This window comes from Homo sapiens, chromosome 1, assembly GCF_000001405.40.
Source record: "Homo sapiens chromosome 1, GRCh38.p14 Primary Assembly".
Classification (NCBI taxonomy): domain Eukaryota; kingdom Metazoa; phylum Chordata; class Mammalia; order Primates; family Hominidae; genus Homo; species Homo sapiens.
Window position 1 is genome coordinate 22,542,781 of NC_000001.11, and position 138,374 is coordinate 22,681,154.

Below are 138,374 nucleotides of genomic sequence, written 5' to 3' on the forward strand. Positions count from 1 at the left end.
AGTATACCTTCTCGCCAGTGCCTGGAAGATGCTGGAATCCCCCCATTAAAGCCTTGTCCCTCAACCTGAAAGATGTATCTTAATGGCAACCTGATAGAATGGAAAGAATTCTAGGCCAGGTGCCAAAAGAACGGAGTCTCGGTCCCAACTATGCCCTTAATGTGTGGAGTATCCTGGGAGAGGCCAGCTCCCTCTCAGTCTCGACTCCCTACCTCTAAAATCCCTTCCCCGCCCCGTCCACCACTTCACATGGGGATCAGGCAGGAGAGGGCAGGAGAGGCCCACAGATGTCATCAGCCACAGCCTGTAGATCTGTGAGCTCACTCACACCTATGATGAGAGGTTTCTGCCCCATTTTACAGGCGAGGAGACTGAGGCATGGAGAAGTGAGTCACTTGCCCAAGATCACACCTGTTGTAAGAGGGAGCCAGGATCGTATCCCAATGGCACTGATGGGGTGAGCGGGGAGAGGCAGGGGTGGTTCAGGGGAGGTGGATGCGCTGGCCCTACAGGCCCTCTGCTTAGCTTTCTCACGGGTGGCCCTGGGCTGTCCGCCCGAGAGCCACGATCCATCACTCTTCCAGGGGGCTGTTTACAAGCAGAGCACACGCTAAGGAGATGGCTCAGTGGCAGCTGGGGGCCCTAGAGACCCTGAGCCGGGAAAGGGAAGGCCCACGGGGCCCTGGAGCTGTCTTCACAGGCCTTCAACTGTCAGAGGGATGTATTTAGGACACAGATCTGGCCACGCCGTGGCCCACCCTCACCCCCCACAGCGCCTGAGATGAAACCCTGGTAGCTTAGCCAGACAGTGCCCTCTGAGACCCGACCTCTCCAGCCTCGTCACTCACTCTCCCCTGCCTCGGACTTCGCTCTCAGGTCAGCAGACTACCAGCAGCCTCCATCCTCCCACCAGCTCTGCCCAGCCCCATTTCTGAGGCAAGAAGGAAGCGTGGCCCTTCCCTCACTGAGCCTCTGCATGTGCTGCCCCCGTGCCAGAGGGCCCTTCCCTGGCCTCTTCCTGGCCAACACCTGCTGACACTTTGACACTTTGAGCCGTGACTCAGATGTCACCTCCTCCAGGAAGTCCTCCTGTGTGCTGCTTCTGCACCCTGTCCTTCTCCTGATCCTTGAACTTAGGCTCTACTGCGGTCATCTGTGTCTGCTTCAGCAGCACAGGCCAGGTCAGAGTCGGCATCTGGGTGTGGACTGCCCACGTGGCTGTCCTCACAGGAAGGCCAGAGCAGCCAAGGCAAGTGCTGTCTTCCCCATTCAACAAGTGAAGAGATGGAGTCTTGGAGAGTAACTGGCCCAAGGTCATACAGGTATTAGGAGGTGGAGCAGGGATCGAAGCCCTGAGTCTGGCATCAGAGCACTCACGGGGTGAGGTGAGTCTGAGGTCTGCAGTCTTTAGAGACCTTCACTGACACTGGGGTTCTCAGACATCACCTTCTCCGACAGTGTGGACAGAGCCCTCACTGTCCACACTCCCCCGAACAGTCCCATGCCACTCCCCATCCTCTCACCATCTTAGTTTTTTACAGAGCACCTAGCAGGATCGAAAGTTTTATAGGCCGGGTGCGGTGGCTCACGCCTGTAATCCCAGCACTTTGGGAGGCTGAGGCAGGTGGATCACTTCAAGTCAGGAGTTCGAGACCAACATGGCCAACATGGCCAGACCCCCATCTCTACTAAAAATACAAAAATTAGCCGGATATGATGGCATGTGTCTGTAATCCCAGCTACTTGGGAGGCTGAGGCATGAGAATCACTTGAACCCGAGAGGCGGAAGTTGCAGTGAGCTGAGATCGCGCCACTGGACTCCAGCCTGGGTGACAGAGACAGACTCTATCTCAGAAAAAAAAAAAAGTTTTATAAATTTCTTTACTCATTGGCCTGTCTCTGAGAGCCCCACAGGGGCAGGGACCTGGCCGGTCTTGTTCACTGTTCATGGTTGGGTTCCCAGTGCCTAGACCAGTGCGGTGCCCAATACACGTTTGCTGCACGAAAGAGCATTGAGCACGTGCCTGGTGGTGGCGAAACACGGTCTGTCATCCTCTTGGTCGCCCCAGCCACTCATGAGCTAGGCGTTCTGCACATTTTTTGGATGAGGAAATAGAGCCCCAGAGAACTTAAGGGCCTGGCTCCGGGTCACTGAGAAGTGGCAGAGCCTGGTGGTCAAGTTTGTCTGATTCCAAAGCTCGCACCGTTAGACTCTGGGCCCCAAATGAGGGTGCTGCACCCAGCAAGGCTCACAGACTGGCCCGAAGTCACCCAGCCAGCTTCTGCTCAGGTCGGTGGCTTCATTCTTCACACCGCTTTCCGCTGGGTCCCCCGAGGGCTTAGGCGTGGAGCAGGTCTTATGTTCAATACTTTCATTCTGCCTTTTATTAAGCCAGGTAAGGGCTCTGCAGACTTCATAACTGTCCACAGTTCAGCTTCGCCCTTTTTTTCCCCCTTTGCAGCTTGTAAAATGAACACACTCCTTCAGCAGCTGTGGCGTCATTAATTCTCTGGCCCCATCCTTGGTGAGGCCTCGGGCCCGAGGTCGGGCTCCTCTGACGGCCCTGGCAGGAGGCTTTTCAAGCTCCTAATCCACTTGGCAGTTGTTTGAACTCTCAGAAATTATGCCTTCTCATCTCGTCCTAATGAACTCGTAAGCCCGGTTAACGCCAGAGGAGACAGTGCTTGTTCTTTCCGGCTGTGTCCGAGACAGAAGCTCAAGCCTTCCGAACACTCCTTTCCCTTTCTCTTCTGGGCCTCAGTTTCCCCGCCTGTGCAGTGGAGGCTCGGAGTCTCTGGCATGGAAGGACTCTTCCAACTCAGACATTCCAGAACAGGGACAGTGCCATCCCCTACAAATAGAAGGTGAGCCACGTGTGTCATTTTAAATTGCCTAATAGCCGTATTAGAAGAGTAAAAGGAAGCAAGATAAATTAATTTCAATAATGTATGTTATCTAGACTACCTATATTTCAAGCACTCAGTGGCCACATGTGGCTGGTGGCTACCGTACTGGAGAATGCTGTTCTAGAATTCTTGTCTTGTTCTGCCCCCAGCCTTTCCTCTCACCCTTCCTGGGGCTGTGGGCTGCCCTCGTTCTCCCAGTCCCTACCCACCTGACTGAGTGCCAGCCTGTATGGCAGTTACAAAGCCTGTGACACCAAGAGCTGGGCTCTGAGGGTGAGGAGTCTTGGCCGTGAAGGTACGCGCAGCCTCCAGAAGGCTTCTCACCGTGCCCCGCGTGGGAGGAGGAGATGGAAAGGGAGAAGGGCACTGCCTCCCTCTTCCCCCAGGAAAGGCAACATCGTGGGGAAAATCGATCTTAGAACCTGGGTTCCATTTTGGGGGAGGAGGTGTCCCTTCAGCTCAGAATCCACTGAACCAGGTGCTGGGCTAAGCCCTTGGCACAAATCATCTCATTTTACCCTCCCAAGAGTCCTGTGAAATTTGTAGTATTCGAGGCTGAGTATGGTGGTTCATACTTGTAGTCCCAGCTACTCATGAGGCTGAGTCGGGAGGATCACTTGGGCCCAGGAGTTCAAGGCTGCAGTGAGCTGTGAATTCACCACTGCGCTCCAGCCTGGGCAATAGAGCAAGACCCTGTCTCAAAAAAAAAAAAAAAAAACCAATTTGGGAGGAGGAGAGAAAATAATAAATAAATAAATAAATGTGCACTATTCAGATCCTGATTTTTACAGAGGAGGAAACTGAGGCTCAGAAAAAGAAGTGGCTCTTTTCCTTGTTCCTAGATCCCTCTTTCATTCAGTCGCTCCCTTTCCTCCCTTCTTCCCAGGTGTGTGTGTGTGTGTGTGTGTGTGTGTGTGTGTGTGTGTGTGTGTAGGGCAGAGCGGGAGGGCTACCTGGGAAATAAACTCCCTTCCCACATACAGCCTTGGTTTCGGGCATTAGAGCTCCTGCCTGCAAACTGCCTGATGCTGGGGGTCAGGGTGGTGGGGAGACCTGTGCTGAGCAGGACTCTGCAACAGCTGAAGTGGGAGTGGGGCTGTGGGAGGGAACGGGGGCTGGGAGGTTGAACTTCCTTCTCTCACTGGATGCCCGAGCCCAGGCCCCCTCACGGCCCTCTGGATCTTGCCTGTCTGGTTCCTGCTGGGACCCCAGGCCCCACATCCATGGGGCTGGCACTGAGCAGGTGCTCCTGCTGTCCTCAGCCTGCCTCTCTGCCTCCCTCCCCTCCTGGTCCTTCTACTGCTCCCCACAGCCTTCCTTGAATCCCTGTCTCTGCCTCTGCCCTCCAGCTCCTTGCGGGTCCCTCTGTCTATCTGGGTCTCTCTTGCCCTCTCCCTCAGTCTAGCTTGACTGGTCAGTCTCTTCTGGCCTCTCTCTGGCTGCCTGTCTCTCTCTATCTCTCTCTCCACACGTCTCTTGCCTTTTCTCCTCTGGCTCTTCTCTTCCCATCTCCTTTCTCTGTTGCTGTCTCTCCCCAAGGCCCCCAATCTCACCCTCATACTCTGACTCTCTCCTGGCCTTCTCCTCTCTCTTCATCTCTCTCTCTTGCTCTCTCTCTCTCCATCTCTCTCTCCATCTCTTTCTCTCTTTCCATCTCTCCCTCTCTCCATTTCTCTCTCTCTCTCTCCCCATCTGTCTCTCTCTTCCTCTCCATCTCTCTCCTCCTCTCTCTCTCCATCTCTCTCCCTCTGTCTCCTTCTATCTCCATCTCTCTCTCCCCCTCTCTCCATCTCTCTCCCCCGCCTCCATCTATCTCTCCCCCTCTCTCTCCGTCTCTCTCCGTCTCCCTCTATCTCTGTCTCTCTCTTCCCCCTCCCTCTCCATCTCGCACCCCTGCCTCCATCTGTCTCTTCCCCCTCTCCCTCTCTCCGTCTCTCTCTCCATCTCTCTCTGTCCCTCTGCGTCTTCTTCCATGTCCCTCTCTCTCTCCATCTATCTCCATCTCTCTGTCCCTCTCTCTCTCCCTCCCTCTCTCACTCCATTTCTCTCTCCTTCTCTCTCTCTCCATCTCTCTCTTCCCCCCTCTCCCCCTTTCTCCCTCCCTGTCTTTCCCCCTCTCTCTCTCCATCCCTCTCTCTTCTCCTCCCTGTCTCTCCCTCTCTCCATCCCTCTCTTTCTCTCTCTCCCTCTCCCCACTCCATCTCTTCTCTCTCCCCCATCTCTCTCTCTCCCTCTCCCTCTCTCTCACCCTCTCCCTCTCTCTCTCACCCTCTCTCTCCCCCTCTCTCCTTCTCTCTCCATCTCTCTTTCTCCATCTCTCTTTTTCTCTCTCTCCCCTGCTCTCTCTCCATCTCTCTCTATCCCTCTCTCTCTCTCTCCACCCCTCTCTCTACCTCTCCTCCCCTGCTCTCTCTCCCTCTCTCTCCATCTCTCTCTCTCTCTCTCCCTCTTTCTTGTCCCTCTGCATCTGCTCCCATGTCCCTCTCCCTTCCACACCCCTCTCTCCCTGTCACTTATTTGCGCCTCTCCTCCCCAGCTTCAGTGGCGCCCCGCTCCTCTCGGCCTCCCGCCTTTCCTCCTTGGGAAGGCAGGCGCTGCGGCAGCCAGCAAGAAGCCCCACTGGATGACAGCCGAGCCCAAGCATCCCTCGGAGCTGTCACCGAGGAAATCACACACCAGCGCCTGAAATTCAAATTAGAGTTTTGCTGAAGCTGCTAAAACTCATCAAATACTATCTTTGAAGTCCGCTAGCAAGCTGGTCATTGCTCTTAAAAGAGTCCCTGTTGGAAATGAGATGGTAGAAGGAGGGTTCAGGCAGGGCATCTATCCTGGGGCCTGGGAGTGGGGGCCCCTCCTCCCAACCACCCTCCCAGACATGCCCAGCACTGATGGTTACTATCTGGGGGCTCCCTCACAGCAGGCTCTCTGGGTCAGCCCCCACCCTTGCCAGACCAAGATCCCACCGCCGCACAGAGAAAGGAGCCCTGGGGCAGAGGTCTGACTGTGGGCTCTGGGGTCAAACACCAGCTTCCAGGTCCCCATCTCTCTGCTGCTGCCTAGCCGTGTGACCCAGGGCAACTGACCTCATCCTTCTAGGCCTCCTCTGCAAAGCGGGATATGAGTATTTATCCCTAGGGTGTAGTAAGGTATTGCATGAAAAGCACCCAGCACATCCTTGCTGCTCAATAAATGACCATTGTTCGTATAATAGTAACAGTTGCAACAACACATGCAGTCATTAATAATAACAGGCACAGCAAATACGTGTCAGGCATTGTTTTTGTTTGTTTGGTTATGTTTGTTTGTTTTGTGACAGAGATTTGCGACAGAGTTTTGCTCTGTCGCCCAGGCTGGAGTACAGTGCTGTGATCTCGGCTCACTGCAACCTCCGCCTCCCGGCTTCAAGTGATTCTGCTGCCTCAGCGTCCCAAGTATTTGGGACTACAGGCGCGCACCACCACGACTGGCTAATTTTTGTATTTTTTGGTAGAGACGGGGTTTCACCATGTTGGCCAGGCTGGTCTCGAACTCCTGACCTCAAGTGATCTGCCTGCCTCAGCCTCCCAAAGTGCTGGGATTACAGGTGTGAGCCACCGTGCCCGGCCAGACATTGTTTGAAGAGCTGTATTTATGTTAACTCATTCCATTCTCAGAACAACCCTATGAGGAAGCTACTCTTTATTTTTTGTAGAGGCGACATTTTGCTATGTTGGCCAGGCTGGTCATGAACTCCTGGCCTCAAGTGATCCACCTCCCTCGGCCTCCCAAAGTGCTAGGATTACAGGCATGAGCCACCATGCCCAGCTGGAAGCTACTCTTATTATCCCCATTTTACAGATGAGAAAAATGGAGCCCAAGAAGCTAAGTAACTGGCTCGCGGTTCTTCCCCCACCTACCGTCTCCCCAGCCTCTTTTCCAGTCTCTCCTCTTGGGTCCCCAACCCCAGGCCTGGAGGTCTGTCCTGAGCCTGCCCTTTGCCAATTGCCTGCACTTAAATCTTTTCTGGTCACCTCTGCCTGCCCTTTCCAGGACCCTAACCCTATAGTCAGTCCCTTCCAAGGGGGCGGCCTGCCAGACGGGGCTGTCACCACATGGCCGGCCTGCCTGGGGTCTCCATCCCTTCCAGCCGGACCTGCCTGCTTTTCCCCCATCACCCGTTGCCCACCCTAGTCTGACCTTTTCCATCACAGATCATCCATTGGGGATTTGGTCTTATTACAGGCCACCACCAGGCAATGACAGGCAGTTTTCTACTCAGGAACTTAAACATAAAAGTCCTTGACACCCTGCCTCCTGTTATCTATGACTGATGACCCCTGGAGAGGGCAAAGTTAACCCACACTGAGATGGAAGGATTGAGCCCTGTAGCCCTCGGGGACGTGAGGGAAAGGCCCGCTGTGTGTGGAAAAGGTGCCCAGGAGGGATTGGTTGCCATGGGTCCCACCCGACCCCGTGCCTGGCGTCTTAGAAGGATGGCCCCCAAGCAAGCATGCCTGTGGCACAGTCAGTGGAGCACACCGTGAAAGCAGCGGCCCCACGGAGCAGCCCCGGCCCTAGAAATGACCACACGTGTCAGGCATTGGGTGGCTGCAGAGCCAGTGGGAAGCCACCCAGCCACCACTCAGTTTCAGACAGCCATCCACAGGATGCTGCTATGACCAGGGCCTGTGCCAGAGCCTGCCAACTTTGAGTTGCCCTGGGGTCTTTCATTCACTCAGCAAGCCTGTGTGGACCCCAACCATGTGCCAGGCCAAGCCTTGAAGAAGTCACCACCCGGCCCCCCTCAAGTCCCCAGGGCCTGGAGAAGAGACACCACGCAGCATGGCTGTGCCGCTGTGATGAGTTCTGTGATGTGGACATTCAGGAGGCTGAGGCAGCTCTAAGGACACACCTGACCCAGATAACGGAAGCAGGGAAGGCTGTGGAGACCTGAAGTTGGGGTCGTTTGAAGTGGAGTTCACAGGCAAAGGGCCAGGGCAAGCAGGAGAGGAGTGCGCCAGCTGGGGAAGCAGCTGAGGGGACCAGAGAGTCCTTGGTGGACAGGAGTGGGAAGTTCAGAATGGTTCTTCCCTGGAGCTGGGGAGGTAGGAGTGGTGAGACCCTCGGCTGGAGAGAGAAGCAAGAACTGGGCCACTGTACTATCTTGGTGGGGAATGGCCCAGAAGGGATTCCTGAATGTTTCCTGAAGATTCACTCTAATGGGATTTGGTGGCTAAGTTCAGGCCTAAGAAACCTTCCCTGAGTCTCTACCATATGCCTCGAGCCTAGCGCTGTCTGAGCAAAAACGATTGCCCACAGAGGAAGCACCCTGTCCCCACAGGGCCTCCTCGGCCCTGAGTGCACCCCAGGCTCTGCAGTCCCACAGCTGCCAGGCCACCATCTCTGCCCAGGCTGCAGGGACCACAGGCTGCCCACACCCACCACTCGGCTCCAGCCAGCCATCCGCAGGATGCTTCTATGACCAGGGCAGGACAGGTACTTTACAGATAAGGAAACCGAGGCCCAAAGACAGGGAGGCCTTGGTCACACAGAAGTTAGCAGCAAGGCCGGGACCCAGAGCCCGGGCTTCCCATCCAGGGCTTTCAACACGACCACGTGGAACTCAGCTGAAGCCTGAGGGTCTGGTTTAGGGGTTTTCACTGATGGCCAAGGCAACAGGATGTACCAGGGCAGCAAGCCATGGCCCCGTGCCTGCTGTGTGCCAGGTGTGTGCTGCATCCTCGGGGGCTATGCCGAGGAACAAGAGGAAAGCAGATACTGAATAGCATCCGACCGACATCAAAACCTTTTTGTAAGGATGCAGGGAATGAGCAAGTGCTATGAAAATATAAAGTGTAACGTGGAAGTGGGGAGGCCACGAGGGACAGACTATGGAAGGAGGTCTGCTCTCCACCCCCAGTATCCCATCCCTAAGCCAAGGGGCTGTGGCACCACCTCCTGGGCTTTCCCATGCTACCCTCTGTGCTGCTCGCTGAGCCCGTGTAGGCACGCACGCCTGTGCACGGCCCGCATGTGCACATGTGATGAGCAGGAGCCGCTGACAAGCGCCCCAGGTGTATTTTGGGGGCCGTTAAAGCTCCGTGTTTAATGGCTGGAGCCACAGTGGTCACGGCTGTCAACGGGGATTTCATGGGCTCCTTTACATCTTTAGCTTCCTTCTTCCCAGACGACTTTATCATCCCCAGCGCCCCCAGCCCCTAGGCAGTGATGGGGAGAGGAGGTGGGGCCAGAGCGCTGAGCTCCCGCGTTTGAGTTCACAAGCTCTGGTAGGGGGTCAGGCCCACAGAACAAGCCCAGGTGCAGACTGAGGGCAGGGTGGGGCCTTGGGTGGGGTCCAAGGTCAGAAACCCTTCTCTGAAACCTCTCCATAGAGCCAGCGAGCTGGAGGCCGGGTGGGCCAAGAGGCTGCTTCTGAAGTGTGGATGGCGATCCAGGACCACCAGGAGGTGACATCTGAAAGCCAGGAGGTCGTGACTGGGGAAGGCCAGTAACTTTAGGGGCCAGCAGAGGGACTGGGAAGTGGAGGGGGGAGAACCAGAGAGGAGAGGGCTGTGAATCCTGGCTGCATTCCCTGGGAAGTGGCTCAGATCTGGGGCCTGGAGGAGCTGCTGGGAGAGCTGGTCTTAAGCTAACATCTGAACAGAGCTGGCATCCCCAGAACCTGGGAACAGTCCCCAGGAAGCCAAGATATCCAGGGTGGGATGTGAGGGTGGGGTGTTGGCTAAGTCGGGATCCTTGAACTCAGCCACAGCAGCCACTTGCCTGCCTTTGAGTGCATCCCTCCCCAACTCCCTCCTTCATTAAGGGGTGATCATCAGGCACTCCCACTTTGGTGGGTGAGATGAACAATCGCATTTTCCACACTGCAGTCAGTGCCAGGATGGAATTAGGCAGTGTGGGCAAAACGCCTGGCACAGCCCGCTCCCCCTGAGAGTCTGATCGCAGTGAGCCATTATGATGATGGGATGACCAAGGGGTGAGGGCCAGGGGGCCTGGGGGGGCACCCATCCAGACTTCAGAGGTTCAGTTCAGGGAAGGCTTCAAGGAGGAGGTGATGTCCAAGCTGAGATCTGCAGGAGATGTACAAGTTAGGCCCTGTCGGAAGTGGCGGGGTGAGGGGAGGGTGCCAGGCGGAAGGAGTAGCCCACAGCAAGCCCAGAGCAGAGAAGAAAGGACAGGAGTCCAAGATGTTGCGAGGAGCAAAGCAGAGGCCATTAAGGGCTTCGTTTCTCAGGCCACTTAGCCAGGGCTTCCTCCTAAGGCAGTGGGATCGCTGCAGGTGATGCCAAGGGAAGTATCTTGCTTTGGAAAGATGGCCCTGGCTGTGGTTGGAGGCGAAATTGGAGGTGGGGCACCTGGAGGCAGGAAGACCCCCCCTTGCCCCCGCCACCCAGAGGCAGTGGCCAGGAGAGAGGGAGGTGATGGAGTTAACGAGGGGACAGAATCAATAGATGGGCTCGAGCTAGAACAAGGCTGGTCCCTGGGCGATTTCTGGGGTTTATTGGGAGGAGGCATCAGAGAGGCTGGGCCCCTGCCCGTGAGGCCACAGAGGAGGCAGGCCGAGCCCAGGCATGGGGCCAGACTGTCTCCACCTCAGCAGCAGTTCCTCCACAGCCTGAGGTGGGGGCCTGTCACCAGCAGCCTAGGAAACATCCCCATGGAGATACATCTGATGGACCTGCCACCACAGTGCCATCCCACCCAGCCAGCCCCCTTACGAGGTAATCTGCTTTCACCAGAAACATCCTTCAGCCTCGCCCCAGCTCCCAGCTCAGCCAGGGAGGGCGGGACATGCTAGACTGAGAAGCTGCCTTTCTTCCCGGAAAAAATGACCTTGGGCCAGGACTGGCAATAGATCGGCTGGGATCCAGACAGCCTGGGTCCCCAGCGGCCCTGGGTGCTGCAGTCAGGGCGGAAATGGGCTCTCACCCCCTCTTGCACTCGCATCCGAGGGAGTAACCCTGCATTTGGGACAAATCCAAATTAAACTAGACTCCCGAGAACTGCTCCTAGGTGATCCCTGAACCACATGGGTCTCCAGTGTCCAAGTGACCCTCTATCTCCCTCCCAACAAACCTGCCCCAGGGAGTTCTCTGGCCAAGGGGACATACGCGGGCTGGAGGGTTCACATCTTAGTTCGGTTGCTTCCTGGCTGGGTGACCTTGGACAGGTTGCTCCCCTGCTCTGAGACTCTGGGCAGCCTAATGATGTGATGCCCCAGCAGCCTTGGTGAGAGGTGAGGGGAGGAGGGGAATTGCAAAGCACCCAGCTCATGTTGGGCACCGCATAGATGACAGCCCCTTCCGGCTGCTGCTTTCCACCTGCCCTGCTGGGGATCAGCACACAGACTCCCCTATCCCTCCTTCCCCCGAGGCTGACAAGTGAACAGACCCACAGCCTGGCTCCTTCTCCATGATCTGCTTGCTCCATGGTGAGATGGCCCAAGGTAGCAGCCAGAGCCCTGGATGAGGAGCCAGGAGATTGGGTTCTGGTCCCAGATTTGCTGCTGGCTGTGCAACCTGGGAGAAGTCACCTTCCCTCTCTGGGCCCTGCAATCGCTCCCTTCGTCCTTCCATACACGCCACGCCCACACCACTGTTCAGCTCTCCCTCCTTTGGAGCCTACAGTAGCTTGTTCATTGCCAGGAAATGGTCTACATAAGTCTGTCTGAACCATCAGATTAGGAGTGTCTGCAGGGCGGGTTATGTGTCACCAGTATGTAGCACCCAGCACAGGTCCTCCACACTGTCAGGCCTCAGAAAATGTGGGTGGATGGAACGGGATGGAGGTGGGACAGGGGTCTTCTTTGCCCATGTGACAGATGAGCACATGGGCCCAGGAGGCAGGGGAGGGGGACTTCCAAATGCAGAGCACTGGGCAGGCATTCCCTCCGTTCGTTTGCAGCACTGGGGACTGAGGCCCTGATGTCCAGCAACCAACATGGCCTAACACAGGGGCCAGAGCATCCCTTGTGTGGCACTGCCTGTGGTGACGACAATGGTGGCAGTGGCTGGGAAGGCGGCCGCGGTGGTGTGGGTGGGGGTGGCTCCAGTGCTGGCCATGATCCTGGCTCTGGCTCCTGAAATCAGACCTGCCCTGCAGTGATGGAGCCATTGCCCCTCCCATCACGCCCTCTGCCTCGGCAGCTTGAATGAGAATCAGACACAGATCTTTAGAGCTGCTTAGCATCTCAATACATTTGGTATTGGGTATTACCAAGTCACTCTCCTTAAACCATTCCCTTGCTCGAGAGAGGTGCCCTCACCACCACCCACCCACTCACACCCACACAATCCCCGCCCCCACACACAAGTCACTGTCACCCAGGCACTGGCTTGCTCTTTCTCTCTCTCATCTCTCTCATACACACACACACACACACACACACACACACACACACGCGCGCGCGCGCGCTCTCTCCCCCTCCTTCTCGTTCTGTCTGTCTGTCTCTCTAGAAAACACTGGCGTGCACAGAGTTCCTCCCATATGTGAGAATGCCGATGCATTGTCACCCCAACAAGGCAGAGTGGTGATACGGTTGTTTTTGAATATCAGGGACATTAACGCTCCTCTCTCTCATACCCAGCCGAGGCTTTCTCCCTCCTGCTCCCTGGGTGCGGCTTTGGGGCTGGGCAGGGAGAGGCGGGCAAAGGTCCTGTGAAGCCCGAAGACCAACTCTGTGCCAGGCATCCTTTTAATCTTCACAACCCTAAAGGACAGGGGGTGGTGGCCCCATTTTATAGATCTGGACTGAGGCTCAGAGAGGTAGAGTGAGCTCCCAAAGCCACACAGCACACAGGAAGGGTTAGGCATGGGGTTTTTATTAAACCAGGTCTGACTCCAGAGCTCCTTGCTGCCTCCCAACAGTCTAGAGACTTTCCTCAGCCGCTTCCTGGGAGCCCTGTCACCCTGGCTGTCCCCAGGGAGGGCCCCTGCACCGCCCCGTGTTCACACTTAGAAGTCAAGCCAGCTTTGACCCGTGGACTTGGCAGAACCTCCCTGCTCCACCCACTGAGATTTCGGCCTCTCCTCGGGGCCATGAGCTCCTTGACCTTCCCCATAGAAGTCTGAGGGGCCAGGGAAGGGTCAGCCAACCCACCTGGTAACCCCCAAATCAATAACCCAGCACCCACGTGGCACCTGCTCGGTCCTCAGTGCCGACCTGGCCCCTCACCCAGGTTTTCTCCATGCTTGGAGTCCTCCCCCTGCTGCCTGGCCCCAACTATCTCATGACTATGTGCTTGGGCTTTGGGACCAAACAGATCTGAGTGCGAATCCTGACTTGGCCACTTAATAGCTGTGGCATCTTGGACACGTCACGTTCCCCCCTCCTGCCTGATCCCCATTTACATAGAGACAATGTTGATAATAATAGAACTCGCTTCAAAGGATTGTTATTAAGATTAATAAGAATAGTGACTATTCTGTCATTTTATCCTAGATGCAGAGAGCCCTTGGAGGCCCTCCCCCATGCGGAGCAGCACCCCAGAGAGGTAACGTGATTTGCCTTAAGTCACACAGGCAGGCAGTGGCAAAGACAATCCAGCCTCAGTTCCAGGGCTGGGCCAGGCCTCAAGGAGGAGCCAGGGCCTCCCTTGTGGAGGGCAACCTGCCGGCCGGGCACTGACGAGCTGGTGTCCAGCGAGAGCAGAAGGGGCCCCTGCTCCCCAGGAGGGTGGTGAGAATCAAGGAGCCAGCTGAGGAATCCAGGTAGGATTCCAGCCCCAGCCAAGAGTGCCGCTGAGACAGACGAGGCTCTGGGACAGAGCTGACTTGGGCCAGGGGGCGGGGCAGGGGCGGGTGGCTTCCCTGAGGACTGGCTGCCTGAGCCAAGCTGAAGGAGGAGTGAGGGGTGGTGGGGAGGAGAGGCTGAAGGAGGGAGCAGTAGAGACAAAGGCCGTGTGCAAGGAGGGGCACAGTACCTTCCAGAAAGCTTGGGGAGGGAGAGGCGGGGACTGGAGAGGTGGTAGGGGCCAGACCCCGCCCCTCTCTCCCTGCACTTGCAGGTGTGATAAAGATTTGGGTCTTTATCCAGAGAGAGAGCGATGGAAAGCTCTGGAAAAGCTCCAATCAGGTCAGAGGAGGGGAGGGCAGGGGCAGGGCTGACCATGACCTTGTGCACTGAATGGCTTCCTGGCTGCAGTGTGGCTAGCGGCTGGAAGGGGCCAGAGGGTGTGCACAGAGGCCAGGGATGTGGCCACTGTAGCTGTCCCCGTGAGAGGTGAGGGAGGCTTAGAGCAGGCTGATGGCGGTGGAGATGGAGATCAGGCTGGAAGCATGGACACACTCCAGACATGTCCAGGTGGTATCAGCAACATGACTTGGGCTGTCCTGGCCACGTGGCTGGTGGAGAAGGAGGCACAGAGACAAAGAACAGTTTCCTGACTTGTGCAACTGGGCGGCCCATGGTGCTGGGAGAGGCCCAGGGCATCATCTGGGGCAAGGGCAGGTGGTGTTTGAAGGGCTGTGGAGGTGACAATGGGCTGTGCAGGGACTGTAATGGAGGTGATCTAGGGCTGTGCAGGGACTGGGAGATGAGCAGAGTGGAGGGGAGACCGGGAGAGAAGGAAATGGGGAGGCCGTGAGAACAGCAGTTTGCTGGAAGGGGAGGAGAGAGGGAGAAGGCAGGCGAGTGAGGGAGGCTTTCGTTCTGGTTTGTTAGGACAGGACAGACTTGAATGTGAAGGATGGAGCAGCCCAGACCTCTGAGGCCCCTTCCCATCCAGTCATCTTTCCACTCTGCTCTGCTGCTTGCTTAGTGGTTCCAAACTGTGGACGTGATTGATTATGTGTAAACAGCAGGAAGCAATTAGTCTGTGCATGCCTGGCCATTAATAAGCCTCTTATGTATTTAGAACAACACCTCCCTTACCCTTCAACCCGAGAACAAATGTCTGGAGAACCGCCAGGAGTAAGCAGAAGAGACCTCTGGGCAGCCACACCATCGGCCCTAACCTCACACTCTACCCATAAGGCAGTTGCTCACTTATAGCCCATTGACTCTTACTCTACAAAAAATTCTAACAAGCATTCCTTTTTATTTTCAAAGTCCACAAGAGATAGAAACCACAATGCAGGAGGCAGTTAGAAACTGTCAGAGGCAGGAGACCTGCAGCAGACAGAAAAGGCAGCTGACAGCCTGAGGGAGAAGGAAGAGATAGAAACTCATTCAAGCCTGGGCGTTTCATGCCAGGGCAAATAAGTCCACCCAGCCCAGTGGCCCTGAAGGCACCTCTGTCTCATACTCCACAAGCAGGGGCTTGGACGAACTCTAGGTCTTTTTCCACATCAAGATTCAGTGATTCTTGGTTCATAGTCATGACTCTCAACCGCTAAGAATAGGCTAAATCACATTCAGTACTTGAAGCCTAAAAAGGACTTTTTTGGGCTGGGCGCGGTGGCTCATGCCTGTAATCCCAGCACTTTGGGAGGCCAAGGCAGGTGGATCACTTGAAGTCAGGAGTTCGAGACCAGCCTGGCCAACATGGTGAAGCCCCATCTCTGCCAAAAATATAAAAAAGTAGCTGGATATGGTGGCACACACCTGTAATCCCAACTACTCAGGAGGCTGAGGCAGGAGAATTGTTTAAACCCGGGGGGGTGGAGGTTGCAGTGAGCCCAGATCATGCCACTGCACTTCAGCCTGGGTGACAAGAGCAAAACTCTGTCTCAAAAAAAAAAAAAAGGACTTTTTTGGAGATAACATTTTAAATTGTACGTTTTAAGTTTTGGTGCCTTATAGTTTCTGAAGCATTCCCTTATGTGGAAGGGGGTTTTGTAATTGCCTATTTAATTATCCTGTTAGACGGAAATGCTGTGAGAACAAGGCCTGTGTCTGTGTGGCTCGCTGTCCTCTTCCAGCACCTGGCACGGTGCTACAGGGGGTGCCCGGCGCACATTTGTTGAATGAGTGAATTTAGTAATAAATTAATATTACATACCAGGCACCACTCAATCAACAAACATATTCTTACATCTAATTTCACCTATTTCTTTCTTTCTTTTTTTTTTTTTTTTTTTTTTTTGAGATGGAGTCTCACTGTTATAACCCAGGCTGGAGTGCAATGGCACGATCTTGGCTCACTGCAACCTCTGTCTCCTGGGTTCAAGTGATTTTCCTGCCTCAGCCTCCCGAGTAGCTGGGATTACAGATGCCCATTCCCATGCCCGGCTAATTTTTGTATTTTTAGTAGAGATGGGGTTTCACCACGTTGGCCAGGCTGGTCTTGAACTCCTGACCCCAGGTGATCCTCCTGCCTCGGCCTCCCAAAGTGCTGGGATTACAGGTGTGAACCACCGCGCCCAGCCTTCTTTTTACTTTTTAATGTGATGCTAACCACATTTTAAATTACATATGTGGCACACACCACTGTCTTTCTATCAGACGGGACAGTCTTAGACCCTTCTGCCCTGACTCTAGAGGCAAAGTACAAAGTTTAAACACATTCCCTGTGGTCTGCGTGGAACTCTCCCACGCAACATAAGCTACTTCCTCACTTGTTTCTGGCTGGGACACTTCAAGGGCAAAGTCAGAACTTATTACCAGGGAACCCCAGCAGCAGCCCGGTGGAGTGCCAGTGCCAAGCTCCATTCCCCTTGCAACTCCGGAAAACAGCTGGAGAAGGAACCTTATAGGTGGAAAAGCAGAGTCCCTAAGCGGGAAAGCAACATGGGCCTCGTGTTAGGAGTAGGTCTCTTCCAAGATCTCCGATGACTCCACCTTCCAGCCAGAGGAGAGGGAGAGATTTAGATGCCAGTGTCCGGAAAGCCCTGTCCCCTTTGAGACCCCTCACAGAGTGAACCAAGCCTGCTCTGGGATGTGGGGTGGGAGTTTCGAGACAGCTTGGGTGGGCAACAGGAGATCCAGGCCGAGGGCAGGGTGGCTCAAGGATGGGTGAAGATTTAACCACTCACCACTGCCCCGACTTGACCCCTCACACTCCTACACATCTGTCTTCTACCAGAACATCTTTTCTACCTGGGCCTAAAATGGCACCCGGCCTAGTTCGCCCGCAGAGCGCAGAGCCGCTGGGCTTCAGTCCCCTCCTCTAGCACGTAACCATGCCTTCCAATCTTAGATCTCGTTATAGGTTTCCAAACACGTTTGCATCTGTGAACTCACTTACGCTTCACAGCAACCCTGTGAGTTGTTGGCATTATCCTCATTTTATAACTGGAGAAACTGAGGCTCAGAAAGGTGAAGTGAGGAGAGATACATCTGGGAGCGTCTGCACATAGACGAGGCTTGTCTGATGTTCTTTGCAATTACTCTTCCCCCTTCCAGAAGGAAAAGACATGGGTCAGGGAGGAGTTGAAAGTGGGGAAGGACTGACTCAGAGGCTGCCCTGCTCTGCCAAGCCCAGCTCTGCCCACCGCTGCCCCCAGCTTGCCTGTTTTGTAGAACAAGGTCCCGATGTACTGATGGGAGAGGGAAAGCACTGTTCAGATTCACCTCTAGGGTTCAGGCCAAACCCACTTGGCAGGTACAGCTAGCACACCTGAACAGCTATCCAACTGTCCTGTAACTCTAGCCATGCTCACCTGGCATACTTGGCCTGCAGAGTGTGGCCCTTTTAGACAGCTGCTCATTCAGTCATTCAGCAAACGTTCCTGCAGCGTCTACAGTGCACCAGGAGGACCCAGCGGGACCCAGCCAGGACCCTGCCATGGACTCTGCTCTCAAGCAGTTCAGAATCCAGTTGGGGAGAGGAGACAAAAGAAGCCGCAAGCATCAGGGATTCCACCCATGCACCTCACAGGGCTCCCTGTCCATCAGTCCTCTCAAATCTCATTGCGCTTCTCTTTAAAATGGGTGAAATCTATGCATTGCGGGGATTCAATGAGAAAAGGCATTCCGAGTCCAGCCTGGATGGTGTTCGCAGTGCTGTGGTGGAGCTGGGGAAGATTCGCCTCAGCGGGGAGCCTGCCCCAGTCCTCCTCTGAGGCTCTCCCCACAGCCCTGTACTGCTTGACCCTTCAGGGAGGATGGAAGGTCAAGTAAACAGATGCAAGGTCAACTGTCTTCCTATGGAACTGTCATGTCCCCAAGAGCCCAGTGAGATCACCTGCCCCTCTAAGAGTTTCTTCCTTCCCATTGGCAGATGGGCAAGTTGCCCCTTTGAAACCCAGAACAGCAGAGGGGAGGGGTGGGAGAGAGAGACCCCAGGGAGAGGGCACACCTCGGCTGGGGCATCCTGGGAGTTTCACAGGGGGCAGGGAGACAGCTGAAAGCATGCTGCTCTTAGCATTCCACGGAACATTGGCAAAATGAATTCCTTATTTTGCTAAAGAGCTTTGGAATGTAGAGCAGACTTCTGACTCAGAACCATCCCTCATGCCCACCAAGTCCCTCAAGGACTCCCCAGGTCCAGAAAACTTGGCTTTCTTCAGTTTCCTCACCTACAGAATGGGCAAAACCCAGATTTGGTTGGCTTCACATACATGTGGGGATGCAGATCCCCAACCGCCAGCAAAGCCTCTCTCCACCAACAAATCTTTCTGTGAGCCTGGGATGGAGTAGGGGATGTCCAGGAGTGCTTGTGACTGTGTTCTGCATACTGTCTGCATTTTTTTCTTTTTCTTTTCTTTTTTGAGATAGGGTCTTGCTCTGTCTCCCTGGCGGGAATACAATGGCACAATCACGGCTCACTAATGGCTCGCTGCAGCCTCAGCCTCCCAAGCAATCCTTCTGCCTCAGCCTCCTGAGTAGCTGGGGCCACAGGTGTGCACCACCACGCCCAGCTAATTTTTAAACAACTTTTTGTTGAGATGAGGTCTTGCCATGTTGCTCAGATTGGTCTCAAATTCCTAGGCTCAAGCGATCCTCCTGCCTCTGCCTCCCAAAGTGCTGGGATTACAGGCATGAGCCACCGTGCCTCGCCTTGTCTGCGTTTTTCCGCCTCTCATCTGCCCACTTCTCTGACACCCCAGGAGTGAGTTCCCAGCCATGGATTCTTCCATCTGATGAGCCTTGAAGCACAGCCCGGAGGCCTGTGGGCTACGGCCACCCTACTCACAGGTCTGCCTACACTATGGTGTTATTAAAATGTTTACATTAGCTGCCAACCTTAAAAATCAAGACGTAACACAAATAAGTTCCAGATAGACAACTTTTTCTTGAAAATGCAGAAAACTGGACACACATCTCCACCAGCAATGTTGGCTGGATCTGGGTACACTCTCCTAGCAGGCTCTGTAAGGGTGCCTGCCTATCTCATGTAGGCATTTGAGTTTGCCACTCTGGGTCTAGTCCAATCTGCTTTGTACTCACCTGCCCTCTTACAGCATCTCTGAACAATTTCTAGCTAGTATCTGCTTAAATGCCTCTGGTCACAGGAGTCTCACTACATCAGTGAGGCAGTCCACCTGAGCTGCGAGGAAGGGGCTCCTATGGAACTGTCTTCCCCCTTTCTGTAGCAAAAAAAAAGACACAGAGGAAAGAAACGGGCGTTGGAGCCAAGCAGCTGTGGATCTGAGTACCTCTCTAGCATTCAACCAGCTGTGTGATCTAAGGCAAATGATGGCCTTTCTGAGCTTCTGTTTCCTTAGGTGTGCCAGCCCTGCAAGGCTGTGTGAGGCTTAAACTGGAGCGAGTTTATAAAGCCCCTAGAGCAGGGTCTGACTCAGGGCACATGTTCCCCAAATGGCCTTTCTCATCCTATGTAACTTCCAGCCATGGCTCCAATTCTCCTCACCCCCCAGTGACCATGAGAGCTGGGAACGAAGGAAGAGGGGACTGGACGATGGTCTGTGCCAGGCGGCAGTGGGAAGCAATCAGGCACTTGCTCCCGTGGGCATCCACCCTCTCAGGAGGCTGCAGGTCTCTTGCCTGCTTCTCGGACTGCTTGGCCCACCAGGTGTGTGAGGGACTTGAGGGTGGCAGAGCAGGCCCCAGGATGCAGCCCTATATCCCTGTCCTCCCCTCACAGCCCAAAGCCATCCCTGGATGAGACCCCTAGTCCTGGGGGATGGAACTGGAGACAGGGAAGGTCAGGGGAGGGAAAAGCAGGGAATGATAGTCCCCCTCACTGGATAACAGCTCCCATGACCGGCCACCTGGCTGTGTGCCCGGCCGTCTGCCAGGAGTTCCACCTGGGCCCTTTCACGCCACCCTAGGATATCGATACTGGTATTCTTGTTTTACAGACATGAAGTTTTAGACTCAGAGAGCTTAAGAAACTTGCCTAAGGCCACACAGCAGGACACTTGTCTTCCTGGTCCCTGAGCCTGCCCTCCTGACCACTGCAATCTAAGGCCTCCTTAAAATCCCGTGGTCCCTAAATGCCAAGTTGTTGGGGTGGGGAAAGGGAGAGAGTTTTGGTTTTGGTGTTTTTTTGGTTTTTCACCTAAAAGTGCCTCTGAGTTTGCCGCTGAGCCCATCTCTGAGCCTCTGCCCATGAACTAGTGTGTATCCATCGGAGTGTGTCACCACGCGAAGCACTCGGTGTTGGGGTCATGCGGGCAGGAGCGAGCATGCGGTGGATGTGCGGCCCGCGCGTGTGTCCACAGAGGGAATCCCTGGGTGGGTCTGGTCCTGGTGTCGCCGGGACGTCCCGATGGTGGCTTCGCGCACTGGGGCCCTGAGCCCTGAGTCCAAGTGCGCAGCGCGGGGCGCGCCCCCGAAGGTGCCCGCCGGGGGAGTGTGGGCGTGCGCACGTGCGGCGGCGGTGGCCGCGGGCCGGGTGGCCGCGGTGCGGGCTCCGTGTCCCCCACCCCCCCGCCTCGGTGCTGATTGGCTCGGCGCCGTGACGGGCCGGCCCCCGCCCGGGGCGGCGGCGGCGGCGGCGGGCGCGGGTGCCCGCGTGTGCGCTGGGAGCCGCGTGTGCGCCGGGGTGTGCGCCCGGCCGGGTGTGCGGAGAGCGAGGGAGCGCGCTCCCTCCCGACGCGCGGGCCGCAGCGGCCAAGCCCGAGGGTGCGTGGCGCCCCCGCCCGCCCGGCCCGGCCCGGCCATGGCCCCCGCCCGGGGCCGCCTGCCCCCTGCGCTCTGGGTCGTCACGGCCGCGGCGGCGGCGGCCACCTGCGTGTCCGCGGCGCGCGGCGAAGGTGAGCGGCGGCGGCGGGGCGGGGCAGGGGCGGCCGAGGGGCGCGGGGCGCGGCGCGCGCTGCCTGCGGCTCAACTTCCTTTGCATGGACCCTGAGCTCCAAGGCGGCCGGGATCCCTCGGCCCGGGGGGCGGGGTGGCACCGCGGAAGAGACCCGGGATTAAGGGACAGAGCGGTGGAGATGGGAACCCGCGAGCTTGAGGAAGACGGACAGGTACCGGGGACTGGGGGACAGTGGGAAAGGACAGGAGACAGGACTGAGGGATGTGCAGCTGGGGACAGAATACTGAGGGTCGGACGCCGGGGACAAGGGGACAGGACTGGACAGAAGACAAGAGAAGAGGTAAGGAGGAGAGGGTACAGTGAGGTAGGGCAAGGAACAGGGTTGGGGACAGAGGACAGGGGGGTAGGCACTGGGGTTGGAGGGACAGGAGAATGGGGGAGGAGGTTCAGAGGGCAGAAGGCAAAGGGGGTGGGGACAGCATTGAGAGATAGGAGCCAGGCGCTGAGAAACGGGACCCCGGAGAGCAGGACTGGCTTTGAGGGGAGGCAGGAAGGAGGGGTGCGGAATGAGAGTCTGGGAGAGGGGTCAGGGCCCGAGGGCCACAGTCTGGCGACGGGCTGGGGAGAAGAAGGGAGGGCAGGGGAGTTCCAGCTGGAGGAGAGGCAGCTTCGTGGGCAGCGGGAGCGGCTTGGGGAGGAGAGGGCTGGGGGATGGGGAGGCCACAGAGAGATTGAGGCAGGCAGGCCCCGGAGAGCAAAGTCTTGTCAGAGAAGGCTGGGATGGCAGGGTCACTCTGGGGCCCTGTGTGGGAGGAAGGATTGGGGTGGGGAGGTGCACTGAGTCGTTGGGACCAAAAAGGTCTGGGAAATGACTTCTGGTGGTGGGGGCACAAGAAGAGCTGAGAGGGAGCACCTAAGCCTGCCACCCACACACCCGTTAGCTCCCTGGAGACCCCAGCTCCATCCAGCTCAGGAGGTTTCCCTGGGTCCCACTCCCCACACCCCAACCCCTGCCCTGACCCTCCTCTGTTCCCACAGCTCTGCCCCAAGGAAGCCAGAGCGTCTCTGTGCAGGCTCCCAGGGCTGATGTCCAGGGACCAGAGCTGGGTCCTCACCCTGCCAAGATGAACTTCCAGGTGTAAGCGAACTCCGGAGCTGGTGCTGCTCTTCCACGCCCAGACAGATCACACATCTGCCCTTCACACACAGCTCACCGAGGGCCCACCCTACACACAAGCACACACACAGGCTACTTGGGATTCACACTTGTGACCCAGGCCTGTAGAGACTGACATGTGCGGTCAGTCTCCCCACCCCACATAACATCCACAGCCACACACACAGAAATGAAGCCAGTATGCATGAGCACAAACACACATGTACATGCACGTACAGATGCATGCACATGAAAATACGCAACTCTGTGTCTACATATATACATCACACCACATATGTAAGGAGCCCGTCGTTTGCATCCATGCCCACGGAAATGCATGTGCACCAACAAACACACACAGACACAGATAAAATCATAGTCTCCCATGAGCCCAGGGCCCAGCATGGAGGAGAGGCACGGCAGGGTGGCCGAGAAGTGAGATGCCGGCAGAGCAGGGCCGGGTGGGTGTAACAAGGCACAGGTTCCCGGGGCACCAGGAGAGGTCTGGGGTTGGGGGGTGCTGGGGAGTAGGAAAGGGGGCAAGATTGGAATCTAAGAGGCCTTGGGGCCCTGGGAGCTGCACCCGAGAAGACGGCTTTCTGAGGGTGGGTGGAGGGAAGGGGACAGTTCGTTTGCCCAGCAGGCTCTGAGGCCCCTCCATCGAGGCGCTGGGAGTCAGGTGGTGCACCCCCAACCCCCTGCCTCAACTCTCTTCTCTGGGAAGGAGCCAGCACCCTCTGGAATCACAGGCTGGTAGCCCCAGAGCCCCTCGAAGAGGGGGCTTGGACCAGGCTCATGTGCTGAGGACAAAGCATGGGTCTGGGGAGGGGACCTGTGCAGTGGGTGGGGGCCAGCAGCTGAGGAAGAGGCAAGGTCTAGAGAGAGAGGCAGGTGGGGAAGTCTGTGTCCATGGTGAAGGGAGGCATAGCCCAAGGGCGAGAGTCCACGCCCTCTCCGATCAATGCAGCAGGGTACCCACAGCCAGGCACAGGTTACCCACACGAGTCAGACAGCCATGGGGTGGAGACCTGGGACCTGAGTTCCATGTGGCGCATCTGGGAGTCCTCCCCAGCACTGTCCCTGGGCTGGTCTAGAGCAACCAGAGCCAGCTGAGGGGACTGTTGGAACTCAGGGAGGGGCCTGTGCTCCCAGCTGGGTCTAGCAAAGGTAACAGGACCTTAGCCTGGCCAAACAACAGTCCACTCAACAGTCCCCTACAACAGGCCACTCTCAGAGCTTTTGCTGGGGCACCCGTGGGCCCAGGAAGGGCCCTGCACCTGCAGAGACGCCCCCCGGACCCCTGCCAGGCCCAAGGCTGCTTATTGCTCTCTGGTGTGGCTTATCCTCCACTTTGAGGTGATCTCCAAGGCATTCAGAATCCTGGCTGACGTCCCCTGGCCACCCCGAATTCTCCAGCCTCACCATCATGCGCTGCGTCCTCAGGGAATGTAAATCAATTTAAGTATTAGTCTCAGCGAAATGGAATGGGGGAAGGCGACGGTGCTGGAGAAAAAAAGAAATCGCATAATGCCTTCCACAGTCGAACAGGAACGGCTTAGGAGTTATCTGTGCTTCCCAGAGCAGGAGAGGGACCCGTTTGATCCCCCCAGAACAGCCCGGGCAGATAGGCCTAGGAGGGATGCCTATGGACATCTTTCAGATAAGGAAACTGAGGCAGAGGGGTTAAGTGCTTCGCTTCACTGAAGGGCCCTAGGAGACCATGGAGTCCGATCCCCGTGTTTGGTAAGCGGGGAGATGGGCCCACAGGGGAGAATTGGCTTCACAGTCCGGCAGCGCAAGAGGCAGGAGAGAGGCCAGCTGCGGTGACCAGAGGGTCTGAATTCCCAAGGGGACCCAGGCCCAGGCTGGGTGGGCCTAATGGTGGCGTTCTCTTCAGCACTCATCAAACCTCCTATGGACTTGGGGCTTCCTTCAAGGGACACTCTGCGTTCTCACCCATTCAAGGGGACATGGATGGGGAAGGTGGAGATGGGGACAGAGGAAGAGGAGGGAGGGGAGGGACATAGAAGGGTCTGGAATGAATTGGAACAAACAGCCCTGGAATCCCATAGCCCTTCCTGAGTCCGATAGAATTGACTTTTGACTTATCTTTGGATTATCTGATCCCCCTGGCTGGTTGATCAAGAATCAGCTGCAGATACGGTGGGGCTTCCCCCAGGAGGGCAGGGCCTGGAGAGCGGTGTCTGCAGGCCCTGAAGCCTGCACGCTCCAGGGCGAGAATCCTAAGCAGTGGACATCCACTTGAGTGGCTCCGGGATAGGGACAGGTCTGGGCTGCATCCAGGCCAGGTCACAGAAGGGGCCCAGTCACCCCGAGACCTGTGTCTGGGATGCGGGGTGGGGCGGGGGGACCCATACGTGTGTGTCCTTCCCTCACCATCTCCCCAAACTCGGCTTTGCTGGTCTGGGGGAAACTGCAGTGCGGCCCCCTCCCCCTCCCACCAGCCAGCAGGAGGAGAGAGCTTGCCTGACCCAGTTTTCTCTACATTGCCTGAGAGGGAGGGAGGCAGGCGGGAAGCCTTCTCTCTGCCTCTGCCCCTGGCGTGGGGCCGGCTTGGGGAGGGGGAGGTCCCTCTGCGGACATTCGCTGTGTCCCCTGATCCCAAGTGGCCCCTGGGGACCCAGGGAGGAATGCAGGGAGGAGCGCGGAGACCCCCTCCCTAGTTCTGCCAGCCTCACTCCAGCCGGCCTCCTTCAGGGTCCCTGACGGTGGGGTGGGGAGGGTGAGAGGCAGGAGAAAATCAGCAAATAAGAGCATCCTCACTCCAGCATTTCCTGAGGACACTTGTCTCTGTCTTCGAGGGGCAGGCTTAGAGCTATGCAAATCTCAGGCAGAAGGACACCCAGCCTCCCCACGGGAAAGTTCCAGGAGAGCTCCACCTTTAACCCCCGTCACCTGCCCAAGCCCGCTGATTGGGGTGGTTAAAAGCCCATGGCTGTTGGCTGGGAGAAGGGGTCATGGAAGGCAGAGTGAAAGGGAAAGCTGTGGGACTCTGGAGCCAAAAGCCCTCTCATACAGCAATCACCAGCTAGATCAAAAGGAAGCAAAGAGGTGAAGGGACTTAACCAAGGACACACAGCAGTTAGAGACGGCTGAAGCCGGAGCCCTGATTTCTAAACAGCATAATGCATCTGTTTCACCTTAAGTGAGGGTGTGACCACAAGGGACATGGAGAGAGGCAGGGGGCGGGGGACTTAGAGAAGGGGAACTAGTGTTGGTAAGGACCAGCCCTGGCTCCAGGCTTCACGTAATTTCCTGACCCTCATCCCACCCTTAGGTACTATGAACCCATTTTACAGATGAGAAAATTGAGGGTCACTCGCTAATAAGTAGCTGCCTTGAGACATGGGCCCAGGAATGTCTGACCCCCCAGATGGGCTCTTTTCCCTACCATGTTGAGCCTGCAGGGTCCCCTTTGCAGAGGGCCTGACTTAGAGTGACTTTGCCCTTTGGACCAGTGCTCCTTCCCTGCCGTGGAGACTACCCAGAGGTTCTGTTTCTCGGGCCCGAGCATCCAGGGATGGTGGATGGCCTGCCGTTGCTACAGCAAGTGCTCCGAATGGCAGCTCCGCCAGCTACACCTGTGGGGCTCTTGGCACATTCCCGGACCTCCCTGAGGCTCGGTTCTTTTATCTGTAAAATGGAGGTAATACTGGCCGCCTCTCAGGTTGTTGTGCGGGGTGCAGATGAGGCATCTCAAGCTCCCCTTGCAGATATTGGCACATAGTGGGTGCCCACTAAGAGGCAGCTCTTACCCCGCTAAGCCCCTCCACACCAGATGTGCACGGAGGACGTGCTAAATGCCAGGCACCGTGCTGGGGGAACAGGGTGATTATGAAGCTGGGGCCAGTCCTCAGATGGGAGGTATGACTTTGCAGCATGGACCTTGAATGCCATCATGGCTCTTACAGGAGACAAGGGTCAGGTCATCATCACAAAAGCCCTGTGGGACCGGAATTGTTATCACCCCATTTTACAGAGGAGGAAGCTGAGACTCAGGGAGGTGAGGGGGCTTGCCCAGGGACTCACAGCTCCTAAGTGGCACAACTGGGATTCAGAGGCCTGCCAGCTTCGAGCCCACCTCAACTATCCCACTGTGCCACCAACCAAGGATGTCTGGCACTTGGAACAGCTTGTGTTCTGGGAGTTCAGAATATTACTTTTTGGCCAAGAGGGTGAGAAGAAGGCTTCAGGGAAGAGAAAGAACTTAAACTGGGCCTTCAAGGAGAGGGGAAGAGAGAAAGGGCATTCAGGCAGAGGGACCCGTGTGAGCTGTGTGCTGGGGGCTGAGTGTGGACCAGTGTAGCTGGGTCAGGCTGCTCTTGAGGAGCTGGGGAGAAGTCAGAGGGGCCTGATGCCCTCTTGTCTCCTGTTTTACAGTGAATTTGCTGGACACGTCGACCATCCACGGGGACTGGGGCTGGCTCACGTATCCGGCTCATGGGGTGAGTGATGGGCACTGGGGACAACGTCATCCCTCTGTGAGCAGAGAGAGGCTGCCACTCACAGAGTCTGCATGAGATAGATCAAAAGGAAGCAGAGGCCCAGAGAGGTCAAGGGACTTACCCAAGGGCACACAGCAGTTAGTGCTGCTGATCTCTTAACAGTTTAGTGCATACAGACCCTTGAGATTACAGAACCAACCCTGGCACCAGATCCCTGATTCTTCAAGTCTGAGGCCCTAGGTCCGGGGATCCCCATGGCTGCATCCTACAGATTCATGAGGTGCCAGGCCAGGACTAAAGAAGGCCAGCCAGGCCTTCCTGCCTTCTGGGTTGCTCCCTCCCTCCCAGCTGCCCTGGCCTCACCAGTCCTCCGACCTCTGGAGTCTCTGCTTGTCTGTCTCCCCAATGTGGCCAAGCTCCCGGTCCTGGCCACAGACTCTGGACTCAGCCTTCAGGTCGCTGTGGGTCATGTGCTCACAGGCCGTGCCCCCATCCTCCTGGGGAAGGGCTGCAGTGAGCAGGCTGCACTGCCCCGTCCCTCTGCTTCTCTTCTCTGAATCCTGCGGGGGCAGGGCAGTAGAGTAGGAGTGAGCCCGCGAGCCTGGTGAGATCCCAGCTCTGCCCTTGACAAGCAGGTGGACTTGGGTCACCATTTCACCTCTCTGAGTCTCAGTTTCCCCATCTATAGAAAGGGACAAGTCTGTGATGACCTCCCAGGTCTGCGCCAGGGTGAGAGCAGATGACACAGTCTTGGCACCGAGTCTGGCACAGGGTGAGCCCTCGATGAACATAGGCTTTTATAATGATCATTAACATTGTTACTCACGTGTGTTCTCTCACACAGTTACTGTCACATGAACTTCCTCTCACCAGCGTGCTCAGAAACACACACATGCACACACACGCACGCATGTACACACACATGCACGCGCGTACACACACATGCACACGTGTGCGTGTACACACATGCACACACGCACATGCACATGCGTGGGTACACACATGCACACACGTGTGCGCGTACACACACGCGCGCGCGCATACGCACATATGCACACATCTCTGCCACAGGCACGAGCACATTGTGCATACTTGAGTTCTTTCATGTCCACGTTCAGCTTCTATGGCTCTGAGGACAGAAGAATAATAATATTAATAATGATGATGATAACGACACCAACAGGTAACATTTATGAAGGGCCTTTCTTGACTTTGGGTAGAGTTTTCATCTGGGCCTTTTGTGGGGGCCTGTGATTGGAAGTGTAGACACGGCCCCACTTCTCTCTCTCTGGGGGTCTGGTCACCAGGCAGCGGTGAGCTGAGCCTGTTATCAGCCCTCATGCACCGGGCTCCCGGGAGCTGGGGGCAGGCCACATGGCCCTGGCTCTCCAGGTCCCTGAGCCTGGAGGAAGCCCTCGTCACCTGACCCAGCACCACTGCCTGAGCGCGGACGCCAGGTTCTTGAGGTGTCCCTTTACCTCCCAGCCCATCAGTTCCCCACTCTGTAAAACACTCCTTGGTGTGGCTGTCTTCCCCGCGTGAGCGTGGTGTGGAAGGGCTTTGGTGCAGTGAGCTGGTCCCCCCGTGGCAGGGTTCCACCCATGAGGAGGTGGGTCCTGGTCCCTCCCTCACTGCATGGCGGTTGGCTGAGATGGCATTCCCCTGAGTCCCAGCAGCTAGGAGGGCACGCCTGGGCCCTGGCTGGCTCCGGGGTGTCTTTATCCCACTCAGAGCATCGGACTTGGTGTTTAGGGTAGTGAGGAATTGTCAGGGTTTTCAGCAGGTGGGGAGCATGGCTGGCCTCGTGTTTTGGACGCTCACACTGGCAGTCTCAGGTGGGTTTTCATGCGGGGCGCTATAATGCATAGCTCAGCGTTCTAGCATTGCATTTGCGAGTTAGAACAAATCAGGCAACTTAGATTCGCTGAGCTCTGAACAGGTCACAGGCGTAATCTCATCACTCCCCACAACCAATCCTTGAGGTGGGTGCAGCCACCACACTTCACAGGTGAGGAAGGTGAGGCTCAGGGCAGTGAGGAGTAATTTGCCCATCATCAAGCAGGTTCCAGCTGATGGCAAGCTGGGACTCAAACTTGGGTCTCTCTGGGCCCAGAGCCTGTGGTGAGTCCCTTCCGCCACCTTCGAACTGCAGGCAGCGAGGCCTACTCTGTGACCATTTCATGAGATGGGGAGGCAAGCCTGCACTCTCTGCTGAGGCAGGGACCACCTGCCATCTTCAGGGGGCCTGGAGACTGGGGTTTCTCGGAGAGGAGAGAAGGCTGGAATGAGATGCCTGATTTCCAAACTCTAGACCTTGAACCTGTGCCAGGCTAGCAGGTGAGGCATGCAGAGTCCCACATCCAGGAGGTCTGCAGAGGGGCCTGGGAATCTTCTGTTTAATTAGCTTTCCAGGGAGCCAGGCATGGTGGCTCACACCTGTAATCGTAGCATTTTAGGAGGCTTGCTTGCGACCAGGAGTTCGAGACCAGCCTGGGCAACATAGTGAGACCCTTTCTCTACAAAAAAAATTAAAATTAGCTGAGAGTGGTGGTGCACGCTTGTGGTCCCCGCTACTCAGGAGGCTGAGGTAGGAGGATCGCTTGAGCCTGGGAGGTCAAGGCTGCAGTGAGCCACTGTACTCCAGCCTGGGTAATGGAGAGAGATCTTGTCTCAAAAAATAAAAATAAAAAATAATAAGCTTTCCAGGTGATTCTCCTGCCCAGCTGGGAGGGGGAACCTCTGGAGATGGTCCTTGAGGTTCTATCCACCCCTCTGACTCTGGAGTCCATTCAGTAACTTGAGGACAAGGGTCACCCAGGGCAGTCTCCAGCCTCAGAAATGTTACCCGATTATCAGACAGGTGCAGAGCCTGAAGGGCCAGGGCACTGGGTCCTGATGAACGGGGGCTCCGCCTCCTGTAGTCAGTGTGATTCGGGCAGATTACTTACTTCGCCTCCACCTCCTCATTTATAACGTGGGGACAATCTTAGAACTGCTCTGTGCAGTGCCATCATTGGGCTGATAGATGAAAAGGCCATTTTACCAACGAGAAACTGAATACTCTCAGAGGCAAAGCAATTCTACGAAGACTGGGGGAGGTCTGGCCCAGACCCCCTGCTCTTCATCAGGCTGCGTCCTTCCCTCTGCTCCCGGGAACTTCCGCATGCTGGGACGTGCTCCGCCTGCTCTGGCTAATTAACATGGACTAACGAATGCTGCTTTAGGTAAGTGGGCAGGTTAATTTCCATTGTCTCACTGGATTCTCACCACGCCCTGGAGTAGATGGAAGGAGCAGGCATTTGCTACCCCATTTTACAGAAGAGAAGCCCAAGCCCCAGAGAAGGGATATGCCTCACCAAGCGCTGCACAGCTGGTTCGCTGCATTCTGATATGGGAGGAGGACAGAGTTGGGGGAGCAGCGTGCCAGAGTCAGTTTTTGGGCAGCGGAGATGAGAGTGGCACCCATCACGGGGTGGGGGTGCCCCAGGCAGAGAACAGGGCTGATTCTGCCCTTGCACCAGACCTCCAGGAGTCTGTGCCACTCTGGGCATCAGCAGCTCCCGGGGCTGGCAGGGCTAGGCCAGACCATTGGCCCCGGTGGGGCAGCTGGAGTAGACTCAGATGGAACTGATTAATTTATCCGGGTCCCTGGCAGGAAACAGACAGGGAGCAGCTGGCTGGCTCTTTGGTGCTCCATTAATTGTGACAATGACTTTAACCCCAGATGTGACGCTGTGCTGCTTGGAGCCTCTGACAGCAAAGCGGGGTGTGGAGCAGGGGTCCTTCTTGGGTCGGGGAGACTCGGAAGCCTAAACTCTTTCAGGTGAGGCTGGCGCTCCCTGGGGCCCCTTTGGAAGCAGGAAATCCTCCCGCATGGTCCCTGGAGGCAGGCGCGGTAGGCTGTGAAGATGCTGCCAGTTCAGTATAATATTAGGGCCATTCGTCAAGGGCCTTCCCGTGCCAGGCCTGAGCTAAGCACTTTGCAGAAATTTTCCCATTGCATCCTCTCAAACCTCGCTCAAGTGGGGCCTGTTTGAGTCCCATTTTACAGATGTGGGCACTGAGGATCAAGACGAGATTAGATGGAGGGGCTTGGGATGGGCAGAAAAAGACTTGAGATGCCCATGACCTTCTCTCTAGTGCTTGTGGAATAAGCCCAGAACTCCACAGGTTCTCAGAGCATCTGGTCATGAAGCCCCCCTCCCCCTTTAAGCAATAGGATCTCTAGTTCAAGGACAATTGAAAAAGGTCAAGGTGTTGCATGCGTGGAGGAACCAGGACAGGGGCCCAGAGACCAACCCCTCCCTCTGCCCTCATCCTCCAGCTCCTCCTCAGAGCCCTCATGAGTCCCTGAAGTCAGCTCAACAAGGGACTGCTCCTGGCCAGCCAGTGCTCAGCAGCCGAGGAAGCTAGGACTGTCCCCTCCCCTGTCTTCTGCAGACCTCCACCCTTGCAAGAAGGTCCTGCTTCATTGCAGTGCCAGGTTGACAGGTAAACTACAGATGCCCACACCCAGGAGGGCTGGGAAGGGGCCTGGGAGTCTTGCCCACCTGGATTCCCTCAGCTCATCACCCTGCACTGCCTAGTCTGGTGGACCCGGGGCACTTGAGGACAGGGAGTGTTCTTGGCATCTTTCTTTTTTTGAGACGGAGTCTCGCTGTGTCACCCAGGTTGGAGCGCAGTGGCACAATCTCAGCTCACTGCAAACTCCGTCCCCCGGGTTCACGCCATTCTCCTGCCTCAGCCTCCTGAGTAGCTGGGACTACAGGCGCCCGCCACCACGCCCGGCCAACTTTTTTGTATTTTTAGGAGAGACGGGGTTTCACTGTGTTAGCCAGGATGGTGTCGATCTCCTGACCTCGTGATCCGCCTGCCTCAGCGTCCCAAAGTGCTGGGATTACAGGCGTGAGCCACCGCGCCCGGCCAGGCATCTTTCTTTCTTTCTTGTTTATTCTGGTGAAATACACATAAGGTAAAGTTTACCGTCTTAACCCTTTTTAAGCGCACACCTTGGTGACATGTAGTGCATTCACATTGCTGTGTGGCCATCACCACCACCACTGCCAGAACTCCGTTCATCCTGCAAAACGGAAACTCCACACCCTTAAACAGTAACTGCCCCCTCCCTGCCAGCCCCTGGCAGCCAGCATTCTACTTTCTGTCTCTCTAAATCTGACTATCTAGGTACTGCGTATACATGGAATCCTAACTATTTGTTTTTTGTTTCTAGCTTATTTCATTTGGCATGTCTTTAAGGTGTATCAGAATTTCCTTCCCTTTTAAGGCTAATACTCCGTTGTAGGTATATGCCACATTTTGCTTATCTACTGGTTCATTGACGTACACTTGGGTTCCTTCTACGTTGTGGCTGTTGTGAATAATGCTGCTATGAATAGGGGTGTACAAATATCTTTTTGAGACCCTGCTTTCAATTCTTTGGGATATATACCCAGAAATGGGATTGCTAGATCATATGGTAATTCTATTTTAAACACTTTGAGAAGCTGCCATACTGTTTTCCACAGCAGCTGCACTATTTTACAATCCCACCCGTAATGCACAGGGTTCTAATTTCTCCACATCCTTGCCAACACTTATTATTATCATTTTTTTTTAAGAGGGAGTCTCGCTCTGTTGCTCAGGCTGGAGAACAGTAGTGCGATCTTGGCTCACTGCAATCCCTGCCTCCCAAGTTCAAGTGATTCTCCTGCTGCAGCCTCCCGAGTAGCTGGGATTATAGGCACCCGCCACTGCACCTGGCTAATTTTTCTATTTTTAGTAGAGACAGGGTTTCGCCATGTTGGCCAGGCTGGTCTTGAACTCCTGACCTCAGGTGATCCACCTGCTTCGGCCTCCCAAAGTGCTGGGATTACAGGCGTGAGCCACCGCACCTGGCCTTATTATTATTGTTTTTTATAACAGCCATCCTAATGCGTATGAAGTGGTATCTCATTGTGGTTTTGATTTGTATTTCCCTAATGATTAGTGATGCTGAGCATCTTTTCATGCACCATTTGGCCATCTGAATATTTTCTTTAGAGAAATGTCTGTTCAAGTCCTTTGCCCATTTTCTAATTGGACTGTTTCTTTTCTGTTGTTGTCGAGTTGTGGGAATTCTTTATGTATTCTGGATATTAATCCCTTATCAGCTACATGATTTGCACATAGCTTCCCCCATTTCCTGGGTTACCTTTTCACTCTGTTGAGAGTGTCTGGTTTATTTCGGAATCACTGATGCCCAGCCAGCAGGCAGCACAGAAGCAATTAACACTCAACTTTCTCACATCCTGGGATTCCCTTGAGTGGGACCCAGGCCAGCCCAGGGGAACAGCAAGAAGAGCAGGGTGGAGGGAGTCTGTGGATCAGGCAATCACTCAACAAGCAGCTGTGCAGGAGAGGCGGCTGAAGGATTTGAAGTGGGGGCAAGGCATAGTCTGGTTCATATATTAGAAAGATTCCTCTGGCAGCTGATATGGAAACTGGACTTGCTGACTTCCCCAGGCAAGTTCTCCCACTCTAAGAAAGATAGGAGGAGCCACAGAGAAATGAGGGCAGAGCTTTGGCATCAGACAGGACCGATTCCCGTCCAGCCATTGCTCGATAATGACATGACCTCAGATGTGTGGCTCACAGGTCAGAGCCTCTACTTCCTCATCTCAAGAGTTAGTAAATAACACTTCCCCTGAAGATCGTGGCCCTCTTCGAGATCATGTCTGCAGGGGGCCTGGCATCTAGTAGCCACCAGGAGGCCAGCTCCTTTGTCTTTTTTTTTGCCAGCGTCCCCAGCACAGAACACAGGGTCATTGGCAAAAGAGGGTGAGGTGCTGGCTCTGCTGTAGTGGCTGTGTTCTCTCTGCCCACAGTGGGACTCCATCAACGAGGTGGACGAGTCCTTCCAGCCCATCCACACGTACCAGGTTTGCAACGTCATGAGCCCCAACCAGAACAACTGGCTGCGCACGAGCTGGGTCCCCCGAGACGGCGCCCGGCGCGTCTATGCTGAGATCAAGTTTACCCTGCGCGACTGCAACAGCATGCCTGGTGTGCTGGGCACCTGCAAGGAGACCTTCAACCTCTACTACCTGGAGTCGGACCGCGACCTGGGGGCCAGCACACAAGAAAGCCAGTTCCTCAAAATCGACACCATTGCGGCCGACGAGAGCTTCACAGGTGCCGACCTTGGTGTGCGGCGTCTCAAGCTCAACACGGAGGTGCGCAGTGTGGGTCCCCTCAGCAAGCGCGGCTTCTACCTGGCCTTCCAGGACATAGGTGCCTGCCTGGCCATCCTCTCTCTCCGCATCTACTATAAGAAGTGCCCTGCCATGGTGCGCAATCTGGCTGCCTTCTCGGAGGCAGTGACGGGGGCCGACTCGTCCTCACTGGTGGAGGTGAGGGGCCAGTGCGTGCGGCACTCAGAGGAGCGGGACACACCCAAGATGTACTGCAGCGCGGAGGGCGAGTGGCTCGTGCCCATCGGCAAATGCGTGTGCAGTGCCGGCTACGAGGAGCGGCGGGATGCCTGTGTGGGTGAGCGCGCCATGGCCTGGGCATGGGTCAGCCGGCAGCGGTGCTTGGTCTTGGCAGGGCTGCCAGGGTGTAAGGGGGGACGTCAGAGCCCACAGGCACCTGAGTGACCCACACAGCCCCTGGGAAGATGGATAAACCTCCAGTGTTCCTACATCAGGAAATATGCGAGGCCACCTGTGTCCGTGTGTTGGGAAGGACGTGGGAGCAAGATGGGGGAGGGGAGAGGGAGGGAAACAGACCCCAGCGAGGCGGTGCCTTCTGTGGGAGGTACAGCTAAAGGCACCTGTGCAATTGGGTATGCTATGGGATTCCTACCCGGATTAGGGAGTGATACCATGGGCTAACTCAGGTCAGACATAGTTCTAAGCACTTTGCGAGTATTAACTCATTGAATCCTGGCCACTACACTATGACGTAGGAACTACTGTTATCCTGGTTTTATAGATGAGGAGAGACAGTGAGGCAAAGCAACTTGCCCAAGGTCATGCAGCTGGGGATGGCAGAGCTGGGATTTCAACTCAGAAGTCTGGCTCCAGAGTTGGTGCTCGAAACCGCTGAACTTCTAACCTGTAGGGTGGAGGGAAGTGGGACCGGGGCCCTGGGTGAATGAGCACACTGAGGGGTATGAAGCCAGGGACACCCAGGGAGTACAGTCTGGGTTGGGCCTGTCCCTGGGGCCCTGAACAGGCTGCTTCTGTTCAGGGGGATCTTATCAGGGACCTGTGTGAGAAGACAGGCAAGGGCCTTGTGGAGGAGGACAGTGAGAAGAGAGCCCCTGGGCCATGACTTAGGGTGGCAGCTGTACCCATAGGTGTGCTGCTGGGTTCCTGTGTCGGAGCAGGAGCAAGGCATGCAGACGAGGGAGCCTAGGCCCAGGTGGTGTGCATGAGTGTGTGTGTGCATGTGTGCGTGTGTGCGTAAGTGTATGTGTGCATGTGTGTGCATGTGTGCGTGTGTGCATGTATGTGTGCATGCGTATGTATGCATTGTGTGGGCCTGTGTTCATGAGTGTGTGCATGTGTGTGTATGTGTGCGTGAGTGTATGTGTGCGTGAGTGTATGTGTGCGAGTGTATGCATGTGTGTGCATGTGCGTATGTGTGCATGTGTGCATGTACACCTGTGTGTGCATGTGTATGTGTACATGTGTGCATGTGTATGTATGTGCATGTGTGTGCATGTGTGCATGAGTATGTATGCATGTGTGTGCATGTAGCGTCAGTGTATGCATGTGTGCGTGAGTGTATGCATGTGTGCATGTGTGTATGTGTGCGTGTGTGCATGAGTGTATGTGTGCATGTGTGTGCGTGCATGTGTGTGCGTGCGAGTGTGTGCGTGTGAGTGTGCATGTGTGTATGTGTGCATGTGTGTGTCTGTATACCCGTGTGTGCATGAGTGCATGTGTACGTGTGCATGAGTCTATGCCTGTGTGCATATGTATGCATGTGTGCATGAGTGTATGCATGTGTGTATGTGTGCGTGCATGTGTGCGTGCTTTAGTATATGTATGCATGTCTGCATGAGTGTATGCATGTCTGCATGTGTACGTATGTGTACGTGTGTGCATGTGTGCGAGTGTATGCATGTGTGTGCATGTGCATGAGTGTGTGCATGTGTGCATGAGTGCATTAGTGTATTATGCATGTGTGCATATGCGTGCATGTGTGCGTGAGTGTGCACATTTGTTAGTGTCTGCATGTGTGCATGAATGCGTGTGTGCATGTGTGCATGAGTGTATGTCTGCGTGTGTGCATGTGTGTATGTGTATGTGTGTGCATGTGAGTGTATGTATGCATTTGTGCATGAGTGTATGTGTGCCTGTGTGTGTATGTATATGCATGTGTGCATATGTGCAAGTGTATGTACGGATTTGTGCATGTGTGTGAATGTATGTGTACGTGTGGGCATATGTATGTGTGCGTGTGTGCATGTATGTGTACATGTGCATGCCTGTGTGTATATGCATGTGTGCATGCATGTGTGTATATGCACGTGTCCGTGTGTCCGTGTGTGCATGTGTGCATGTGTATGTATGCATGTGCGTTTATGTGTGCATGTGTGTATGTATGCATGTGTGTCCATGTGTATGTTCATGTGTGTGAGTGTATGTGTGCATGTGTATATGCATGTGTGTGCATATGTGCAAGAGTATGTATGCATGTGTGTGCATTTGTGCATGTATGTATGCATGTGTGTGCATGTGTACGTGCATGTGTGCATGTGTATGTGTGCATGTGTACGTGTATGTGTGCATGTGTGTGTGCATATGTGCAAGAGTGTATGTATGCATGTGTGTGCATGTGTGCGTGAATATATGTGTACCTGTGTGCATGTGTGTGTATGTATGCATGTGTGTGCATGTGAGTATATGTGTACATGTGCGTGCATGTGTCAGAGTGTATATATGCATGTGTGCATGCATGTGTACATGAGTGTATATATGCATGTGTCCATGTGTGCATGAGTGTATGTATGCGTGTGTGTATGTGTGCATGAGTGTATGTGTGCACTGTGTGCATGTGTTCATGAGTGTATGTATGTGTGCATGTGTTTGCATGTGTGCATGAGTGTATGTGTGCATGCGTGCATGCATGTATACGTGAGTGTATGTCTGCATGGTGTGCGCATGTGTGTGTGCATGTGGGGGAGTCTGTGCAGCCAGGCACCCCAAGAGTGGGGAACACTAAGCAAGCTTGTGTGGACAAACAGCAGGTGTCCAGCTGTTCCTGGTCTTGGCCAGGCTTCTCTCCGTCGTTTTCTTTGGTCTCATGAGTGGCTGGGCACATGGTGGCTCAGCCCCCCGGGCACAGTGAAGCCTGGCTGTTGAGATCATTGGATCCCCTGGACAGAGGAGGTGAAAGGGAGGAGGATGTTTATATGCAGGGATCAGAGAGACAAGAGCCTGTCCCCAGATACCCTTAGTGAAAACTGGAACGGGGCCCTTGTCAGCTGCTGGGAATATGCTTCTAGCCCTTTGCTGCTACTATACAGGCCCTGGGGCCACAGTGAGAGGGACCTTTAGTCCTCATCACCCATCCCCCAGCAGGCAGGCAGGAAAGGCCCCTGAGCGCTAATAGGACTGGGCATGACATAGGCTGACAGCCTCAGGTGATAACAGGTGGGGATGGAGTCCAGCTGGCTCCACTTAGGAGCCGTCTTGCCCAGAGATCTCTGGGGCCAGGATCTTCCCTGCAGCCACTAGGCCCTTTGAAGCCCTTCCCGGAGGCTCTCTGGTTTTCTTTCTTTCTCTTTTTTTTTTTTTTTTTTTTTTTTTTTGGAGACGGAGTTTTCACTTTTGTTGCCCAGGCTGGAGTGCAATGGGGTGATCTCAGCTCTCTGCAACCTCCGCCTCCCGGTTCAAGCGGTTCTCCTGCCTCAGCCTCCCGAGTAGCTAGAATTACAGGTGCCCGCCACCACGCCCAGCTAATTTTTGTATTTTTAGTAGAGACAAGATTTCACCATGTTGGCCAGGCTGGTCTCAAACTCCTGACCTCAAGTGATCCGCCTGCCTCGGCCTCCCAAAGTGCTGGGATTACAGTCTTGAGCTACCACGTCCAACTCGCTCTCTGGTTTTCTTAAGAAATCTCATTTCACATCCCCAATTTCTATGAGTCTTCTCCTGTCCCGAGCTCTAAACCCCAAAGCACCTTCTGTGGCATTTGCCCATTTCTGGATTTGTTCTGCCCTCTGCAGCCTGGTTTGCCAGGCTCCCCAGGCCACAAGCTCTCATGGTTACTATCACAGACAGCCCTGTGTGTCAGCTTTGCACTGGGAAGAAAAACAACCAACACCCCTATTGCCTTCACAGCTCATAGCGGGGCGCATCACATACCAGCTCATTTGCTCATTGCAGCAAGGCAGGTATCACAATTCCATTTTACAGATGGGGAAGCTGAGGTGTAAGAGGTAGTGTTACCTGCTTAGGCCTTACAGCTAGTGAGAGCTGGAGCCTGAAGACAGGTCTGTATTGCTCTGAGCCAGGTACAGGCTTTTAGCGTCTCCCTAGCCTGCCCCAGGCTGCTTTGTCCGCCAGAGCTGCGCCAAACCTCCCCTCATTCAGGTGGGGCTAATGAAGGACCTTAGTGATGATTTTTCGTCTTTGATGTAATAATTATCCATTCTGCTGAGCATCTACTGTGTCCCGGCATTGGGGATACAGGTACAGGGAGTCCCTGCCTCTGGGGACTTAGCAATTTCTTATCCTTACAACAGTCCTTTAAGATAAGTATTATAGTCCCATTTTACTGATAAGAAAAACTGAGGTCCCTCAACTTAAGTAGCAGAGTAGTGATCTGATCCCAGGTTGCCTGACTCCAGCACCTTCAATTGCTTCCTCTGTGCACAAAGCCCTCTGCAAAGCCCCACTTCCCTCCTCCCTGGGGTAGCATTCGGATGGATGGTTAGCAACTGGTACAGCATAAGTCATAACAATCTGGCTGGTTGGCCGGTGCATACGCACTCAGGGTCGGCCACCGTCCCCAAGTCTGGATTTAGCCAGCGAGTACAAATATGCCAATTATTTGTCCCAGGTGAACTGAACCACATCTGTCTGTAGGAAGAAGACCTGCCCTCCTGTCTTTGGGGTCAAGACCTCGCTTGGAGGTCTCAGGTAACGCTGCAGTCTCCCTGTGTGGCAGAAGAGGGAAGCGGAGCCCAGAGAGGGGATATGTCTTGCCCAATTTTCTCAGCACATCAGGGGTGGGGCTCTGAGTGGAAACCCCAGGGCCTGAGTGGCAGGACCTCACGGGGGCTGGGAGAGGCCAAGGCCACTCCTATTTCCTGGCACTGCTGCCACATTAATAACAAATAAAAAGAAATGCCAAAGTGGGGTTAGGGAATTGCAGCATATTTTGAATTTTACATTTAAATAATAATACAACGTAATTATGCCAGTTGCAAGATAATTACAGGTTTTATAAAAAATATTAATTCATAGTGCACTGCAGGCAGTGAGATTTGGGAACGGAAAGCCCGTTTTAAGTCGCACAAGGAAAGACATTTCTCAGCCCCGTTGGTGGCTTCTTTGGCTGCGTAACCTCATTTGGGAAGGTCAGCACGGGTCTCAAACTAAGGCCTTTCACAAATGGGAGCCAGGTCCAAGAGCCCTGCCTGGTCCCCCTTTCTACCCCTGGAGAAGCCCTTGACCTCTTTGGAGCTGCCCGGCTCCTTGGTGGATGGCCTGGGGCAAAGGAAGGGCTGGGAACAGAGTGGGGTACCTTTCCTGGGATACTTGAGATGTCTTCTGCAATCTGGGACTGCCCCTGCCCAGCCTGAGGGAGTCTTCAGGAGACCTGCTGAGGTCCATGGGGCCCCTGCCTGGTTTGAGAACATCCTGATCCCTTCTGGGCAGTTCTCTCAGCAAACAGTTAAGGAGAGGAAGGGCGTGGAGTCAGGGGGTCTCAGCTTGCCCAGTCCTGAGCCCTTGTCCTTCTAGTGACAGGAGCAGGGGTTGAGAGCCTGAGACCCACAGCAGGGGCCAGGCCCCCTTCAACAGCTGCCCTCCCTGCCTTGGGTTTTGCCCTTAGAGGTACCCTCAGAAGGTGGCCAGGCAGTACTTGATTTTGCAGAAGACAGTATAGCCTGGGATAAGGGACCCGCCAGGTCACATGGCTCTTTAGAGGCCTTGCTTAGATTGCACTCAGACCTCAAGAGACCCATGGAAAAATGTCAGAGCCATGTGGGGTTCGTCCAGTTTACCACTGGGGAATTGGAGGCCCAGAGAAGTGAAGTGACTAGCCCAAGGGCACACAGCGAGGGGTGGTTGATAGAATCTCACATCTCCCAACTCCTTGCCCAGAGGAAGCTCCCCACACTCCACAACTCCGGATCCAGTGACCTCCCCACACCAGACTGCACTTCCCAGCACCCCCCGCACCCTGGTTCACCCCAGAAAGAGGAAGGGCCTCTCAGCGCATCACCCAGCGGAGCAGCAGCTCAGAGTCTGAAGTCCTGGTTGCTGTCCTTCCTGTCACCTGGACGCAGAATATAAATCACCCTTCGCGGCCCTAATCATCTTTCTATAAATATCAGAGAGTCTCATTTCGGAGGGGGAGCAGGAACAGTGAGCTCTTTTGCCTTCCTGACTGTGTTTAAAATCTGATTTAGAATTAATTTCCTTTGGTTGTCCACCAGCGGACACCTTATTTGTCAAATCTCCGGCTCTTTGCGGGGGAGAGCAGAGAGGTGGCCAGGGCCACAGGCAGCTGCTGGCCTGACAGGCGGCCTGGGCAAGGTGCCCTCAGCAGGGTCAGGAGCCCCTCCTGGCTCGCGGCCCAACACCCGGGCACGTGCAGGCTCCGGAAGCACCCTGGGTCGACAGGCAGGGCCGGGCCCCAGCCCAGAGCCACTCCATCTGTCTCAGCCATTAATTCCCGGCCCAGCCTCCAGGTCTCTGGGCTCCCTGAGGCCTGGTGATTAGTATTCTTATTAAAGATTATTTTATTTTCATTGCGTGGATTAATCTGGCCTTGACACATTATAGCCATATGGGTATTAGCCGAGTGTGTGAGAACTGCCGACTGGTGAGCCACAGCGGCGCAGCCATCTCTCAGCTCTGGGACGGTGCTGGGAGGACGGGGGGAAAGGCCATAGCTCCAGAGGCTCCCCCGCCTGACTGCACATTCTGGCTCTGCTGGGAACCTGGGGCAAGGCATTCAGGCTCCCTGAGCCTCTGTTTCCTCTTCTGTCGAACAATTGTAAGAATTCCAACTACATCAAATTGTTATAACAACAAGTGCCAGGCACTGCCCTGGCATGAATTTATGTGTCTTCACTCATGTCATGCTTGCCATCTCCCTCTAAGGTGGGTAGAATTATGATCTCCACCTTAAAGACGAGGAAACTGACTTCCAGCACCTTGCCTAATGTCACTGAGCTCAGATAAAGGGGGTTAGACGAGGACAGGAACCCAGGTGCTACACCCGAGCTTCTGCTCGGGCCTGACAAGGACCAGGTGGGCCCTGGAAAGGGTCAGAGACTTGCAGGGCCAGCCGTGGTGCTGGCTTCCCTCAGGCCCCGCATCACGCCATGAGGCTTTGCCTGTCCGTCTGCCAATGCCGTGGAAGCTCCCTAAGAGCAGGCCCAGCTCTTACTTCTCTTGGGTCCATAGTAGAAGCTCAGTAAATGTTGGGGAAAGGAATAAATGAGGGAGGGAAGAAGCAAATGGTCTCTGAGATGCTAATCGTTGTGGATTGGATCATTACAGTGAGGATTACTGTCATTCAGCTCAGTAACAGGTTCAACAAATATTTGCTGACAAAATGCAAAGCCCTTTTCTGATGATGCCACCCCCAGCGGCCCCCGGGGCTCAGAAGGAGCCTGTGCCCAAGGCTGTGCCCCAGGACTGAGCCTCCCGGGGGGCTTCTGGGAAGAGGAGGCGAGATCACAGTGTGTCAGTCAAGACTCCTCACGACTCCGAGCTCCTAGACCTGAGCTCAGCCCCCAGGCAGACCAGAGCCCTCTTGGGATCCTCTGGAGGGGAGGGAAAGATGTTGCAACAATGGTGCGTATTTTCCCCCACTCTGCAACTTACAAGCTCTTTCTGGCTCTGCAGCCTTCTAGAGTATGAAGCAACTTCAGGGCGTTACCATTTCTCCTGACTCCAGGTTTTCTCTCAAGTTTGTAGAATTTTACAAATGAACCTGGTTTTAGCTTTTGTAATAAAGAGATACGATCAACATCCAGAGAAGAAATGCTCTGCAGTGGCCTGATGTCTTTGTAATTGAAGGTTCTCTCAGGCACTGAGTTTTCCAGAACAGGATTTAGTGGAGAGAGAACCACAGTGAGCTTCCCAGTGGTCCCTGTTGCAAAGGACTTCAGTTCCATGGACGGAGCCGGGAGCTGCCTGGCTGGGTGGCATTTGGCCCACCTGAACCTCTGGGGTCTCTGCCCAGAGCAGATAATGGTGGGATCCATTCAATTTGAAAACTCCTGCCTGGAGTTTAACAGCATCTGCCCAGGGCTAGCACTGGACCAGGTTCTGGGACATTGAGATGAATAAGGGAGTCGTACTCTGTTTGCAAGGATCTGCCCACGGGGGCCTCCCAGTCTAGAAGGAGAGTCAGCACTGACAAGCGAGTACAGCCATAGTGTTGCAGGTGGTGAGGCCAAGCAGGGGCCGCAGGAGCAGGGCGGGGAATGGTCGTTTCTCTGTGTGTGTGTGTGTGTGTGTGTGCGCACGCGTGTGTCTAGAGTTCCAGAAGGGACAGTCAAAATTAATCTTAAAAGAGGAGCTCAGTAGGTGGACAGAGGAGAAAAGGCAGCCCAGGAAGCGGGCACAGCCTGTGCAAAGGCCCCGAGGCAGGAATCAGACTGCTGGGTGTGGGGATCGGCCAGTGCTTTAGTTTGGCCTAAGGATGGGGGTGAGGGGCAGCACTAAACAAGGCTCCAAGTGGGTTTTGGCTGGGCAGGGAGGGATTTGAACACCAGGTTTCATTGTCTAAGCCCTGGGGAGCCTGTGAGGCATGAAACAGGCAGTGACTGAGTGAGATGTGCATTTTGGAGACTCCCTCAACCTAGGGTATCCCCCTCCCTGCACAGTGGACTCCTTATTCTTTAGGCCACAACTCAAATATCATCTCCTCCTCTGGGAAGTAGCTCCTCCCACCATTTACCCTTCCATCACCTTAGCCCCCTTGTTCTCTCCCTCCCTCCTAGCAGTGATCCCAGCTGAGAGCCAGTGGCTCTGGTTCACAGCCCTCCAAGGCCCAAACAGGCCTGGTCCAGAGTTGTGCTCATGAACAGTGGTTGACTGAATGCATGATCACGCAGGCAGCTGGGTGGGGGGAGGCAGGGCTGGAAGCCAAGTCTGCAGGCTGCTGTGGGTGAGAGATGAGGTAGGGTGTGGCAGTGGCTGGAGAGAGGGTCAGTCCCAGCCACAGTGACGGGGACAGTGACAGTGTGGGCCTGGGAGGGGAGAAGCCTGCGCTTCTTGGATAGTCACCCTCCCATGGGGGCTTGTAAAACAGACCCCAGGTACCGGCCCTGGCTCTTCTAACTCAGCTGTCTGTGGTGGGGCCAGGAATCTGTATTTTTATGGAGGTGGCTCCATGTCTGCCTGTGTTTGGGAGCAATGGGTCTTACCAGGTGTCCCCCCCCTTTCTAGTCGCATTCCCAGCACCCCCATCCCTGGCCTGCTTCCTCATCCCACCCAAGTCAGTTCCGGGGCATTTGATCCTCAGCCCCATGGCCCTGGCCCCTAGGCTGGCGTCCCACGTAAGAACCAGTGTCCCATAAAAGAGAGAAGGACAGCATCTCCACCCCTAAAGCTGGAGACAGGGCCTGGGGGAGGGGTCAATTAGAGGAGGGCTGGGGAATTTGGAGATGCTCAGGGGTGGGGCTCACTTTGAGGCTGGGACTCCCATGTCAGGGTCTGAACCTCAGCTCTGCCCTGACTGGCTGTGGAACCCTGTGGAAGACACAGGCCCCCTCTGCACTTCAGTTCTGCCCTCTGCAAATGAGGGCAGCACTGGGCAGTGTGAAGGTCTGCACCTCCATCCCTCTGGGGCACCCCCCAGGAAGCTGTGGGCCACAGTGTGAGCGGTCCCCAAGGCCAGCCAGGGTGGCCCTGCTGGCTCATGTGCAGCCGCCTTCTCCTCCACAGCCTGTGAGCTGGGCTTCTACAAGTCAGCCCCTGGGGACCAGCTGTGTGCCCGCTGCCCTCCCCACAGCCACTCCGCAGCTCCAGCCGCCCAAGCCTGCCACTGTGACCTCAGCTACTACCGTGCAGCCCTGGACCCGCCGTCCTCAGCCTGCACCCGTGAGTACCACTCCGAGATGCCAGTACCCTTGAGCCCAAGACTGGGCCGGGCCCCTGTGTTTGGTCCTCCAGGCCTCAGAGAGCCAGTTCTCTGCTGGTGGGGCAGGGGCGGGTGGCTCTCTTGAGCCAGAGGCCAGTCTGAGGTGGGGGGGGTGACTCTGATCCCTCCACGGTGGCCTAGACCTCTCTGGGCTCCCAGCCTCTGTCCTGTGTCACCTACACTGGAGGGCAGAATGGAGCTGGCCTCACTTCTTTCCCCACATCGGGCAGTTTTTGTCATCTTCTGATCTAGCAGCGATGCCGATGTCCTGGGGGCCAGGTGGGCAAGCCAGGGTGCTCGCCTGTGCGGAGAGGGTGAGGGTTAGGGCAGCAACCCTTCCATCACCATCATCTTTGATGAACTTGTTGGAACTGCTGAATGCTGAGAGCTGCCTTACATGTGTATGGTGTGTGTGCATATGTGTGTGTACCCATGGAGTTCGAATATCTGATTCTGTGTATGCCCTGGGGCCCTGCAGTGATTGTGTGTTAGCGTGTGTCTGTGTGAGCAGCTGCTCTTACAGACGACGCCTGTATCGTGTTTGGATGCCTGCATGTAAATGTGTGACGTGTAGTTGAGCTCACATATATAAAGGATTCGTCACATATATTAAGGATTCTTAGGAGGAGGTGTGTGTGTGTGTACATCTGGGTACCTGAAGGGGACTCAGAAGTCCTTGTAAAGCTTGAATGAGGGTGTCTTGTGAGCTCAGCACGTGTGTGTGTGCGTGTGCACACCTGGCCCTGCAAGGGTGCATGTGCCTGGAGAGGGTGTGGCTGCATGTGCACGTGCCCTGTGGACCTGAAGGTATGGGGGGATTCTGCACCCATGCCTGCAGGGCTGCGTGACTGTCCTACCTTCTGCTGATGCAGCGCCTGGATTCTCTCCTCTCATGTGTCCTAACGGGCCACTCATACTCCCATTCCAGGCCTGGGGAGGGACCACAGCCTGCTCAGCCCAGCCCAGTTGCCAACCCTGGGCTCTTGTGGTAGGGCAAGAGGCACTTCAGACTGTTCTGATTTTGCTCTGAATCTGCCCAAGCATCAGCCCCCATCTCCCGCTCCCATACATCCATCACCACCCAGCCCCAGCCTCCCTGCACATGGCAGGCGAGGGCCCAGGTGCATTCATGCCCACATGCTTGTGCACATACACACAGACACACACACCCACCCTCCCTCCACTGCCCTGCCCAGATCTGTGCATTTTCCACATGTGGGACCTGTTGGGGCAGAAAAGGTGGCCAGGTGACAGCGTGGGCACCTCAGGCAAGTCGAGTCTGGCCCCAGGTCATGGACACTTGCGTGAAGCTGGCTGGACTCTGGTTTCTTTCCAAACCCACAGTTCAGTGCCTTTAGGTTCTGGAAAGCTTAAGATCGTAAAGGCTGAGCTTTTAGTATTCTATACCCTTCCGATGTTAAAAATTCTCTTCTCTTCAAATTGTAAGATTCTGATTCCAAGATCTTACAATTCTATTTTCTGAAGATTTAAGATTCTCTGCCTGGAATTCTGAGAACTGGAATTCTGAGGCCAGGGGTCCCCACAGACCCCCATGCCCTCTTGGCTCAAACCCCCACCCCAGCCCCTCAGACCCCCAGCCCCACGTCCTGGTCTCCTCAACCAAGGGGTCACCCCTCTCTCTCCAAAGTCTTTGTGCTGCCCAGACAGAGGCTCCCATGCCCGGGGTTGGGGAGCGGCTGCTTGGTGCACACAGCCATGGGGATACACGGTGGGCTTCTGGGGGCCTCCACTTAATTCCACAGTGCGTGCTCAGTGGCATTTTGTATCGGATCCGGCACAGAAGGGTCAAGGAATAGATGTGGCTGCAAATACCTGGGTCACTTACACACAGGGTGGCTGCTGTGGGCACCCCCGGGACTGTGCGGTCTCTCTCCCACTCTGGGTGAGCAGTGGGATGTCCAGACCCTTGGATCATGGTGGTCCTGATGGGTGGGGGGGATGGGGTCCCAGGGTTCTGTGCCCAGACTCTGACATTGTGGTCCCGGTCTGATGGCAGAGACACAAACTCTGCCCTTGGGGAGGCTACAGAGGATGGAGTAGATGTGGACCTTATCCTTAAGGAGCCCTAAATATGATGGGGAGCCCTTCCCTTGGGGAGCCCCAGGTCTGATGATAGGAAGACAGGACAGCCCAAATAAATAACCACTGCCCCATCTGTCATCCTCTGCCCTCAGGGCCACCCTCGGCACCAGTGAACCTGATCTCCAGTGTGAATGGGACATCAGTGACTCTGGAGTGGGCCCCTCCCCTGGACCCAGGTGGCCGCAGTGACATCACCTACAATGCCGTGTGCCGCCGCTGCCCCTGGGCACTGAGCCGCTGCGAGGCATGTGGGAGCGGCACCCGCTTTGTGCCCCAGCAGACAAGCCTGGTGCAGGCCAGCCTGCTGGTGGCCAACCTGCTGGCCCACATGAACTACTCCTTCTGGATCGAGGCCGTCAATGGCGTGTCCGACCTGAGCCCCGAGCCCCGCCGGGCCGCTGTGGTCAACATCACCACGAACCAGGCAGGTAGGCGGAGAAACTCCGTCCCGCAGCGTCCTGGTCCCCCAGCTTCCCCTGCCTCAGACCCATCCAGGGATCAGAGCTCTGCCGGGGACGTGCTGTGGGCCTTTAGGCAAGTGCCTCTCTGGCCCTGCGCTCCTCACCAGGACCCAGAGCTGGAGGCTCTTCATTGCCTTTAGAAAAGTGGAACACATTCTATAAGTAAGAGAAATCCCAAAAGCTCAGAGGCAGGCTAGTGTGGCCGTCGAAAGCCTAGGTTCCAGAACTTTCCCTCTCTGTGCCTCAGTTTCCTCCCTGGTGCAATGGGAATAATAGTACCTGCCTGAGGTCCTCTCAGGAGGCTTAAATGAGAGGAATGAAATTGCTTAGCCCAGCACCTGGCCCGTGGTAAATGCTCAATAAATGTCATTAAAAAATAAAATCACTCGGATGATCATTTTCCAGAACAGCTGCTACAGCTGCCCTTGGGATAGACTTGGCTGCACTGGCTTGGACCACAGTAGTTTATCTATCAGTTTCTGGCCAGTTGGTGGGCTGAATTCACCCCCGGAACCTCTTTCTTCCCAAACTCTGGAGGACCCTGCCCGTCAAGTGACAGCGTGACCCAAGAGCCCTCCTAGGGCAGCTTCCTATTAACAGCCACCCTCACCTGTGCCCAAGACCCTCAGGCCCCCACCCACCATCTCCTCCCAAAACCACACAGCCCTGGCCTCGCAGACAATATGCCCACCACGTCACAGAGGAAGAAACTGAGGCCTGGAGAGCACCCAGGGCCACCTGACATAGGAAGTGGCAGAGGCAGGGCTCAAACCCAGGTCTGTGTCACTCCCAAGTGAAGCAGGTCCCCCCACTCTGAATCTAGGGCATGCTGCTCCCTGACGCCAGGGCCTCAGCCCTTCAGAAGATTCCCTCATTCGACAGCCCTCGTGGAACACCCACTAAATGCCAAGTGTGGTGCCAGGTGCTGGCAACACAGAGAGAGAGTGAGCTATGTGCCCCGTGGTAGAGCCCAGCCCTGGCCCACCTGTCTCTAGGCACCTGAGGCCCCTGGCAGGCTGGTCCCAAGTGGAGGGGAGAGCAAGAGAAGTTCACAGCATTCAGGCAGCATCCGGGATGCCCCAACATTAAAGAGGAAACTAGACCCTGCCTTGAACCTGCCTTCCCCTCCGGTCACCAGACCATTTCTCTTCCCATACGACCCTCTCTGTCCGTGCCTGGCGTATCTACTTCTTCCTCTCCTCTGCGGGACTTCTCCATGTCTTTCCTCACCTCTTCACAGAAATCAGCAGCCCTGCGTGGCCACATCCATGGGCGCCTCTTCCCCCTTTCATTTCCTCCTCCTGGAAACACTTTTCTCTTGCTCGTGTGTCCCAGCCCACGCCCATTTTCCATTGACCTGTGTGGCCTGTCCCTCTCTGTCTTTGTAGCCCCACCTCCTTTAAATGGCCTCTAAAGGCCATGGGTCCCTGGGAATGTCCTGGGCCCTCCTCTCTTTCCTGTGTGCCCAGATCCATCTTTTCTGGGCGGCTGTTTCAGGGCCCATGACTTTGAATTCCACCTTTGTGCTAACAACCCCCAACTCGCGGTCACCAGCGAAGACCTCTCCCCTAGGACCCAGCTGCCCACTCCTGTCTCCATTCGGTTATGTGAAAAACAAACAACCCTGCCACACCTGCACCTGCCCCGCCCTAGGACATGGCACCTCCAGACCCAAGCTGTCATCCTTGACTCTCATGCATGTCACATCCATCCCCCCCTAAAGCCCCAGGGACCTCCCTTCAAAATGACCAACTGACTTCCACCCCCCACGAGTCCATGCCTGGACCACCACAGGAGACCCCTCTTGCCTCACCCCCACAAGACATTCTCCACACCAGTCCTGAGTGAGCTTTAAAAATAGAAGTGAGGGCTGGGTGTGGTGGCTCACGCCTGTAATCCCAGCATTTTGGGAGGCCAAGGCGGGAGGATCACTTGAGGCCAGGAGTTTGAGATCAGCCTGGGCAACATGGCAAGACCCCATCTCTACAAAAAAAATTTTTTTTGAGACAATGTCTCTATCTGTCACCCATGCTGGAGTGTGGTGGCACAATCACGGCTCACTGCAGTCTTGATCTCCGGAGCCCAAGTGATCCTCCCACCTCAGCCTCCCAAGTAGCTGACCAAGGGCACACACCACCATGCCCAGTGATTTTTTTTTTTTTGTAGAGATGGGGTCTCCCTATATTTCCCAGGCTGATCTGAAACTCCTGGGCTCAAGTGATCCTCCTGCCTCAGCCTCCCACAGTACTGGGATTACAGGCATGAGCCACCATGCCCAGCACCACCGCCCCCCAAGTTTTTTAGATGAAAATACATGAGAACAAGCTGTCCTCAAAGCCCTTCACAGCCTAGGCTGAGCGCACATGCAATTCAGACATTCTCATGGCCTGTGGACCCACACAGCTTCACCCCTGCCTGCCTCTCCAGAGCACCTCTTTCCCTGGCTCACTCTCTTCTGGCCATGATGGTCTCCGGTGCCCCCTCCTTGAACACACTGGGTCTTTCCCTGCTGCTAGGCCGTGGCCTGGCTTCTCCTTCGGAATGACTCACTCTTCCCCTGACATTCCTATGCCTGGCTCCTCTGCCCTGGAAGCTCCCCCGACCACCTCAGCTGAAACGTGCCAGTGCCCTTCCGGGCCCTGCAGTGGTCTTCTCCATCACAGACAGCACCCCTTCCTACCTTTCCCAGCACCAAAAGAACCCCCATTCTCCTGTTTATTGGACGCCCTGTCTCCTTTCCTGGGACAGAAGCTCCTAGAGGGATGTCTTGGGCACTGCAGAGTTCCCGGCTCCTAGCCCCGTGCCCAGCATGTGATAGGCACTCAGGAGTCCTAGAGGATCAAGCGACAGCTCTAAGCAAATGTGGAGGACTGTGCTCAAAGACCACCTGCCCCTCCTGCCTCACCATCACCACTTCTCTACAACCAACTCCTCCCTGGAGCCCTCTCGGACGCGAACCCCATTCCCCTCCCGCTCTGGGCCCTGGTCTCACTCTGTCTGCCCCCATCCCACAGCACCTCCTGCCTTGGTTTTTAAGAGACACACCCTGTGTGTCCCTTGCAAACAGTGGCCTCATCGAATCCTCCCCTCCCCCTGGCAAGTGGTGCTCACTAGCTTCACTTTATAGAAGGGGACCTGGTGTCCGCAGACAGCAAGTGACTCACCCAGGGTCCCAGCTAGCAAGAGAGGGAGCCAAGTCCCGAACCCACGCCTGGCTCCCAGACTGGTGGGCTTTCCCCTGGACCACACCCTTCCAGTGCAACTCTGGAGCTGCTTCTTAATTTCTCATGCCAGAATCCTCAGCAGCATTTATTGGGCACCTACTGTGTGCAGTCCCTGCCCCCAGGGAGCTCCCGGTTGTGCTGGGGATGCCCAGACATGAGGGAAGACTTAGTCACATAGGGCAGAGAGTCAGAACTCGGGGTGAGCAGAGGGGAGGAGGAGGCCTGAGGGCTGGAGGGGCAGGGAGGACAGGGCAGTTCCCTCTGTTTGGCTGTGGCGTGGCTGTGTCTGACACCTCCTAGCAGCCTCCCCACAGGGCTGACCGCACCTGAGCCAGGAGGGAGAGATGCATGAAGAAAGGCATGGGTGACGCCGTCAAGGAGGGAGGGGTGGGCGGGCAACCAAGTGTGACTGGGAGAATACTTGGGGCTCAGCTCACCCCCTTCCCTCAGCATCCAGAACTGTCCCAGGTATGCCCTCCAAACCCAGGCAGTGAGGGGCCAGTTCCTCCATTCTTTCTACACTTCTTTCTCCTGACCTTTCCTCCTTCCTCAAGCACTCCCAAGCAGCTGGTCCATGCCGGGCCCTGGGCTGGGGAGGGAGGCTCAAGCGTCTTCTTGTCCAAGCCAACCCCAACATCCCAGACCATGCCAGGCCACGCCAACCCCAGGGGACTGACCCCAAGTGGCCACCAGCGATTTGTTGGGAGAACTGGAGGGTGCTGGCTGTCCTGGGGCTGGGGCAGGACCATCAGGAAGCTGAGCAGGGCTGGAACCAGGATCCCCAGGTGGAACCTGGGAAGGGTTGGGAGAGAGGCCACGCCTTGTCTCCCCTCCGCCCATCTGACGGGATTGGCCGCCCCAGCCCCGTCCCAGGTGGTGGTGATCCGTCAAGAGCGGGCGGGGCAGACCAGCGTCTCGCTGCTGTGGCAGGAGCCCGAGCAGCCGAACGGCATCATCCTGGAGTATGAGATCAAGTACTACGAGAAGGTACCACGGGCAGGACGGAGTGGGAGGGGCTGGGCCAGCAGGGCAGGGCCCACTGACCACCGTCCCGTGGCAGGACAAGGAGATGCAGAGCTACTCCACCCTCAAGGCCGTCACCACCAGAGCCACCGTCTCCGGCCTCAAGCCGGGCACCCGCTACGTGTTCCAGGTCCGAGCCCGCACCTCAGCAGGCTGTGGCCGCTTCAGCCAGGCCATGGAGGTGGAGACCGGGAAACCCCGTGAGTGCAGGGAGGGGGCGTGGGCGCGGAGCAGCCCAGGTGCCAGGACCCTGGGGTCGGGGGGTGGCCGAGGAGAGAGCTAGTGCAGGCTGAGCCAGTGCCAATGCAGGATTTCTGCTCTCCTTGCCCTACCAAGTGGGGTTGTCGGAGTTTTTTATTTAATTGAGACAGAGTTTCACTCTGCCACCCAGGCTGGAGTGCAGTGGTGCAATCTCAGCTCACTGCAACCTCCACCTCCCAGGTTCAAGCAATTCTCCTGCCTCTGCCTCCTCAGTAGCTGGGACTACAGGCACCTGCCACCACACCCGGCTAATTTTTGTATTTTTAGTAGAGACGGGGTTTCACCATCTTGGCCAGGCTGGTCTCGAACACCTGACCTTGTGATCCACCCGCCTCAGCCTCCCAAAGTGCTGGGATTACAGGCATGAGCCACTGCTGCCAGCCTAATTTTTTTGTGTATTTAATAGAAATGGGGTTTCACCATGTTGACCAGGCTGGTCTTGAACTCCTGACCTCAGGTGATCTCCCACCTTGGCCTCCCAAAGTGCTGGGATTACAGGCATGGACCACTGCACCCGGCCTCTGTCAGCATTTGCACAGATGAAAAACCGAGGTTAGGAGAAGGACGGTCGCTCGCCTGAGGCGGCAGAGATGGTGACAGCCCCCCACACACCATGGCTGGTACTGAGATGAGTGTCAGGGTCTGGGACCAGCAGCATCGGTCTCACCTGGGGACTTACCAAAAATGCGAATTCCCAGTCCTCACCCCAGCCCTTCAGAAACTCTGTGGGTGGGCCCAGCCATTTGGGTTTTAACAAGTCCTCGGTGATCCCCAGGCACTGTCACATTTGGGACCCTCTGACTTCGAGGCTGTCCCTTTCACTCTCCTCCTGCCCCAATCTCCAGCCGGAGTCAGGGTCTCCTGTATGTGCACCCACTGCGTGGTGGAGGTAGGGCAGAGCTAGTGACCGCCCACCTGGCGCTCCCTGGGCGTCTGAGTGCCTCCAGTGCTTGTAGGCCTGGCACCCCCTGGAGACCACCCAGATGGGAATCCTGAGCCCTCCATCCCATGTACTGTGTGGCCTCAAGTCAATTCCTCGAGTTCTCTGAGCCTCTTTCCATCTGAAAACTGAAGATAGTGCTGGGGTCTCTCTGGAAGGGACGTGGGGAGGGTTTACTGGGGCTTGAAGGTACAGCTCTCAGCACACTCCGTGTTGTCACTGTCAGGATAACAGGGAGGACAGGCATTTATTGGCTCAGAGGACACGCGACTCTTCTCCGGTACCACAGCCACAAGAAGCAGCGGCACCAGCATTAGGAAGCTGGGCATCCAGGTCTCACGAACTTGAAGAGGAAGCTTAGTAGAGGGTGGGGTGGGAACAGAGGAGGAACTGGCCTGCGCCCTGACTCTGGGCTGGCTCATGGCTCTGGGCTCCCCACTGGCCCCAGGGTCACAGCCAGGCAGGCTCAGAGGTCTGCCAGACCCCTGGGCCCAAGGCCAGGGCTGAGAGCCTGGTCCCCCAACCCTGGCTTTCCCCTGCAGGGCCCCGCTATGACACCAGGACCATTGTCTGGATCTGCCTGACGCTCATCACGGGCCTGGTGGTGCTTCTGCTCCTGCTCATCTGCAAGAAGAGGTGGGTGGTCTGGCCCAGCCACACCCAGCCCCTCCTCTCAAGCACCGTACCTCCTGCCTGCCCCCAGCCCCACCGAGCCGGTGGTCCCCGTGTGCCTGGGGCTGGCTCACTTACAAACACACCACCTCATTTAACCTAGTGACATGCCAGTGATGTAGAGATTCTGACCTCACTTTGCAGGTGAGTAAATTGGGGATCAGAGAGGTTAGTCTTCTTGCCAGAATCACACAGCTGATAAATGCCAGAGCTAGGACATGAGCCTAGGTCTGTCAAACTCAAGCCCATACTCTCAGTTACTTTGTCCTCTCCCACTCCATTTTGGAGGGAGGTGGAGACAGGATAGTGTGTGGGCTTGGGATCCCAGACAATGAGAACTGTAAGGATCATCTAACTGATGGAGAAATGGAGACCCAGGGAAGAGAAGGGGCTGGCCAAGGTCATCCATGTAGTTGGCCACAGAAGCCTCATCTCCCAATGCCCCCACCAAGGGTGGTTTCATATAACATGGGGCTAACAGCATTGTAGACTTTGCCAAGAGGGTCAGGTGGACTTGAGGGCATTTTGAGGATCCCACAGTGCTTGTGACCATCATGGCGGTCACAGTTTAGCTGGGTTGAGAGCCTGGAGTCAGGGACTCTCCCCTGCAGACTTTGTAAGGAGCAGGAGCTGACCTGTCAGGGGAAGGGGCATGAAGAGAGAAGCCATGACTCGTTCCCTGGTTGGGGTCAGGTCCCGGGCTAGGGGTGGCCTGGCCTCAGGCAGGGCGGTGCCCTCCTCTGCAGGCACTGTGGCTACAGCAAGGCCTTCCAGGACTCGGACGAGGAGAAGATGCACTATCAGAATGGACAGGGTGAGTGCAGGGGCCCGGTGGTCTGGGGCAGAGGGAAGGCCACAGGGGGACCCAGTGCTGGACTGGGGGTGGCACAGATGGGAAGGAGGAAGGTGCCCAGTGAAAAAACCAGAGCCCAAGAGGCAGATTCCAGGGTGTCACAGAGACCTGGTGCCCCAGAGGGCAGCGCCGTTCATGCCTCCTGGACTCTCAGACCCCATTCAGGATGCTAGAGATCCTCTCCCCAGGGAAGGGCACACATTTGTATGATTTCGGGGTGGGAGTGCATATACTCTTGGACAAGAATCCCTACTACGGAGAGATTTTCAGGATCCTGTAGAGATCCCAGACAACAAGGCGAATCTGGAGATGCCTCCCTCCACACCCCACTCCTGTGCCCGTGGCAGACAGCATCAAGCATGGTGCTGATTCCCACCAGGCCTGGGTGCAGCCTCAGACTCCTCCTTAACTACTTTTTATTTTTATTTTATTTTATTATTTTTTATTTTTTATTATTTTTTTTTTCTGAGACAGAGTCTCACTCTGTTGCCAAGGCTGGAGTGCAGTGGCTCAATCTCAGCTCACTGCAACCTCTGCCTCTGGAGTTCAAGCAATTCTCCTGCCTCAGCCTCCCAAGTAGCTCAGATTACAAGCATTCACCATGCACTACTAATTTTTGTATTTTTAGTAGAACGAGGTTTCACCATGTTGTCCAGGCTGGTCTCGAACTCTTGACCTCAAGTGATCCGCCCGCCTCGGCCTCCTAAAAAGCTGGGATTATAGGCATGAGCCATCACGCCCAGCCAGAAACTATTTTCAATGAATCAAAGTTGACCCTTGTGGCAAAAACTTATTTTTGCTACATCCCTACTCCAGAACAATTTAGAAAGATCTCAAGGACTGTAAAAGTGACCCCAGAAAATGACAGACATGCCCAGAACTCACTGGAGACTCCACAGCCCCATAGAAACCCCAGAGCGACTCCAGAGACCCCACTTTCACTTGGGAAATACTTATGGGGTGCGTGTTGTTTGCTACCACATCCAGAGACTCCCAGAGACACCCCTCACCCCACCCCAGACCCATCCCAGGCCCAGGGAATGTCAGGAAAAAGCAATCTCTCCTGGGCCCCACTGAAGGCCCTCCTCCCGCCCCTCAGCACCCCCACCTGTCTTCCTGCCTCTGCATCACCCCCCGGGAAAGCTCCCAGAGCCCCAGTTCTATGCGGAACCCCACACCTACGAGGAGCCAGGCCGGGCGGGCCGCAGTTTCACTCGGGAGATCGAGGCCTCTAGGATCCACATCGAGAAAATCATCGGCTCTGGTGAGTCTCAGGGGTTGTGAGGGCGGGGCCAGCATGGGGCAAGGTGGGGGCACCCAGGGCAAGGTGGGGGCACCCAGGGCAGAGGGAGCGTGTGACCCAGGGGTCTGGCAAGCCCAGGGGGTCCAAGGGCCTGGGAGGCTGGGGGAGTCTGAGGGTCCCACTGCCCTCCCTCCACACCTGCCCCTCTCGGGGCCTGCAGGAGACTCCGGGGAAGTCTGCTACGGGAGGCTGCGGGTGCCAGGGCAGCGGGATGTGCCCGTGGCCATCAAGGCCCTCAAAGCCGGCTACACGGAGAGACAGAGGCGGGACTTCCTGAGCGAGGCGTCCATCATGGGGCAATTCGACCATCCCAACATCATCCGCCTCGAGGGTGTCGTCACCCGTGGTAGGTGCCGGGCAAAGACAGCCTCCCCCTGCAGTGCCCCTCCTGCCTGGAGAGGCCTCTGGGTCCATCCCCTCATCCATCCTGCTCTGCCCCACCTGACCCTGTCCTCTTGGTTCAGGTCCCTGAATGACTCGGGGTGCCCAGAGCCTGGGACCCCAGTGGAAACCCAAGGCACCCTGGGGTTTCCAGTGCTGGCACAGGTCCTGAGATGGTGGTATGCTCCTGGGGTCTCTGATCAGCAGCCCTGAGCCCCAAACCAAGAGCCACCCTCTCCCTACTGCCCGCCCAGGCCGCCTGGCAATGATTGTGACTGAGTACATGGAGAACGGCTCTCTGGACACCTTCCTGAGGGTGCGTGTCCCACCCCTGCCTCTTGCATGGGCTTGGGGAGGGAGGTCCAGTCTGGGTGCTGGGAGATAGTGCAAAGCCCTCTAAGCCCCCTCCCTGGCTTGGACACCACAGGCCGGGGGACAGGAGGCAGGTATAGGGAGGAGGTCTTCGAGTTCAGCCAGTCGAACTGCCTTTCGGCCCCCATTGCATGAAAGTCCCTCTGCTCCATGGGATCCTGCTGCCCTGCACACAGGCTGAGGGGGGTGCCTCTGTGGGAATCCAGGCCCCACCCAGCTGGGGGGCATGCTGGCTGTGGTGGAGACGGCTGGATTCCCAGCTCCTGCCCACAGTTTCTTTGCTGGGTGCTCTTAGGCACAGAGCTTAACCTCTCTGGGCCTCCATCTCTCGTTCCACAAAATGGGTAAGCAGTCATTGCTGCCCCACGTACCTCGCAGGGTTGCTGTGAGGGTAAATGAGACCAGGAGAATAACCCTTAACTGCAAAGTGCTTCAGAAGTAGTGGCGCACTTGGCAAATTGCAAAGCACCGTCTCAACTCGAGAGCATCCTACAGATGGGAGGTGTTCCTGTTCACGGACCAGGCGCCTCGCCGGGCTTTCCTGAAGTCCAAGCCATGTCCCCCTGCAGACCCACGACGGGCAGTTCACCATCATGCAGCTGGTGGGCATGCTGAGAGGAGTGGGTGCCGGCATGCGCTACCTCTCAGACCTGGGCTATGTCCACCGAGACCTGGCCGCCCGCAACGTCCTGGTTGACAGCAACCTGGTCTGCAAGGTGTCTGACTTCGGGCTCTCACGGGTGCTGGAGGACGACCCGGATGCTGCCTACACCACCACGGTGCGTCGCCCACACTCCTTCCGGCTAGACTGGGGAGTGGGGAGATGGCGCCGGTGGCACCCAGGGCCCAACCATTCTGCAAGTAGCTGAATGAAGTTGGCAGTTTCGGGGTGGCCCTCAACCTGGGGCACATCCTGTTTCTCCTCTTCACGCCAGTGCCTTCCTCTGGGAAATGGGAACAGCCTTGCCTGCCTTTCCTCTGTCACCAGGTGGCCAGGGGAGACCCCAGGGCTGGTCCCCACAGTCACTCACCAGGAGACTTCAGGAGGGTTGGAATCTCCCCGAATTGTACCCAGACTCCACATCTGTCTCTAAAGTTTGCCTAAAACCCAGCTGTTTTCAAACACATTCCATGGGGATTTGGACCTCTCTAGAGGTGCCTTAGGGGCAGCCTTAAAGGCAGGAGCTGAGTGCATGGGGGCCAGTTTTCACCCTGGCCCCAATAGGAGCCCTCCCTTAGCCTCTGTCCCACAGCCTCTGGGTAAGGTTTCGCATGGAGAAAGGATCCTGTGACAACAAAAGAAAGAAGGAAGGAAAGGAAGGAGGGAGTGGAGAGAGGGAGGGAGGGAGGAAGAAGGGAAGGAAGGAAGGGAGGGAGGGAAGGAAGGAAAGGAGGGAGGGAGGAAGGAGGGAAGGAAGGAAAGGAGGGAGGGAGGAAGGAGGGAAGGAAGGGAGGGAGGGAAGGAAGGAGGGAGGGAGGAAGGAGGGAAAGAAGGGAGAGAGGGAGGAAGGGGGAGGGAAAAGAAAGGAGGGAAGGAAGGAGAAAGAAGAAAGGAAGGGAGGGGAGGGAAGAGGAGAGGAGGGGAGGGAAGGGAGGAAGGGAAGGAGGGAGGGAGTGGGGGAGGAAGGAAGGAAGGGAGGGAAGGAGAGAAGGGACGAGGGAGGGAGTGGGGGAGGGAGGGAGGGAGGGAGGAAGGAAGGACAAGAAGGAAGGAGAGAAGGAGGAAAGGAGGGACGGAGGGAAGGAAGGAGGGAAGGGAGAGAAGGAGGGAGGGAGTGGAGGAGGAAGGAAGGGGGGATGGAGGGAGGAAGGAAGGGAGGGAGGGAGGAAGGAGAGAAGGAGGAAGGAAGGAGGGAAGGAGAGAAGGAAGGAGGAGGGAGGGAGGGAAGGAGGGAGGCAGGAAGGAAGGAAAGAAGGAGGGAAGGAAAGGAGGGAGGGAGGAAGGTGGGAGGGAAAGAAGAAAGGAGGGAAGGAAGGACAGAAGGAGGAAGGAAGAAGGGAAGGAAGGAAGGGATGAGGAAAGGAAGGAAGGGAAGAGGAAAAGAAGGGAGGAAGGAAGAAGGGAAGGGAGGAGAAAGGAGAAGGAAGTGGGGGAAGAGAAGGAAGAGGAAGAGTTAGAAAACGACTAGGCTGTGGCCCCTGAGCCCCCTTGGCTTGTGGCTGGTATTGGCCGAGCATCTGCTTGTACCAGGCGTCTCACTCCCTCCTTCCTTCGTCTCCACAGCGGCTCTTGTGAGGCCTCCCTCAGGACAGGTGCTCTGGGACGGTGGGGGCTGTGTTGTCCCTCTGGACTGGAAAACAGGACCCCAGTGTTTAGCTCTCTGACTCAGACGGCTCGGGGGACACCCTGCCAGGCCTGGGCAGCCCCTCAACTCTTGTGTGTCCGTCGCAGGGCGGGAAGATCCCCATCCGCTGGACGGCCCCAGAGGCCATCGCCTTCCGCACCTTCTCCTCGGCCAGCGACGTGTGGAGCTTCGGCGTGGTCATGTGGGAGGTGCTGGCCTATGGGGAGCGGCCCTACTGGAACATGACCAACCGGGATGTGAGTGCCAAGCCCTGGCAGGTCCGCGGGCGGTGGAGCCTCAGGGTGCAGGGAGGGACGGCTGAGCCCAGCGCTGATCCCCTGCAGGTCATCAGCTCTGTGGAGGAGGGGTACCGCCTGCCCGCACCCATGGGCTGCCCCCACGCCCTGCACCAGCTCATGCTCGACTGTTGGCACAAGGACCGGGCGCAGCGGCCTCGCTTCTCCCAGATTGTCAGTGTCCTCGATGCGCTCATCCGCAGCCCTGAGAGTCTCAGGGCCACCGCCACAGTCAGCAGGTGCCTTGTGCCCACCCCAGCTCCTTGAGGCCCAGCTGCCTCCCAGTATTGCCCCAGATCTGTCCCTGGGACAGTTTGGCCCTGACACTAGGACCAGGCCCAGCCTGGGCCCCCGGCCCCTGCCCTGCCGAACCCCTTCCTCAGCCTGCTTCTTCTGGGGGTCCAGCCTCCCGAACCCTCTGGCCACTTACCAAGAGCCCCTGTGCCTCAGGTGCCCACCCCCTGCCTTCGTCCGGAGCTGCTTTGACCTCCGAGGGGGCAGCGGTGGCGGTGGGGGCCTCACCGTGGGGGACTGGCTGGACTCCATCCGCATGGGCCGGTACCGAGACCACTTCGCTGCGGGCGGATACTCCTCTCTGGGCATGGTGCTACGCATGAACGCCCAGTGAGTGATGGGTGGGGCTGGGGCCCCATGCGTGTGGGGGCAGGGGGGGGGACCCCTGCCGGGGAGGCTACAGGTCCAGATCCATGGCCCTGGCTGCGTGCGCGGCTCCCAGCCTCCCAGGCCCAGCTGGCCAGCAGCACCCTTCCTTCACAGGGACGTGCGCGCCCTGGGCATCACCCTCATGGGCCACCAGAAGAAGATCCTGGGCAGCATTCAGACCATGCGGGCCCAGCTGACCAGCACCCAGGGGCCCCGCCGGCACCTCTGATGTACAGCCAGCAGGGCCCAGGCAGCCACCAAGCCCACCCCAGGTCATGCCAGCGGCAGAGGACGTGAGGGGCTGGCAGCAGGCAGGGCGGCCCCAGGCCTCTGCCCTCCTCTCAGGTGCTGGAGGAGCTGAAGGCTTCGCCACAGGACCTGGAGTTATCAGGGGTCAGGCGCCTGGGAAGGGGCCTTTGGTGGCCACCCTGGTGAGGACACCTGTCCCCCAGGGCAGGCACCTTCTCTTTTCCAGAGCCTGGGGCCTCCACGTCACAGAGTCCAACAGGGACATCACTCGCCTGCCTCTGTGTGCGTGCATGTGTGTGTGTGGTGGGGGGTGTTCTCACAAGGTCATGGGATCTCATGTGAACAGTGTGTGATCAAGTGTGTCCACCCCTTCGGGTCTCAGCATGGACGTGTGCATGTTATGAGCGTGTGCTTATCCGTTAAGGCTGGAGGCACATGTGGGTGATGGTGGATGATGTGTCATGAATGAGGAGGTGTGTGAGCAGGGAACTCAGTGTGACACCGCCAGGTCCAGCACCCATGGGGGCGGGGGAGAGGCTCACCCCTACGTCCCCCCACACCTGGAGGCTGGAGCCAGGGGCCACTTCTGAACTGCACCAGCACCAGGCCCACCCTCGTCTCTGCCTGGGTGAGCCCACCCCGGCTGTATCTCAGGTCTGGGTCCTCCCTCTAGCCGAGGAGGCCACCTGCAGCCTCCACCCGGCTCTCACCGCTGCTTCAACAGGAAAACAGGGTTCCCGGTCAGTCCGGCTGGCCGCCTTCATGGAGGCATCATGGCAGAGCACATGAGATGTCCTCAGCTGGGCTTGGCTGCCTGGCCAGGGCCGGGGGCTCAGCAGCCTCCTCTAGCCTCTGATGCCTTCCCTCCACGGCCCAGGTCTCCTCACTCAAAGTCCCTTCGCCAACCTTTCAATGCCCAGCCCTGACACCTGCCCTTTGTCCCCCAGGCCTAGGATCAGGGACCAGAGGATCCTATCTTCTCAGCACCCAGCCCACCCCTTCCTGTAGCATATGGGGAGACTAAGGCCTGGAGAGAGGGGTGATGCCCCGTCCCAGGTTGCACTGCAACCAAGTGTCAGAGTCGGGGCTCCGGCCTCCTGCCAAGGCTCTTGTCCCCATACACCATCCCACAAGGGCGCTGGGGGTGGAAGTGCCCTGGAAGCCCCTCCCCTCTCACACTGACCTCCCCCCTTACGGCCCACCAGGGTATGTAAATATCTCTTTTCTACCATGTCAGAATATTTTTTCCTCACTCCTGACAATGCAAAAATGGTCTTCAAAGCACATAAAAAGCACCCAGGGTGAGAAAGCCCCATCCCGGGGGCCGTTGGCAGGCAGGGAAGCAGGAACCCCACCGTGTGCCCCCTGCCAGCCCCAGAGGGAGTGGCGAGCCCAGCTGCCCAGCCCTGCCCCCCCTCCCCATAGCCAGCACAGCTATCCCGCGGGGACACCAGCACTGAGCCCCCTCTCCCTCCTGCAATAATTCGGGGAGTCTCAGCCCCATCCAGGTGCCGCGGCCAGCTCTCTACACCTCTATATATTATATTACTATATAGCCGAGCTGTTCTTCCTTCCTATGGAAGTCGGAAACATGGTCAGAACACGATCTGGGGGGGGGATCCTGTCTTCCTCCCCACCCCACCCCACTCTTACCCAATTTCTGGGCTCTGGATCCTCACAGTCATGGAGGCACCGTGGGCCTGGCACTTGCAAAAGTGTGGCCCCTCACTCTAGTGTGTGGTCCCTCTCAGGGTCCTGGGGATCTGCCTCTCTGTGGTCTCCATCCTGACTCTTGAACTTACCCACAATAAGAATAAATTCTGCCTCATCTTTGCCTGCGTCCCCCATTTTTTCCCCATCTCTGAAAGCTTGACATCTCCTGTTGGGGAAGGGCCAGCCTCATACTGAGCACCTACTGTTTGCATCCCATTCATTTTTCTCCCCTCTGGTTTTCTCATCTGTCTGGGGAGGTAGGATTAGTGCATGGATTGTACATACGGGGAAGCTGAGTCTTGGTTCAGCCAACCTGCCTAAAGCCAAGGACAGACCGGGGGATGAATCAGAACCTAGATTTGTCACACCCCAAATCCCAGGCTCAGCTAGGAAGCACCCCACAGCCCCAAATTCTCTCTTCCAAGAGGTGCACATGGTACTTAACCGTAGAGTCCAGTCCCAGCTGGACACTGCCCTTGAGTTCTCTTGGCGGAGAAAGATGCCCCCCTGGAAGAGGAATACACAGGGAAAGGACATTTCCTGGGAACAACTTCCTCAGGATCAAGGGGGGGGGCACTGGGAGACCTGGGTGCTGGGAGGCAGAACAGGGAAGACAGGGTCCGAGCATCTTCCCGAGTTACATCAGGGAGCCGAGGACTCTGCTCATGGGGAGAGGGAACAGCAGCAGGGGTTCTGGGCAGGAGACAGAGACAGAGGCAGAGCAGATAACAACAGCATCCATTTGCGCCAGTGGCTCAGACATTTGGAAAAGGTGCTCCAGGGTCTTAGAGATGACGGAGTGGATGATCTCCAGCTAAAAGAAGGGCTTCACTCCTGAACCCCCTCAAACTGGGGAAGTGGGAACAGGCAGAAAACACCTACACTGCATTTCCTACATTGTCTCACTCAGAATCACAATAGCCCTATGAGATTGAGAATATCATCCCCCACTTACACATGGGCAAAAGCTTGCTTGGAGAGGCCAATGTCCCACATGGCAGAGCCACCACGTAAAGCTAAATCTGTCTGATTTCAAGCCAGCTATGCTTCCCCTGAGACTCCAAACTAAGCACCAGGCCCTTTCCCCACAAAACCAGTTGTTTCCTATGAGGAATAATTTGTTGCTACAGACTTCTCTTCCCTTAAGGGGAAGAGACCCTAACATCCTATTGGACGATAGGATCCAATCATCAGATCCTAATCAACACCTGCTCTGTGCTGGGCACCACTGGGGGTAAAAGACAATGAGATGCAGCCCTTCTTCTTAGAAGCTCAGAGACTAGGTGGAGCTGCAGACTGCACAAAAGAGGTTCCCTCAATCAGATCCAATGTGCTAAGTGTCCAAAAAATGGAGCACACAGAAGTATTCTAAGAGGGTCAGAGAGAGCCTTGACAGGCAGGTCTGTCATGGAGGACTTACTGCAGGAGGAAGCATTTCAGTTAAGCACTGAAGAGTGTGAAGGGTTTGGAGGTTGATTTCCGAGGCAGTCCTTTGTGCAAGGCATGGAATGCAGAGGAGAGGAAGAAAACAGCCAGAGCAGAAACAAACCATGTTCATGGATGAGGAGCCTCACCGCCACAACGCTGGCTACGCCCTTCCAATTTAATCTATACATTTTATTTCCAATAACAATTGCAGTGGGGTTTTCCTGGCAACTTGACAGAGTCATCCCCAAATGTACATGGAATAATAAAGAACCCAGAATAGCCAAGACAATTTTGAAAAAGAAAGAGGAAGAGGAAGGGAACCTCACCCTATCAGGTATCAATAGGCACTGTGGAGCTCTAATAATTAAAATAGTGTGATTTGGTCCCAGGAATAGACCAACAGATAATAGAACAGAGAATAATGCCTAGGGGAAGATCAAAATATATAGGAGAGTGTGAGACAGGACAAAGGGTAAAATGGTCTTGTTAACAGATGATGTTGAACAATGGAATACCCCTACTGGAAAACATAAAATTGGATCCCTGCTCACACCACTCACAAAATAAGTTCCAGGTTGGTTAAAGTCCTAAATGTGAAGAGAACACTATAAAACTTTTTAAAAGAAAACAGAGGAAAGTAACTTTATGATCTTAGAGTAGAAACTAAACAAAACACAAAAAGCATAAATGATTTTTAAAGTGATAAATCTTACTACAATTAAGAGCTTCTCTTTGACAAAAGATGAATAGATTTGTTAAAGCCACTAGCTGGGAGAAGGTATTTGCAGCCCGTATAAGCAAGAGACAATTAGTTTCCAAAAGAATTTTTTAAAAAACCTCTAGAGAATCAATCTACCAAAACATTCCAGAGCAATAGGAAAATGGGCAAAAAATGTGAATAAATACCAGAGGAAGAAATTTGAAAGGCCAAACAAGATATAAAAGAGTCTCAACATCACTAGTAAACATGGAAATGCAAATTGAAACAATAATGAGATGGCTCATTACACCAATCCGATTGGCAAAATTAGTGTCTAACGGGAGTATTGATGAAGATATGGGGGAAATACCAATGTCTGTAAACTGATGGGAATTTAAATTTGCACAACTACTTTGGAGAGCAATTTGAAAATGCTTGATAAACTTTAAGACGAGCAAATCTAGGATCCAGCCAACTTTGCCACTGATGTGTGATTCTTAGGTTAAGTTTCCTAATTGGGGCCTGAGTCAGGGATTCTTGTGCAGTGATTTATTGAAGCAGAACTCTTAGGTGAAAGGGAGATGGGATGGCAGATAGGGTGGAAGCGCTAGGCAGTGATATGTTCTTGGTTGAAGATTAGCTTCAATCTGATCCCATGGGAGCTCTGGGGCATGAGTGACAACACAGAGTCTGTCTACCTCGAGGCAAGGGAGCCAAGATTTTCCACCCCCATGTCACTCAGTCATCAGCTATGGCCACCCCATGGGGAGGATGGGGAAGTGGTGTAACTGTGGGCAAGGGAGTTCCCAAGAGGAGAGTAGCTCTGAGCCCTTAGCGTCAACACTCACAGCTAGAGGGTGGGAACACCTACAGGTAAAAGGCATCAGAGTGGGACACCACCAGTGTTTTCCACCATGTCCCAGAGAAGCACACTCATATGCAGTAGCATACATGTCCGCGGGTATTTATTGCACCTTAGTGTGTAATAGAAAGACAAAGAGGAGCCTAACTGCCTCTCAGCAGGAAAAGAAAAACTGCTTTATAAGTACAATAAAATAATCAACCACAGTTCAAATGAACAAACTAGATCAACATCCATCAATAGGGATAAGTCTCCAAACATAACATGGAATGAAAAAAATAAATAACAAAGGAACCTCCACAGGTTTACACCATTTATGTAAACTTTAAAAAAAAGTAAGAATTGAATACACAGGTTTTGAATGCATAACTAGGTAATGACAGCATAAAAATATTCACGAGACAGATAAACACCCGGTCAGCACAACTGTATCTGTCTTTCATTGATAGCTCTTTTGTAAAAATAGAGGACTCTGAAGCAAATATGGCAAAATGTGAATATCCATTTAATCTCGATGTGTGTCTGTTACATTCTTTCTCAATTTTCTCATATGTTGCAATGGCCTATAATTTTAAATAAGAGTGTTTAAAGAACACAAAGGGAACGGGGCTATATGAGAAGTCTCTGTACTTCCTGGTCAATTTTGCTGTGAACCTAAAAATGCTCTAAAAAATAAAGTTTCTTATTTTTAAACATCCACAAGGGAGGGAGGGGTTCTGCAGGCTGCCCTCAGGAAACTTGGGGTCTCAGAAATGGGGGTGGGGAAGTGGGGGGATGGTGGGGTGGGGAGGTTAGAAGAACTGGCTCTTCGGGGCTGTGGGGAGGACTGACGCTGTCCAGGGTTCTGGACCCCGGTGGCGGGGGCTGGTTGCGCTGCAACAGACCAGCAGATCTGGTCAGCTCTCTTCCCAAAATGTACACGGAGCCTAACCATCTCCTCCTGCCCCTGGTTCTGCTGCCACCTCCGCTTCCCTCAGCGACTGCGGAAGCCTCATCAGTAGCCTCCCCACTTCCTCTCTGGCCCCCATAATCCGTTCTCCACAAGCAGCCAAAGGGATCTTTTAAAAACATAAACCAGATCATGCTACATTCTGGATTACAATCCTGCAAAAGCTTCCTATCACGTTTACAATAACATCGAAAATCCTCCCCTGACCTGCAACGCCCCCCTGTCATCTGCTGCTGCTGGCCTCTCCAATCTCTCTCCAACTATCCTCCCCTCTCTGGTGCCCTTCTTTTCTTTCATTTATTTATTTAAAGACAAGGTCTTGCTCTGTCACCCAGGGTGGAATGATCTCGACTCCCTGCAGTCTGGATGAACCTCCTGAGCTCAATCAGTCTTTCCTCCTAAGCCTCTGAAGTAGCTGGGACCGCAGGCGCATGCCACCACACCTGGCTAATTTTGTTTTTTGTTTTGTTTGTTTGTTTGTTTGTTTGTTTTGTAGAGACGGGGTTTTGCTATGTTGCCCAGGCTGTCCTCAAACTCCTGATCTCAAGTGATCTCCCCACCTTAGCCTCCCAAAGTGCTGGGATTACAGGCATAAGCCATGGTGCCTGGCCCCAGCATACCTTTTTTTTTTTTTTCCCTTAATCTGGCCCCATCCAAATCTCTGGCTTTGCCTCCTGTCCTTACTCTCCAGCAAGCCCACAGGAAACCTCCAGCCAGGAGGAAACACCTGCAGGCCAATCAATACTCTCACCCCTTTCCCATGGCTGTGGCGTGTATGTTTTCCACGAGAGGAATGTCCTTCCTCTCCCTTCTGCCCCTGGCCAATTTCAGCTCACACTGAAGATCTCAACCTCTGGCTCCCTTCTCCTAATTCGAGGTTAGATGCCTCCCTTCTCTGAGATCCCACAGATTCTGGGGCTGCCCCCATTGAAGCACTTATCTTCCACTGTCATCAATCTCTCACTTTCATCGTGAATGGATTAAGGCCAGAACTGTCTCCACTTGGTCAGAGAACCCCAGTGCCTAGCCCAGGGGGAGGGGGGACATGGTAAGAATTCAGTGAGTGATAAATGCACAGGCAAATTGCCCTTACAGGGGCCCTGAGGATCTGCTGTAAAGCAGGGCCAGTTTCCTCATCCTTCCCTTTCATGTGACCTTGAGGAAGTCACTTCTCTTTGAGCCCTGTTTCATCCTCTGTAACATGGGGCCACCACTTTCATCTACTCCACAGGCTCGCCATGAGGATTGAAGGGTAATGTGAGGATAGCATGCAGGGGACAGTGTTTGTCACTATTGCTGGGGGAGGGGGGGATTGGGGGTCTCTATGAAGGGGCCGAGAGCAAAGCTGCTGGCAAGCATGGAGGAGCCTTGGGGAATAGGAGTGGGGGCAGTAGTCTGGTCCCGGCCCCACTGTTGCTCTTCTGTCGCTCACTCCACCTGGGGCTGGTGGCCTGGACCCAGGGCTGGCCGCCCGTCTTACTCCATCCCCAAAGCCCAAGAACCTCTGTATGACCCTCCAGCTCCCCAGCACTGGGCAGCTGGGGAAGGGTCAGCTGCTGGATGGAGTTTGCAGTGCTCAGAGGGTTTGCATTTCCATGTCTCCCGTGTTGGGGATGGTGGAAGGTGATGAATAAAAGATGGGGATGGGGGGAGCTCCTGTGGCTTTAAGAGAAATGTGATGAGCATTCAGAGTGGGGAGATTAGCGCAAAACTTCTCCCTGAATACCAAGAACGCAGGTTTCAGCACCCAGTGCAAAATCAACCAAAATCAACCAGAAAGCCCTTTCTGCTGTGAAGTGGTAGAACCCAAGGAAGGAGAAGGCACCCCGGGGCCTTTGGTGGGGAGCAGGAGGGGCCGGGGGGTCACAGACTCAGGTGAAGGAAGCCTAAAGCATCAGGAGAGAAGTTCGTGGACGCATGGCCAAGGTGACCAATGGGTGGGACCAGGGTGGAGAGCAGAGGGGCGTCCAGGTGCAGCCCTTTCCCTCCCAGGTTGGACGCCCTTTTCAGATGCTAAAAGTGATAATCCCCACACACACTCACATGAGAGGGGCTGTGGAGGGAAGGCTGTCTGCATGGCCTCTGACAGGAGCCTCTGTGGGTGGCTGATTGTCATGATTGTCACTAATGATGGGGAGTCGCTATTTACCGAGCTTTTATCCTGCACCACACACAGTGCCAAGTGCTTTCTGTGCACTGTGCTTTTCAGTCCTCACAGCAACTTTAGCAGAGTGTTGCTATTACCATCCCTTTCTCACCAGTAAGAAAACTGAGGCACAGAAAGGTTATGTAACTTGCTCCATGTCACACAGCAGGTGAGTGAGAATCAGGATCCAAACACAGGTCAGGCTGACTCCTCGGGGAGAGGCAGTGTTGGTGTGTGCTGGGGCTGGGAGGAGGGTTGAGGATGTGGGCCCTGTCTGAAGTTTGGGAGTCACCCAGCCAGCCAGCAGGTCACACCTGAATCTGTCTTCCGATTTCTCCTGGGGGAGAGCATCCCAGGCCCACTGGCCAGGGATAATGAGTGATGAGTAGAGGGATGCTTGCTTTCTCTCTCTCTCTCTCTTTCTTTCTTTCTTCTTTCCTTCTTTCTTTCTCTCTTTCTTTCTCTTCCTTCCTTCCCTCCCTCCCTCCTTCCTTCCTCCCTCCCTCTCTTCTTTCTTTCTTTCTTTCTTTCTTTCTTTCTTTCCTTTTCTTTTTTTTTTCAGACAGCGTCTTGCTCTGTCACTCAGGCTGAAGTGCAGTGGCACCCTCACAACTTACTGCAGCCTCGAACTCCTGGGCTCAAGTGATCCTCTCACCTCAGCTTCCCAAGTAGCCAGGACTACAGGCGTGCACTACCGTGACTGGCTAACTTTTTAAATTATTTTTTGTAGAGACTGGGTCTCACCACATTGTCCAGGCTGGTCTCAAACTCCTGGCCTCAAGTGATGCTCCCATGTCAGCCTCCCAAAGTGCTGGGATTACGGGTGTGAGTCACCGAACCCCACTTCACTGCTATGGATTTGTGCTTAGATGTGAGTAGATGACTAGCAGGGGTTGTGACATAGTTGTGCATTTCGTGGTGTGTGACTGTGCAAAGGGTATGTGTGGCATTATCTCCACGTGTGTATATGACTGTTGGTGAACCACCGTGCATGTGTGCGTTCATATGAGTATGGCTGTGATGGGTAAGTATATGCTATGATCATGAGAGTGGCTGATCACGGGTGTGTCTTTGTGTGTAAAATCCAGTGACTAAAATATATAAAATACACAAATGGGTTCAGTGCGGTGGCATGTGCTAGTAATCCCAGCCACTTAGGAGGCTGAGGCAGGAAGGTCACTTGAGCCCAGGAGTTCAAAACCAGCCTGGACAATATGGTGAGACCCAGTCTCTACAAAAAGTAATTTTAAAAATGACCAGTTTAGGCGATAACCTGCCTAAAAAAAAAAAAAAAAAAAAAAAAAACACGTGTACGTGTGCGTGTGTGTGTGTGATTGGTGTAGGTATAGTCTTATATACACGATTGTATGTGTGTGTGCTTGGTGTACGTGTGTTTCCATGACTGTGACATGGGCCAGGCTGTGACTGGGTGTGAGTTGCATGCCTATGTGTACAGAGAGCTGTGTGTGTCTGTGCACATGCCAACCCAGGATGGTCACCTCTGATTCCTCTCTCCCCACCCCCATGTTGCCCCCAGGAGAATTTTATGTCTGTTGAGACGCTCAGAATAGGAATCATTTTGCCTCCACGCAAGGATCCTTGCAGGAACAGCCTGGACATGGAGTGTTCAACTGCAGATACTCAGCAGAGCCCCAGAGTCCTGCTTAATATATTTCCCTCAAGATCCTCCCAGTGTCCCTCCCGGCCAGGCAGACACTCCTGGCTGTATCCTCAAGAAAGGCCAACTCTCAGAAGGGTTATGCACCAGGACGTTAGATATATTATATACTGTATATCTTCCTCCCCATTTCACAGCTGGGGAAACTGAGGTTCGGACAAGTTAAGACTTTGCCTTCAACTTCAAGTCCAATTGCTTTCTCTGAAGGTTCCCTAATTTTCTGAGAAAGCAATTCAGCAATGGCTGAAACCAAGACATTCAATTAGTCGCTCATTTATCAGTTAGTCAGCACTCCCATCCTGTGACCACACAACCTGGGCTGCCAGCTCATCACCAAGTCTCTGAGGATGCAGCCACCACCTTCGTCGGCTTCCCTCAGCCTCCAACTCAGCAAGACACAGGCAGATCCATAGCATGGCTGAGCTGTCCTTGGTGCTGAAGCGGCATCCGCTGGCTCTTACCTCTGGGTCCTGGGCTGGGATGGGCTACTTCTTGATTTCGAGAGGCTGCAAACATTGTTCCCAAGAAGTCCCCAGGACCTGGGGCTGGATTATTGGGAGCAGAAACTCACAATTTTCCCATCGTGTTCTATGCTGGCCTAGCACATCTAGAGCCTTGCCTCTCTTGTAGCCTGAACACCCCTTACACAGCTTCGCAGGGGCAAGGTGAGGCTGATGCAACCCAGGAATTGGCTGTGATACTTGCTGGCCTGAGCTGAAGGGAAAGAACAGGGCCTTGGGTGTGTCCAGGGTATGGAACCGTGGTGGTGGGGGTCTGGACGCCATGGCATGGGGAGATGGTGGCAAGACCCTGGTGAGGATGCGGGAGCATCACTAAACGCTGTCTGTCCTCAGGTCCCTTGGAATCTCTCCCGGGAAAGGAACCCAGGCTAGATCTTTGCAGAACCAGATGGTGGATGCTTCGGGAAGACAGATTTCAGCTCCACTTAAGAAACCCTTTCTTACTGTCAGAGTTCCTCAACAAGGAATCATTTTTGCCTCCAAAAGAAGTGAGCTTCCCAACAATGAGAAAGAAAAAAACATTATTTTTCTAGGATTCTCATGGCAGCAGGCCAGCTCTTAGGCACAATGGCTGCCTTTTATTAAACACCTATTATGTGCCGGCCACAACCCAGAGGTATATGTATTATTAGCCCTATGATACAAATCAGGAAACTGAGGCTCAGAGAAGAAAGGCGACTTGTTCAAGGTCACACAGCTAGGAGGTAATTGGGCTGGGGTCACACTCAGGTGAGTCTGACTTCAAGCCTGTGCTGTTAACCTCTGTGCTACGAAGACTCCCTGAACCAATCCGGAAGGCAGAGCATTTCTACCCCTCCCCCACGCCCCGCAGCCTTCTCTCAGCTCCCTCCCCTCTTTCTCCCCTTGGGTTGAGTTTTAAGGAAGAAATAAATGAAAAATGGATGAGGCACCCAGCCTAGGGTGTGGGGCCTGATCCGATTAACACTGGTGTTTCTTTCATGAGGGATGGGACGGTGTCTCTCACCTGCAGCAGCCCAGGGCTTGGAATAAGCTGCCTGGAAGTCACTAAGGCCACCTGCCTCCTGGCTCCGTGGGTTGTCTGGCCTGCCCCACCCACCATCTGCCACCACCTTCCCCTCCTCCCTCCCTCTCCACGGCCCAGCCACAGCTCTCAGAAGCCCTGCTAAGCTCCTGCACCATCTCTGAGACAGCCTGGGGCAGCATAATGAGCCCAGGCTTTAGAATCAGACTGGAGTCTAGATCCCAGCTCTGCCTCTCACCAAGAGACTTGAGAGAAGCCAGAGAGGCTTCAGCTTCCACTCCAGTAAAATGGGGCAGATGCCTGCCTCACGGAGTCACTGTGAGGTGTGAGCTAATGTGTCTTGGGCTTGGAACACAGTTTACCTCTTCCTGGGTAACACTCAATAAATGACCATTACTGCTCCTGCCGCTCCCACCACTGCTATCGTTATCTTGATGAATGGAAGTATTTCTTGTCGTGAGTTTTGATGACTCACAACCAAAGAGAGAAATGGATGAAAATCAAGGTGATTTGTGCTGACGCCCCATTTACTCCTCAGGGAAGCCCCAAATTACTCCCCTCCTGTCACATTGGTGTCAGGGATGGGGGGCAGTCAGCAAGAGGGAGTCGAGTGACCAGAGCTCCAGATGTCAGGGGTTTGCCTTACCTGACTTTGTGACCAAATAAGAGACAGATGGCAGTTCCCAATGGATACCAGAGGCACTTGGATCACTGAAGAAGCTGATGCTGTCAACGTGGCTTCCATCTGAGAGCTAGTAGGTTTCCTAAAGGGAATTCTAGGGTCCGGCACAGTCACTGCCCTGCCAAAGTACATTGGACTTAGCAGCTACATCAGCTACGGAAGAGCAGAGCACACTTGAGCTTCCTGTGAGCAGCCCGGCCCCCAGTACAGAAAGATTCCACCCCCCGATGCTGAAAGTCCTTGGCCCAACTGCCTCCTCTCCCTGAGCCTCAGTTTACTGCTCTGTTAAATGGGGGCAATAACAGAATCTACCACACAGTGTGGCAGCCAGGGTCAGATGGAACAGACGAATGAGGCAGAGGGATGGGGCAGCAGCCCAACAGGCTCCCTTTAGGACTTCCCAACCCCCCAAGTCCAAGTCCCTAGGGCTAGGACCCTAAACTGGGTCTGAGCCCCCCACAGACAACGGGGCCCACATAGGGGTCCAGGCAGTGCCCCCACTGCCCAACCATGGAGCAGACGTCACGGCTGCTCTGAGCCTCCTTGCCTTGCGTGCCAGATCATGCACGTGGCTGTGAGGGGGAGGAGGAGGAGGGGGAAGAAGCCGGGAAGCCTGGGGCCCAGGGGAGCACCCCGCACTCCAGTCTCATCACGCAAGGGGCTTAACACGAAATATGAAGCCATCTGCCAGGTCTCCTCCCGCTAACCTGTCTAGGGAGGGCTCAGCGATTCCAGCCTCTGTCCCCAGCTCCAGCCTCCAGTCCCTGTTGCCTGGTGTCAGCCCATGTGATGGTCCTCTCAATGGACAGCCTGGCCGTCTGCCTCTCTCTGGACCTGCTGCTTGGACTGTCCCTGGGCCTGTCTGTCTGCCTGTGATGCTGTCGGTCTACCTGTGGGTCATCAGGCTTCTTGTGGGTCAGGCTGGCTGTCCATCTGTCATTCTGTTTGCCTGTCTGTTTTCCTCTGTGTACCTGGCAGTCAATCAGTCCCTCTAGCTGCCTGTCTGCCTGTCCATCCACTTCTTGCCCCCTCTGTCTCTCTGTCCCCACTCTTGGCCCTTGCTATCCCCAGCTCTCTGCCCATTTCTCTCATGTGTGGCACTGAGCTCACTCATCACCAAGGTCACTCCTCTAGGCCATGGGCCAGGGCTGGCTGCCTCCAGTGAGGTAGAACAGACCCACTCCTACCCTCAAGCCCCTGTCCCAGTTTACACTCCCCAGCCTCCATGGCCAAGCCTCTCCCTTCTTCCAGCCCCCATCCCCATGCTCTTCTCTCCAGCCTTGAGTGTTAGAGAAAGATTTAGCTGAAGGTATTTGGGGGAAACTAGGTTTGAATTAATGGTAAAAATCAGGTTTTCTGATTCCATTTCAGTTTTATCCCTTGACTGATTTTCTCCATTACCATTGAGCAGCAGTTGAGAACGGCTGTTCTCTGCAGTATTTATGGTAATGCAGGTTAATGTCTGAGTTTGAGGAGCTCAATTAGCAAATTCATGGACAAGGGGGTCCGTTCGCGCTTCTCTTGTGAAGCTCGATGATTCATTAGCCACAGGGAGACTCCGGGTTTCATGTCCGCATACAAAACGCCAGCCGCTGCTCTCCAGCATGGTGCCTGGCTCAGTGCTGGTGCTCAAGGAGCCCATGACTCTGCTTCCTGTGCCCATCATAGTGCTTGGCACAGAGTAAAGCCTCCAGATTTCTTTTTTCTCTTTTGTTTGAGATGGAGTCTCACTCTGTCGCTAGGCTAGAGTGCGGTGGCATGACCTCCGCTCACTGCAAGCTCCGCCTCCTGGGTTCAAGCGACTCTCCTGCCTCAGCCTCCCAAGTAGCTGGGATTACAGGCACGCACCACCAAGCCCAGCTAATTTTTGTATTTTTAGTAGAGACGGAGTTTCACCATGTTGGCCAAGATGGTCTCGATCTCCTGACCTCGTGGTCCGCCCACCTCAGCCTCCCAAAGTGCTGGGATTACAGGCGTGAGCCAACACACCCAGCCGCCTCCATATTTCTTTGACACTCACCACAGGGTGCATGGTAGGTGCCTCTAAACATTTAATAAATCAATTAATCACTTCATCCCCAGTTCCAGGTATGGAATCCCAGAACAGAGGAGATGCTCAGTGTTTGCTGAAGAAATTGACACACCCCAATAACCTGTGCTTAGCATGGCGTTGCCACCTGGTAAATGCTAGGTGAGTGTTTGTTGACTGACCAACTGATTGACGATGGATGAATGAATGAATGAATGAATGCTGGTCTTCTCCAGCTGCAAGGCTACTCTGATCCCCAGAATCCCACCTAGAGGGTGACTGGAAGAAACAGGATCTCAAGGAGGGGGTCTTAGTCCAGAGGCATAGGGCTGGAGAAGATGTGCAGAGCTCCTGCCTCCACTTCAGGTGAGCACCAGACTTCAAAATGTGGAGCGGCCATTTTCAGGTTTGTAGCTTTGGGTATGCTGGACTGGGGCTCACAGGCTGGGGAGAAGCCACAGGTCACACCCTACTCCTCTACTAGGTGCCCAGCTGTGATTCTCAGGGGAGGGGAGCTAGGCAGGCAGAGGAACCCATTCTCCTGGTGACTTTCCAAGACTGGCCTCGTTGGAGACTTGCTTCTCGGTGATGCAAGGCAGGGTGATGAGTCTCCTTTTGCAAATGTGGAAACTGAAGGCCAGAGAGAGGAAGTGCCTTGCCCAAGGTCACACAGCATGTTAGCAGTTGAGACAGGCTTTGAACACAGGTCTTCTGTGTTCTTTCTACTGTGGCCTCATCACATTCTTTGTCCTCCTTGGGCCTCTGATTTCCAGCAGCCTCCCCTTCCAGCCCCCCTTCCTTCTGCACTAGAATGTCAGCTCCATGAAGGCAAGGAGCCTAGTCTCTTTGTTCACAGCTGTCTCCCCAGTGCCTAGAACTGGTCTGGCAAACTATAGTAAGTGTGCAAAGCCGCCTTATTGCATAAGTGAATGACTGACTGAATGATTCTCTTGCCCACCTGAGAGGGCGGGGACACAACACAATGAATAGCATCTCCTATTCATTAGGCTGCTACTCTGTGTGTCCCCAACTGCCATCGTTCCAGTTTTCCCAGCTGCCCTGTTGGGAGACCCTTTACCCTGGGCACATTTTCAGCTGAAGAACCTTCCTCTAGAGAGGCGAGCTAACTTGCCCCAGGTCACACAGTGAGCCAGAGTCAGGCTTCCAAACCAGTTCCTTCTGCATCCGAGCCTTGAGCCCATGCCCACCAGGCACGTGCCCTCTGCACTGCTAGCTGGAAGCTGGCCCCCCACCTGCCTGCCCGCCAGCTCCATCTAAGGCCAGCCCCAGACTGACAGCTTCCCAGCCAGGCAGGTGACCCAAGCAACCTAAGGGGTCGCCTCCCCAGGTTGGAGCTAGAGCTGTGACAGGGAGACCAAGAAAGGCCAAGCCCAGTGGGGGCACGGCCGAGCCCTGAGCCGCTCACTGCCTGCCCCGCCCGCCGGGGGTCTCATCAGTGTCAGCAGTGGCTTCTGGGTGAGATGAGGTTGACATTTCCTGTACATCCTGCCGGAGGCTGCCTGTCTTTCCTGGGAAGGGGCTCTGGTGGGAGGGGCTGTGGGATGACAACTGCGATGTGACAAGCAGGCCTGGGAGAACAGTCCAGGGTGCTCTCCTACCCCAAGAATTTGATGAAGGAAACAGAAGAGGCTCCTGCCCCACGCTGAAGGCTCACAGGAGTGGCTGCTGGCATTGATGGAAGGCTGTGAGCTGAGCGTGCCAGTCTGTGAGCTGAGCGCCTCACCTGTGTCCTCTCCTTCACCCTCACAGCTATGCATGGGGAGGCACGAGGAACAGCCCCATTTTACAGTTAGGGAAACTGAGGATCGGGGACGTGAAATCAATTGCATGCAGTCACGTGAACGGAGTGGCAGATGCAGGACCGAGTTCTGTCTGACCTCCGAGCCTTCACCCTTAAACTCCACTCCCAAAGGTCTCTATGGAAAAATGTAAGTTACATAAAGGTGGCCCCTGATTTCTGGGAACTTCCTTCTGCAGCTTAATGAGGCAGGAGAAGAAGCCCCTGGCTGGGGAGGCAGAAGACACAGATTCAATAATTCTGCTTCTACCATGGACTCCCTTGCTGTGTGACCCTAGGCTGCTCACTTAATGCCTCTGACCCTCAGCTGTGACATCCTCACAATGGAGATTTCACACATCCATGTCTGAAAGGGACCATCCTGCTCGCTGATCCCTGGAGGCCCCTCCACCTCCCTGCTCTGATTTTCTGGGTTTGAGTCTTGGGGGCAGCAAACAGCACGGCCTGTGAGAGTCCCACAGTGTGGTGTGGGGTAGAGCCCACTGAAACCTCATCAGGGGATCCAACAAGCAGAGAGTCAGAGAGCGCAGTGACTTGCCCAAGGTCACACGGCACATTAGCATCTGCAAAAGCATTCCCTGTCTAGCACCTTCTTCCATGCAGCAGTTGCAGCCTTAAAAATGTTCAAAGAAATGTGAGTTTTACCTTTGGCTCTTGTTTTTTTTTGTGTTTTTTTTTTTTTGTTTTGCTTTAAATCTTTATTCCCTTTTCTTTGAAGAGAGATAGCACGTTGGGGTTCATAGAAACTCTTTTTTTTTTTTTTTGTCCTTTTAAGCAAAAAATAAGCAAACTCAGTCTAGAAGACCCTGAAGACAGAAATGGCATCTCGGCTTCTTCCCATTATCCCCCCGGAGGCCCGGTGGCTGTCTCCCCGAGTCCCCAGCGGCTGGCACCGTCATGGAAAGGCCCGGCGGGGGGACTTGCCGGACCAGCTGCTGCATAAACAGCGAGCAACTTCAGACAGACTGGAAAATCAGGCACCACTTCAAAGGCACAGTGACAGGCGGCAACGCTGGTGGGAGCATGGAGGTGGCCTCCCCTGACGACCAGCCAGGAGCGGGAGGCTGGACTTGCTGCGGTGTTCTCACTGAGAAACAGCAGACCGAAGGACAGCCATTGCCTCCCCCACCAGCAGGAAGCTGTTACAATATTTGTCAACCTGTGAGCTCCAGGGGGGCAGAGGAGCCCGCTTGGGAGAGCCGAGGGATGACAAAGGAGCACTGGCTGGGGTCTGGGACACACAGGCTGATGCTTCCCAAAGCCAGGCTTCACCTGCACAGCCAAGGGCCTTGGGCAGGGGGCCGGGTGGCCGGAGTCCAGCATGGCCCTGCCCAGCTCCCAGCCCACATGCCAAGCCCCATCTCTGTGCCAGGCAGTATGTGGGGCACAGCAAACCTTGGAGGCAGGTGAGGAGAAGCTGAAAACGCTGGCCCCCGTGAGGCAGCAGGAAGTCCTCTGCAAAGGTTGGAATGGAGCAAAAGTGTAGAAGTGTGGGTGCGTGTGTGCACTGTGTGCACGTATGTGTGCACCCACATGGTGGTGTCTTTTAGCAGCACCTATTTCACACTCACACCTTGCTAGGTTCACTCATTCTGCCTCGGGCCCCCTCTCACCCCCAGCTCTTTCTGTAAGTCACTAAGGCCACCTGCCTCCCGGCTCCGTGCATTCTCCAGCCCGCCCCGCCCTGCCCACCATCTCTGTCCTCCCGCTCTTCATCCTTCTCCCATCACAGGGACGTTGGAGTGAGGCAACTCCAGATGCGGCCCATCACTTCCGGGCAGTGTGGCCTTAGACAAGGGACTGCACCTCTTTGAGCCTCAGCTTCCCCGTCTACAAAATGGGACACATGGCTCCACCTTCATGGAGAGGTGGAGGTACGCAGAGCTTCAAGCTCATGCCTGGTGCACATGAGCCCTCCACATACACAAGCCCTTCCCTTCCGCTTTCCCCACCACCCTCCATCCTCTTCTCCCCTCTCCTCACCTTTGTTCCTTCCCAGCCCCTCTCTGTGCCTCTGTTTTTCCATCTGTAAAATGGAAATAATGCTACCTATCTTCAAGGCTGGTGGTGAAGATTAGGGGAGAGATGTTTAAGCAGGGCCTGTGGTTTCATCACTCACTGGCCGTGCGATCCTCGTCATCCTGATGTCTCCATGCCTGGCACATAAACGGAAGTGGTTATTACTGAGTGGGGAGGGGTGTTGCGTGTGTGTAACTGTTTGCATTCATCTTAAGTGTACCTTTGGCTCTTGCGTCAAATGGCTTATGATGCAGGGGTATGCCCATGAAACCACCACCTGAATAAAAAATGTAGAGCATCTCCAGCACCCCAGAACGTTCTCTGTCCCAGTCACTACCTCCCCTCCACCAGCAGAAGTAACCACTATTCTGATCACAGATACAGCCAAAGTTGCAGGGAAAAGAATAGACTGAATGGGCAAAGGGCAGCCAGAGGACCAGGGCTGGGGTATCCAAGGCAGGGATGCTATGGTGGACGTTTGGGGGTGGTGGGATGATGATAAGCTTGAGGTCTCAGGGGACCCCTTCTCTAGGAGCTTCCTGCTGCCAGAGGGAGAGGAAGGAAGGCTGCCTTGTGGCTCGTGGTCACACGCATCTGGGGCCTCTGGGCTGGACCGGCCCAGCAGAGCTGAGACTTGGGCAGCTGCCGCCCCAGGCCCTTTGATGTGACAGAGATGGAGACACACGCATGCCCGGCAATTAATTAATTGTGACTTTCACCGCACAGTGGCCGCTTCCTATTGACCTCCGCCCGTCTGGAGTGAGAGAGACAATTAGGAGGGAGTGCAGCAGCGGCAGCTAATTACCCACTGAATAAAAACCGTGCCTTTCAATTTATTCAACTTTTATCACAAAAATAACCTGGTCACTCCCTCCTGCTGAGAAGCAAAGGAGGGTGCTCTAGAGTGGCGCCCCCAGTTAGCCCCTCACGGATGCTGAGAGCCTCAGGAAGTCATGGCCGCTACCTCATTGCCAAGGAAGATGCCCACACACACCTGGGTTCTGGGAAATGGGGCTGGGGGACCAAGAGCTGCTATGTCATCAAAAACAGCCCTCAGGTAAAATCAGGCAACAGGCCAAATGAAGTGAGACAGAGGGGGCTCCAAGGAACCCGGAGGCTTAGATGAAGGCCTGGGAGTGTCCAAGTCAAGCTGCAAAGACTCCTGAAGATCCTATTGTCCAACCCCTACCCACAGGGGCAGCCTGGTGTGCAGCAGGGGCAGGTGCGACAGCCCTTGGTTCAAACCTCAGCGATGCTTCCTTGGATTTTTATTTTATTTTATTTTATTTTGTTATTATTATTATTATTTTGAGACAGAGTCTTGCTCTGTTGCCCAGGCTGGAATGCAGTGGTGCAATCTCAGCTCACTGCAACCTCCGCCTCCCAGGTTCAAGTGATTCTCCTGCCTCAGCCTCCCAAGTAACTGGGATTACAGGAGTGCACCACCATGCCCAGCTAATTTTTGTATTTTTAGTAGAGACAGGGTTTCGCCATGTTGGTCAGGCTGGTCTTGAACTCCTAACCTCAGGTGATCCACCCACCTCGGCCTCCCAAAGTGCTGGGATTACAGGTGTGAGCCACCACACCCGGCCCTTACTTGGATTTTCATTGTCCACCAATACTTAGCACCTTCAAGGGAGAGAGTGTCACTCCCATTTTACAGATGTGAAAACTGGTGCTCAGAGAGGCAATGGTGCCAGCTCAAGGCCACACAGCACATGTGCTAATGCCTAGGGCAAGCAACGTCACCTAATCAGGAATGAGATCTTTACCATGCAGGGAAGTGGTGAACATTTAGATACAATTAAAAAAAAAATGCCTGGCCCTGCATGGTGCCATCCATGATGGGAAACTGAGGCTCCAAGATGGGGTTGCTTACTCAAGGCAAGCACATGGGCTACAGAGGGGCAGAGGGAGCAGAGGACTCCCAGCCAGCCCTCTTCCTGCTCCATAAACATCTCTCTCTATGTTCAGACCCGCTCCACTGTTTGCTGGATGGTGGGAGAGACCCTTGAGTGAGTCACCCACCGGCAGGACTTTGATGCCCTTAGATTTGCCTGGGTTTGGGGTAGCTTCTTCACAAGGATTTTTTTGTTTTGTTTTGTTTTGTTTTTTGAGACAGAGTCTCGCTCTGTCGCCGAGGCTGGAGTGCAGTGGTGCGACCTCAGCTCGCTGCGACCTCTACCTCCCAAGTTCAAGTGATTCTCCTGCCTCAGCCCCCCAAGTAACTGGGATTACAGGCACTCGCCACCACACACAGCTAATTTTTGTATTTTTAGTAGAGATGGGTTTTCACCATGTTGGCCAGGCTGTTCTTGAACTCCTGACCTCAAATGATCCGCCCACCTTGGCCTCACAAAGTGCTGGGATTGCAGGTGTGAGCCACGGCACCTGGCCTCGAGCATCTTCTCAGAAGCATCGCCCCACAGCCCCATGGGGCAGGCAGGATAGTACCTGTTAGAGACAAAGCTATTGAACCCTGAGAAAGGAGAAGGAGGCTGAGGCAGCACAGGCTCCACTGGGCCTAGAACCTGGCTCTCCAGGGTCCCAGTGCCCTCTCCAGGTGCCTGGGCAGAACTGCTGACCATGACCTGCCTCCAAGAGCGACTTGGCACTTACGCCCATCACCCCAGGCTGGCCCTAGAGTCCACCCCATGGGCGTTTGCCTCCTTTCCTTCCTGCCAGGGTCCACCCAGCCTTCAGAAATCCCCCTGCAGCCTCGGTTACTGTGGAGAGTGGGGGATGAGGGGAGGATGGCTTATCCCACAGCTGCTGCCCAGATGTGCCAACTCCCACCTGGCTCTCCCAGCAACTACCTGTCTGCCTGGAGAAAGCCAGGGAGTGGGGGCTCCCAAGAAGGTTGCTCAGAAGTCCCTCTCCCTGAGGAGGAAAGAGCTGGGTCAAGGGCCCTTTGCATTGTTTGCCCTATGCCTCCACCCCAAGCCCCACACTAATGCCCAGGACAGCCTTGCAGTGTGGGCAGCCAGCAACATGTTACCCACTCAGTGGAGGGAGGCTGAGCAGCTGTCTCTAGACCCCAGGCACCTGCTTACTTTGGATCCAAACTCCCTCTTGGGTCTCACTCTTCCCGTTAATTTGGCAAAGATTCCCTGAGCCTGCACTATGTATTCCTTTAATAAATTATGTCTGGTATTTAGTGAACGCTTACTATACACTTGTCACTGTTCCGAAGACATTGCCCTATTGACTCCATTAACTGTTGTCACAATCATATGAGGTAGATTATATTACTATGTCCATTTCATAGACGGACATACTGAGGTGCCAAGAAATAAAGTAACTTGCTTGGTACCACACAGCCAGGAAGGGGCAGGGCCAGGATTTGAACCCAGTCTGTCTAGGATGCTTCTCTGGTAAGTGACTGTCTTATCTAACTTGGAAAAGAAAGTATAGCAAGACTCAGGAAGCCAGATTACCTCTAATTCATTGCACCGGCACAAGGGACCAGCTTTACTCATTAGACACATTTTACTCAGATAGACACATTCCAAAGAAAGAGGACTCTCATTTTTTTTTCCATTTTTGCCTTATATTCAAGAGAAGTCCATCTCAGCAATATTTTTTTTTCAGTGACAGGGTCTCACTCTGTTGCCCAGGCTGGAGTACAGTAGTGATCATAGCTCATTGTAACCTCAAACTCCTGACCTCAAGCAATCCTCCCACTTCAGCCTCCTGAGTAGCTAGTACTACAGGCATGCATCACCATGCCCAGCTAATTCTTGTTCTTATTATTATTATTTTTGAGACGGAGTTTTGCTCTTTTTGCCCAGGCTGGAGTACAGTGGTGCAATCCCAGCTCATTGCACCTCCACCATCTGGGTTCAAGTGATTCTCCTGCCTCAGCCTCCCGAGTAGCTGGGATTACAGGTATGCACCACCACACCCAGCTAATTTTGTATTTTTAGTGGAGATGGGGTTTCACCATGTTGGCCAGGCTGGTCTCAAACTCCTGACCTCATGATCCGCCTGCCTCAGTCTCCCAAAGTGCTGAGATTACAAGCGTGAGCCACCATGCCTGGACAAGCTAATTCTTATTTAAGAGACGGGGGTCTTGCTGTGTTACCCATGCTGGTCTCAAACTCCTGGCCTCAAGGGGTCCTGCAGCCACAGCCTCCCAAAATGCTGAGATTACAGACGTGAGCCACCGTGCCTAGTCCTCTCAACAAGATTCTGAAGGAAATTCCCTATTCTGGAAGAGGGGGCAGTCACAGGTAACACTAGTCTAAGGTTTAAAATAATCAGAGACAGAGGCCGAGTGCGGTGGTTCATGCCTGTAATCCCAGCACTTTGGGAGGCAGAAGCAGGCAGATCACCTGAGGTCAGGAGTTCGAGACCAGCCTGGCCAACATGGTAAAACCCCGTCTCTACTACTACTACTACTACTACTACTACTACTACTACTACTACTAATAATAATAATAATAATAATAATCAGAGACCTAAGTGAGGGACAGACAGAGGGTGGGGGCTAGAGGTAGGACACAGTACAAGGAAAGTAGAGAAGGCTATGGGTGTGGGCGGGGGACATTCAAGATGAGTCTTGATGAGCGAGTGGCTTTGGATGATGGAGATGCTGGGGAAAGACACACCAGGCAGGGAAAGCAAAGGCACAGAGCTCAGGGGGAAGCAAGGCGGCCAGTGGGTGATGGGCTGGGTGGGCCCTGGTTCCTGGATCATGGGCAGTTTGGGACCTGTGGATCCTGGCAAAGCTCTTGGGGAGTGGCGCCCATGGAGGTCTCAGGAAGGTGGTGACTTTGTACACCTGTGTTCATTGCAGCATTATTCACAATGGCCAAATGTGGCAATAACCCAACTGTCCATCACTGGATGGATGGATAAATAAAACACGGTCTGTCCATACAATGAAATATTAGTCAGCTTTATAAAGGAATGATATTCTGATCTATGCTATAATACGGATGAGCCTTGAGGGCGTTATCCTAAGTGAAAAAAGCCAGTCACAAAAGGATGCATAATTTCACTTACACAAAGTACCGTCAGGCACAGTGGCTCACGTCTGTAATCCCAACACTTTGGGAGGCCGAGGCGGGCGGATCACTTGAGGTCGGGAGTTCGAGACCAGGCTGGCCAACATGGTGAAACACCGTCTCTACCAAAAATATAAAAAATTAGCTGTGTGTGGTGGCTTGCGCCTGTAATCCCAGCTACTGAGACTGAGGCAGGAGAATCGCTTGAACTTGGGAGGTGGAGGTTGCAGTGAGCCGAGATCGTGCCACTGCACAAGGTCAAAGAAAAACAAAGTGCCTAGAATAGTCAAATTCACAGAGGCACAGAATGAGATGGTGGCTGTCAGGGTGGTTGGGGCTTATGGTTTAATGGGTATAGAGTTTCAGTATGAAATGGTAACAGTTCTGGAGATGGACGGTGGTGATGGTCGCATAACAATGTTCTTGCACGGTGACAAAGAGCATTGCTGCATACCAATGGTCGCATGAATGTTCTTCATGCCACTGAAATGCACCCTTAAAATGGTTAAAATGGTAAATTTTATGGTATGTATATTTTATCACAATAAAAAAATAGTGGGGTCTCAAAGGGTCAGGCTGGGGGTTCGAGACATGGAAAGAGTGGGAGATACGGCCAGGCTAGAATAAGCAGGTGAGATCCAAGGTCTGAGGGCACAAATGCTAACCCCAAGCAGCACAGTGAACGTAGGCTCAGAGCCAGACAGGCCCGGCTTCCAGTCCACGCTCAGCCAGCTCTTAACTGTGTGGTTTTAGGCCAGTCACTTGCCCTTTCTGAGCCTCAGTTTTCTCATCTGTGCAACAGTGATAACGCTAGTTATTTCTATTCTCTCACAGGGTTGTTGCAAAGGCCAAACAAGGTCATAAGAACAACTGTTTACTGCACGTTACTGCATGCCAGGCACTGAGTAAAGCACCTCACACATACTAATCCACTCAGTCATTGCAATATCCCATGAAGATGTACTTTTACTGTCCTATTTCACAGATGCGAAAACTAAGGCTTTAGGAAGGAAGATTCCACTGTGCGCCCCAAGGCTACACAGTGGGAAGAAGAGGAGTTGGGACTCAGACCTGAATTGTGAGAGGAGCCTATGAGCAACAAGGTGAGTCACTGCTGCCACCTCCTGCCTCCTCCTCTGAGAAGTCTCCCAAGATTGCTGCACTGGGGTGACTCTTGTCTTACCCACTGCTTGTTTCTGGGTGTCTCTGGGGCCCCATGGCCTGCTCAGTCCTGGAGTTATTCCTATGTCTGCCTCTGCAGCAGCATGCAAGCTCTCCAAAGGTACATCTGGATGTTTTTCATTTTAGATTCCTGGGTGCCCAGCCCAATGGCACAGAACCGATGAAAGTCTGGGCAACGTTGGAGTGCTCAGGCTGAGGACAGGACCCCGGACAGCTCCACTGGGACCCGTTAGGGATGGTGTTGCTAGAAGGGTTCTATGAGGATGTTGTCAGAGACAACGACAGCCCTGACAAGGTAAAGGGAGGAGGGGAGGGTGATGAAGACTATGAGGACAACAATGTTCATGTAATAATCATTCTCTAGTGGGTTCATCCTCTGCTGTATCCGTCAAGAGAAGCTCGGTTATGCTGCAGTAACAACTGTATCACAGGGGCTTAACACCACAAAGCCTTACTCTCCACTCCTGCAAAGCCTGTCGTGGGTCTGGGTGTCTCTCCAGAGCAGTTGTCCCTCATGCAGAACCTCAGCAAGCCAGGCCACTTGAATGCCGTGGCTCCACCCACGGCAGTGCAAGGACTCCATGACCTCTGCAGCAGAGCAAGAGCACGGTGACAAAGACCAAGGTCACCCAGGTGAGGACAGTGGTATTCAGATTCAGAGCCACTTCTCTGAGCCCCATACCTATTTTTCCCTCTGCCATCCCCACAGTGTCCCATGGAAGGGCTGCAGGTGTGCTGGAGACCCTCAAGGTGAGCCCCACCCCTACTCCTATTCTGACCTCCCAACCCCCCTAAACCTAAAGGCCCAAGCCCCTGCAGCCGGGCCATATTCCCAGAGCCTGTCCCTGGAAGCAGCAGCGCTTCCTACTCTGACAGCTTTTTGCAGGAGCAGGAGGGGTTCATTTGCATACTATAGGCTCATTTGCATACTACTTAGGAAACGCCTTCGCTTTTTCCCACCTGCAGCAAACTCCAGGCTGATTAGTCCTCCCCACGTTGGAGAGTTAATTACTCTCCTGCATAGACCGGGTGTTTATTTGTAATCAGCAGAGGGCTGGGAGAGGGGGGTGCGGACAGGGCAGTGGCAGCTGTCATTAGCCCAAATTCCCGAGCGGCTCCACGGGTAAAAAAAAATGAGGGCGAGCTCCTGCATAACACGACCTGCGCTCAAATCCCAGCACAGGACCTGCGCACCATGTGACCCTGGCCATGCCCTGGGCTCCAGGGAAAGGAGAAGGGTTGATTAGAGCTGGGGTTAGGGGACCGTTGGACAAAGGCCCACAGTGAGCCGCCGCAGGGCAGACAGAGGCTCAGAGCCTCACAATGAAAAAGGCAGCACCCCGCAGACCCAGCACTCTGGGAGAAGGCTGGGACGGGACCCCTTCCAGGACCATCCTAGGGCAGGGCTTGTGGGCTGGAGACTGGACCTCTCCTCTGTGTGACACAGGTGACTCAGCCCTCTGCATCCCCCATCAGTTCATTAAGAATGATGGCAGTAACCTCACCAGCCCCTAAACAGGGACTCTCAGGAGCCAGGCAGGGGCCTTGGAAAACATACATCTCTACTTAGATGTAAGAAATACGCCTGAATTCCAAGATTGGAAATGGTCTCAGCCTCTGGGGAGATTTAGGGACCTTCCCTCCCTCCTACCCCCACCCAACTAATGTGGCCTTCTGGCTTTGCCCCCTCCATGAAGGCATTTCTCTCCCCTCCGCAACCCCCTGCGCTCTGCCTCTCCCTCATTAAGTCATTTCTAAACCCTCCAGTGCCTCTCCCCACTTGTCAGATACCAAAAGGTCATGTCCAAAGGTCCAGGGCAGGCCCAGCTAACGTGCCAAGGTTGGAAAGACACTTGGTCACTGTCAAAGCCCCAGAAAGGGGCTGGGCTGCCAGCCTCAGCTCACTCAGGGCACCTGTTTAAATACAGAGGCCCCACCCCGAGCCTCTGAGGTTGTAGAGAGCATGCAGCTTGGCAGCGGTGTTCTTCCCCAGCTCCCCCAGGTGACTCTGCTCCAGGGACCCACGGCTTCGGTGCAGCTCCCTCCTATTTACAGCAGAGAGGCTGAAGCCCAGGGGGGTGATTTGTCCAAGGAATGGAAACCAAGTCCCCTGCCTCCAGCCCACAGTGGCCTCTGCTGATAAAAAGTCTGGGGCAGTTAGAGACACCCCAGAAGGCAGCCTTCCATGGTGATGATGTGGGAGCCATTGGGGGGGAACTGGGCTGAGGTTCTGGCCAGCCCATGGGAGCAGTAATCTTGGCCCCTAGGTGGGTGGGTGAGGCTCACATCCCCTTGGGATGCATACAGGAACACCCTCGCACCCTCACCCCTCCCTAGATGGCTCTTGCCAGAGAGCCACAGGGAGCGGGGGTAATAGCCACTTATACTTATAGCCTGTGTGACCTACGGAGGTTGCCAGATAAAATGCAGGCTGAATCATTGTTTTAGCGTAAGTATATCCCATGCATACTATTGTTTATCTGAAACACAAATTGAAATGTGCATCCTGAATTCTCATTTGTTAAATCTGGCAAACCTAGACCCATGCGCAAGTCATTGCACCTCTCTGAGCCTCAGTTTTTCATCTTTGGAAATGAACCAAAATACCACCCTGTAAGGATCTCATGTCGATTACGTGAGATGATGTTAAATGCCTGGCACGAGGGAAGTAAATGTGTGAAGCTGGCAGATCTCGCCCTCGGAGTCCCCATACTCAACACGTTCATCTCCTCTGTACTCCTCCCCACCCCTTTCAGGGTTGCTGTTTCAGACCCCAATCTGCAGGACGGATGCCAACGGCACACTCTCAGGAAGGTAACCCAATGTGGTAGAAATAACTATTCCAGGCCAGGCGCGATGGCTCACGCCTGTAATTCCAGCTCTTTGGGAGGCCAAGGCGGGCGGATCAAGAGATCAAGAGATGGAGACCATCCTGGCCAACGTGGTGAAACCCTGTCCCTACTGAAAAAAACAAAAATTAGCCTGGCATGGTGGCGCGCACCTGTAGTCCCAGCTACTCGGGAGGCTGAGGTAAAAGAATTGCTTAAACCTGGGAGGCAGAGCTTGCAATGAGCTGAGATCGTGCCACTGCACTCCAGTCTGGTGACAGAGCAAGACTTCATCTAAAAAAAAAAAAATAGCCAGGTGTCGTGGTGTAAGCCTGTAATCCCAGCTGCTTGGGAGGCTGAAGCACCAGAATCACTTGATCCCAGAAGGCAGAGGTTGCAGTGAGCCGAGACCACGCCACTGCACTCCAGCCTGGGCCACAGAGAGAGACTCCGTGCCCAAATATAAATAAATAAATAAATAAATAACTATTCAATTTACCGGCTGTGTGACCTTGTGTGAGTCACTTACCCTCTCTGAACCTCAGTTACCTCATCTGTAAAAGGGACTGTCACCATGCCACCTCCCCGGGGATTCTGATGATGAAGTGAGGTCGTGTATTAAGCACCCAGTAGGAAGTCCAGCATTCAGTAGGGCTCACAAGGAAGAGCCTATTAGCATCTTGCAAACATACCACGGTGAAGCATCAACCTCAAAACACCCCAGAGAGGACAAGGCTTACCCTGTGGAAAGAATGACTACAGGAGGAATTTCAGGTCCTGTGATGGGCAGATGAGGGAGATCATTTGCACTCCAGGCTCTCCCTGGCCACTCTCTTGTGACCCTCATGCCTATGTGAGCTCCTTGGAAGCTAGCATCTCCCAGCAACCTGGACGTCAGGCCCAGCCCTCTCAAGGTGGAGGTAATACCTCCTTGTTGGCTCCCACAGCCCGATCTGTTTGTTTTCCAAACTCTTAGTCCTCTTAATCTTTTTACATCTTACCTGCCTGGTGGCTTCCGGCTATATTTGCCTGTGGGGAATGTCTCCAGAGCAGCTCCACCCAGTTCCCCTCCGGGCTGGGCTGCCTCCCTCACAGGCATTCAGGGTGTTGGCTTCCAGCTGGGGGGCTTTATTTCTTCCTATTTTTCTTCACTCTCCCCTGCCAATAAATCTTTTCTGTCTTCTTTTTTTTTTTTTTTTTTTTTTTCCAAATTTTCTTTCATGCACCGGCCCTCTGAGTGCCAGGTGAGAGTAGGAGGAGGTAAAACATTGTGCTAAGAGCCTACTGTGTGCCAGAGACCAGCCGCACTACTGTCTGGAAGCCTGGCATAGTTTGAGGTCATCATTCCCAGTTTATAGGTGAGGTGCTAGAGCCCCAGACACAGGAGGTTACTCGTGCAAGATCACACAGCCAAAGAGAGACACACACTGAATTTGAACACATGCTGCCTCCATCTCCGCAACAAATGATCTGTTGTTTACAATCCCCTCTGCGTTTCATAAAATAATCCCAAGAAGTGCTTTTATCTGCCAAGAAAAGTAAAGAATAAAGAGTGTGCACAGACAACACATGGCAGTTCTCTCACACAACAGCTCCCTCCCCAATTCCAAATGCCTCCCCCAACCACTTGCTAACAAAACCCTGATCTTATTGGGTGGTGGGGACAAAGAATGGAAGGATAGACCCCAAAAGGCCCAGAAGGAGGGTTTTGCAAGAAAGGCGAGACTAAGACAATCTCCATAATAAAGAACAGAGAGCAGGAGAGTCAGGGAGAAGGAGGAACAGTGGCTCTGGGCAGAGGGGCCGGGAGATTTTTTTTTTTGCTGGAGACAGGAAGTTGAAGACAGAGGTCTGGAGGAGTGGATGGAAAAGAGCAAAGAGCACTGGTGTCAACTCTATGCCTCCTTCCTGGTGTTCAAATGTACAGCAGAGAATTGAGTGTATCTGTTCACAGGGCTGGGTGGGGCAGAGGACTTGCACCAGAATGTTCTTAGCAGCTTTATTCATCATAGCCCAAACTCTGTACCAACAGAAGGGACAAACAAAGTGTGATACTGCATATGCATACGATGGAATAGCACTCAGCAATACCACGCAAACTGACACACGTAACACAGATGCATCTCACCGGCATGCTCTTCAAAAGAAGCCAGACACAAAAGAGCACAGGCCGCATGATTCCATTGACATGAAGTTCAAGAACAGGCAGAAGGCACCAATGGTGAGGGAGAGCAGAACACCGGTTACTTTGCGGGTGGAGGGGAGCACTGTTGACTTGGAGGGTCACGGCCGCCTCGCTGGGGAGATGGATACTCTGCACTCTGATCTGAGTGGTGGTAGAGGGCCTGTGCGTGCAGGTGTAAGCTACTGAGCAGTGTGCTTGAGATGTGCACATTTTACTCTGTGCAAATTATGCCTCATTTTTTTTAAAAGAAATATACAAGCACCTTAGAGTCGCATTATATACACACTTGCCTATCTCCACTTCGCCTAATAGGACTCAGAGAGAGAATCACAATTTAAGTAAGGCAGGGGATATTGGTTTTTTTTTTTTTTGAGACGGAGTTTCACTCTTGTCGCCCAAGCTGAAGTGCAATGGCCTGATCTTGGTTCACTGCAACCTCCACCTCCTGGGTTCAAGCAATTCTCCTGCCTCAGCCTCCCGAGTAGCAGGGATTACAGGCATGTGCCACTAGGCCAACTAATTTTATACTTTTAGTAGAGACAGAGTTTATCCATGTTTGTCAGGCTGGACTCAAACTCCCGGCCTCAGTTGATCCACCCTCCTCGACCTCCCAAAGTGCTGGGATTACAGGCGTGAGCCACTGCTCCCAGCCAGGGGATACTGTCTTCTAAGAGCCTATTTCTGGAGGGACCGTGGCTGGGAGAGTTCTGCTGTCCCCAAGTCTGCCTCCGCTCCTGTGAACCCCTCATGATCTAAACACCTCACCTCCAAGGGTGGCTCCAGTCTCCAAAGATTCAATTCCTTTGTGTGTGAGTGGTGGGGGAATTGGTTAACCTTAACCAACTGGTACTCAACTGAAGAAAAAGAAATCTGTTCTACTATTGGAGCCAAAACTGACAGCAAAAGACTATTGTGAAACGGTAATACAGTCTTTCACGTGGCGCTGTTTGAAGAATTTTTCCACCATTTACAATGGTGATACTCACCATTTACAATGTTTGCCTCGTATGCCGATTTTGCAACACAACCCTTGAATGGGATGTGACTGCCATAAAGAATTCAAGTCATTTAAAAATTATTTTTTGGTTATTTATTTGACCTTTGATCCCACTCTGAGACTGAACCTCATGGATCATAACTGTGCAAGCATGGCTAGGAATTTCCTCTCTTCCCCACATCTCCTGCCTCCCGTCTAGGAGTCTGGGCTCTGGAGAAATGGAAGAATATGCCCTTCCTCTCCGCCTGAAGGTGTCCCTGTTGTGACATGCACAGGGCCATTGCTGACCCTTTTATTTCTCACACTAATGATATGCGCATTAGTATCGATGTCTTTTATTTCTTGGGAAGTGTTTATACTCTTGCAACAGCCTGATAAGTAAAATCATCCAACACTTGGAAATAAGGCAAATAGATAACCGGTGTCCTTTCAAAGTCAAATGAGAGCTGTATCTAACAAACCCTGCTAAGGGTCATCTGACACTCTAGGGGAATGTCACTTGGCTTGACTTATTATTTACTATTGATTAGAGCCCAGATTCAGTAAAGATAGCTGTTAACTGGTAGAAAACTGTTAAGTTGCAAATTATTTTTGTCTAGTAGAGATGCAAATGATTTCTTTTCAATAGAGAAGATAGCCCCAACATGATGATTTTATTGCCCTATAGAACACTAACCAGTTTTGTATCTAATTTAGCAATTTTATGAATATTCCAGAATTCTTGTTGTTTTAACTGACTCTCTCTGTCTCCATATATAGGTATACATATATATTTTTTTCCATATCCATTGAACTAGCTTTGTCACCCAGCTGGTTCCTCCATTAACAACCTACAAGAGGACACTGACACATTCCCACACTGTATTTCTATAGGAACTGGGTATTCAATATTTTGAAAACTAGACTTTGAGAAGCTTTTCACAGTATCTGATTTTTCCTCTTGCCAACTCTTGCCCCTGTCTGTGTGACCCGGGCAAGTCTTTTTTTGTCTCTGGTCCTTTGTGTCTTCAGAGTAAAATAGGGCACGCAGGGCTGGCGTTTCTGCCTCGGGCATGTCATGTTTCTAACTCCTCTGGCAGGCAAGCAGGGCTGACGCAATGCAGTCAAAGAAGATGGATACTGGGCCGGGCGCGGTGGCTCACACCTGTAATCCTAGCACTTTGGGAGGCCGAGATGGGCAGATCACCTGAGGTCAGGGGTTTGAGACCAGCCTGGGCAACATGGCAAAACCCCGTCCCTACTAAAAATACAAAAATTAGCCGGGCGTGGTGGTGCACACACGCCTGTAATCCCAGCTACTTGGAAGGCTGAGGCAGGAGAATCTCTTGAACCCAGGAGGCAGAGGTTGCAGTGAGCTGAGATCGAGCCACTGCACTCCAGCCTGGGCAACAAAGTGAGACTGTCTCAAAAAAAAAAAAAAAAAAAGAAGAAGAAGAAGAAGAAGAAGATGGATACTGGGCTGGGCGCGGTGGCTCACGCCTGTAATCCCAGCACTTTGGGAGGCCGAGATGGACAGATCACCTGAGGTCAGGAGTTTGAGACCAGCCTGGGCAACATGGCAAAACCCCGTCTCTACTAAAAATACAAAAATTAGCTGGGCATGGTGGTGCATGCGTGCCTGTAATCCCAGCTACTTGGAAGGCTGAGGCAGGAGAATCTCTTGAACCCAGGAGGCAGAGGTTGCAGTGAGCTGAGATCCAGCCACTACACTCCCACCTGGGCAAAAAAATGAGACTCTGTCTCAAAAGAAGAAGAAGGAGGAGGAGGAGGAGGAGACTGGAAGGGATGTTAGAGGCCATTTGGGGCAGCCTTCCCACCTCCCACCCACTCCCTCATCTTGGTAGATGGAGAAAGTGGGGTTCAGAAAGATGAGATAACTTGCCCAGGGTCACACTGTGAGTTAGGTATGGGCTGAGCAGATGAGATTCCAGCTCCACGAACTTTCTGAATCCAGGGAGCATGGGAGGGGCTGTCAGGGGGAGCTCTGGGCCCCCACCCTTCAAGCCAGTATCCCCATTTTTATCTGTTTGACATACATCAGATGCCACACAAGATTGCAAATGAAAAAGAAGTCCCCAAAGCTCAAAAACCCTGGCTCTAGACCATCCTTCATCTGCCCACTTCAACAGCCTTCCCTTATCTCCTCCCTCCTCCTCCTCTTTTCCTCCTCCTGCCTCTGGCAAAATTTTCAGAAAACAAACAAACAAACAAAAACATGCTCATGAGAAGAAGCAGACAGATGTGGTCAGCCCAGGCCTGAACACATTGGTCTCCAGTCTGGGAGAGACAGAGCCTCTCTATCTAAAGAAAAGCATTCTCAGGGTCCAAGCTGACAATGATGCAGTGTGCCGTGCTGACAGGTAATGAGCATCCCATCAGTTAAGGTGAGTAAGGCTAGATGATCTGTTCAAACACTAGCAGCAATTGTCTCTAGATGGTAGAATTCACAGGCTTTTGTTGCTGGGTTTTGTTTTTTGTTTTTTTTTGAGATGGTGTTACAGGATCTTTGGGGTGTCATTTTCTGGCCGGAAACCTCTGTGGCTGGTGGCACCTTTGCCCAAGTTTTGCTCAGGCCCACTGGGCTTGTTTCACTCACTCCTCCTGGCAGGCAGCACTCAGCTCACATTACCAGCCTGGGTTCCACATCTGCCCAGGGCAAGTCAGGCATGGAACAGTGAAGGGTGTGTGAGTGAACATGGGGTCTGGCCACTGCACACAGTCAGACATGCCGGCTGCTGCAGCGGGGTGAGCAGCTCCAGGTGCCAGCATGGGCGCCAGCTCTCTGAGAGGTTGTGGCTAGACCAAGTACACCACAAGCAGCTTCCACAGCTGGCACCGGGGAACACGGTGGCACCCAGAAGCTTCGAGATGCCAGGAACCACAGGGCCCCGAAAAGGGAGTCACAGCTCCAGCTTGGGGAGCTCCCAGGTCTGGGTTCCCCAGAGGGCCGCAGCTCTTCTTTCCTTCCCTTCACCTGCATCATGGCAAGCAAGGGGCATGTTTCAGCCTTGTTTGTGTTACAGCTCTTTCAGCCCCACCATTTGATGGGTCCCAAGTTCTTATCCTGCAACCAGGAAGAATGAGGTATGCAGACAAGTGGGGAGTGAGCAAGACGAAGAGGAGCTTTACTGAGCGATAGAACAGCTCAGCCTCCTGCAGAGCCTCCCTCAGGGGGCAGCTCCTTTCCACAGCCAGGGTGTCCTGATGAGTGTTCAGCTGCTAGCAGAGAGGAGACCCTGGAATGGGAAGCTCCTCTCTGCAGGCAGGTCATCCTGTCGACTTTCCAGCTCTCAGAAGAGGGAAGACCCTGGAATGGGAAGCTCCTTTCTGCAGGCAAGTTGTTCTGCCATCTCTGCAGCTCTCAGCAGAGAGGAGGCCCTGGAGCGGGTAGCTCCTCTCGGCAGCTGGTCATCCAATGTCTGCCCAGCTCTGGCTGAGCCTGAAGCTTTCATGAGCCTCAGAGAGGAGGAAGTGCATACTGATTGGTCCATGGGTGGCTATAGGCAAGCCCAGAAAATACACCATAAGTTCCCACTCTGGTGTGTGGGACTGGCAGCCTGGCCCCCAGCCTTGAGGCCCTCCCTGGCTTGAAGGTAGGGCCTCACCAGGGACCCATCCCCTTCCACCCAGGAGCCTGTCTGTCTCCTGCTGCTGTTCATGGTGCCCAGGCTGTTCATGCCAAGGAGCGTCTGCAGGCCAGTGCCGAGCTGCCCTCAGTTTCCCCTTGGCTTTCCTTCCATGCTAGTCAGTGCCCAAAGTCCAGAGGGGGCCAAGGCAGCAGGGGTCTAGTGTGTCAGCACTGCCCCAAGCATGCCCACACCCAGCCAGGCTGCGACAGCACCCAGGCTCAGCACCAACTTTGCTCTAAGATCAGAGTGGGCGCCAAGAGGAGGGAGAAGCCAGGCAGTGGGAGCAGACACTTCTGAGCCTGAAGGGTGGGGCGGGGGGCCTTCCCGGGCCCCCAAGATTGCAGGGATGCCTGGGTCCACAGCTGCAGTTTAGGCAGCTGCAGCTGCATGGGGGATGGCGGGGGCCCCCACCTGCTCCATGAAGCAGGATCAGCTGTGGTTTGGCAGCTGCAGTGGTTCCCAGGAGGGCGGGGTTCCCACTGTCCCCAGCTCCCACTGGCTACATGGAGCATGCAGCCCTGGCCGTGCCTCCCTGCTGCAGCCAGTGTGATGACAGCAGCCATTCCAGACGGCCCGCCATTGCCATCTCTTTTTTTTTTTTTTTTTTTTGAGATGGGGTCTTGTTCTGTCTCCCAGGCAGGAGTGCAGTGGTAAGATCAAAGCTCACTGCAGCCTCAACCTCCTGGGCTCTAGCAATCCTCCCAGCTCAGCCTCCCAAATAGCTGGGACTACACAGGTGCATGCTACCACACCTGGCTATTTTTTAAATTTTTAGTAGAGATGGAGTTTCACCATGTTGGCCAGGCTGGTCTCGAACTCCTGACCTCAAGTGATCCGCCTGCCTTGACCTCCCAAAATGCTGGGATTACAGGCGTGAGCCAAAGCACCTAGACTTGCTGTTTTTTTAAATGTTGGCAAAAGCTAGTGACTAAGTGTTCACCATGTGCCAAGTGTTTTGTATGTGCAAGTCATTAAAATGTTATAATAATCAGATGATATAGGACCCCGTTCCCAGTGTACAGATAAAACTGAGGGCTCAGGAGGTCAAGTAATTTCCCAAAGACATGCAACTAGGAAGCAGCAAGTCTAGAAACAGATTGCTGTGCTTCCTTCTCACCAATGCACTGTTCTTTCTTCTTTGTATTTTCCAAGCTTTTGGCAATGAATTGCATGTCACTTTCATAATCATGAAAAGTCCTACAAGGGACAGATTTTTTTAAAGATTCCTTCCGCTCTGGTGTTCTGTGCTTCGCTGGTTCTCAGAACCTCACCCTGCACGGCCTCCACCCCACATCCTCACAGGCACTGGCCTCACTGCCCCCACTCCCACACCAGCTGTTGCTGGGGCAGGACGCCCAATGTCCCAGTCTTGCTGAAGTCTGCTTGAAATGTCCCTGGTGAGCTTCTGGCCACTGGGGAAGTTCAGGGGGCAGGTCTGAAGAAGGGGAAGTAGGAAGGGATGTGAAACTTGGCCACAGCCTGGAGCCACTCCTGCTGGGCAGCCCACAGGGTCCCTGGGCGGAGGGCAGGAGCATCCAGTTGGAGTTGACAACAGGAGGCAGGTGAGGCCAGAGTCCCAGAGGGAGGGGGCTGCAGAGTTCTGGGACCCAGGGGAGCTGGCCCAGGAGGCTGGGCAGCTGAGGCAGGGAGGGAGGGAAATAACTGTGCCTGATTCTAGGACAGGGATGGGGGTGCAGCACTGATCCAGGACCCAGAATGGGTGAGTGGAGGGACCTTAACTCCTTGAGCCAGGGCTTGGGGGAGGGTGAGAGGCGATGAGTTAGACCTAACAACTGAAGGGTAAGACCAGGGTTCCTGGGTCCTGGCCCCATAACACATAAGAAACCAGGAAAAGCCTGGGGTGCTAGAGCTGGCAGTGGGACCCAGCAGAGGGGACTGTAGGGGCAGCCAGTCACCCATGCTCAGGTGGATGCTGAAAGGCGCTGAGCATGCAGAAGAGTGAGCAGGTGTCGCTTTGGGCGTTTGTGAATTCCTGTGTGTATGCAGAGCTCCACCATCTGGGTGAGCCAGTGTTAATTAAATAAGGAGCAGGCGCTCAATACATATTTGTTCAATGAAATCGATTACCTGTGGGAGTGTATGAATGTGTGTGTCCGTGCAAGTGAGGGACAGGGTCTATTTGGGTATCAGTTGTGTGTCTAGGGGGGTATAGTGGATTTCTGAGTTTGCCTACTGTGTTTTGTAGGTGCGTGGATGAGAGCTGTGTTTGTGTGAGTGTGTGAAGATGTGGGTGTGCTCTGTTGCATGTGTGGATGTGTGTGAGTTTGTGGTTCTGTGTATATGCGTGGGGTCCTGGGGCTGGATTGAGAGTGGACATTGAGAGCCCCAGAGGGTGCATGTGCACTTGGGGAGGACTGTGCATATATCATTGTGTGCATGGGACTCAAGGGTGGGAGCTGGGTGTGAGTGTGATGTCCAACCTGCCCAGGCCCTCCCGTGTCTCCACAGAGGCATCATGGAGGGTCCCCGGGGATGGCTGGTGCTCTGTGTGCTGGCCATATCGCTGGCCTCTATGGTGACCGAGGACTTGTGCCGAGCACCAGACGGGAAGAAAGGGGAGGCAGGAAGACCTGGCAGACGGGGGCGGCCAGGCCTCAAGGGGGAGCAAGGGGAGCCGGGTAAGCACCCTTCCTCGGGACCCAGCCCCTTGGACCTTGGCCTGACTTGGCCTCCAGGGTGAAGGCTTGGGGTGGCACTGAGAATCAGGAGTCCGTCTGCCCCCAGTGCCCCATGAATCCTCTCCAGTTTGTACTTGGCCACAGGGGCTAAGGGAGGCCTAGCCTTCTCGGGCCATGTCCTCAGGCCTCTCCACTCCCTGTGTACTGCCTGGGCCCTCTTTCTTCGGCTTCACCTTCCCCCTCTGGAGAATGACTTGCTTTGACCAGTGAAAGTGAAAGTTCTGGCAGCAATGCTGAGTCCTTGTTCATGTTTCTCTTGCCAGAAAAACGAGGACTCAGAGTTTAGACTCAGGAGCCACTGCCTTGCTGTGTGACCTCAAGCAAGTTATTGGCCCTCTCTGAGCCTAAGTGGGCTCATCTGTAAAATGGAAAAATAACACTGCCTGGCACATAGAGAGGGATCAAATAACTGAATCTGTCCCTTCACTTCCTTCCAGCACCCCCAACACTGTCCCTGCTTCCCCCTCCCCAGCCCCTTCAGGCTTCAGAGACTCACATTCTAGAAGAAAGGCCAGGGGTAATGGAAAAGGGAAGAGGTCCTGACCAAAGTAGAAAGGGAGTCTCATGGAATCACCCTGGGCCTCCTAGTCCAAAGCAGACCAGAAGGATCACATAGACATTTGCAGTAATTTGCATCCGGGCATCCTACATGTGGTACCTGAACCTGAAGCCAAGTCAAGGTCAGTGCCCCAGAGGGGTATGAAGTCCTCAGCCTTGGGCAGGAACACAGCAGAGCAGCCAGAGTTCCATGCATTTCCCAGAACCTGACACTTTCCCAAGTGCCTGTTCACACTTCTCTCCACTTTACAGATGAAGTGGAGGCTCAGAGAGGTTGAGACACTTGCCCAAAGTCACACAGCCAATCAGAATCGATGTCCTGAAGGCCCAGGTGCTTCATTGCCCTTTATCCCATAGACTCAGGGGGTCCAGCTCTCTCCCTGAGGACCAGTAGGCATTGGACTCTCACTTCCAATCTGGCATTTCTCCCCACAGGGGCCCCTGGCATCCGGACAGGCATCCAAGGCCTTAAAGGAGACCAGGGGGAACCTGGGCCCTCTGGAAACCCCGGCAAGGTGGGCTACCCAGGGCCCAGCGGCCCCCTCGGAGCCCGTGGCATCCCGGGAATTAAAGGCACCAAGGGCAGCCCAGGAAACATCAAGGACCAGCCGAGGCCAGCCTTCTCCGCCATTCGGCGGAACCCCCCAATGGGGGGCAACGTGGTCATCTTCGACACGGTCATCACCAACCAGGAAGAACCGTACCAGAACCACTCCGGCCGATTCGTCTGCACTGTACCCGGCTACTACTACTTCACCTTCCAGGTGCTGTCCCAGTGGGAAATCTGCCTGTCCATCGTCTCCTCCTCAAGGGGCCAGGTCCGACGCTCCCTGGGCTTCTGTGACACCACCAACAAGGGGCTCTTCCAGGTGGTGTCAGGGGGCATGGTGCTTCAGCTGCAGCAGGGTGACCAGGTCTGGGTTGAAAAAGACCCCAAAAAGGGTCACATTTACCAGGGCTCTGAGGCCGACAGCGTCTTCAGCGGCTTCCTCATCTTCCCATCTGCCTGAGCCAGGGAAGGACCCCCTCCCCCACCCACCTCTCTGGCTTCCATGCTCCGCCTGTAAAATGGGGGCGCTATTGCTTCAGCTGCTGAAGGGAGGGGGCTGGCTCTGAGAGCCCCAGGACTGGCTGCCCCGTGACACATGCTCTAAGAAGCTCGTTTCTTAGACCTCTTCCTGGAATAAACATCTGTGTCTGTGTCTGCTGAACATGAGCTTCAGTTGCTACTCGGAGCATTGAGAGGGAGGCCTAAGAATAATAACAATCCAGTGCTTAAGAGTCAGGCCCGTCCTTAGTATGTTTTTTTGTTTTTTGTTTTTTAAGATGGAGTTTCTCTCTTGTCACCCAGGCTGGAGTGCAATGGAGTGATCTTCGGTCACTGCAACCTCCGCCTCCCGGGTTCAAGCAACTCTCCTGCCTCAGTCTCCCAGGTAGCTGGGATTACAGGTACCTGCCACCATGCCCCGTGAATTTTTTGTATTTTTAGTAGAGAAGGGGTTTCACCATGTTGGCCAGGCTGGTCTCGAACTCCTGACCTCAAGTGATCCTCCAGCCTTGGCCTCCCAAAGTGCTGGGATTAGAGGCATGTGCCACCACGCCCAGCCCATTCTTAGTATTTCACATGATGTGTTTAGCATGTCCTAGCAGCCTCATCTACCCAGGTTCGAATCCTGATGCCACCACTTATTAGCTGTCTAATCATGTGCATGTTAACCCAGCTCTGAGATCTCAGTTTCCTCATCTGTAAAGTGGGACTGATGATCCCAAAGGGTCATTGGGAAGATTAAATGACTTAATATATGAAAATTGTAGAGCAGTGCTCAGTTTATAACAAGGGCTATGGAAATTTTTGCTATTATTATATTTTATTTAATCTTTATGACCAAGCTCTGGGTATGGTATGATGGCCCTACATTACAGATGATGAAACTGAGGCTGCGAGGAGTAGGCATCAATCAGCAAATCAGCATCTAAGGGGAGGATCTGGGGGCCAGTCACAGTGGCTCACGCCTGTAATCCCAACACTTTGGGAGGCCAAGGCGGGCAGATCACTAGAGGTCAGGAGTTCGAGACCAGCCTGGCCAACATATAGTGAAACCCTGTCTCTACTAAAAATACAAAAATTAGCTAGGGGTGGTGGCGCACACCTGTAGTCCCAGCTACTTGGGAAGCTGAGGCAGGAGAATCACTTGAATCAGGGAGGCAGAGGTTACAGTGAGCTGAGATCGCGCCACTGCACTCCAGCCTGGGTGACAGAGCGAGACTCCATCTCTTAAAAAAAAAAAAAAAAAAAAAAAAATTGGAGGGTGGGGAGGCGGGAAGGAGCTGAGATTTGAACCCAAGTCTTACTGATGCCCAAGCCTGTGTTTAACCACTACCCTCACCAGCCTCCCTGGCTTCTATGAAGCACATGACACATCACACAGGTGCTTTTTCAACCCTGTGTTGGGAAGGCAGGGGCAGGAATCAGAGAGGGGAAGCAATTGGCCCAAGGGCACTCCGCAGTCCTTCCTGAAGCTAGGTTTCCTGAGTCCAGCCCTGGGCTTCCACCTGGCAGGTGTGGAGACCAGGGCTGCTGCCTCTGCTGCCTGATGGACATTCCGCCCAGGCTGGGGGCTGGGAGAGTCTTGAATGCTCACAGTGCATTCCAGGGCCCTATTTGTCTGTCTGGAAGCTACTATGAAGCAGCAAACCCCACCCTGTCCCTCGAATGCAGGAGAAATAAGGGGGCCAGGAGTTCAGATCTGAAAATGTCCAATGCACCATGCAGTTTCTCAAAGGAAGCTGGGTTTAGCTTTGTGCTGCACACACACACACACGCACACACCAGTTATGCCTTCACACCCACAGACACACTCAGGGAGGCACAATCCATCATACCACACAGCCCCTGCCTCAGACATACAAGTAACATCCATGAACCATCGCATATTCTCTCTCTCTTACGCATGTGTCCCAGACACACTCCTTTCACCCGGGGACACACATCCTCCTCACTCCAGCATGCACGAGCCTCAGAATGCCTGTGTTCTCTCCCACACGGACCCCCCACCACCCACACATACACTCAAACTCCCACAGGGCCATCCTCAGAAACACGGGCTGTCCCTCCCATCCACTGCCAGATGCACAAATGGCCTCATGGTCCTCGAGTGCACAACCTGAATACCCACCTCTAAAGTACAAGACCCCCTCCTGGGACTGCCCCTGCCCTGCCAACAGGCTTTGGGGGTCGGGAAGAAGTGAGGGGGGCCCAGGGAGAGGATGAACCCTCCACAGCCTCAGGGTAGCCCTCAGCTCCCTTCCAGAGTCAGCTCAGCCCTGTTCTCCCCCCGCCTCGCTCACCCAGAACACACACTGTTTCACAGGCACCGGGAAAAGAGACAGGTCTTCGGGAACCTAACGTGCTGGGCATTCCACGGCCATTGATGTATTTAATCCCAGCAAAATCGATGTGGACACTGAGGCTCAGAGAAAGCAGACATCCACCCAAGGACACACAGCCAGAAAGGGGAAGGGCCCTGGGGCTGAGCCAGGGGTGCCTGACCCCACAGGGTTAGGGCACGCAAAGAAAATGCCAGGGGTGGAGGCTCCATCAGCGGCAGTAGAGGCCAAGCTAGAGAAATGGGGTGTGCAGTGAGTGCCCGGCCACCCCCTTACCCTAAATCCTACCCATACCCCACCATCCACCCACTACCCCGATGCAAAATCTCTGGCCCCTCTGGGAGGGGAATGAACTGGAGCTGCCCGGAGCGGGGCCAAGTGGGCGGGGCACGGGAGGGTTGAGCGTGGGCCGAGGCTGCCACCTGCTGGACAAGCCGAACCCAGGCGCAGAGGAGGTGAAGAGGGAGGAGAGGAGCCCAGAGCCGTTAGGCTGGGTGGCCCCCAGCCCCATAATGCAGTATCCATCATTTCTTCTCGGCCCAGGCTTCCACCCACCAGGGACTCCTAGGGCCAAGTGGGTTCATGCCCCTTAACTCACCCCACACTCTCTGCAGTCCCATGGCACGTGGTGGAGACACAGAAGGGGAGACTGAGACCCTGAGGGTTCCTCAGTGAGGCAGGGGAAGAGCTCTGAACACCTGCCCATACCTGGCACGGGACAAGGCATCACACGTGTGTTGTGCACTGAATCCCAGCCACTGGCCTGGAGCTGTAAGAAGCCTCCATGTTACAGAGGGGGAACCAATGGACACAGGTGGCAGGTGTGGGGTCGAGGCTGGAGCCCTGCTACTGCCTGACAGCCCCTTCATCCCTAGAATCTCATGTGAGGAGAAGAGGGAGAGGGGAGAAGGCCTCTCAGCTCTGCCAGCCTGGTCCTGATGGGGAGCCCCTCACCAGCCATGGTGGGCTCCAAGCCCAGAGGCAGGGCACCCCCAGGATGCAGGCAAGGAGGGTGGTGTTGGCAGGGAAGATGGAACCGTCAGGGAAGACCAGGTGCCCCAACGAAGGAAGAGGCACCAATACTGAAAGCCAAGGCCACCCCAGTAGACAGAAGGGAGGCCAGAGGGACCAGTGATTTGCTGAAGGCATCTGGTCCATGCAGTGACAGGGCTGGAAGGAGAAGCCAGGGCCCTGGCTCTGTAGCCAGGGCAGCCCGTGCACCACAACAGCTGCCTGCCGCCAAAGCGGGTCCATCCTGGGGGTCCACCTCCAAGTGTGGCCACTGGGATGGGGCACATGGAAGTTTCTAGAACAAGGCTTGCAACTTGACAAGTGCATGTGAGGCTTGTTTCTGGGGGCAGCTGAGCAGAGGGGTCAGAGCAAGGCTTTGGGCCCCAAGAGACCACTCAGTGTGTGACTTTGGGCAACGGTGTACATCCTCCTGAGCCTGTTTCCTTATCTGTAAAGGGGGATAATAACTTCCTCCTAGGGATTCTGGGAAAACTGAGTCTCAGGCAAAGCAAATGCTAACATTGGTCATTAGATGGGATGAACCTGACTCTGGGGGACGTCTGTGCCCTGGGGGCTTGTGTTTATACACACACACACACACACACACACACACACACCCTCAGCCAGATGCTGGGGCAGGGGACAGTTCCTCATTTCGGACACTGACTGCCGGTGGGGGGATGTGGATGGGGTATTGCTGTGGTCAGTCTGGCTCAGCACCCAAAAGAAAGTGTCAAGTCAGGGAAAATTCTGGGAAAGGGGATGTGGGATTGGGGGAGGGCACGAGAAGGGGAGGGGGCCCAGCCCTGCTTTGGGCAATCCTTGCTCTGACCACTCAGACACCGTGTCCTCTTGCCTGGGAGAGGGGAAGCAGATCTGAGGACATCTCTGTGCCAGGCCAGAAACCGCCCACCTGCAGGTGAGGCCCGGACCCCTGCCCAGGTATGGGCAGATGGCCGTTTCCTCCACCTTCCGCCACCTTCCTGAAATGTGGTGCCAGGGGCAGCTTGGTGTGTGAGGGGAAGGAGGGTTCCCACTCCTGCTGGGCCCCGGGGCCTGGGCTGAAGAAAAGGCCCCACCATCCATCCATGGTGAGGCTCCTGGGGGAGGAAGGAAGGCGAGCTCCCGAGGGCTGAGGAGGACGGGCCCTGGGGAATGAGAGGGTTGGGGGCAGGTGAGGGGCTGGCGGGGACAGCTCAGCTCTCTCCCTCCCAGTTCCTTCTCCGGGATGGACGTGGGGCCCAGCTCCCTGCCCCACCTTGGGCTGAAGCTGCTGCTGCTCCTGCTGCTGCTGCCCCTCAGGGGCCAAGCCAACACAGGCTGCTACGGGATCCCAGGGATGCCCGGCCTGCCCGGGGCACCAGGGAAGGATGGGTACGACGGACTGCCGGGGCCCAAGGGGGAGCCAGGTGAGTCTGCTGGCCTGGTTTGGGGGTTTGGGTCTGGGGCAGGGATCAGAGTGTCTGTCTGGGGCTGACCAAGGGGGCGGGGGACAGCAGGAAGTGCTTGCCTTGCTGCCACGCCTGCCCCAGGGCAGAGGTGGACTCTCACGGTGTGTCTGGCTCCTCTATCCTCAGAGCCCAGGCTTCAGGCCACCCCAGAGGTGACCTTGGGCCCAGCGCACTTCCATCTTCCTTCTCCTCCTTACCCGATTATAGGGAGGGAATAAGAGCGCCTGCCCCCAAAGGTGGCCAGGAGGCTCACAGGAGACAGTGCAGGGAAAGTCTTCTTGCCCTGCAACATGGGCACCTGGGGAAGCTGGGGCCCACACAGTGAATATATCCAATGCACGACTGCCAGGGTTCAAATCCCAGCCCCTACTGATTCCCTCTATGTGAACCCGCACAAGTTACTTAACCTCGCAGTGCCTCAGTTTCCTCATCTGTAAAACGAGGAGATGGTAGCACCTGCTTCACAAGGTTGCTGTGAGGATTAAGTTAACTTAAATATAAAACAGCCCTGAGCACCTGGGAGGTCTATACAGGTGTAGGCTATTTTATCATTGGTTTTATCAGATATCCATGCTCACCTCCCTCCTTAGGATTCTGGATAGTTGGAGGGGTGGGGAGTAGGAGGTCAGGATCGCAGCCAGAGAAACTTCTGTTGGAGGTCCACAGGCAATCCTTGGCATAAGAGAAGGGGGCTGAGGCTATGAATGGGTGACTGGGGCTGGAACTGGAGCCCTGGGGGGTATGAGTGCCTTGTCTGTGAGTGAGCTGGGCACGTCTCAGATGCTAGGCATGCCTGGAGCCGGCCTGGGGTGACACTGAGCGGAGGTGATGGGGTGACAGAGGCAGTGGAAAGGAGGGAGGCCAGTTGAGAGGAATGTCCTTAGGAGTGGTCCCACCATCATCTTCCCTCCTGGATAGAGGGAATGGCACCAACATTCCAGAAGGAATTCTCCAATTTAGGGTGAGCTTAGGGTGAGCTCAAAGCTCAATGAGGCCTCCAGGTCTGCCATTTTCCAGGAGCTTGTACTTCACAGCTGCCTCTGACCACCTCCCTGCCCAGGGTAGCTGATGGCCACCCGTGATTGAGCCCCCAAGTCCCAGGTGTGGTCTCAGTTTTAGGAAATGATAAAACCGAGGCCACAATCCCTTGAAAAAGTGATTGACCCTCATTTTGCAAATGTCAAAGCTGGGGTTCAGAGAGATTGAGCAACTTGTCCAAAGTCACACAGTGGGATCCTGTCCAACTCTCAAGTCCACATTCTCCACCACTGCCCTCAGCTGCCTCTCAAGTCCCCTCTGTATTGCTGTTTCCTGGCCCCCTCTCAATTGGTGGTTTGAAGACATCACGAAGGATGAGACGCTGCTCTGCTCAGCATCACTGGCAGCCATCACGAGGACCAGACACTCCAGAGCACGCTTCCTATGGTGTGCCTGGCACAGTGCCTGTCCCACTCCACCCTTTCAGGGACTCCCTCTTCTATTATGCCCGTATCTCAACTGAGCAAATACAGGCTCAGGGAGGGAGGTCACCCACCCAGGGTCACAGATGTGAAGGCCAGGTCTGCTGGGTCCCGACCCCACACTCCTAATGCTGAGGCCTAAGAGGTTCATAAGCCATAGAGGATCTGTCATAAATGGGTCTGCACAGTCACCCAGCCTGACGGAAGTCAGAGGAGGAAAGGAAACATGAGGGCTGATGGGAGCGGTCAAGGAGGGCTTCTTGGAAGAAGAAACTGGAGTCAGCCCTTAAAAGATGAGTATGATTTAGATAAGGGGAGAAGAATCTCACAGAGGCTCAGATCATCAGGGCTGGAACAGAGTGAGACACTGGGATTCTCCAGACTTGAGTTAGAGACCTGACTCCACCTCAAACTGGCTGCACGGCCTTGGGCAAGTCTCTAACTCGGCTTCCTCATCGGCAACATGAGGGAAGTTGAACCAGGCCAGCTGTCATGGGGGCTGACGTGGGCTGAATGGGGCTGGGGTGAGCTGGAGAGAGCAGGCCCTGCAGTGGGGCGGCTTCTATTCGGCTCCTTCCAGTGGTTCCCATGTGCTAACCTGGGGAATCCATCTCAGGAGCAGATATAGGTTTTGTGGGACTCTGAAGCTTGTAAAATGTTGAGGGTCTTCTTTATGAAAAATAATACAAACTGAAAGATGCGCTTGATTGCAGAGGTGAGAGTGGTTACAAAAATTTACACATGTAGCAAAATTATATTGGAACCACACACACAGTGTATATAAAACTGGTGAAGTCTACATAAGCTTTGTGAATTCTAGGAATGTCAGCTTCCTGGTTTTGACATTATACTTTAGTCATACAAGCTGTGTCACTGGGGAAAACTGGGTGAAGAGTCCCTGTTCTTTTGTTTCTTCAACTTTCTTTGACTCTATATTTCAAAATAAAAAAGTTGAAAAAAATCAGAAATACAAAATTAGGCAAAAGGTCTTGAAGGGGCTGATGCAAGTGGACAGAACCTGAAACTTAAGCTGCCTCTGACCAACCTTCTGATTTTTTGTCAAGAAGGTCTGAGAATTTCAAATTTTAAATAAGTTCTGAATTTGTTCATGTTGGGCTCCAATTAAAAATTTTAAAAAACATTGTGCAGGCCAAACAAGATACTTGTGGCCACATGCCATCTGTCCGTGGGCTGACAGTCATGGCATCTGTGATCCCGCCCAGCTCTGAGCTCCCTACTTGCTTCATCACAAATGTGGAAACTGAGGCCAAGAGACAGGGAAGTGCCTTAGACAAGGTCAGAGGGCAGGTCAGTGGAGAAGCAGGACTTGAACCAGACTCTCTCTCTCCCCTCCAGCCAAAGCCTAACTCCCTGCACCCTGCTCCTAGGGAGATAGCCCATCTATGAGAAGGAGATTCTAGAGACCAAATGCCAGCGCTGTGTTCCCTGGAAGACACCCTCAGGGTCCCTCCTCCCTGTCCCCCACCCTATCACTTTCTCTCTGCCTTCTCCATCTCCAGGAATCCCAGCCATTCCCGGGATCCGAGGACCCAAAGGGCAGAAGGGAGAACCCGGCTTACCCGGCCATCCTGGGAAAAATGGCCCCATGGGACCCCCTGGGATGCCAGGGGTGCCCGGCCCCATGGGCATCCCTGGAGAGCCAGGTGAGGAGGGCAGATACAAGCAGAAATTCCAGTCAGTGTTCACGGTCACTCGGCAGACCCACCAGCCCCCTGCACCCAACAGCCTGATCAGATTCAACGCGGTCCTCACCAACCCGCAGGGAGATTATGACACGAGCACTGGCAAGTTCACCTGCAAAGTCCCCGGCCTCTACTACTTTGTCTACCACGCGTCGCATACAGCCAACCTGTGCGTGCTGCTGTACCGCAGCGGCGTCAAAGTGGTCACCTTCTGTGGCCACACGTCCAAAACCAATCAGGTCAACTCGGGCGGTGTGCTGCTGAGGTTGCAGGTGGGCGAGGAGGTGTGGCTGGCTGTCAATGACTACTACGACATGGTGGGCATCCAGGGCTCTGACAGCGTCTTCTCCGGCTTCCTGCTCTTCCCCGACTAGGGCGGGCAGATGCGCTCGAGCCCCACGGGCCTTCCACCTCCCTCAGCTTCCTGCATGGACCCACCTTACTGGCCAGTCTGCATCCTTGCCTAGACCATTCTCCCCACCAGATGGACTTCTCCTCCAGGGAGCCCACCCTGACCCACCCCCACTGCACCCCCTCCCCATGGGTTCTCTCCTTCCTCTGAACTTCTTTAGGAGTCACTGCTTGTGTGGTTCCTGGGACACTTAACCAATGCCTTCTGGTACTGCCATTCTTTTTTTTTTTTTTTTCAAGTATTGGAAGGGGTGGGGAGATATATAAATAAATCATGAAATCAATACATATGCCTGGCTCAGATTCCTCATTGCTGATTCCTTGAATTTCGGATCTTCAACTTTGCATCAGCCATAGCTGGGCTCTGGACTCAAGGCATCTGGTTGGTGCTCAGGAAAGCTTGGCTGCCAGTGTTGGGACACTCAGCACCATTTGGCCTGGTGGGAGAGAGATGTTCTAAGTGTGGTTACATGCTGCCAGCGGTCCCCAAGGGATCATCTGCTGTCACTTTTTTTGGGGGAGAGGCACTGCCATCATTAAAGGTATCCAAGCCCACAGGTAAATGGGAGTCAGTTTGACTTCCTGGGCCTGTGCTGAACTTCAGGAGCATTTACTATGGGAGGAAATTGGGCTTGGGTAAGCCCAGAACAGACAAAGGCAAGATGTGCAATGAATTTGTGCTGAATGAATAAGAAATTGGTGTGAATGAATTATTGCATAAGTGGGTAAGTGAATAACTAAAAGCAGAGTAAATGAATGAATGAATAAAAATCATAATAACTAACATTTATTGAGCACTTAGTGTATGCCAGCCATTACACTAAGCACGTTACACATATTAACTCATTTAATATTCATTATCACAGGGGCAACGATGCCTCATGTCATTCCGTGTTTAACACCAGTCTCCCCTCGTAGAAGGGAGGCCCCATGGGGGCAGGGACCATGGCTGATTTGCTAAGAGCTCTCTTTTCTGTGCCTAGATGCTCTGAGATGGGCATGAGGGGGAGACAGAGAGAGAAAACTGGCCTCCCAGATGTCTGACTTGCCCCAAATAACTCACAGACTCTGGGACTCCCAGGAGATCTGAAACCACTGCTGCCCACCGGCCATCAAGTTTTGACTGTGAGGTTGCTGGTGGTTGGATCCAGCCACCATGGTCCTTCTTGGAGGATGATGGAAGCCCACAATTTGATGTTGCAGGTACAAAAAGATAAAAAGTCTAACTCTCCTATGCAGGCTCCAGGTCCAATTCTCAGCACCCAGTCAGACTCGAGGCTCACTCTAGCCTGGGAGAACCTGGCCTGTCCTGGCTGTGATCACAGCTTGGTTCCACAAAGCCCCACGGAGTCATGGAAGCACCAGCCATCTGAGGTGTGGGCTGTTAAGAGCAGTGGCTCAAGCTGAGTTCTACAACCACCTCCATTCACTTTGGCTCCTCTGTTTGGGAAAGGGGCTGTGTCACACCTCCCTGCCTTTGCCCATGCAGTCCCTCCCACTCATGCAAATCATCCATCCACCTGGATGATATTCATTCACTCAACTGTCAGGAGTCAACACAAACATCACCTCCTCCATGAAGCCTTCTCCGATTTACCCCTTGGGTCCCCACAGTGCCCTCCACAAATTTGGGCACAAATTCATGACTCCTTAGAGCCCAGGTTCCCAAATCAGATGGTGAATAAAATTAACCTAAAGACTTATTTAAAACAAAATAAAACAAACAAAACCAGATTTCTCAACTCCAGGCTGCTTTATAAAGGTCTGGAGAAGCCCAGGCTGTAAATGAGTTGGCGGTTTGCAGGGGAATCTGATGCACACAGCCCACCAACTAGCTTTTGTGCACTTAGTCACTTACAGGTCTGCCTCCCCTTTAGACTGTAAGAATCGTGGGGGCAGGGCCCCTTCCATACATACCTGGCACATAACAGGGACATGAAAAGTGTGTAAGATGGGAAGGAGGGAGAGAAAGACACACACATGCACACACACATGCACACGCACATATATGCACATACACACATATACACATGCATGTAAAGACATGTACATACACACATATGCATACATACACACATATGTATACATACACACATATATGCATATACACACATATGTACACATATACACATACATATATAGGCACATGCACAGACACACACATATGCATACACATACACATATTTATACACATATATACACAGACACATGCAAAGACATCCACACATATACACATACAAAAATATACCTATATACACAGATATACACACGCACACATGTATACACATACACACAGACATACACATATATACACATACACACACATATACACTCATATAGTATCCACACAACACTTAGATATATGCATACACACAGAAACACACATATACGCATATACATGCACATACCCACACGCATATGCATGCACACACATTGACACCCACACATAGACATCCACACATCCACATACATTCACAGACACACACATAGACACACATACACACATAGACACTCATGCACATGTACACACAGATATACACACAGACGCATACACACATACATACACATACACACATACACATGCACACACATACACATACAGAAATACACAGTGGGAGAGCAGGAGGCAGGGGCGGAAGAACCTGGACGGTTCACTGAGTCCAGTGCCCCCGGCGGGGACAGCGTGAAGGCCACGGCCACAGCATCCACTGCTCTCCTCCACCAACCCCTTAGCTGTCGGCCGGGCGAAGCTGTGGGTGATATGTCTTTCTTCTCATTTCTCTTTTGTTTAAAAAATCAATACACCATTTATGTAGGTCACAGTGTCATATCAGAAACCTGTACTTTGGAAATGACAATTTTGTGCCATTTTTATTTTCCATAATTGTTTCCTTGTTGTTCTCTCTTCATCAGGGGGGCAAGCCTTTGAAAATGCCAACGTGTCTGCCTTGCTGAGGGGAGGCGGGGGAGAGTTTTTCAGTGGGGCAGGCAAGGAGGGGTGGACGTGGGGCAGGAGCCAGGACAAGACACCCCAAGCTGCAAGGAACCCCTTTCCAACCACAGGAAGGTGAGGGGGTGTAGGTTTCTTTTTCCACTCTTTGCAGGGATCAGGGATTTTCCACTCTCAATCAGGGATGTGAGTCCAAAATTTTGTAGGTACAGAGACCAGCTGGCTCCCATTAGCGGTCAAGGCCCAGGGACCCCTCAGCTCCTGATCCCCAAGTCCAGGCCTCCTCCTAATCCAGGCATGGCTTCTTTGCTCCTGGGTTCCAAGAATTCCATCTTCTCTTCATATAAGTAATACCGTTCCCATGTTTGCAGTGGGTGCCCACCAAGGGCTGGGCACTCACCTGGCCCTGGACATGGCAGGGGGACCTCGCTGGCCCCCAAAACAGCCCCAGGAGATAGGCGTTCATGCTTCCCATTTCTACACGAGGAAACTGAGGCCAGTAAACATTCCCGTGGCCACATAGTTAGCAAGACGAAGAGCTGGGATTCAAACTGCCAAAGTCCGTGCTCCTAACCCACCTCTGCTGCTTCCTGTTCTTAGCCTCACTGCTTCTACCCCAAATTGACATCCATCTTTTCCCATTGCCCTTAGCCACCTAAGAATTAGAGGCCCAGAGGCTGGGCATGGTGGCTCACGCCTGTAATCCCAGCACTTTGGGAGGCCGAGGCAGGCAGATCAACTTGAGGTCAGGAGTTTGAGACCGGCCTGGCCAACATGGTGAAACCCTGTATCTACTAAAAAAAAATACAAAAATTAGCTGGGCTTGGTGGCATGCACCTGTAGTCCCAGCTACCTGGGAGGCTGAGGCAGGAGAATCGCTTGAACTTGGGAGGAAGAGGTTCTAGTGAGCTGAGGTCGCACCACTGCACTCCAGCCTGAGCAACAGACTGAGACTCCATCTCAAGAAAAAAAAAAAAAAAAAGAACTAGAGGCCCAGAGCCACTCGGCTTTGGGAATGCTCAGAAGCCCTCAACTTGCAACCTACTAACTCGTTTCTCCCTTTGTGGAATCCAGTGTTTCTTCTCTTCACCCTAGCCTGGGTCCCTTCGGGACTATAGTTGACTGAGCTCAGAGACCTTTTGGTTTTATCAAACTTATCTTTCCCTCCTGTTCACCCATTGCAGTTAACACTTAATTTCCACCAAGCTGCATCCACAAGCCCAGTGAATTTCCATCTCCAAGCACAGATGTCAAGAGGGCCTCCAGCTCCTGGTGCTTGCTAGTCATCATGTCGTCTGAGACGCAGCCACAGGGAGAGACTGATATCCTAGTGCCAGGGATGCCGGCTTCCAGGTCTGCATCTGCCACCTCCATGAGGCATCGGCCCCAGCAGTCACGTCTTTCTGTGACATTTATCACAGAAGCAATGAAGCCTCATGTCATTCCGTGTTTAACACCAGTCTCCCCCCGTAGAAGGGAGGCCCCATGGGGGCAGGGACCATGGCTGATTTGCTAAGAGCTCTCTCTTCAGTGCACATGGAAGCAAACACTAAATATTTGTTAAATGGTGGGTCTCCCCTCTGGGCCTCAGTTTCCTCGTATATAAAATGAGGAGGATGGGCCGAGTAACCTCAGCCCCTCTCCGGCCCTAACTTGGCGTGATTCCAGGATCGAGAAGAAGCAACAGGCCCCTGCCTGGGCCTATTATTGTCATCAGCGTCCAGCCCTGCTGGAAGCAGAGGGAGGGGTATCAATAAATAATGAACACATTTAAAATTCATTATGAGATTATTTTCTGAGAACAGGGAAAGAGCAGGGGCACAGAATGGGAAGGAAGCAGAAGAGATGAGCCCAGAAAGGGGAAGCCTGGGACATGAAGTGATATTAACAATGAACACGTGCACAGCCCTTTACAGTTTACCCCCAGACACTTCCTCCCCCATCATTTCCTCCATTATCCTCCCAGTGGCCTGTGAGATCTGTATCTGTAGAGCAGGTACAATTATGGTCCCATCCTATAGCAGAGAAAATTGGGGCTCCCTTGACTGACAACACATCAACTGGCAAGTGGCAGAGGCGGGATTGGAATCAAAGGCTCTGACTGTAAGCCAGCACTCAGGCAGCGGGCCCGCCACATGATGCTCACTGAGGAACACCCCTGCCCAGTGTAGAAGAAGATCACGAGGTCAGAGAGCCTGGGAGGGTGAGCTGTGGATGTTCCCCCAGGACAGCGTGTTCTCCCCACAGCTGCTGAGTTGGCAGAACCAAACTTGCCACCCACCCGTCTCATTTACAGTAAATCCAGTGGGTTGCAGAAATAGGACCTGAAACTGCCTGAGGGCAGCAGGGTGGGGGGACAGTGAGGGGACGGGAAAGGGGCCAGCCTGCTGGTCCATGGGAGGGGACCGTCAGGGGAAAGCCCTTCCCGCCTCTGGGGAAGGGAACTTCCGCTTCGGACCGAGGGCAGTAGGCTCTCGGCTCCTGGTCCCACTGCTGCTCAGCCCAGTGGCCTCACAGGACACCAGCTTCCCAGGTGAGGACGGGGCTTGGCGCCTGGGGGAGGCTGGCAGGGCCAATATGGCAGAAAGTGGTGATTCCGTAAGTGTGAGCTTTGCGTCACCTGCCTCGGAGCCAGTTAGGCTGTTTAACAGTGCAGGTAGCTGGGCCCAATCCCAGACCTATGGGACCCAGATCTCTGGGGTGAGTTGGGGAGTCTGCTGCTACCCAGGGCCTAGCGGATGGGCAGGCCACCTAAAGCGGGAGCCTGGCACATAGGAGCTTTGGCATCGCAGAGACTTGAGCTGAGTCTGGCTCTGCACCTTATGTATTGGTTATCTTGGGCAAGTCACCTAACCTCTCTCAGCCCGGCCCCCCTACAGAGAACAGAATCTTTCAGCACTGCTGTGCCTTACAGGAGATCAAGCTTGCAAAAGCTTAGTGCATGCCCTGGCTCAAAATTTATCAGTAAACCAGAGGCAGGAGTGGGATTATAAGCCAGTCGCTCCTGCCCGGCCCAGCATTTCCCCAACACCTTGCTTATTTCCTCATACTCGCTGAGAAAGCTCAGCTTGACTCTTCCAAAGAAATAAGGGGATGTGCAGGTAGAGTTACGATGAGTTCTCAGCTAGTACTGAGTGAGCGCAATGTTTGTGCAGCTGGGGAGTGGGATGTGGCACTGCACGGGGCAGGGGGGACCTTATTTCTTCTAAGCGCCTTCTCCTGTCATCCTTCTGGCAGCCCTGTCAGGTTGAAATCAGCATTGCCAAGAGGCTCAGAGAGGTTAAGGCACTTGCCTGAGGTTATGCAGCCGGTAGCAGATGGGGCTTTAAAGTCAAGTGGGCCTGACTCCATGTTGCGGAAAGGGACTGCTGGACCGAAGGAGATGGAAAGGTCAGAGCCTGGGGGGAGGACAGGAGAAACCGCGCTGGCAATGATGATGGGCTGGCACAGGCAGGAGGCAGTTAAACCAGATGAGTTGTAAGCCCTAACCCAAGGCTGAAACTCGGTGGCTTTTGAAATGGGCTAGAACCAGCACTTTCCCACTCCCCCTGCCCCTGGCTTCCCCAGGAAGCCCAAGTCCTGTCAGTACCCTGCTCCCCACCCTCTCTCCCCACCAACTGGTCACAGCTCTCCACCCCTTGCTGCCTCCAACTGACAGAGCCCCTCCCTCTAAACACAGTCTTTCAAAGGGATTGTCTTTTTTTACTTCTCCAACCATCTTCCCTTCTGTTCAACCACTCAGGAATTCTTGGATGACAGTGATAATAATAAAATAGCTAATATTCATTAAGAATTTCCAACATGCCAGGCTCTGTTGGAAGCTGTAACTCATGTCCTCGCACATACCCTATGAGGGAGAGAGTAGCATTATCCCCACTTTATAGGAGGGTAAACTGTGGCCAGAGAGAAGGAGTGATTTCCCAAGTCCCTTAGCTAAGAAGCAGTAGAGACCTTATGTGAACGCTGAGTGTTGCTTTCCTTGTGACACTACAGGCTCCCGCCACCAGGTGAATGTGTGCTGCCTAACAAGAGCAGCAATCATCGTGGTGGTAAAAAGCCACTTTCACCGAACACTGACCATGTGCCTACCACTACCCTTGGTGTGTCCCATGCATTAGTCCTTTTATCAGGCTGTCTGGCTTCAAAGTTTATGTTTTTACCACCAGGTACAGTGGCCTCTTAACATAACATTGAGTTTTAAGATCCAGTGGATGTGGGTTTGACTCCCAGCCACACAGGAGCTGTGTGACTTTTATCAAGGTGCTTGCCCTCTCTGATCCCGTTGCCTCATCTGTAAAATAAGAAAGCAAGAGTGCATTCTCAGGGGCTGAATATCAAATTACAGGGGATAATGGCATGCAAGCCATCTGGCTCAGAGCCTGGCCTATACGTACCCAACTTATTAAAGTTGTTAAATTGCCATTTTGTAAAACCTTTAGCAAGAGCAAGAGTGAGAGCTGATGCTTATTCATGGATAAGCAGGACCATGCCCCTGAGCCACCCTGTCTTCAGAGCATAGAGCCTGACAGAACCTAAAGCTGTCACCAGCATTCCCTGGCCACACTCATCTTTACAGCTTCCTTTCCTTGGTGCACAGTGTCTGGCATAACTCAGGGCTTTCAGCAAGAAATTGATCAGGACTAGGCTGAGGGGCTGAGGCTGGTTTGCAGAGCATAGGAGCCAAATATCAGTAGGCCTTGTCTGGTCCCAGGGAGCCCTCCACATGCCAGACTCTGGGGTTGGGACAGCCAGCATGTGGCAGAGAGGGTAGGAGTTTGGCCACAACCCTGCTGTTAGAATAGTTTGCTGGGTGATTTTTGGGTAGGTTGCTTTCTAAGTTCCGATCCTCAGTTTCCTCATCTGCAAGATGGGAAATTAATCACAACCCACTTCCCCAGGGTGTTGAGAGGATCAGAGAACAGCAGCAATAGCAGTAGCAGCCACAAGTCCCAATGAGAGCTTGGGGCTCAAGGCTTTATGACTCTTTCCCATCCATGGTCTCACCTGGGTCCCTGTGGCCACTCTGGGAAGTAGGCAGAGACCACTCTGCTCCCCCATTTTAAGAGAGGATACAGTTCAGCCTCTGAGGAAAGGTTTCCTGGAGGAAGAAGGCTTTGACCCAAGCTTCGAATGAAGAAAAAACATTTGGATCTGGGCAAAGGTGGAATGGGCTGCCTCGAGAGGTAATGAGCTGCCCATCACTGAAACGGTGCAAACTATGGATGGAAGAGCCCTTGGCAGAGATGTCATTTCCTCACACTCTGCTGAGAAAGTTCAGCTTGACTCTTCCAAGGAAATAATGTGATGTGCAGCTAGCGTTGTGATTAGTTCTTAGGGCTGAGTGAACACAACGTTTGTGCAGCAGGGGAGTGCGTTGAGGCACCACACGGGGGACCTTGGCAGAGGTGTCATTGAGGAAACTTAAGAATAGGCTGAAGGGTCCTCAGGAACTTAAACATGGAATTGCCATAAGCGGTAATTCCTCTCCTGGGTATAAACCCCAAAGAATTAAAAACAGATACTCAAATCCTTGTTCACAAATGTTCATAGCAGCACTCTTCACAATAGCCAAAAGGTGGAAACTTCCCAAATGTCCACCAATGATGAGTGGATAAACAAATAGCCAAGCGAGATGGTGCGTGCCTGTAATCCCAGCTACTCAGGAGGCTGAGGCAGGAGGATGGCTTGAGCTCCAGAGTTCGAGACCAGCCTGGGCAACAGAGTGAGACCCCATCTCAAAAAAAACCAAAAACCCCAAAACCAAATTGTAGTGTGTAAGTGGAAGGTCTGTAAGTGGAAAGACACAAACGGTATTTTCCTCTGCTCTCACACCACAACAATCAACACAGAAGACTTCTGTGACCAAATGTGGGGGGTTTCTCCCCACACACCAAGCAAGCAATCAAATCTGCTGGGTGTCTTTCCACTCAGTTCTGACACTGTCTAGGAATAGCATCAGACCCCACAGGCTGAGAGCTCAGTCCCACAAGACTGCTCCCCCTCAGACACCATTTGCAAGTCCAGGCCCCCAGAACTTCTGACCAATCAGCTTCAAGTTGGGGTTCTCACAACCCCCTGCTTGGGTTTGGATTCTTTGCTAGAGTGGCCCACAGAAGTCGGGGAAACACGTTTACAAGTTTATTATAAACAATACTATAAAGGATACAGATGAGATGCTCAGGGTGAGGTATGAGGGAAGAGGCGTGCCACTGTCATGCCCAGGTCCCTGGGCATGCTGCCCCCGAGGAACCTCCTCGTGTTCAGCTATTTGGAAGCTCTCTAAACCTAGTTCTTTGGGATTTTTATGGAGGCTTTATTATGTAGGCACGATTGATTAAGCCATTGACCATTGGTAATCAATTTAACCTTCAGCCCCACTCCCCTCCCCAGAGGTTGGGGGGTGGGGCTGAGAGTAGACCCTCTAAGCCTGCCTTGGTCTTCCTGGTGACGAGCCCCATCCTGAAGCTACCTAGGGGCTGGCAGCCATCAATCAATCATTAGCATACAAAAATACCTCACTTTGGAAATTCTAAGGATTTTAGGAGTTGTCTGCCAGGAAAGAGGTAGAAGACCAAATATATACTTTGCAATATCACATGTACCCATACAATGGAGTATTATTCAGTTATAAAAAGGAATGAAGTACTGATACATGCTACAACATAGAAACATGGATGAACCTTGAAAACATTACCCTAAATGAAATGAGTCAGACACAAAAGGTCACACGTTGTATAATTCCATTTATATGAAATAATAGGAATAGGTAAATCCATAGGGACAGAAAGCAGATTCATGGTTGTCAGGGGCTGGGGGAAGGAGGATTGAGAAGAAACTGCTTAACGGGCATAGAGTTTTATTTTGGGGTGATGAAAAGTCTTGGAACTAGATGGAAGTGAGGGTTGCACAAGACTGTGAATGTATTCAATACCACTAAAATGCTTGCTTTAAATTGGTTAATTTTATGTTGTAGGAATGTTGCCTCAGTTAAAAATATATAGGCTGAGGGTTAAACTAGATGAACTTAAAGGCCACTTTGTCCTGAGAGCTAATGGCATGGAACACTGGCCATGCTGACCAGTTTGAGACAGCCCACCGGCTTCTTCCTAGTTCTTTGGGATTAAAAAGGGGCCATCACTGCCCTCTTGCCAGAGTCACAGCTCTGAGAATATTCTACCAGCAGAAACAGCCTGGTATGCTGGCAGGGACATCGGCTTCATTCCTTCCTGTATGACTCTGAGCAAGTGACTTGGCCTCCCTGAGCCTCAGTGTCCCCTTTGGTGTAGGAATCACAGTAGATGCAGGGATGCTCTAAGCATGCAAGGTGGCCCGTTCATAAGCAGCATCATACCCTGAATTCAGAAGCTCTACTGAATAAGAGCTTTCGGGGAATAAAACCCCAAACTCATAGTAGCTTAGTTGCCTCTCCACTCTTGCTTCCTGTCACTTGAACTCTTGCTCCCCTCTGTCATACTGGCCTCCTGCTGATCCTCAACATCCTAACCTCTGTCCTGCCTCTGGGCCTTCTCCATATTCTCTGTCCTCCTGGAACATTCTTGCCCCCACCTTTTCTGGACCTTCAGGTCTCAGCCTAATCATCACTTCCAAGAGTGGCTTCCCCTTGGAGAAGACTTTCCTGGTGGGAGGACTTCCCTCACAAAACCCACCACCTCCCACCTCCAGCCCAGTTACTCTGCCTCCCAGCATCCTTCTCTTTCTTTCAGAGCACCAATCACGGTCTATCACTATTTCTATTTACTTTATGCTGACCCATTTATATCTACCTGTTTATATCTGTCCCCACTAGGGGCACAAGTCCAGGAGGGCAGGGACTGTATCCGTCTTGTTCTTCACTGAATCCCCAGCACCTTGCACAGAGTCTGGTAGATAGGGGACAATCAGTGAACATATGGATGGAGGAATGGATGGATGGAGGGACAGATGGAGGAATAGAGGGATGGATGGATGAACGGATGGATGGATAGATGGACAGAGGGATGGAGGGATGCAGGGGCAGAAGGATGGATGGATGGATGGATGGAGGGTGGATGGATGGACAGATGGACAGAGGGATGCAGGGATGGAAGGATGGAGGGATGGATGGATGGACAGCAGGATGGAGGGATGGATGGATGGATGGATGCAGGGATGGAGGGGTAGAGAGATGGATGGATGGATGGAGAGGAGGATGGATGGATGGATGCAGGGATGGACAGAGGGATGCATGGGTGGATGAATGGATGCAGGGATGGAGGGATAGAGAGACAGATGGATGGATGGATGGATGGATGGATGGATGGATGGATGGACAGGGGGATGGAGGGATGGATGCAGGGATGGAGGATAGAGAGATAGATGGATGGATGGATGAATGGATGGATGCAGATAGAGGGATAGAGAGATGGATGGATGGATGGTTGGATGCAGGAATGGAGGGATAGAGAGATGGATGGATGGATGCAGGGATGGAGGGATAGAGAGATGGATGGATGGATGGACGGATGCAGATGGAGGGATAGAGAGATGGATGGATGGATGGATGGATGGATGGATGGATGCAGATGGAGGAATAGAGAGATGGATGGATGGATGGATGGATGGATGGATGGATGGATGGATGGATGATAGGATCACCACGGTGGTAACCTCTCACATTGTCTTCTCCACAGGAGGCGTCTGACACAGTATGATGATGAAGATCCCATGGGGCAGCATCCCAGTACTGATGTTGCTCCTGCTCCTGGGCCTAATCGATATCTCCCAGGCCCAGCTCAGCTGCACCGGGCCCCCAGCCATCCCTGGCATCCCGGGTATCCCTGGGACACCTGGCCCCGATGGCCAACCTGGGACCCCAGGGATAAAAGGAGAGAAAGGTACCATGGGATTTAGCAGGACACTGGTAATACTGACCAAATTTCCCGTCTCCTGCCTCCCAAGTCACAGTTGCCTACCTTTGAGACTGCAAAAGCACTGGCAAATCCAGCAGCTTGCTGAACCCTTGCAGTAACTTTGCAAGGAGGGAATTCTGATTCCCATTTTACAGAGAGGAAAACTAGCATCTAGAAAGTCTGCTGACTTACTCAAGGTAGCCCAGTAAATGTTGAGGCTAAGACCAGACCACGGATCTCTTACCATTAAATTCAGGTGGAGAGGGAGTGCCGCTGTGGCCACAGAGTCCTGTGTTTAAACTTACCTCCTGGGCAAATGACTTCTCTCTGAATTGCTATTTCCTCACCTGTAAGATGGGGGCAATGGTACTTTTTTGGGGTTGTCATGGGGTTCAAATGAGACTCCCAGCCTTGAAAACCCCTCTGTAAAATTTGGTTTATTCATTCATTTAACCTACCGTTATAGAGCAACTGTCTGTGCCAGTCACTCTCCTCACATAATCTCATCTAATCCTTACAATCCCACAAAATATCTTCATCCCCATTTCACAGATGAGGAGGCTGTCCTCAGGAAATGTGACTCAGTCAAGGTGACACCACTACTAATGGCAGATGTGACACGCAAAGCACATCTCTCTGTCCCCAGATCCCATCTTCTCAGGCCCTATTCTCTGCCACTCTACTGGAAAATCGGTCTTATCTTGTGTTGTGCCAAACCAAGGGGTAGTGGCTGCTTGGGGGGTGGAGTGAGAAGGAGTCTAAAGTCCATTTCCAGGAGCAGCAAGAGTGAAGGCCATGGTTGATTAGGGATGTCTGCCAGGGGTGAGGGATAGAGGGAGACAGCACTCATTATCCCTGCTCTAGCTGAAGAAGGACCCCCACACAAGCTGGGGAGGAGGGCCGGCCTAGCACCTTCCTTAGCAAGGAGCCATTCCCCTCCCCACGATCAGCAGCCCCCAAGAAGGTCAAGCATATCACAGACTCAGGAAGCTGGGCTGGAGGGAGACCCAGAGCCCCTGCCTGACACTGCCTCCTTCGTTTTACAGATGGGAGACTGAGGCTCAGAGAGAGGCAGGGCCCTGCCCAAGGTTCCAGCGCAGGCCTCCTTCTTTTGGTCTCAGTGATCTCACTTCTTTGGTCTCTGCTTTTCCAGGGCTTCCAGGGCTGGCTGGAGACCATGGTGAGTTCGGAGAGAAGGGAGACCCAGGGATTCCTGGGAATCCAGGAAAAGTCGGCCCCAAGGGCCCCATGGGCCCTAAAGGTGGCCCAGGGGCCCCTGGAGCCCCAGGCCCCAAAGGTGAATCGGGAGACTACAAGGCCACCCAGAAAATCGCCTTCTCTGCCACAAGAACCATCAACGTCCCCCTGCGCCGGGACCAGACCATCCGCTTCGACCACGTGATCACCAACATGAACAACAATTATGAGCCCCGCAGTGGCAAGTTCACCTGCAAGGTGCCCGGTCTCTACTACTTCACCTACCACGCCAGCTCTCGAGGGAACCTGTGCGTGAACCTCATGCGTGGCCGGGAGCGTGCACAGAAGGTGGTCACCTTCTGTGACTATGCCTACAACACCTTCCAGGTCACCACCGGTGGCATGGTCCTCAAGCTGGAGCAGGGGGAGAACGTCTTCCTGCAGGCCACCGACAAGAACTCACTACTGGGCATGGAGGGTGCCAACAGCATCTTTTCCGGGTTCCTGCTCTTTCCAGATATGGAGGCCTGACCTGTGGGCTGCTTCACATCCACCCCGGCTCCCCCTGCCAGCAACGCTCACTCTACCCCCAACACCACCCCTTGCCCAACCAATGCACACAGTAGGGCTTGGTGAATGCTGCTGAGTGAATGAGTAAATAAACTCTTCAAGGCCAAGGGACAGTGGTCTAATTCAACTCTGTGTCCCAGCACCTGGCACACCAGAAGTGCCATGCTCAGAAATGTTGGTTACATGAATGAATGAACCATGAATGAATGAAATCTCTGTCCGTGTGCTGCTCTGTGCCAGCCACACAGTGGGAGGTGGGGGTCCAGCACCAACTATGCTCCCAGTGGTAGCCTACACCTTTTCCTGATTCTCTCACTAATCCTCACACTCCTCCTGGGAGAGGGCGCATCGTGCCCAGCTTACAGAAGAGCAAACTGAGGATCAGAAGGGATGAAGGGATTGTCCACAATCTCACAGCAGGGCTGGGATTCAAGGGCAGGCCTGCCCATTGATGGCCTGAGACCTTTTTTAAAGGCAACATGTCTAGGCCAGCCCCTAAAGGGGTTCTGTGCTTGTCCCTTCCTGTTACCCCTACCAAGGATCAAGGGGTCATCCTCCAAGGCTTTAACTGACCTTGGAGCAGGAACCTTTCCCTTTCTTATTCTCCCCACATGCCCTTCCTCCCAGTATCTTCTCAGCCTAGCACAAACTCAGCCATCCAGTTAGAGTAAATGTCACTCCCCCGCTCAAAAACCTTCAGTGGCTCCCCACTGCCCACCAGATACAGTCCCAGCCCATGAACTTGGCCTTCCAGCCTCACTCTACTGGGCCTTTCTGTCTTCTAAACAAGCCCACCTCAGTGCCCTTCCTCGCACTGTTCCCTTACCTAGAAGCCTTCCACTCTGCCCATCTACCCATCCTCATTCAAGCCACACCTCCTCCCTGAAGCAGGAACACCCTAGCTCTCGCACGCTCACTCCTCTGGCCTCCTCTACCCCAGAGCGTGCACAGCCAGCATTTGGCTCCTCACCCTGTCTCCCCAGCTAGGCTGTAGCTCTGCACCCTGCTCATCTCTGAGCCAGCACAGAACCCATGATGGACAGCAGCCACTCAGTAAAGATTTATTGCCTGATTGGCTGAGACCACAGGACTAGGACTCCAGAGTCCCGCCCAGCTCTGCACCTGCTCTCCTCAGCCTCTCCTACTAGCCCCAGCATCAAGACCCTCAACCAATCCTGACCTGAGATGGGAGGGATTTAAGATAGTCCCACCCGTGTCAACCAGTCCAGCCTCCTGTTTGGCTGGCCTGTCTCTCAGGATTCCATTCATTGGGTGCAGCTTCTGCCCTATCTCCTGGGCCTGGGGCCTGGCCTTGATGACCTGCCCTAACCCCAGACTAGGTCCAACCGAGACCTAGAATCTTTTCTCCAGGAGCTGGCCCTTATTTCTGCTGCTCAACCCTTTCAATGCAAACTGCCTGGCCTTTGACTCTAATACTAATAGTTATGATAGTAATGGTCACACCACAATTGAATTACTGTGTATCTAGTGCTTTGCGCACATCAGCTCATTTAATTCCCAACCACAACCCCTAGGAGGAACATAGTATCATCCTCATGTGGTTACATGACAAAAAATATAAAACTCAGAGAGGGCAAGCAATTTGTCCAGGGTCACAGAGCTGACAGCTACACAGCCAGGTTTGGAGCCTGCTTTTGTTTGCCTCAGATTTCATCACCTCCTTGCCATCCACATCTGTTGGAACCCCTTCTGCAGCAACCCCCCTCTGCAGCCCCATGACCTCTCACCTGAACCCATCTGACCTCAGGAGTTCACATTCTCGAGCCTCTGCAGTTGGGTCCATCCTTGCTAGGCTACACTGCACCCGGAAGCAGAGCTGGCTGCTGGTGTCGAGCATGCGCAGAGCACCCCATCTTGCTGCACAGACCCAGGCAGAGCCGGGCTTGTCTGAGAAGTCAGAGCTCCACGCTCCTGCCTGCTTGTCTCGGGAGCTGCTGTCAGGCCGCCTGGCTCTTCTGCAAGACCAACCCTCCTCGGACCCCTGACCCATAAACCCTGACCCTGCCCCCTGTCCTCCACCAGACCCCCGCAGTCAGGACACTCATAACAGTGCCCTTGTCGGGCCCTCCCAGGAGCTTCCAGACCTGCCAGAAATCCAGGCTCTGACTGTGTGTCTAGCCATGGCCATCATAGTCCAACATCCCTTGCTCTACGCAGACGTGCATGCATCTCGACTCTTCACATTTATTTATTTATATTTATTTTTGAGGCAGGGTCTTGCTCTATTGCCCGGGCTGGAGTGCAGTGGCGTAATCATGGCTCACTGCAGCCTCGATCTCCACGGCCCAAGCAATCCTCCCACTTCAGCCTCTCAAGTAGCTGGGACTACAGGTGTGCACCACCACACCCAGCTAATTTTTGCATTTTTTTGTAGAGATGGGGTTTCACCATCTTGCCCAGGCTGGTCTCGAACTCCTGGGCTCAAGCAATCCACCCGCCTCAGCCTCCCAAGGTGCTGGGATTATGGATGTGAGCCACTGCACTCAGCCTTCACCTTTATCATGGCTCTTTTCCAACCAGTTGGGATAGGGTTGCTCCTACAGCTCTCTGGGGAGATGAGTGAGGTTTCATTACAAGAACCTGGACCAAGAACAGTGTGGGAACCCAGAAGTGATCTGAGATGAGTCCTGGTAGCTCACCTGTTTTATCACTGCCCAGACACCTTCCTTTTCCCCTTGGTCCCATTCTCAGAGGCAGTGGGACTCAAATCTTCTGCCTGGGCTAGCAGTTGGGCAGGGAAAGGAAGGGAAGTGGCTCTCCTCAGGCTTATGACCCTTGAACCTCATGCACCCCCTTGATCCTGACCCCCATCCCTCAACATGCCAGAACCCTTTTACTTGCAAGTGACAGAAGCCCCTTCAAACAAACTTGGGAGAAAAAAGGGAGTAATCAGAAGAACCCAGGAGCAGGGGAGCTGCTCAGTCTCAGTGGACACAGGGTTGAGACCTGGGTGCCCCCCAGACCCGGACTGGGATATTACTCTGAGACCTCTCTTTTCTGCATCTCTCTCTGCAGAACTGCCCTCTCAACTGTGAAGGCAAGCGGATGCCCCCAGATGACGTCTGGACCCCCAAGTTAGCCCCCATCTTTCATAGAAGTGACACAGAGTCTAACATCTCCAATCCCCAGTTCCCAGGAGAGAGATGCAATTGCCCCTGCTTGGAATCAGGATACTCCTCGCCCAATCAGCTGAGGAGTAGATCATTCTAATCCAGTGCTTCTCAAACTTCAGCAAGCATCACAGTCACAAGAAGGGCTTACTAGAATTTGCATTTTCTAACAGTTCCCATAGGGTGCTGTTGCTTCTGGATTTGTTTGTTTTTTTTTAAATAGAGATGGGGTCTTGCCATATTGCCCAGGCTGGTCTCAAACTCCTGGGCTCAAGTATTCCTCCTGCCTCGATCTCCCAAAGTGCTGGAATTACAGACACGAACCACCTCGCCCGGCCTGTTGCTTCTGTTTTGGAGACGACCTGTTGAGAACCACTGCCCTCATTATATTGCTCCCATTCTGTAGATAAGAATATTGAGACTCGGGGAGGGATGCTATTTGCCCATATCATGCAGAGGATCTGGGATTTCAATCCAGGTCTATTTAATCACGTGTTGAAGGCCTGTGCACTGTGGCCAGACTACAGGCAACCCCTCCTTTGTTTCAGGCTTTGTAATTTATAAGTCTTATCTCGTTTAATCCGTGGTGGGCCCGTACTATTGCTATGACCATTTCACAGATATGGAAACTGAGGTACAGGGAGCCCAATGGGTGGGGGCAGTTCTCAGAACAGCACTGGCAGGCCCTGTTAAATATGTCACCTTCTGACTACAGTGCTGAGTCCTGGCTTCACCCCCTGTTGACCCTGACCAACACGCCCCTCCCAGTGACCCACAATGCTTTAAGTCAGTTACGAGAGGAAAGGAGAGGAAAGGGCAAAGAAGCAGGAAGGTGGGGGCTTAATAAACAATGGTAACAACAACTCACACCATGCACGGTTCTATGTACTTCATGTTAACCTGTGTAACCTTTACAGTCATGTTCCCCTTTTACAGGTGGGAACACGGAGGCAGAGCAGTTCAATGACTTGCCCGAAATTCTGCAATTAGTTAAGTAACAGAACCAGGTTCAACGCCCGGCAAGTCAGTTCTGGAGCTGCTGCTCTGTCACTGCAGACAGAAGGATCCCCGAAGGGTGGTGCTGGTGGCAGTTGCGGGCACTAGCTCTTGACTTAGACCTGAGTCCGAACCCTGCCTGGGCTTCTCACTAGCTGTGTGCCTCCCATCAAGTGACTGCCCTGGTCTCCTGTTTTACCCCCATACAAATAAACAATGCACCTGTGATGTCCTGGCGCAGATCCTTGATTCTTTTCTTGGATTAGACCCCTAGAAGTGGACTCCCCAGGTGAAAGGATATGCACTTTTGAAGGCTTTGAAATGTGTTTCCAAATGGAGGGATGGGCTGTCAAGGCTGAACATGCCAGGCCTGTTCCAGGCTTGCTGCCACCAGGGGGGAGCAGACACCAAGACAAGGACTGCCTGGAAAAGGGACCGGTGGTTACGCGGGACCGTGGAAACTCCTCCCTCCCTGCTCTCTTCTCCCCCAGGCCTTCCCACTCTCTGGGTGGGCTATGAACTTCCAGGGAGGTGCTGAGGTCAGCTTTGAAGACCCAGGTTCCTTCTAAACCAGCGTCCTCAACGTGGGGTCCCAGCATCAGCCTTGCCTGGAAACTTGTCAGAAATGCAAATTCTCTGGCCCCATCTCAGTCTGGCTGAATCAGAAAATTGGACGCAGGAGCCCAGCAGTCACCTGCCCAGGTGATTCTGATGCAGCCAAGCTTGGGAATTACTGCTTTAGACCAGGGGTTGCCTCCTTTTTCTGTAAGCAACCAGGAAATATTTTAGGCCTTGCAGGCCATACAGCATCTGTTGCAAGTATTCAGCCCTCTTTTTGTAACATGAAAACAGCCATGAGCAATATATAAATAAGTGAGCATGGCTATGTTCCAATACATCTTTATGAACACTAAAATTTGAATTTTACATAATATTCTCGTGTCACAAAATATTTTCCTTTTGTTTTTTTTTCAACCATTTAAAAATGTAAAAACCATTCTTAGCTAGCAGGCTGCACACAACAGGCTGTGGGCTGAATTTAGCCTATGGGTTATAGTTTGCCAACCTTCTCTAGTCCCAAATATGGCTCTAACCTTGGAAAAGAGGAGCAGGAAGTTGAGCCCAGCACTGCCTGACTCCCAAGTCAGTACTCCTTCCTGTAAGTTCGTCTGCCAGATCCCAACCTTGGGACACTGGCAGAAAAACTCTCTGGGTCTCACTGCCTTTAACAGTAAAATGAGCATTGCAATCTCTGTGCAATCTGAGGCACTGGGTCGCCTATTTTACTGTGCAATGAGATCCCCTAGAAACTTGCTAGCATGCAGTTACCATACCAGAGGTGCTGATGGTTCTGTTTCCATCAGATTAGACAATATCTGGAGGGGCCTGGGAATCTGCACTTCTCTCAAATACCTTGCTTTGGTTTCAAGGTGGCCCTCCACCTCCAGCCAGGGGCTGGGCTAATGAACATGAAAGCTTGAATAGCAGTAGACGCAGCCTCTTCCCCCAGGAATCCAGTGGCTATATGGGGAGAGAAAATGGGAAGAAGACTTTTTGTCTGTCAGCACCTACAAAAGATGAGAAATGCAGCGAAGAAGAAAAGCCTACGGGGCTTTGAGAGGCTGGGTTCAAATCTCACCTCTACCACTTACAAGCTGCGTGTTCTCAGGCTAATTACTTAACCTCTCTGGGTCACAGTTTCTTCATCTGTCACATGGGGGTGATAATCAGACCTACTCCAGAAAGCTGATGAGGATTAAATGGGATTCTGTGTGCAAAGCCCCTGGCACACAGAAAGTTCCCCACAAGTAGCAGCTGTCGTTATGGTGATGGGTTGTTTAGAATCAGGATGCTATGGTGGTGCAAGCGTTCCCCAAATTTTCATGTACACAGAAATCACCTGGGGTCTTGTCAAAATGCGGATTCAAATTCAGTAGGTCTGGGATAGAGGCCTGATAATTTGCTTTTCTAATAAGTTGCTGGGAGGCATTGATGCTGCTGAGCTGGGACCACGCTTTAGGTAGCCAGGGTTAGAACCAACCGGTGGTTCAGCATTTTGATTTGTTATGAAGTTGAATTCCGTCATCCATAGGCACCAGTTAGCCTAGGAGCTGGTAGACAGCAAGTGCTCTGTAATTAACATGTTACCCGTACTGTTGCTATCGTGCTCATTGTGATGATGTTCTGATGGTGAGGATGCGGGAGTTCAAGGTCAGGCAGAGGAAAGGACAAAGGGTGGATCATCGTTTCCCCAACGCTGAGCATTGTGGTCTCCCTCCTGTTTCTCCTCCATGCCCTCGCCTTTCTGGTCTCCTGCTGACAATGGAGCACCAGGTGCCCTGCCTTAAACCACCCCCCTACCCAACACACACACACACACACACACAAACATGCCATCCTTTCAGAGCAAGCTGCAAGCTGCATTTATCTTTGTGCATAGCCAGGAGGCATTCTCATAGACAACCCTGTTGACTAGATGCAGGAGAAAAGGGGGTGTTTGTTCGAGAAACCCAGCAGCCCACCCAGGGAGGGACACCCGCAGTGAGGGGACCTGGCAGAGCAGGAGGCACCCTGGATGGGAAGTAAAGAGCTCCCAGTTTTACGCTGGTCTCGGAACCTGACTTACTGTGCAACTTCAGACAAGTTGCTACCCCTCTCTGAGCCTCAGACTATCCCATAGAAAGAGGGGCTTGCATCAGACTCACCAGGGGAGCCTGTGATAGTGTCAAGCCCACCCCAAGCCTATTGATTAGGAACTAGGGGAGCTTGGTGATGCCCTCAAGAAAAGGGTAATGAATGGTGACAAGGTCACCGACCAGTGAGAAAGCAGTAGCCCAGTCCCTCGATTACACCTTACTTATCCAGAATCCTCAGCTACGCAGAACACGGCCAGGACCCAGGAGGGAACAAAGGAGGCCAAAACTGACATCTCACAGCCCAGAGAGCCTGGAAGATTCATGTTTATCAAATGAATGCATGAAAGCATGGCTATATTAGTTAATTAATTAATTGACTGATCGACTCCAGAGAGTATAGGACCTGGAGACAGATATACATAATATATGCTCAGTGAATAGCTGCCAAACGGAATGAAGAAAGGTAAGATGGAAGGACTGTCAAAATTATGTCCTGCCTGGAAAGATAGGGCCTATACTAATAATGTTTCCTAAGCCCTTGGGACAATTTCCAGGGGAAGGCTTGGCATCTGGAAGGAAAGGAAAGCAGGCAGGGAGAAGCCAAACTGAGCCTCATGAACGTACCCGTTGTGCAGACATTAGCCCATGTCATCCTCACAGCAGCCCCTGATGTGGGCATCATTACCACTGTCCAGAGGCAAGGACCCAATGGACAACTGAGGCCCGAGAACCTCCAGAGAAACCCACTAGGGCTCAGAGAGCATTCAGGGCTTTAGGAACCTACCTTTCTTTCTTTCCTTCCTTCCTTCCTTCCTTCCTTCCTTCCTTCCTTCCTTCTTTCCTTCCTCCCTCCCTCCCTTCCTCCTTTCTTTCTTTCTTTTCTTTCTTTCTTTCTTTCTCTCTCTCTCTTTCTCTCTCTCTTTCTTTCTTTTTCTTGAGACAGAGTCTCTCTCTGGCTCCCAGGCTGAAGTACAGTGGTGTGATCTTGGCTCACCGCAACCTCTGCCTCCCAGGCTCAAGCAATTCATCTGCCTCAGCCTTCCAAGTCACTGGGATTACAGGCGCGCACCATCACACCTGGCTAATTTTTGTATTTTTAGTAGAGACGGGGTTTCACCATGTTGACTGGGCTGGTCTCGAACTCCTGAGCTCAAGTGATCTGCCCAACTCGTTCTCCCAAAGTGCTGGGATTACAGGCATAAGCCACCATGCCTGGCCCATACTTTCTTTGTAGCCTCCACTCTCATTTCTGTCTACGTCTTCCTGCCTTTCCAACCACATTTTCCCATTGCTTTTGCAGATTCTTCTCATTTATGTCTTCTCATCACTTTTTTTTTTTTGAGACAGGGTCTTGCTCTTTTGCCCAGGCTGGAGTGCAGTGGCATGATCATGGCTCACTGCAGCCTCAACCTCCCAGGCTCAAGTGATCTTCCCACCTCAGCCTCCCAAGTAACTGGGACCACAGGTGCACACTACCATGCTCGGCTAATTTTTGTATTTTTTGTAGAGACGAAGTTTTGCCATGTTGCCCAGGCTGGTCTCAAACCCCTGGGCTCAAGCAATCTGCCCTCCTCAGCTTCCCAAAGTGCTCAGATTACAGGTGTGAGCCACGGCACCCTGCTTCATCACATACTTCTCCCTATAATCTGCCTTACAGCATCTGTGGAGCAAGAGAGGACGTAAACAAGTCAACCACCAAAAAGAAGGCAAAGGAAGCAAAGCAGGATGCACCAAGCAACTCCGACGTGTCAGGTGCCATGCCAGGTGCATTGTGCAGGTTCCCTCACTGGCTTCTTGCTTGAGCCCTACCGAGTTCATTCCTGCTTTGCCACCTTCTAGCTGGATGACCTTGACAAGCAAGTCGCCTCGACTCTGAGCTTTTATATCCTTGGCTACAAAATGGAACTCTATTGGCTACTATTGTTATGAGCATTCCATGAGCTAGTGTATGTAAAGCACCCACCTGGCACATAGTAGACATAAAATAAAATCTGGCTGTTATAAAGAAACACAAGGCTGGGCACAGTGGCTCACGCCTGTAATTCCAGCACTTCAGGAGGCTGAGGCAAGTGCATTGCTTGAGCCCAGGAGTTCGAGACCAGCCTGGGCAACATAATGGGACCCTATATTTACAAAACATAAAAAAATTAGCTGGGTGTGATGGCACACACCTGTAGTCCCAGCTACTCGGGGGGCTGAGGTGAGAAACTCTGTTGAGCCCAGGAGGTAGAGGCTGCAGTGAGCCATGATCACACCACTGCACTCCAGCCTGGGCAACAGACCAAGACCCTGTCTTAAAACAAAACAAAACAAAAGAACCACACACCCTCCCAGACACATAGTAGGCCCTCAACAAATGTTAGCATCCTCACCTGTGGAATGTGACTATTGGTTGTTGTGAGGTTCAGGTGAGCCACAAGAGGCAAAAATCCTGTGCCCACCTTAGGACAAATTTTTCCTTCTCCCTCCAGCCTGGATTCCAGCCATTCCAACAAGCCCCTGCCTCTGCAGGGCTTGCGGCGGCAGCACGTGAGCCGTGCCACAGGGTGGGTCTGTCTGCAGGCTCCAGGCCTGAGTTAGCATATCTCGGGGCGGGCTCCCCATGCCAGCACAGGTATCCACAGGAGAGACAGCTGGGCCCTCGTTAACAAGGTGTCTCCAGACCTTATTTGGAATACGTCAGCTACTGTGATTAAAGACAGTACATAAATGTCAGCCTCGCCGGGCCCCAGCCCCAGCTGGTTTCCGGGGAAGGAGACCAGAAAAATATGTCTTCATTCCTTCTGTTTTACAGCTTAGGCCATGATGGCTTTATACAGAGCGAGTTCACCGTGGTGGAAACCTGCGCAGGTCCTGCCAGGCGTGGGGAGTGGGAGAACAGTCTCCCATTGAGCCCCCCGCCAGGCCAGGCCTGATTGTCGTGTGACCTGCAGTCACTTCTCCCCTTCAGAGCCTCGGTTTCCTCATCTATAAAATGGGGACATAATATATGTGCCCATGGGTTCTTAAGAAATAAAGATCACCTTTGGAAGCTGCCCAGGGTAGTCCCTCTCCAGGAGCAGGCACTCACTGCAACCAGGAAAACACAAAAAGGGGCACACTGGGGAATGGAGCTGCCCACTTTGTAGACACAGGTGCTCAATGAATGGCCCTTTCCTTGGATCCAAGTGGGGAGAGACTTTGACATTCTCAGTGAAACAACATTGAAAGTAGGTAATTGGGGGCAAAGTAAGGTGCAGGAGCACTGCTCCCAGAGTCACTGACTCACTGTGTGACCTCAGATAAGTGACTCCAGTCTCTGGGACTGGGTTTCCTCATCTGTAAAATCCCTGGCCCGGCCGGGCTCTTCCTTTTGGAGCACTGTGATAAGGCCAATACCTGGCCTCAGTTTCCCAATCTGTAAAATGACGGGACTGGACCAGATGATCTCTGGCTCATCTCAGCTCAGGCACATGGAATTTTTTCCAGGAAGTGAAACAATGGTCAGGACTAGGCTGCGTGGAAAAGGGAGATTTCATGATTAACGCAGGGGCAGAATCCCATGGCAAGAGAAGCCGTTCTGGAGAGTGGGGTTATGTACCTGAGGTCACACAGTGCGTAGGTGACTCTGAGACCAGTGCTCCTGCCATTCCTATGGCAGGAGAAGCCCTTGATGCTGTTGGAGTCCCTCAGGGAGGCAGAAAGATAAACCCAGGGCAGGGAGAGAGCTCACCATGCTGCAACCCGAGCACCAGACAAAGGTAGCCTGGGAGACCTGTCTCCCAGTCCCAATGGCAGGATGAGGGCAGGGGAGGGGACTGGAGATGCCTTTTCACAAATTGCTTCTGAACCTCAGAAAAAGAGAATAGCCTGGCACCAACTTTGCTCCTCCCTTGTTCCAGGTTTTGTTCCAAACACTTTACACATCTTCACTCATTTAATCTCCATGAGGCAAGTGTGACTGTTATGCCCATTTCACAGATCTGGAAAGTGAGGTATAGGGAAGTAATTTGACCGAGTCCTCACAGCTAGCCCACGGCAGAGCTGGGGCATGGACTAAGACAGTCTGGCACTGAAGCCACTCTCTTGAAGTATCAATGATGAAGAGCACCATTTAATGAGCACCTACTATGTAACAGGTGCTGTGCTGGCTTCCTTACAGAATGATCTTCATTAACTGGGACAGCATTCTTACGAGGACGGCACTTTGTTACTCACATTTCATAGAGGAAGAAATGAAGGCCCAGAGAAGTGAAGCACCTGGCCTTGGTCACAGAACTGGAATGTGGCTGAGCTGGGATTCTGACCCAGGGCCCAGGCCCCTTCCATGCCACCAGGCTGGACAGGACCCCCTCTGCAGAAACTCTGAGTAGAGGCTAAAGCAAATGTCAGGAGACAGAACACAGCTATGTCTTGTGTAGAATGGTAGGAAAGTCTGTCAGGTGGTCCCGGGACAAGAAAAGGCATCCAGAACACAGCTGGGTGTTGGGGAGATCCCTATGAAGGATGTCTGGGGGCTTTGAGGGGCTCTGGGGGGCTTCAAGGGGTTCTGGCAAGCTTCACACAGCATCAGAGTCGTGAAGGCAGGTCCTCTGATCGAGGGCCTGCTGTGTCCTGGGCACTGTATTAAGTGCTTTGTATTCATTATTGCTCAATTCTTACCGTGGTAGGAATGGCATAGATCTCATTACTATCATCCCCATTTCATGCATAAGGAACTGAGGCTCACACAGGCTCACACTAGTCCAGGGTCACATAGCTAGCAAGAGCCAAACTCAGGTCCCCCCGTTTAAAAGCCAGTGCCTTTCCAATGGGCCAACCCTTCCTTCCCAGGTTCAAAGTGCTCAAGCCACCCAAACCGCATGGCTCAGGATCTGGTGCACGGCAGGTCCACGGCCTTGCCCCTTCCTAGCTCCATCCCAGGACCCTGAAAGGGTTAACTTCCCTGTGGCCCCAGGTCCGTCCCTGTCAGCCCACCACCCCTGCCCCTGCGTTATGAGGACCAGACCAGCTCTCGCTCCCGGCAGCTGACGAGTTCTCCGCTCAGTGGTTCGCGCTCCAGATATTAAATTACTCATAAAATATTTGACCTGTCCCCAAAGTGGCTGCTGCCTCCTCCCTGTGCCCACTGCTCACTTCACAACAGAAGGTCACACTATTCCATGGGGGAGGGGCCCTTGGAAAATGAACCCAACTTCATCTTGGGGGATCTGGGAGCCCAGGAAGGGGTAAGCTCTGGTAAGGTTGGGATGTTCCAAGGGCAAGGATTCTGTCCCCCATTCTGGGGCCCCCCGGCCTGGCCTGAGCAGAAGACTATGCCCCCAAATCTCCATGCTGCAGGGTACAAAGAGCCCAGAACTGCTGACTGCCCCGAGTCCCTCAGGATAAGGCCAAGGGTGACCTGGAATAGGTTCCCATTGTCTGAGGGACGAGTGGTCTCTCCTCTCCTCCTCCCTCCCCTCCTCAGTTGCCATGGCAACCACAGTGGGGGGTGGGAGGCTGGACCGCTCAGCTCCTGGCCGGGCTACCCGGCATGCTCTGCTTTCACCCAGTTTTCTCCCTCGTTGCCCCTTGGCAGGCAGGGGGTGGGGCAGACCCAGCCCTTTCACGCAGCGGAGGGTTTGCAGCCAAGGAGCATCACCTCCCGTTCCCTGCCTTCACGCAGGAGGTTTTCCGGCATGGCCCCCAGGAATAGGACTTTTCTGAGTATGGTTTATCAGATAATGATTTTGGGGAGGGGTCTCTCTCAAGCCCCCTGGAGTTAATGAAGTCAGTTAAGCCCTGGGATTAGAAGGTCGGGGTCATGGGTACAGCCCATGTTTGCAGAGTAACGCCCCACCCCACCCCTAGCTCCCACCAGCTGTTTCAGAAATGCCTAATGCTGGTCGTCTAGGGAACTAGTGAGAGGGTCTGGACAGGACATGGCAACCTCATCCTGAGTACCCACAGTCACAGTCCCTCAGAGTATATACCCCGCAGCCTGGGCATTGGGAGCCTCCTCTCTTTCTTCCTGCCCCCTCATAGATGACACATTTTTCATAATAGTAGTGTATATATTACTAGTAAGTTCTTATCACCCTGGCCTGGAGTTTCATAAAGTAATACTGAAAGAAACTGGGTTTAGCCTTTGTCGTGGCTCTACTTGGGGTACACTGCCACCAGGTGGCGGTAGGCACTTTCCAACTACTCCCTGAGATTCCAGAAGATGATATTCCACTTTTACATTCCACCACCACAACCTATAAAATGCCATTGCTTTTTTACTTTTATATTAAGATTACAGGACTTTATAAATAGCCAAAGTTAAGGAGGCTTTAAACAAACTCTATGTTTTGGTAGTATAGCATAGCAGACAGCACAAACTCTAGAGCCAAACTGCCTGAGTTCAAATCCTGGCTCAGCCACTTGCTAGCTAGTTAACCTTGGACAAGTTACTTCTCTGTGCTTCAGTTTCTTTATCTGCAAAATGGAGATGATGGAAAGCAACTCCCTCGATGCATTGTTTTAAAGACTCAATGAGTGAATGTACATGAAGCATTTAGAACAGTGCCTGGCACAGAGCATTAAGCTCTTTAGAAATGTTGGTTATCGATATTTAAAGATGAGCATAAGGGAAAAGTTTCAAAAACAGTTCATTTTGAGACCCACGGACATATCTTTCTCTGCTCAATCTTTTATCTGGTGTTTCTAATCTGGTGATTCATTTCAGGGCTGCCCTGCTAGACACCCATCATCTGCCCAGATGCCTCTTCCAGCTCCCTCAACCCCACATTCAAGCCCATATCCTAATGCCTTTACCTCCCGGGTGTCTGTGGGATTGTCCCCTGCACGCCCTGTGCACAGCCACCCTGATCTCATTCCTGAACCACTGCAACTGTCCCCCTGCCTCTTGCCTGCTCCCCTCCAACCATCTTCTCACCGCTGCCACAGTGATTTTTCTAAAACAAAAATATGCCTCTACTCAAATGCCCTCCATAGCTCCCCAGTGACTCAGTATCAAGTCCAGGCTCTTCAGGTAGGTCCGTCTCCTCATCTCCCACTCCAGCTTCATGCCCCCATCTCCACTGTCAGAATGCCATGCCCTGGTTCCAGCTGCCTCCTTGTAGTTCTCCCAAAGCCTTGGGCTCCCAGGCTCTGTAGCCTGGGCAGGGGCTGCCTCCTCTGTCTGCATCTCTTCCTTCCTTCTCCTGCCTGCCCATCTCCTGCCTGCTAAGCCTCAAGATGTAGCCCCTGTCTCCCTTTCCCTGGGAAGCACTTATGATCCCTCCACGGCCTCTGAACCGGGTGCAGACCTTTCTCGGCATGCCCAAAGCCTCTGCATGCTGGAAAGGGGCTGTCTCAGTTTGTTGGTATCACCAGAGATGCCCTGCACACAGCAGGCCCTCAGAGTACCTCTAAGGAATGAATCCAGAATGTCCATTTTGCCAATTCGGCCTACAATGTCCTCTTTCCCATCTTCTCCGTCCCAGCATCTCTTTCTAGGTCTGGCTCAAATATCACCTGTTTAGGAGCCTCCTGGTAACCCGCACGCCCATGTCATCCCTGCATTAACTATTTCACTCTCTCCTCAAAGAGGCAAATGCAATAGGCATGAACTTGACATGTGTGGAATGAATGAACAAATGACCAGGATTATGGTCTAGACCAATGTTTCTCAACCGGGGTTGGCATCCCCCCAGGGGACATTTGACAATGTCTGGAGACCTTTTTGGGGTCACAGGGTTGCTACTGAGATCTGGTGGTGGAGGCCAAGGATGCTGTAACACCTCCTGCAATGCACAGGACCGCCCCCAACCAGAAGTTATCTGCCCTAAATGTCACTTTCTCAAGGCTGAGAAACTGGGCTAGAGCTTGTTGCCTACAAATCTGTCTTCCTAGTACGCAGAGGGCCCCAAGCACTGAGCCTGATCTTATTTCTCCTGATTTTCTCAGTACCCACCGCAGAGCAGGCACGCAACAATTTTTTTTTTTTTGACACGGAATCTCGCTCTGTCACCCAGGTTGCAGTGCAGTGGCACGATCTCGGCTCACTACAACCTCTGCCTCCCGGGTTCAAGCAATTCACCTGCCTCAGCCTCCCGAGTAGCTGGGATCACAGGTGCACGCCGCCACATCCGGTTGATTTGTCTGCATTTTTAGTAGAGGCGGGGTTTCACCGTGTTGGCCAGACTGTTTACGAACTCCTGACCTCAGGCGATCCACCCGCCTCGGCCTCCCAAAGTGCTAGAATTACAGGCATGAGCCACTGCGCCCAGCCAACAGTTTTTCAAAATAAGCTCATGGGTGACATAATTCTTGTCCTTTTCCTCTCCCCAGCTTCCACCTCTCACTAGGAGCTTGGCCTCAAACTATTGTCAAAAGCCCCTTCTGGGACTATTCTTGCTAAGTCCCTCCAGTTTCTGCTGCCCCCAACCTTCCCTTTCTCAGATTCTCCTGGTCCCCACAGCTACGCGGAGTAAACTGGCAGGAAAGGAAGACCACATTTCCAAGATGGCGGGGAGCTTTGCTGGGCTCTGGGGACCCTAGGAGTCAGTCCTGGTTGGTGACTAACTTGCTGTGTGACTTGGCTGAGTCACAGACCTGTCTGGGCCTCCAGCTCTCAGTGAGGTGATGGGGGCGTGTAGACAGACCCTCTCTGGGCCTGCCCCCTCTAAAGGACGGTCCTAGCAGTCCCCCCGACTCCCAGCACCTCTCCCCTGCATGCAACAGTGCTCCCTGGGAAATTCTGGGAGGTGGGAGGGAGACAAGGATTCCCCCGTCTTTCCCCAGCCCGGGTGATCCAGGTGCTCCCGGCTCTGCCGCGCACTGGGGTGCCACCGTCTCCAAGGGCGCCGCTGTCAGCTGTGACCCCTGCGCCCCCAGAGGCGGCCAAACAAGCGGCCTTTGTGGTCTGTGCGTTGGCGGCCCTCGGGGAGCGTCACAAAGGGTGGGAAGAAAGGCCGCCAATCCTCTTAGGGCCAGCCGCCCGCTTTCCCACTGCGGCCCATCTGCTCCTGGGGAGCGGGCATAACCGCCGCCTGGCCCCACGGCGCGCAAAGCAAGCAAAAGCTGCCCGGGAATGAAAGGCAGGGGCCCGGGCCAGCCCAGATCCCCACGGCAAACACAGGCCTGGCCGGGGGCCTGGGAGGGGGCAGGGCTGATCCCCGGGGGAGACCACGGTTAAAAGCGCCGCCCCAGGAGGGGGACCCAGGGCTAATCCCCTCCTGCCCCACGCCTTCCCTTCCCACACCCCTACAAGGGGAAGGGGAAAGGCAGGGAAGGGCTGGGATCAAAGGTCCTTCCTCCTGTGCCAGGCGCTCAGTGGGGCCCTTTCTACGCACCCCTATCTTTTCCTTGAAGCACCCTATTTTACAAAGGGGCTCAGTAAGGCTAAGTCACTTGCCTAGGGTCACCCAGCTGCGATGTGGCAGAGCTGGGATCTCAGCGGGAGGCTGAATCTGAATTCTTTCATCCACGTAGCTGAAGTTTGCTGAGTCTCTCCATTGCCATGGGCTCTACAACCATCTCCATTGCTTACTGCAACTCTTTTAACAGATGGGGAAACTGAGGTCTGTAGGCAGGTGGTGATTGCCCAAGAGCACAGACCCGATCAAGTCCTGGCTCTACCATTCCTCTGCATTCTGGTCCCAACCCCCATCACTCATGTGCAAGCTTGGGCTCTGCCAGCCCCCAGCATGGGCCCTCAGGCAGGTCACTTCACCCCCAGGAGCCTCGATTTCCTCCTATGGAAACTGGGGATCTGTGAAGGGCGTAGTTCTGAGGGTTTGATGAGATGATCTGCTAAAGACTTTAGCTCCTGGCACACAGTAGGCACCCAATAATGGCAGCTGCTATTGTTATTACTTGGCCCAGAGCAGGATGGATCCCAGAACAGGAAGAGAAGGAAACAAAGAGTTTCCGCTCACTAATGGCTGGCCCCAAATACTCCTTTTTTCCATGGTTGGGGTTGGTTTGGCAGAGTAAGGAAGGAGCTGGAGAGAGGGGGAGGGAGGCAATGGATGCGTGGGAGGCCGCAGCAGGGGCCCAGGCTGAATCCACCCAGGGAGGGGGCTATCGACCAGCTGCCCCACCTCCCACCCACGAGAGGCCCAGAGCCCAGGCGTGGTGGCATCCAGGACATCAGAGCCCAAATGCTGCCTCCTACACACACACACACACACACACACGTGCACACACACGTTTGCACACACACACATACACTCATACATGTGTGCACACACAAATATACACACATACACGCGCATACATACACATACACACATAACCATACACATGCACACACACACCCCACACACATACACACACACATAACCACACATGCACACACCCCACTCCCACACACACATGCACACACATACCCCCCACATACACACACACACAACCACACATAACCACACTCACCACAAATACATGCACACACACATACACACGGACATACATATGCACACATACACTCACACGCACACTCATACACACAGACATACACTCTCACATACACACACAACCACATACACACATATCCCCCCACAGAGACACACATGTACACACACATACACACAGACATACACACTCTTACACACACATAGCCACACACACCACAAATACATACATGCACACACATGCATGTACGTACACACATACACACAGACATACACACACACACATAATCACATACACACACATCCCTCCACAGAGACACATACACACATGCACACACACACACACAAACCACACACCACACACAAATACATACACATGCACACACCCATACATACACACACATACACTCACACACATATACACATAACCACATACACACACATATCCCCCCTGAGACACACATACACACATGCACACACACATACACACAGATATACAAACCCTCACACACAACCACAACACACACCACATAAATACACATGCATGCACACACACATGCACATATATACACAAACATGCACACAGACATACACTGTCACACATACACACAACCACGCACACCACACAAATACACACATGGACACACACACACATGCACATACATATACACACATATACTCACACCCCCACAGAGACACACACATACACACATGCACACACGCATACACACATGCACACAGACATACACTGTCACACACATACACGCACATAACCACACACACCACACACAAATACACACATGGACACACACATGCACATACATATACACACAAATACTCACACACATATACCCCCACAGAGACACACACATGCACACATGCACACACACACACACATACACGCACACACACATACACACACACAGACGCGCGCGGCCCCAGCTCTGACTGTTTTGCAGATTTGGAACCTGAGGCTTGGGAGAGGGGCTGTGGCTCACTGAAGATCACTTGGCTCTTGAGCATGGCCCAGGCCCCTCAGTCACCCTCTCCCATCTCTCAGTGGGATCTGGCCCTGAATCCCACCAGCCTTGCTCCATGCCTTGTCCACCAAGGAGCCACGCAGGGGACAAGGGCAGGGGACAAGGGCAGGGGACAAGGAGGTGAAGGTCCCTATGCTCCTGTCGAGCAGGCTGAGTTAGCCATTCTGCCCCGGGCATTCCCCTAGATCTGGAAATGGGTTCTGCTCAGAAAATGGAAATGAATCCATTATTCATTCTCTCTTTTCTCTTCCCTTCCTGCCTCCCCGTCTCTCCCTCCTTCCTTCCATCTTTTCCCCCTGCTTGCCCTCTCTTTGTCTCTTTTTTTTTCTCTTAATGTCTCTTTTAATCTCTCTCACATTCACCGTCTTTCCCCTTCCAGCTGCTCCTCCCCCAACTCTTGCCCATGACACGGTTCCCAGGGAACCTGACGGTGTGGCTTTGAGCCTGTTTCTGTTCCCCTCCATATACCAGGGGGTTGTTGGGAGCTTCCCCCACTGACAGGCCCCCTCTGGGGTATGGAGGTACAGTTAGTGCAAGATAGGCCATGGTTTGGGGTCAGTTCCAGCCCTGTCACCAACCTTATGTAACTCCTTTTCTTCTCCAAGTCTTATCTCTTCCTCTGTGCATGGAGTGGGCACACATGAAGAACACGGCCTCCACAAGTGCCCTGCCCCCAAGAACCAGAGCCACTGAGCCCTTTGAGGGTTGCATAAGAACTGTATTCACCTTTGAAAATGGTCCCTCCTCCAAATCTTAGTGCCTGATGTCCTGCCCAAAGCTGTCAGACTGCCCCCCTCCCAGAGCAGAGCACAGCAGAGCAGGCCTGGGGATGTCCTGACTCGGACTGACTCCAAGATGTCACCACTAGACCAACGCATTCCCAGTTAACCTTGGCCTTGGAGGGTGAGAGGTCACAGAAATAAGCGAGACCAGGAGTCAGACAACCTAGGTTCTAATCCCCCCTCTGCTTCATGCCTGGCTGAGGGTGTTGGAGAAGTCACTTTACCTCTCCTGGCCTCATTAGCCCTCATCAGGGAACTGGAGCTAATTGCTGATTTGTGCTTGAAACTAAAGAAAGGGAGGTTACCAAAGAAACTGGCACTAAGGTGGCATTTTGCTGAATTCATGGATGGGCTAATTTATGGACCACAGATTGTCTGCTCTACCCAGGCCCTTTCTACTTAGGGGGAAACTGAGGCTGGGAGAAGGGAGGCAACCTGCCCGGGGTTGGCAGCGAGTGGCAGCAGTGCCCAGACTTGAATTCCAGCCAGACGTTTAGCAGTTCCTCAGTGCAGGCTATCAAAGACAGCCGATTCCAAAAGGGAGATCAAAGGCCTGCTTCCTTATTTACAAAGAGAAGTCCTCATTAAAACATGGCCAACGGCTGAGGCGGCTGTGGAGATGGGCCACGTGTGTGCCAACAGAGAATTCACCATCCCAGACAGACTGTGCTGAGCGGCAAGGGAGCCGTTCAGTGAGTCTGTGCTAGGGAGAGCCAGCCCTAGGGTGGGGTAGTTAGGGAGGGCTTCTTGCAGGAGGACTGGGCTCAGGCCAGCCTCACAGGGAAG

General features: G+C 53.7%; 4 protein-coding genes and 1 non-coding gene across 19 annotated transcripts, besides 9 other annotated features; 4 read left to right on the top strand and 1 right to left on the bottom strand.

Annotated features, from left to right (window-relative positions):
* Positions 11,150-11,783: an enhancer, noted in NCBI's record as "H3K4me1 hESC enhancer chr1:22880423-22881056 (GRCh37/hg19 assembly coordinates)". NCBI's record gives its function as "activates a minimal SCP1, AML or CMV promoter by ChIP-STARR-seq in primed H9 embryonic stem cells {active_cell/tissue: H9 hESC(primed)}" and the evidence as "EXISTENCE:reporter gene assay evidence [ECO:0000049][PMID:30033119]".
* Positions 12,480-13,063: an enhancer, noted in NCBI's record as "H3K4me1 hESC enhancer chr1:22881753-22882336 (GRCh37/hg19 assembly coordinates)". NCBI's record gives its function as "activates a minimal SCP1, AML or CMV promoter by ChIP-STARR-seq in primed H9 embryonic stem cells {active_cell/tissue: H9 hESC(primed)}" and the evidence as "EXISTENCE:reporter gene assay evidence [ECO:0000049][PMID:30033119]".
* Positions 13,646-14,227: an enhancer, noted in NCBI's record as "H3K4me1 hESC enhancer chr1:22882919-22883500 (GRCh37/hg19 assembly coordinates)". NCBI's record gives its function as "activates a minimal SCP1, AML or CMV promoter by ChIP-STARR-seq in naive H9 embryonic stem cells {active_cell/tissue: H9 hESC(naive)}" and the evidence as "EXISTENCE:reporter gene assay evidence [ECO:0000049][PMID:30033119]".
* Positions 14,228-14,809: an enhancer, noted in NCBI's record as "H3K4me1 hESC enhancer chr1:22883501-22884082 (GRCh37/hg19 assembly coordinates)". NCBI's record gives its function as "activates a minimal SCP1, AML or CMV promoter by ChIP-STARR-seq in naive H9 embryonic stem cells {active_cell/tissue: H9 hESC(naive)}" and the evidence as "EXISTENCE:reporter gene assay evidence [ECO:0000049][PMID:30033119]".
* Positions 20,709-60,815, top strand: EPHA8 (EPH receptor A8). Of its 8 annotated transcripts, XM_011540969.2 has the most exons (19): positions 21,047-21,162; positions 26,509-26,573; positions 30,298-30,396; positions 30,898-31,064; positions 33,437-34,100; positions 43,700-43,855; positions 46,091-46,426; positions 50,546-50,670; positions 50,744-50,906; positions 52,450-52,543; positions 53,326-53,393; positions 54,532-54,696; positions 54,896-55,081; positions 55,371-55,432; positions 56,058-56,267; positions 57,881-58,030; positions 58,118-58,308; positions 58,520-58,693; positions 58,847-60,815. In XM_011540969.2, the coding sequence occupies exons 5-19, from the start codon at positions 33,503-33,505 to the stop codon at positions 58,959-58,961; spliced, it is 2,793 nt and encodes a 930-aa protein (XP_011539271.1). In that variant the 5' UTR covers positions 21,047-21,162; positions 26,509-26,573; positions 30,298-30,396; positions 30,898-31,064; positions 33,437-33,502; the 3' UTR covers positions 58,962-60,815. The 8 variants fall into 8 exon arrangements, 7 of the variants coding, with proteins under 7 accessions (NP_065387.1, NP_001006944.1, XP_011539271.1 ...); XM_011540972.2 differs by lacking the exon at positions 30,298-30,396; NM_020526.5 differs by lacking the exons at positions 21,047-21,162; positions 30,298-30,396; positions 30,898-31,064 and adding an exon at positions 20,709-20,949.
* Positions 21,247-21,747: an enhancer, noted in NCBI's record as "H3K4me1 hESC enhancer chr1:22890520-22891020 (GRCh37/hg19 assembly coordinates)". NCBI's record gives its function as "activates a minimal SCP1, AML or CMV promoter by ChIP-STARR-seq in naive H9 embryonic stem cells {active_cell/tissue: H9 hESC(naive)}" and the evidence as "EXISTENCE:reporter gene assay evidence [ECO:0000049][PMID:30033119]".
* Positions 29,476-30,035: an enhancer, noted in NCBI's record as "H3K4me1 hESC enhancer chr1:22898749-22899308 (GRCh37/hg19 assembly coordinates)". NCBI's record gives its function as "activates a minimal SCP1, AML or CMV promoter by ChIP-STARR-seq in naive H9 embryonic stem cells {active_cell/tissue: H9 hESC(naive)}" and the evidence as "EXISTENCE:reporter gene assay evidence [ECO:0000049][PMID:30033119]".
* Positions 68,676-68,970: a silencer, noted in NCBI's record as "tiled region #15208; HepG2 Repressive non-DNase unmatched - State 10:DNaseD, and K562 Repressive DNase unmatched - State 25:Art". NCBI's record gives its function as "represses a minimal TATA promoter and a strong SV40 promoter by Sharpr-MPRA in HepG2 and K562 cells {active_cell/tissue: HepG2 | K562}" and the evidence as "EXISTENCE:reporter gene assay evidence [ECO:0000049][PMID:27701403]".
* Positions 90,478-90,586, bottom strand: MIR6127 (microRNA 6127). The gene has a single exon (NR_106742.1). It is a non-coding gene; the product is annotated as a microRNA 6127 (primary transcript).
* C1QA (complement C1q A chain) lies at positions 93,683-96,898 on the top strand. Of its 3 annotated transcripts, none has more exons than NM_001347466.2 (3): positions 93,683-94,080; positions 94,830-94,999; positions 96,053-96,898. In NM_001347466.2, the coding sequence occupies exons 2-3, from the start codon at positions 94,837-94,839 to the stop codon at positions 96,625-96,627; spliced, it is 738 nt and encodes a 245-aa protein (NP_001334395.1). In that variant the 5' UTR covers positions 93,683-94,080; positions 94,830-94,836; the 3' UTR covers positions 96,628-96,898. The 3 variants fall into 3 exon arrangements, with proteins under 3 accessions (NP_001334395.1, NP_001334394.1, NP_057075.1); NM_001347465.2 differs by having other exon boundaries at positions 93,848-93,922; positions 94,810-94,999; NM_015991.4 differs by having other exon boundaries at positions 93,848-93,922.
* Positions 100,853-105,328, top strand: C1QC (complement C1q C chain). 4 transcript variants are annotated; one of them, NM_001347619.2, is made up of 3 exons: positions 100,853-101,106; positions 101,231-101,424; positions 104,447-105,328. In NM_001347619.2, exons 2-3 carry the CDS (start codon positions 101,244-101,246, stop codon positions 105,001-105,003), a joined length of 738 nt encoding a protein of 245 aa, NP_001334548.1. In that variant the 5' UTR covers positions 100,853-101,106; positions 101,231-101,243; the 3' UTR covers positions 105,004-105,328. The 4 variants fall into 4 exon arrangements, with proteins under 4 accessions (NP_001334548.1, NP_001107573.1, NP_758957.2 ...); NM_001114101.3 differs by having other exon boundaries at positions 100,853-100,957; NM_172369.5 differs by having other exon boundaries at positions 100,853-100,934.
* C1QB (complement C1q B chain) lies at positions 110,456-118,857 on the top strand. 3 transcript variants are annotated; one of them, NM_001371184.3, is made up of 4 exons: positions 110,456-110,523; positions 111,228-111,380; positions 116,660-116,863; positions 118,032-118,857. In NM_001371184.3, exons 3-4 carry the CDS (start codon positions 116,683-116,685, stop codon positions 118,604-118,606), a joined length of 756 nt encoding a protein of 251 aa, NP_001358113.2. In that variant the 5' UTR covers positions 110,456-110,523; positions 111,228-111,380; positions 116,660-116,682; the 3' UTR covers positions 118,607-118,857. The 3 variants fall into 2 exon arrangements, with proteins under 3 accessions (NP_001358113.2, NP_000482.3, NP_001365085.1); NM_000491.5 differs by lacking the exon at positions 111,228-111,380.
* Positions 134,354-134,876: an enhancer, noted in NCBI's record as "H3K27ac-H3K4me1 hESC enhancer chr1:23003627-23004149 (GRCh37/hg19 assembly coordinates)". NCBI's record gives its function as "activates a minimal SCP1, AML or CMV promoter by ChIP-STARR-seq in primed H9 embryonic stem cells {active_cell/tissue: H9 hESC(primed)}" and the evidence as "EXISTENCE:reporter gene assay evidence [ECO:0000049][PMID:30033119]".
* Positions 134,909-135,447: an enhancer, noted in NCBI's record as "H3K4me1 hESC enhancer chr1:23004182-23004720 (GRCh37/hg19 assembly coordinates)". NCBI's record gives its function as "activates a minimal SCP1, AML or CMV promoter by ChIP-STARR-seq in primed H9 embryonic stem cells {active_cell/tissue: H9 hESC(primed)}" and the evidence as "EXISTENCE:reporter gene assay evidence [ECO:0000049][PMID:30033119]".

Excerpts from the sequence above, each read along its gene's own strand:
- C1QB (NM_000491.5), top strand. The coding sequence starts at position 116,677 with ATGATGATGAAGATCCCATGGGGCAGCATCCCAGTACTGATGTTGCTC. Across the intron at positions 116,864-118,031 it reads AGGGATAAAAGGAGAGAAAG|GGCTTCCAGGGCTGGCTGGA; the intron begins GTACCATGGGAT and ends CTGCTTTTCCAG.
- C1QC (NM_001347619.2), top strand. The coding sequence starts at position 101,244 with ATGGACGTGGGGCCCAGCTCCCTGCCCCACCTTGGGCTGAAGCTGCTG. Across the intron at positions 101,425-104,446 it reads GGGGCCCAAGGGGGAGCCAG|GAATCCCAGCCATTCCCGGG; the intron begins GTGAGTCTGCTG and ends CTCCATCTCCAG.
- EPHA8 (NM_020526.5), top strand. The coding sequence starts at position 20,856 with ATGGCCCCCGCCCGGGGCCGCCTGCCCCCTGCGCTCTGGGTCGTCACG. Across the intron at positions 53,394-54,531 it reads GCACTATCAGAATGGACAGG|CACCCCCACCTGTCTTCCTG; the intron begins GTGAGTGCAGGG and ends CCCGCCCCTCAG. Across the intron at positions 55,082-55,370 it reads CGAGGGTGTCGTCACCCGTG|GCCGCCTGGCAATGATTGTG; the intron begins GTAGGTGCCGGG and ends CTGCCCGCCCAG.
- C1QA (NM_001347466.2), top strand. The coding sequence starts at position 94,837 with ATGGAGGGTCCCCGGGGATGGCTGGTGCTCTGTGTGCTGGCCATATCG. Across the intron at positions 95,000-96,052 it reads GGGGGAGCAAGGGGAGCCGG|GGGCCCCTGGCATCCGGACA; the intron begins GTAAGCACCCTT and ends TTCTCCCCACAG.